At 43.7% G+C, this 118,229-nt stretch overlaps 1 protein-coding gene across 2 annotated transcripts; it reads left to right on the top strand.

Moving 5' to 3' along the window:
• The first annotated feature begins 23,636 nt into the window (after positions 1-23,636).
• Positions 23,637-117,801, top strand: LOC106580155 (rho-related BTB domain-containing protein 2). Of its 2 annotated transcripts, XM_014160896.3 has the most exons (11): positions 23,637-23,924; positions 24,733-24,851; positions 68,395-68,596; positions 68,702-68,805; positions 82,692-82,877; positions 84,714-85,515; positions 85,842-86,061; positions 93,114-93,232; positions 110,611-110,850; positions 111,207-111,312; positions 111,550-117,801. In XM_014160896.3, exons 3-11 carry the CDS (start codon positions 68,405-68,407, stop codon positions 111,726-111,728), a joined length of 2,148 nt encoding a protein of 715 aa, XP_014016371.2. In that variant the 5' UTR covers positions 23,637-23,924; positions 24,733-24,851; positions 68,395-68,404; the 3' UTR covers positions 111,729-117,801. The 2 variants fall into 2 exon arrangements, with proteins under 2 accessions (XP_014016371.2, XP_014016370.2); XM_014160895.3 differs by lacking the exons at positions 23,637-23,924; positions 24,733-24,851 and adding an exon at positions 54,161-54,628.
• Positions 117,802-118,229: the final 428 nt, after the last annotated feature.

The raw sequence follows: 118,229 nt of genomic DNA, 5'->3' as shown, positions 1-118,229 counted from the left end.
AGACTGATCTAATGAACCATTGCATTTCTGTTCAAAATGTTGTATCAAGACTGCCCAAATGTGCCTAATTGGTTTATTAATACATTTAAGTTAATAACTGCACTCTCCACAAACAATAGCATTTTATTATTTCACTGTAATAGCTACTTTAAATTGGACAGTGCCGTTAGATTAACAAGAATTTAAGCTTTCTGCCCATATCAGATATGTCTATGTCCTGGGATTTTTTTTGTTTGTTACTTACAACCTCATGCTAATCACATTAGCTCAACCATCCCGTGTGGTGGGGCAACGATCCTGAAACCAATGCATTCCCTATCTGGATATGGAATGACTGATGTCAAACTCTTATACAAATTGCTGGGCATGACTCACTGGGGCATTTCTAGAGGAGCTGAACTCAAATCGTAAATGGCTAATTTACCGAGACAAGAACAGTGCAAACAGCAGAACATTTTATCCAAATGCCTTAACTGGAGGGAGACTGAATTGATCATGAAATTTGAACTGGTTTCACTTATCAATCTGGCTGGTCAGATGTTTCAAACAGTCTCAAAATAAATAATGTCCTACTCACTGTTGGATTAAATCCTGCTATATTTTACACGGTAGAATATTTAGGACACAACAGTACGTTTGCTTCTGTTGAGTGATGGAAAATATATACAAAAAAGATGGATATCCACTTTACAATAGCTACAGTGCCTTGCAAAAGTATTAATCCCCCTTGGCGTTTTTCCTATTTTGCTGCATTACAACCTGTAACTTAAATAGATTTTTATTAGAATTTCATGTAATAGACAGACAAAATAGTCCAAATTGGTGAAGCAAACGTAAAAAAATAACTTGTTTCAAAAAAATGTAAGTGGTGCGTGCATGTGTATTCACCCCCTTTGCTATGAAGCCCCTACATACGATCTAGTGCAACCAATTACCTTCAGAAGTCACATAGGTTGTGACATAGTCCACCTGTGTGCAATATAAGTGTCACATGATCTTAGTATATATACACACAACTGTTCTGAAAGGCCCCAGAGTCTGCAACACCACTAAGCAAGGGGCACCACCAAGCAAGCAGCACCATGAAGACCAAGGAGCTCTCCAAACAGGTCAGGGACAAAGTTGTGGAGAAGTACAGATCAGGGTTGGGTTATAAAAAAATCTTAAACTTTGAACATCCCACGGAGCACCATTTAAATCCATTATTAAAAAATGGAAAGAATATGGCAGAAAAACCATTGCTTAAAGAAAAAAATAAGTAAACGTTTGGTGTTCGCCAAAAGGCATGTGGGAGACTCCCCAAACATATAGAAGAAGGTACTCTGGTCAGATGAGACTAAAACTGAGCTTTTTGGCCATCAAGGAAAACGCTATGTCTGGCGCAAACCCAACACCTCTCATCAACCCGAGAACACCATCCCCACAGTGAAGCATGGTGGTGGCAGCATCATGCTGTGGGGATGTTTTTCCATCGGCAGGGACTGGGAAACTGGTAAGAATAGAAGGAATGATGGACGGCGCTAAATACATGGAAATTCTTGAGGGAAACCTGTTAGTCTTCCAGAGATTTGGGACTGGGACGGAGGTTCACCTTCCAGCAGAACAATGACCCTAAGCATACTGCTAAAGCAACACTAGAGTGGTTTAAGGGTAAACATTTAAATGTCTTGGAATGGCCTAGTCAAAGCCCAGACCTCAAGCCAATTGAGAATCTGTGGTATGACTAAAGGATTGCTGTACACCAGCGGAACCCATCCAGCTGGAAGGAGCTGGAGCAGTTTTGCCTTGAAGAATGAGAAAAAATCCCAGTGGCTAGATGTGCCAAGGTTATAGAGACATACCCCAAGAGACTTGAAGCTGTAATTGTTGCAAAAGGTGGCTCTACAAAGTATTGACTTTGGGGAGTGAATAGTTATGCACGCTCAAGTTTTCAGTTGTCTTATTTTTTGTCTTTCACAAGAAAAAATATTTTTCACCTTCAAATTGTTAGGCATGTTGTGTAAATCAAATGACAAACCCCCCCCCCCCCCCCCGAAAAATTTTAATTCCAGGTTGTAAGGCAACAAAATTGGAAAAATGCCAAGGGGGGTGAATATTTTCACAAGGCACTGTATGGACAAAAGGCAGGCGAAAGGTCCTGGATGGCTAGGTATGTATGCTCACACTATTTATTTCAAGGTCACTTGCTCAGACATTGTATGAACTCAATAACAGTTTGTTTCTCCTCACAGATGAGTCTCTGTCTCATATGAGGCTCCTACACATTACTGTAGGTTCCTGGGATCCAGCAGCACACAAGTCAGACAGCATGGAGCCCCTCCTCAGGTATTACATAACTCATGTCCTAGCTGCTCTGTCACTCACACCGCAGGTGTGTGTGTGTGTCTGCGCTTGTACGTGCACACTACACACTAGTTTCCGAAAGACATAAACGAAAACTCTATCCTTTTTAAAATAGTATTAAATGCGGGTAAAACAATGTTTTTTAAAGCACATGACAATGACTTAAGCATACAATATGTACTTTGGATGTTGCCCACATTAATCGTGTCCCTGCTTACAAATATCTAGGCATCTGGATAGATGGGAAGCTATCTTTTTAAAAAGCATATTGATGACTAAGTTAAGAAGCTGAGAGTAAAAATGGGCTTCTTCTATGTAAATAGGTCATGCCTCTCGCTTAAAAGTAGGAAGTGCACCATTCAGTCATGTTTATGAATACAGCTGCCACTTCATTAAAGCCGTTAAAAGCCGTTTACTGTGGTGCCCTTCGCTTTATTATGGGTGATAGGTTTAGTACACATCAGCACATTCTCTACCAGAAAATAGTCTGGCCCTCTGTCATGTAGCTCTCTTACAAAAACTCCCGCTGTACCTTACATCATTAATAACCTTTTAGAGATACAGGGGTATGCGCAATGCTGTCAGGAGTACGCCAAATAAAAATGTGATTCACATTTTCAAACAGTCCATTTAGATTTTCCAACGGGAGCTATACATTTGGGTGATGTTTTTTTTCCCTCGCCTGAGTAGCCTCGTTTCACTGCCAAAAAGTGAAATAACAACACAATGTCAAATACAGGTAGCCTTAATGTCATATAATTAACATCCAATCACATTAACCGTTACTCTCTCGCGGGAATTCCGCTAACGGTCCGTATGTAGACAAACGTAGCTGCTGCTCATTTCGTTTGCTCGAAAATTGATAAATGTTTAAAAAAAAGTAAGACCCGCGTCCACAGAAACACATATCAGCTCTGCTAGTAGTACTGCTACTACCAGCAGTACTACACCTGCACATGTTGCCGACCATAAGTTGTTCTGCTTCCATGAGCACATCCAATGTAATCCATCAGTAATTCTACATTTGTTGCTAGCATGGACACAGTGACAATTGTGAATCTGTTGTAGCCGAAGAGCTACTGCCTCCTTACCGGGGAAAGCACCGAACAACAGACAGGGACGTTGGCCCATCGAAGAGGTGCAAATTTGATGAGAACTACATTGATTTGGGGTTCACTTATATTGGGAGTAGTGCCTTTGCTCAGCCACAGTGTGTTTATATGTGCAAAAGTACTATCTCACAACTCGATGAAACCTTCACTCTTGCGCAGACATTTAGAAACAAAACATGCCAATTTGAAAAATAAGCCCCAGGAGTCTTTTGAGCGAGAATTAAGACTACTTTCGAGTAGTAAGACATGTATAAAAGCAACAGATACCATTAATAATAAGGGGCTAGAAGTGTCTTATATGGGGAGCTACCGAGTGGCTAGGACAGACAAGCCCCATACTATTGTGGAGGACTTAATTCTTCCTGCTGCCACAGATATGGCTGAGGGAAAAGGCCCAAAAAACGATACAAACAATGCCTTCATCAAACAACACTTTTTCACGATGCAGTGACATGGCAGGAGACATTTTGAATTTCTATACGTTACAGCTGGATAAGTCAACAGATGTGGCGGGCCTGGCATAGCTCCTGGTATATGTCGTTATTTTTATGGGGGGCCAATTAAGGAAGACATCCTCTTCTGCAAACCACTGGAAACCAGGACAACAGAAGAGGATATTTTTTAAGTACTGGACAGCTTTGTGACATGGACTTTGGTGGTCAAGATGTGCTGGTATCTGTACTGATGGCGCAAAAGCCATGACAGGGAGACCATAATGGAGTGGTAATGCGCGTGCAAGCAGTTGGGTACACTGCAGCATCCACCGAGAGGCTCTTGCTGTCAAGGGAATGCCTGACAGCTTGAAAGACGTTTTGGACACTACAGTGAAAATGGTTAACTTTGTTAAAGCAAGGCCCCTGAACTCTCATGTATTTTCTGCATTATGCAATGATATGAGCAGCGACCATGTAACACTTTTACAACATACAGAAGTGCGCTTGTTATCAAGGGGCAAATAATTGACACGTTTTTATGAATTGAGAGACGAGCTTAAAGTTTTCTTTACTGATCATTTTCACTTGTCTGACCGCTTGCATGATGACGAGTTTCTCACGACTGGCCTATCTGGGTTGGGTGATTTATTTTATTTTTTTCTTGCCTGAATGATCTGAACCTAGGATTACAGGGACTCTCCGCAACTATATTCAATGTACGTGAGAGCCTCATTAAAATTGCAACAAGCGGTTCTGTGAAAATTGTATTTAATCAGAAGACACTGCCAGATTTCTGGATAGGGCTGCGGTCAGAGTATCCTGCCTTGGCAAATTGCGCTGTTAAGATACTGATGCCCTTTGCAACCACATACCTATGTGAGAGTGGATCCTCGGGCCACACTAGCATGAACACGAAATACAGGCACAGACTGTGTGGAAAATGATTTAAGACAGACTCTCTCCAATACAACCCAACATTGCAGAGTTATGTGCATCCTTTCAAGCACACCCTTCTCATTAACCAGTGGTTATTCACAATTGTTGATGAACAAATAAGGTTTTATATTTAAGATGGCTAAATAAAGAGCAAAATGTAATGATTATTATTATTTGTGCCCTGGTCCTATAAGAGCTCTTTGTCACTTCCTATGTGCCGGGTTGTGACGACAACTCACACTCATTCTTATGTTTAGTAATTGTATCGTATAGTGTGTGTGTGTGTGTGGCAGGCTTACAATGATGGCAAAAAAAAAAAACATTTGAGAGTGCGCTGACCCTGGTGCTAGAGGGGTACGCAGCTGGAGGTTGAATGTTTGAAGGGGTACGGGACTATAAAAAGTTTGGGAACCACTGGTCTAGAGCAATCCAGGGAGAATACCTTCGTGAGAGTCTCCCCTTTACACAGTGGGGTCATATTAGTGTGTAGCCCAAATGATTTGGAAATTGGCACATCAGTCAGTTACTGACTTCAGACTAGTCCTGTGGGGGTCATACAGCAAAGCGGAGAACATGGTGTTAGTGAGAGTCTCTTTCCATATTAGTTAGTAGGCCAAACCGTTCGACTGCTACAAATGTTTTCGATTTTCAGGATGTCTCAGCGCAAGATCAGCCACCTCTCATTCCATTTCCCTATCTGTCGTTCTAGTATTTCAACAATGGTTTCACTTTCACACATGCCTCTAATTCCTTTATTCTACCACTTGGCACTGTGCAAATGCATGGTCTAGGCTGTGCCTAAATTTACCCACACTTTCAAGCAAACTTTCATGTTGATTAATCCCACGCATGGTTTACGCAAAGATTTGTGCCGAGACATTATTGATAAATGAGGCTCCTGGATTTTTCTCAACTTTGGAGAATCTCTCCGATGTGTAGAAATAATGTACAACAATCCTTTATGTTAATTCAGAAATATTGGTTACTTCTCTGAGAACTTTGAATTGTCAAGGCGTTAAACAAGGTTGCCCTCTGTCACCATACTTATAAGAATATATAATTTTAAGGTTTTCCACCAAGGCCTCCAACTAGGGGAGAAGGTAGTAGGGGCATTAGATAGATATGAGGTTTGTAAATTCAAGTAATGTCATTTGATAGACTCCAATTCTATCTGCTAATTTCATAGCTGATCCAAAAAGAATCAAACATTTAAAGTAATGTTTAACCTTACAATGAGTAACACATCCATGGCCACATGTTGAGGTTACTTTAACTATACATTTCTTCCTATATAATCATATAAAGCGTGCATGTTCTAGATTGCATGCATAGGCCGTCCCAGGTCTGTGGAGATATTTACAGTTGCTGTAATAATCTGCGCAGAATCTTGAATGGCATTGATCACTTGCACCATATGCTTTTAATGTAATCTCAACTGCAATCCAGGTCATTTGGTTCTGCTATTGGATCAATCGCAGTGCTAACACAATCTGTTTCGTATAAATAAAGAACATTTCTTACATATTCCAATTTGAATTTGGCTGTGCTTTTAAATGGTTGAACGCACAGTGATAGACATTTGGGTGACAACTAAACCAAAAATCAGACATTGTTTTTAAGCGGTTGAACGCATAGTGATAACACATTGGAAATTCAACTAACTTTTGTCTTCATTTTGAGTGGGTGATTTATAGGTTGCAATCTCATTGATCAGCGTCTCAACCAAATATTGAAATAGCACGGTGTGCCTAGAGGGTAGCCACTAAACCATCAAAAGAACTAGCCAAGGTGAGGGTGGAAAGGAAAATGCCACTTGGTCAGTATAAAACTTTGAGTGGAACCAGACTCTACGGCAGGGGTGTCAAATTAATTTTCCATGTGTGGGGGGAGGGGGGAATTGGTCTTTAACGACGTCCGGAGGGCTGCACTGAAGATCCATTGGTCCGGATTGGACTTCCCGGGCTGTATGTTTGACACCACTGTTCTATCTGTCTGCATACCTTCCTGCATTCCTATCTGCCTGCCAGGGTACACTAGTGATAACATTTAAATCTGGTAATTTAGCAATGCATGCACTGAGCACACAGCCTGGCGTCCGAGCCATACAAAACAAATGAACACAGGGGGAACTGCTAGACATCAATAAAAGGTCAAAGCTTCAAACACACAGAGATGTCCATTAAGGGAATCCCCCATACTCTGTGTGGCTGTGGAAGGAAAGAAGCAAGCAAGCAGGGAAAGAGGGAGAAAGAGAGCAACGTGGCAGTCCCCATGTATTTGTGGAGTTTGAGAAGCTCCTGTTCAATGGCTTGTTGAACACATGTGTGAACACATACTCATACACACATCATGAGCATTCTCAGGTGTGCCCATTTCAGTTTCACAGGAAGAACATGTCATGCCACTGCAGCTATGCACCCAGAAACACATAGTGACAGAGACACTGAGTAGATTACCCCCAGAAAACATTTCAAATCTCTAGTTCCTCTCTGAGCTTTACAAGTCTTAATCCCACCAGTTTGGTGAGATGAGAGAGAGAGGGGGAGAGGAGATAAAGGAGAAAGAGAATATAAGGAGCGAGAGAGAGTCTCAATGTGAAATAGGAATCTTCAGTCAGCTCATGCAACGATGTCTGGGCAGTGGCAGCAGTACTGGGGGGAGAGGAGATAAAGGAGGAAGAGAATAGAGGGAGAGCGGGAGAGAGCGTCTCAACGTGAAATAGGAATCTTCAGTCAGCTCATGCAACGATGTCAGGGCAGTGGCAGCGGTACTGGTCCCTGTTTCCATGGCAACCCCAAAGTACCGTTGAAGTAGTGACACGACTGGGAACGCTATGCTGAGCGGCGTTGAACCGCACGTGCCAAAACCTGGCTCCTCTCATGAGCGTGGCTATTCATAGCACTCTGCACCGAGCCAGGACTGGGCTCAGATGCTGGGGCCTGACGAGGGTGGTTGATACCCCCCTCTCTAGAGCCCAGACGAGGGCCCAGGCGGTGGTGTGGCAGTGGGCAGGTGTACGAAGGGACACAGCGTGGACCTGATCTCTTTCTCACTCTGATCCTGCTCCAGACTCTGGGAGTGACACCTGCTCTCCGTACTGCCCTACAGTGACAGAATGTATTATGTCTAGTCACAGAGCTTATGACCCAAATCTTATGAGCTTTCAATCACAAAGGGGGACCTCAGGCTCTGGATTGCATCCAGGATCACATTTGATCCTGTAGAATAGATTGTATTTGTTCCTTTCACCTAGCTGTGAGTCAGTTTTACTGTAGTGACTCAGGGCCTAGCTCTCTCTTACACACTGACCTAGTAGCGTATCCATCTCCAATCAATTGGTGTGTCACACACATGGGCAGAATGATCTAATTCAGCTGAACAGTGAACAACGGCACCCAGTCCCCCTAGCACACAGGGCTGGCTGGCTGCTACCCAGTGTGCTTGGGTACGCATGGTCAGTGGGGTGGGCTGAGTGAGTGCCTCCCTTTTGTAAGCGATTGTTCAAGCTCAATTGGCACTTCTGTAACGTTGCTTTGTCAGAGGGATCGGCAGACAGAATGGGTTGGGCTCTGAGGCACAGAAAGAGTTCTGAGTGAAATCAATCTGGGTGGGATTAGTACCAACATTTCATGTGTGTGGCACCCCAGCTTTGTTGGATTTAACCGATGCAGGCCTTTCCCACCCCTGGAATCAGCAGTTTGCCCCCACACAGGAGAGGGAGACAGTGGGGTTAGCTGTTTGGAGAAAAATGTAAATTCAAAGATAAGGGTCGTATAGGCAGCGAAACAAGGACGAACGCCGGGGCTGAAGCTCAACTGCGACTTGGAGAAATACCCATAAAACTTAGCGGTCAAACACGGAAATGGTTCCAATAATTTTACAAACACTTCAAACTAAGTATGTGTTTGGTGTAGGCTTACCTTGGCGTGATATTTTGATAATTGTGTAATTCTCTCTCGGACAAGGTGAATTTGAACAATATATTCGCCCCAATTTACTCTCAAATTTCAAATGCTAATTTACAACGAAGACCTCAGCAAGACAAATCCCTGCAGGAAGCTCCTGTACGTCATCTCTAGCCGACACTGTCATTTACCGTTCACCAGCACGATCGGAGACCTGTGCCCAATCCATGATGAATCAATGTGCTGTATTGAAATGAATTGAACAAAGTGTTGATCGTCTTCCATCCCCTCTCTCTGTCTTAGCTATCCACTGACTACACTTTAGCTAGATAGTTAGCATAGCAGTAGATCAACAAATCATTTTGTATTACTTAGCCTGTACAGTATGTCGACTTTGGTGTCTCATTCAGACCTTATGGCATTTTTCAAGGATGAGCAGAAGAGCATTAAAAGGGGAGAAGACCACTATGTCTGGCCATGTGTAAATGTGCAGCTATAGTGAGGGGCAATGTTCCTTCTAACCAGGACTGCAGTGCAGAAGAAATATCAGCCCGCGCTGAGAAGCACAAGATTGAACTTCACTCAACTTTCTAGAGTTCTCCGTGTTAGTTAACACTATCAACATTTCCCTTTACTGTGGGAACTGTGATCGAATCAATGCAATATTAGCGAAAGCAAAACGAACTATGCAAGACTTAGTATGCAAAAAGTAACTGTGCAGGAGATTTTGTTGTAGGCAGAACGCATCTTAGTAGGATTCTATTGCATTGACAGGCACGACTCAGGCCTGTACCCTACACAGACTGGCGCCACAACCAATCAGAGCTGCAGTAGGCCTATATGCAAATAGACCATTGCCATATATGGATCTGTGCCTGTTTGTACAGCATGAGCGGTCGTGAGTAGATGCGCTTGTTTTGAGATCAAAGCGAGAGCTTCATGTAGCGACGTGTGCACATTTGTACATTTGTTAATATCCTTTGCTAGTTAGTGAGTTATTAGCGTTAATATCCTTTGCTAGTTAGTGAGTTATTAGCCCAGTTAAAGATCATTTGTAGTCAGAAATGGGGAGTGATTACTTCCTACAAGAGCACAAAATGTGCATTTCTAGACATCTTTGAAAAGCTAGTCAGGTGTAGAGCTTTTTTTGTCTTAAAGAGGCAGCGTTTTATTTTGAGACAGTAACCAATAGGCAGAGGGTAGCAAACAACCCAACAACATTTTCAGTCACCTCCTTGTCTGAAGGAAAAGTGGATAAACAGTTATTTTTCAAAAGTCTCATGGAATGTCTGATTGTGGACAACAGGAAAAGGAGGACCGAGCACGCCCCCATTCTCATCGACGGGGCTGTAGTGGAGCAGGTTGAGAGCTTCAAGTTCCTTGGTATCCACAACACCAACAAACTATCACACCAAGACAGTCGGGAAGAAGGCACGACAAAGCATATTCCCCCTCAGGAGACTGAAAAGATTTGGCATGGGTCCTCAGATCCTCAAAAAGATTCTACAGCTGCACCATCAAGAGCATCCTGACTGGTTGCATCATTGCCTGGTATGGCAACTGCTCAGCCTCCGACCGCAAGGCACTACAGAGGGTAGTGCGTATGACCCAGGACGTCACTGGGGCCAAGCTTCCTGCCATCCAGGACCTCTATACCAGGCGGTGTCAGAGGAAGGCCCTAAAAATTGCCAAAGATTCCAGCCACCCTAGTCATAGACTTCTCTCTGCTACAGCACGACAAGCGGTACCGGAGCGCTAAGTCTAGGTCCAAAAGGTTTCTTAACAGCTTCTACCCCCAAGCCAATCATTGCTAACCAAATGGCTACCCAGACTATTTGCATTGTCCCCCCCACCCCCATCTTTACACTGCTGCTGCTCTCTGTTTATTATCCATGCATAGTCACTTTACCTCTACCCTGTACATATTACCTCAATTACCTTGACTAACCTATGCCACCACACAGCCTCACTACTGTTATTTTAGTGTTGCTCCTTAATTATGAAAAAAAATCGTAGATTTTATTTATACTTTTTTACTTCAGTTTATTTTATTAAATACGTTCTTAACACTTTTTCTTAACTGCATTGTTGGTTAAGGGCTTGTAAGTAAGCATTTCACTGTAAAGTCTACACCTGTTGTATTCGGTGCATGTGACAAATAAAATTGGATTTGATGTAGGCCTACATTAAACACTACATATTGGCTGCTACTGTAGGCTGAACAATAGAACAGCTATTTCTATGTTAAGATGTTATGGGATGCATTGTTCTCCATTGTTTTTGATGGTAGGCCACACTGGTAGGCCTACATTATGATTAAATAGCCACAGTAGCCAACTAACTTAAAGCAGAAACAGCTTCAGTGTTCACAGTAAACGCGCACCGGAAGTTGTACAGAATTTTCACAACGTTCAAGTTCGCACTTAGCAGACCTGAAATTTGCTCAGTGACAATTTTGAGGGAACATTGGTGAGGGGCAATTTACCGGTTTGGTCAGGGCCAGCATGACGGATAAAGTTTCTTGTGCCAGTGAGTGTAGCTATTAAGTTTGAGCATCTTAGCAAAAACAATGTGTTCTATACATCTGTCAACATTCAAGGAAAGAGCCACTTAATTTATATAATCATTAACCAGATTACCCCAGATACTAGACTTAGAACTCAGTTCTAGAATGTTGTCATTGAGAATTAATCCAAATCTGACATTCAGAATTGCCTTTGTTTAGAATATTTTTTACATTTTGTCATCTAAATAATCTTTGGGTGTGAAAAAGCAGTGAAGAAAAGTTTCAAAGGTGAAGGTGGTAAGCTACACAATGTGTAACAGTCGTCGTACGTAGTGGACCAAGGCGCAGCGGGTTGAGTGCTCATAATGACTTTTATTGAACACAAACAAAACAAGAAAACGATCGAACGAACAGGATTGCAGGCTAAAACACACAGCTATGCAACCACAACTTGACTCTCAATCAGCAACAACGATGTACAGCTGTTCCTGATTGAGAGCCATACAACGCCAACACAATGAAATACACAACATAGAAAACCATAGAAATACAAAACAAGAACATTACCCAAAAACCCCGGAACACATAAATCAAACACCCCTCTTACATAAATACATATTCCATAAACCCCGAACCACATAAAACAAATAACCCCTGCCACATCCTGACCAAACTACTATAACCAATAACCCCTTATACTGGTCAGGGTGTGACACAATGACACGCTATACAGTATTGTACTTTCATGACCAGAGACAAATCTTCAATGGCACAGTATTTATTTATTCGAAGTGGTACATGCATTCACCCAGTCTTGATTTATAGGATCCTTCCCACTATATGATTGATATGTCAAGTGATAAAATCCCAAGATATCAATTAAACGTTTATGGAAAAACTGCATTGTCCTCATGTGAAAATGTCAGTTTATTAAATATTCTACAACTGTAATGTCATCAACTAAATCAAACTTTATTTACATAGCACATTTCTTACAACATGCATTTCATTAACACCCAATCTTAAAGTCATGAGAACCATACACAAACATGACAAACATTACGCAAATTCATTGACAAGTGGACCTTCCACACCCAATCCACGTCTCATTGTTTGTTCTTGTTTCCCAATCAACAGTCTGGATCTTCCTCTTCTGCCATGGTGGAGGAGATTCCTTTTCTGGTAAATACAGGGCCGTTTCTCTTTCCTACCGGGGATTGGCTGCTGTAGACCCGAGTGTTGTCACTGGGTTTCCAGTCCACCCATCAAAAAATGAATTTCTTTTACTAGCTAGCTCAGTTGATTAGTAAAATGGTAACATCTATATTAAAAAACCATAACCCACAGACTTGACTATAGTAACAGTAAAATAGACTGGGCTTTGGTCTATCTGCACATCTAAAATCCTACTATGTGGATGAGACATTTCTACTGGGATGGAGGAATTATCTGGAATGTTCAACTAGATGATCAGGACAGTCTAGGGTACTATTTGCATGAAGAGGTGAAGTATTGCGATGAGCTACACTACTGTACTACTGTACTGATTCCAATTCTCAAGAGGAAAGTTAAATCCCTCAGCCGTGAGGTCACTGAGGAGGACCAACGGTGATATGAGGGATCGTCTGAAAGGGACTGACATGCAGGGATGCAACATAAGGATTTTGGGCACTGGGCAGCAGACCACGATTTCTACTAGCCTGGGTAACATTCAGGTCCTAAATCTGTGACATGCAATGTTTGTAAAGGCATAATTTCACTGCTGTGTCAGTCTAGTTTTGCACATTTTCTACTAGCCATTTCACTACTGTGTCAGGCTAGTTTGGCTCATTGTCTACTAGCCCAGTCTGAAAAGTACTAGCCTCGGGCTAGCTTAATTTCCATCCCTGCTGACATGTATAACTGGCTTCTCAGGTCATTTTGATTAGTCATGTACAACAGATGTGTGTTTTCTATAGGAAAACATTGAGCCTACAAGTCCTTTGTGAGCTAGCTAGCCAGCTAGTTAACGTTAGCTCACCATTCATGTAGTCACACTTTTCCACATTGTGACAGACATGCCAGCTAATGTTCGCCCACCAGGGCAACAAAGTCCGACTACACCATAGTGAGATACGGTGAAACGTTAGCTAGCTAACACTAGCTAATGTAGCCAACAAAGGTGCCTAACTAGCTATCCCACCTGGTAATATTTAGCTAGCTATATCCCTTCTCTGGTGGGCTACCATTAGTTATCATGTCACCATGTGAAAAAGTATGACTACACAAACCGTGAGCTAACATTAACTAGCTGGCTAGCTCACAAAGGACTTGTCAAAATTAAAATGTCACAACAGTCATTATGCTAGACTATGCTGGATTTCTTTTTACTTGTAAGGAAGGCAAAGTGTGTTCATTTTTCAAACACATGTAGCTAACCACAGATGTTTGACCTAACCAAAATAGCTTGTTAGCAGCTAGCAAACATGGCTTACCTTATCACACAGCTCCAGCGACGCCTCTCACTTACAGAGTAGTGGTTCCAATCTGGTACATAGCACAAAACCATCCTTGCTTTTGATTTACGGAGAGACCTAAGGTTAGCTAGTTAGCTACAAAGGCGAGGGTAATTTTAAAAATGCTATGGTAGCTAGCTAGGTCATTTGAAAAATGCTAACTAAGAATACACACGAGAAATACACAATATCAATTATTTACACGAGAAACTGAAAAGCCTGTAATATCTACTCGCTAGGTTACTTGCTATGTGCATTGAGAAATGTGGAGGTTTTTCCCACTCTGGGCTTTGAGTGATTACGTCAAAGCTTGCGACAGGATGTGTAGTTCTGTTTGATAGCCACATTAGCAGCTAATTAGCATTTCATTTTGGGGGGTAATTACAGGCGAATATATTAACAAAAGTTATATTGTCCGAGAGAGATTTGCGTAGTTATCAAAATGTCACGCCAGGCTAAGCCTACACAAAACACAGACCTTATATGAAGCAGCTCTAAAATCCCTTACGGGAAAGATGTATGGTGGAAAAATGATTGGAACCATTTCCGGGTTTTACCGCCAGGTTTTATGGGTATTATGACTCATACTGTGGTACTCAATTGTGCCCGGGCACTACAATGGTGCTGGGCAGAATCCTGGGCAATGAGAAAGGGCTGGAAAGGACACTTTGGGATAATGCTACTATGCACCTGATGTGGCATGAAGGAGAGAGGTAACAAAGAAGATGATGAGCATAGAGTTGACCCAAAATGACAACCATTCGCATGACCAACATGTGAATTTTGCACCTTCACACCAGTGCTCATCACTGCTATAAAGACATGTCTCCTCCCAGTACATTAAGAAGGAATAGGTGCAACTCTCGCTCACAGTTAAAAACGTAATACTTGATTGATTTTTATTAGTTAAAAGTGTCTGTCAATGGCCTTCATCAGAAACATGTTCCCAATACATTCACTTTTTCCAGATACAGGTCCAAGATTTATGCCAATGATGCCATTTCCATGGCCACAGCTAGATGCACTCACCACCAGCATATTATTATAACTATAGTGCCAAGGACCTATGGCTTGACTTGTGGTGTGTTGTTTGGGGCCCTCAATGCAAAACAGTTGAGATGTGAGCAAGCCTGGAGATGTTTCTCGGCTCACATATGAGAATGCCTCAGCAAATGGTAAAGTGAACTGGAGAGGCAGAAACCAAGATGATGAAAACATGGTCCTGTGCGTTCCTCCCAGTAAATCATTGTCCTATCATGGCAAAGGTCTTAGTAACACTTTAGTATCATCCCATAACATTTTCATAAGAGCGACATCAGCTGTGTCATGGCACAAATTGATAACTGTTAAAAATGTAATTGATGGCCTGTCATTGACAGTCATGACATATCACAGTAAATGTACCTGTGATATTACAATGCTATTATAGTTTTACGGAAGGATACTCGATATTTCAAGTATCTCTAAAACGTGCATTTACCCCCTGTGACTCTCCTAATTAGATTCTAGACAAAGGATGTGTGTGGGAAAGTCTGGGGGGGGGTGTTCATCCAAGCCGTCCACTGAATAAACATACAGGTCCACCTGGTGTGTAATCACTAGGAACCAAACGGAAGAAAACAGGATGAAACGGAGAGGGGCCTACCTGAATGTATCCAGTAAGAAACACCTGTTTTAGTTTTTACGCTGCAAACAGTTTTGTTACATTGTGCGCTAATGAATCGCCCATAAACTGTCTAGCAGACACACTTGATGCACAACAGACAATGTGCAACACTTTGCGTGACTACATGGATATCAACTCCTCTGTTCCACACCTGTAGACCTGTCCCAGTGGGTGTCACCCTTCTACTCAAAACTTGATGCTATTTCTAGCTTGACATTTCCAACCAATTTGTCTAATATCTACAGTGCCTTGCAAAAGTATTCATCCCCCTTGGTGTTTTTCCTATTTTGTTGCATTACTACCTGTAATTTAAATGGATATTTATTTGGATTTCATGTAATGGACATACACAAAATATTCCTAATTGGTGAAGTGTAATGAAAAAAATTACTTGTTTCATAAAATAAAAAAAGTGGTGCGCGTGCATATGTATTCACCCCCTTTGCTAGGAAGCCCCTAAATAACATCCGGTGCAACTCATTACCTTCAGAAGTCACATAATTAGTTAGATTGCACACAGTTGGACTTTATTTAAGTGTCACATGATCTCAGTATATATACACACCTGTTCCAAAAGGCCCCAGAGTCTGCAACACCACTAAGCAAAGGGCACCATGAAGACCAAGGAGCTCTCCAAACAGGTCAGGGACAAAGTTATGGAGAAGTACAGATCAGGGTTGAGTTATAAAAACATATCCAAAACTGAACATCCCACGGAGCACCATTAAATCCATTATTTAAAAAATGGAAAGAATATGGCACCACAACAAACCTGCCAAGAGAGGGCCACCCACCAAAACTCACAGGCCAGGCAAGGAGGGCATTAATCAGAGAGGCAACAAAGAGACCAAAGATAACCCTGAAGGAGCTGCAAAGCTCCACAGTGGAGATGGGAGTATCTGTCCATAGGACCACTTTAAGCCATACACTCCACAGAGCTGGGCTTTATGGAAGAGTGGCCAGAAAAAAAGCCATTGCTTAAAGAAAAAAATAAGCAAACATGTTTGGTGTTCGCCAAAAGGCATGTGGGAGAGTCCCCAAACATATGAAAGAATGTACTCTGGTAAGATGAGACTAAAATTGAGCTTTTTGGCTATCAAGGAAAATTCTATATCTGGCACAAACCCAACACCTCTCATCACCCTGAGAACACTATCCCCACAGTGAAGCATGGTGGTGGCAGCATCATGCTGTTTGTCTTCCAGAGATTTAAGACCGGGACGGAGGTTCATCTTCCAGCAGGACAATGACCCTAAGCATACTGCTAAAGCAACAATCGAGTGGTTTAAGGGGAAACATTTAAATGTCTTGGAATGGCCTAGTCAAAGCCCAGACCTCAATCCAATTGAGAATCTGTATTATGACATAAAGTTTGCTGTACACCAGCGGAACCCATCCAACTTGAAGGAGCTGGAGCAGTTTTGCCTTGATGAATGGGCAAAAATCCCAGTGGCTAGATGTGCCAAGCTTATAGAGACATACCCCAAGAGACTTGAAGCTGTAATTGCTGAAAAATGTGGCTCTACAAAGTATTGACTTTGGGGGGGGTGAATAGTTATGAACGCTCAAGTTTTCTGTTTTTTTGTTTTATTTCTTGTTTGCTTCACAATAAAAAATATTTTGCATGTTCAAAGTGGTAGGCATGTTGTGTAAATCAGATGATACAAACCCCCCCAAAAAATCTATTTTAATTCCAGGGTGTAAGACAACAAAATAGGAAAACTTCCAAGGGGGGTGAATACTTTCACAAGCCACTGTATGTGTAACGAAAACAACATTGGGCTTTGCATTAGTTTGAAATAAACATGCTTGCACATAGATTACACAGAGATCAAACACACACACGTGCACAACACACACACACACACAGGGGCGTCACGCGCCAATTATTTTAGAGGGGGCACTAAGTACGTAAGGATATATGGGGGGTGGTTGGAGAATTTTGCATTTTCCAAACACCTGAAACATATTTTTCCGGCAATCTATAGCCATAATCATTATGCCTAATTCTATGTAAAAAAATATATACAGTACCATTCAAAAGTTTGGACACACCTACTCATTCAAGGGTTTTTCTCTACATTGTTGAAAAATAGTGAAGATATCAAAACTATGAAATAACACATATGGAATCATGTAGTAACCAAAGAAGGTTTAAACAAATCAAAATATATTTTAAATGTAAGATTCATCAAAGTAGCCACCCATTGCCTTGATGACAGCTTTGCACACTCTTGGAATTCTCTCAACCAGCTTCATGTGGTAGTCACCTGGAATGCATTTCAATTAACAGGTGTGCCTTGTTAAAAGTTAATTTGTGGAATTTCTTTCCTTCTTAATGTGTTTGAGACAATCAGTTGTGTTGTGACAAGTTAGGGGTGGTATACAAAAGATAGCCCTATTTGGTAATGACCAAGTCCATTATGGCAAGAACAGCTCCAATAAGCAAAGAGAAACGAGATTCCATCATTAGTGCAGTCGCAAAAACCATCAAGTGCTATGATGAAACTGGCTCTCATGAGGAAAGCCACAGGAAAGGAAGACCCAGAGTTGACAGCCTCAGAAATTGCAGCACAAGTAAATGCTTCAGAGTTCAAGTAACAGACACATCTCAACATCAGCTGTTCAGAGGAGACTGCATGAATGAGGCCTTCATGGTCTAATTGCTGCAAAGAAACCACTACTAAAGGACACCAATAAGAAGAAGAGACTTGCTTGGGCCAAGAAACACGAGCAATGGACATTAGACTGGTGGAAATCTGCCCTTTGGTCTGATGAGTCTTTGTGAGATGCAGAGTAGTTGAATGGATGATCTCCGCATGTGTGGTTCCCACCATGAAGCATGGAGGAGGAGATGTGATGGTGTGGGCTGGCTTTGCTGGTGACACTGTCTATGATTTATTTAGAATTCAAGGCACACTTAACCAGCATGGCTACCACAGCGTTATGCCATCCCATTTGGTTTGCGCTTAGTGGGACTATCTTTTATTTTTTGACAGGACAATGGCCCAACACAACTCCAGGCGGTGCAAGGGCTATTTGACAAAGAAAGAGAGTGATGGAGAGTGATGTTGCATCAGATGACCTGGCCTCCACCCAATTGAGATGGTTTGGGATGAGTTGGACAGCAGAGTGAAGGAAAAGCAGCCAACAAGTGCTCAACATACGTGGGAACTCCTTCAAGACTGTTGGAAAAGCATTCCAGTTAAAGCTGGTTGAGAGAATGCAAAGAGTGTTCAAAGCTGTCAAGGCAAAGGGTGGCTATTTGAAGAATCTCCAATATTTCATAGTTTTGATGTCTTCATAATTTTTCTACAATGCAAAACCCTTGAATTATTAGGTGTTCTAAAACTTTTGACCCGTAGTGTGTTTTTTTCTTCTTCTGCATACCTCTTTACCTGTCCAATTATCCTTTTAATGAGGGTGTCATTCTGACTGTTGTAAATCACACATCTCAATGTACTGCACTAACATGGCTAGGATATTACATCCAAATTGCAACACAGTACATGGAATCATAACACACATCATCAATACATGTGGCACATGTCATGGCATCATAATTAATACACAAATATCATGATATTATCATAAGGTGCAATATTACATTTAAAGAAAGTATTTTTTCTTAGCTGTCTGTATCCTGATGGCATCTCTGCTAAAATCTGGGTAAAAGATTGAAAGGAATGTGAGTCTTATTTAGTACATTTAGTAATTGCTTGCTTTTCTAAATGTAACAGTGTAGGTTCCGTCCCTCTCTTCGCCCCAACCAGGGACCCTTGCACACATCAACAACTGACACCCCACGAAGCATCGTTACCCATCGCGCCACAAAAGCCGCGGCCCTTGCAATGCAAGGGGGAACCCTACTTCAAGTCTCAGAGCGAGTGACGTCACCGATTGAAACGCTATTAGCGCGCACCACCGCTAACTAACTAGCCATTTCACATCGGTTACATAAAGTCTAGCAAACTTGCCAGCATGCAAGATAGTTAGCCAAGCTACTGTAACTTGATTGATAGCATGAAATGCCTTGGTAGCTAGTTATGAGGTTGGGAGATTGGGAACCAATCTAGAATGTCATTGTATGCTGTAGTGTTAAGCGTTCCTTCACTGGAACTAAGGGGCCTAGCCCGAACCTTGAAAAACAGCCCCAAACCATTATTCCTCCTCCACCAAACTTTACAGTTGGCACTATGCATTCGGGCAGGTAGCGTTCTCCTGGCATCCGCCAAACACAGAGTCGTCCTTCTGACTGCCAGATGGTGAAGTGGGATTCATCATTCCAGAGAACGCTATTCCACTGCTCCAGAGTCCAATGGCGGCGAGCTTTACACCACTCTAGCCGATGCTTGGCATTGTACATGGTGATCTTAGGCTTGTGTGCGACTGCTTGGCCATGGATTCCCATTTCATTAAGCTCCTGACTAACAGTTCTTGTGCTGATGTTGCTTCCAGAGGCAGTTTGGAACTCAGTAGTGAGTGTTGCAACCGAGGACAGATGATTTTTGCTTGTGTGGCCTACCACTTCGCAGCTGAGCCGTTGTTGCTCCTAGAAATTTCCACTTCACAATAACAGCACTCTTCAGTAAGGCTATTCTACTGCCAATGTTTGTCTATGGAGAATGCATGGCTGTGTGCTTGATTTTATACACCTGTCAGCAACGGGTGTGGCTGAAGTAGCCGAATCCACTAATTTGAAGGGGTGTCCACATACTTTGTATGTATAGTGTATTTCACCTGTATGGAGATGGTTTTTCCAGCTTAGATGGTTTAGGTCAGGGGTATTCAATTCTTACTCTGCAAAGTCTGGAGCCTGCTGGTTTTCTGTTCTATCTGATAATTAATTGCGCCCACCTGGTGTGCCAGGTCTAAAAGTCCCCGATTAGAGGGGAACAATGAAAACAAGCAGTGGAACTGGCTTCGAGGTTCAGAGTTGAGGTTGAGGGGTTTAGGTAGTCTCATATATGAATCTTCCTTACCTTGGCAGCCATTCTAACTGAAGATTGCGGGTGATGCAAAGTTCCAATTTTTGGATATCCTAACTCTGTCTGGATTCTAATAGAAATTATATAACACTTTGCAAGCCAGCATAATATAACAGCCAATGTGGTCTGCAAAACACACTGTGTTAGGGTAACACTAGGCTGTCGAGGTATGGTATTGTCAAAAAAAAGTTATGTATTGTAATAAATAATAAAACATTTATGATAAAATATTATCTTAGGTGAAGGCTACAGGGTTGCAAGTCATGAACACAACAACCATGTCCCTGTCACTAGGAAACACAGTCATGGATGGTACAGATAACTCTAAAACTCTTGAAAAGCACCCTGGGAAATAAATATGCAAATATGGCTTTACACCTACAGTGTTAAAACAACACCCCAAAACGATTTACTGTGACACCACAGCTGTTAATTCCCTAACACTAAGAACGTGTAACAGCATCAGCTCTATTAATGTGTTAATTTATGTTGTTAGGGACCCAACACTCTAGTTTATCAACACTTTGAAAAGTGTTAGTTTAATCTTCAGGATCAGACAGTTGTAAATCATGAAGCGCGTTATGTCAAGATCACAGATTTTAAAGAAACAACAAATGTCGGTACATGTAAGTGTCTTATATCGGCTGAAAGCTTAAATTCTTGTTAATATAACAGCACTCTCCAATTTACAGTAGCTAATACTGCGAAAAAATGCCATGCTATTGTTTGAAGAGAGCGCCTAGCAACAAAACACTTTTTTCACCGAGACAGGTTTGATAAATTCACCTCTGAAGGTGAAATGTGTACTTACATTCTGAAATCTTGCTCTGATTTATCATCCGAAGGGTCCCAGAGATAACATGAAGTGTTGTTATGTTAGATAAAATAATTTTTCATATCCTAAAAAGGTCCATATAGCATGCACGATCGATTTTGTATTTCCACTCGTTCAATTTGCAAAGAAAGGAATCTATGAAAATCTCACCCTAAACATTGTTTCAATGAGTCAAATCACGTTCGTATCTATTCCTCAGAGATCCTAAAAAGTAACAAGACTTCACTATTTCATTAGGGGTGTAGTATATCCTATAGGACACCGTATTTGGTCAGAGAGCGACGCCTTCATGGCACGCTGATGACGCGGGCGGCCATCACTTGAACAACTATCTTTGTCAAATAAGCACCAATCGAGATCAAACAAAGCTAGCTAGATAGCCAATGAGCTGGGCTTTACGGGAGTTTCTGGAAACCATGTATATGTCGTAAAATGTAGCAACTAACCTTGTACGACAGCATGCCTTTTCATTTTGGACAAAAATTAAAAGGATATTCAGAGTTATGAAGTTATGAAAACTGGTTGTTTTGCAAATGTTGAACTTATAATATGGCTACTAATACTTGGAAAGCTAAATCAAAGTCCAAGTATACAAATTTGACGATATTCTTGCAGAAAAATGGAATATGAATTTGAATGTCTCCTTCACGATTTGCCCAAATGTACCTGGGGACTTCACACTAAAAGTCTTGAGGTTCAGTCATACTTCAAGTTATCCATCTGCAACTTTGCACATACACTGCTGCCATCTTGTGGACACTATCTGAATTACAACCAGAGTGATGGCTAGAACTGTGACCTTTCTCTTGCATTTCAAAGATGGTGATAAAAAAACACTGGTTGTTTTCTTCTTTGTATTTTCTTCTACCAGATCTATTGTGTTATATTCTCCTACATCCTTTCAAATGGTACGAAGAATATGCATATCCTTGCTTCAGGGCCTGAGCTACAGTCAGTTAGATTTGGGTTTGTCATTTAGGCGAAAATTTAAGAAAAGGGGGCTATCCCTAAGAAGTATTAAGACTATTTTGGTGGGTCACATATACACACTAAGAAAGTGTTTAACGTAACACTCTTGGTGTTAAGGAACCCCCACTCTTGGTGCACCGAAATAGCCACCGTGCTTCTACACCTGCATTGCTTGCTGTTTGGGGTTTTAGGCTGGGTTTCTGTACAGCACTTTGAGATATCAGCTGATGTAAGAAGGGCTATATAAATAAATTTGATTTGGTTTGATTTGTTAAAATTCTGATCTCAAATTTGCTGTGTATGCCAACTTCATAAAATTGCTAGGTGGCTAATATTACAGAGAAACAACAAAACATTTCAGTTTATTATTAATCAAAAAGGAATTAATAGACTACATACTGTAGCTTGATCAAATTAATGTATTAACACAAATCCTGTGAGGACTGCACATCACCAGCATCTAAAATCAAACCAAGCGCTGTGTTTCACTTTACTCTCTCTCTCCTCCTCCACTGACGATACTGCACACACTTGAGTATCTAACAATCTGCCCAGCATTTCTTTGCTCTGTTCACATTGGAAGGAACCCCTTACTGGGGGTTCCTTCCAATGACACTAATTAGAAATAATTATGATAAAACGTGGGCATGTCTTCACTGCACGCACACACACACACACACACACACCACACACACACACACACACACGGGTTGAGCAAGGAAGAGAGATAAATAATACTCAGGATGCATACTAGGCCAAATGTATTTATCCTGAGGTAAAGAATATGACAGAGATGGTGTGAATTTGATTGATTAAGCATAGTCACTATAAAGATGTCATCAAGTCCGGCAATAGGCATAGTTGGTAGGCTATAGCTTGAGCATTTAGATCAGGTTTAATTCACCTCTCTCTCCAACAACCAACCACAAATACAACATGGCATGACTGTATTACTACCATCCCTAAAAATGGGAGTCGTTGTACCAAAGAAAGGAATGCAGGCGACAAGCTTAGGTCCGCATATTATGCCCATAGAAACGCATTGGGTTTATTCTGGACAGATTTTGGCTAGTGAGCCTGCTCGCTGCGCCTCTTCCTCTCTGCTGAAACTAGCGAGCGAAACATTGCTCCTCTGTCTTACTATATGTAGCCCATCTATGTGATGCTGTCTGGACAGAAATAGTATGGCATGCCACAGGCTACTCTTTTTGTCCAGACAGCATCAGATACATAGTCTACACATGCTGAGACAGAGGGGCGCTGTTTCGCTCGCTCGGATGCTTTAACTGAGATTTATGCGTCTTTCTGTCCGCGCGCGTCTCGGTCAAATAACGGATAAATATTTAATTTCTAAGGGCGAGCCAGACCCATAACGCCGGACCAGACAGCCAGTTGTTGGTTGGAGCACGTCTCTAGAGTCAACGGATGGGCGAGTATTAACCCTGCTGTATAATTCACTGCGGCCAGCAGATCAAACAAACGGCTAAAACTAACGAGTCACCCAGAAAAACGAATCATGACTCTCGAGTCAGTAGAAAGAGTCGTTCAAAAAGAACCAATCGTTCGGGAACTGGCGCCAGGCTGTCGTCACCGTCACGGCTCTCGTTGATAGGCACGGGCGTTTTGTCGCTGGCTGGGCTGGAGCGAAACTGGGTTCATCTACAGTATGTGGCAACAGAGAGCGAGAGACAGGACGGCGAGACCACAGAGACTCCAGGAACTTCGGGCCAATTTGGTGAGGATGCATGGCAGTCTTGCAACGCATGCACTATCGCGTTGAATGGGGTGTGATTGGACAAGGGATGCGTTGAAACAAGGACTTGGAGATGTACTTTTTTTTTGGTCTCAAAATTAGCTTACATCATTGACAAATAAACACTGGTATAGCCTTTATTTAGGTTAAAGCAATGCACGTTGTGGATACCACGTTTGCTTTCGTCATAGGCTTAATTGCAATCACATTTTGCGCGTATTAGATATATTTGGATGAACGTTGTCAAGGCCCAGGACCTGGTTAGAATAGCTAAGAGGCGAAAAAGAATATCCGCTAAACTATATGTAGTCTACAGCGTTGTCTAGGTAGAGGCAAGAGAAGGAATTAGACAAGGAAAGTCGGGCGCAAGCTTCTGCAAAGCCCCTGTTTAGGTTTGAAAGAAACAAAAGGAAAGTGGAAAGACTCGCATCAGCACCAGTGAACACCCAGACAGAGAGACAGACGGAAAACAGCCAGACTGAGTTGATAGCCCTGATAGCGACTGTTATTGGATGACACTTTCATCATTTTAAGACTATATCCGGAAAATACAAGATTGTCTGCACTTTTTGCAATATACAATAGGCTCCATGTAATTACATTCCTTCCGGCGTCTGTAAAGTCTGGAGTATTTCAGAGCGTAGTGGTCTCAACAAAACCACTCTAAAAGGCATCTAAAAACAGAGGTCAAGTCTCAGGAAAACTTGCCAGTAGAAATGAAGTGTTCACAAATGTCGTATCATACAGGAATGTAGCTTACTGAATAGTTATTGTGTGTTGTGCCTTGCAGCTAAATGGAAAGAGAAATAGACGAGCGCTGTCCAAAATAACTTAAATAAAGGGAAAGCGAGGATTGTGAAGTGGACAACGCAGAACACTAAAGATTCCAGAGGCGAATGACCATTGAAGGTAAGCACCTAGTTGAGTGCCATAATTACAGAATTTAGCCTAGGTCTTATCACAATAATAAACAATGCACCAAAAACGAAACAGAAGTAACTGACCACACTTGCATTGGATTGCATAACCGTTTAAGCATGTTGAATACGCCTATATTTTGCTGTTACTTGCAACTTACCTTAGGCTATTACATGAATAATTAAACACAACTTTTTTTATTTTGTTTTGTGTACCAATTAGCGAGGCCTACTTTATAATTATTCACCACTGTATGACACTATCTATGATATGTGGGTCCTTTAACATTTTTTTTTGTACCCCAAATTTTAAATGATGGCAAAAATACACTTTCTGTCAACCAGACAGAACGTAGGCCTAAATGCTTTAAATTCCCCCAAATAAAAATGTCACAATTGTAAAATGTGATATTTCAACATATACATTTGTGTATGTTTTTCATGTTTTGATCAGATATTTTTTTTAATAAATGTTATCCATAGCCACCTGTTATGAACATTTGTCTGTTATTCATTCAAAGTGTTGTGTTTCTGTTACACTCAGAGGCTGAGAAACTGACTATTGAGCTAATCTGACATACCAGTGCGACCTAAGATGGCCACTGATATCGGCGATATAGGCGATATGGGCACCGGTGCCATCAGACTTTTAGCTCTGTCTTTGGAACTCTATGGGCTATCTACTCAGTTCCAATTGCATCTGAAAGATGAGACTCTCGTCTTGGTATACTGACATTGACTGGGAGCTAAATATGTATTTGAATTATATATATATATATACACTGCTCAAAAAAATAAAGGGAACACTTAAACAACACAATGTAACTCCAAGTCAATCACACTTCTGTGAAATCAAACTGTCCACTTAGGAAGCAACACTGATTGACAATAAATTTCACATGCTGTTGTGCAAATGGAATAGACAACAAGTGGAAATTATAGGCAATTAGCAAGACACCCCCAATAAAGGAGTGGTTCTGCAGGTGGGGACCACAGACCACTTCTCAGTTCCTATGCTTCCTGGCTGATGTTTTGGTCACTTTTGAATGCTGGCGGTGCTTTCACTCTTGTGGTAGCATGAGACGGAGTCTACAACCCACACAAGTGGCTTAGGTAGTGCAGCTCATCCAGGATGGCACATCAATGCGAGCTGTGGCAAGAAGGTTTGCTGTGTCTGTCAGCGTAGTGTCCAGAGCATGGAGGCGCTACCAGGAGACAGGCCAGTACATCAGGAGACGTGGAGGAGGCCGTAGGAGGGCAACAACCCAGCAGCAGGACTGCTACCTCCGCCTTTGTGCAAGGAGGAGCAGGAGAAGCACTGCCAGAGCCCTGCAAAATGACCTCCAGCAGGCCACAAATGTGCATGTGTCTGCTCAAACGGTCAGAAACAGACTCCATGAGGGTGGTATGAGGGCCCGACGTCCACAGGTGGGGGTTGTGCTTACAGCCCAACACCGTGCAGGACGTTTGGCATTTGCCAGAGAACACCAAGATTGGCAAATTCGCCACTGGCGCCCTGTGCTCTTCACAGATGAAAGCAGGTTCACACTGAGCACATGTGACAGACGTGACAGAGTCTGGAGACGCCGTGGAGAACGTTCTGCTGCCTGCAACATCCTCCAGCATGACCGGTTTGGCGGTGGGTCAGTCATGGTGTGGGGTGGCATTTCTTTGGGGGGCCGCACAGCCCTCCATGTGCTCGCCAGAGGTAGCCTGACTGCCATTAGGTACCGAGATGAGATCCTCAGACCCCTTGTGAGACCATATGCTGGTGCGGTTGGCCCTGGGTTCCTCCTAATGCAAGACAATGCTAGACCTCATGTGGCTGGAGTGTGTCAGCAGTTCCTGCAAGAGGAAGGCATTGATGCTATGGACTGGCCCGCCCGTTCCCCAGACCTGAATCCAATTGAACACATCTGGGACATCATGTTTCGCTCCATCCACCAACGCCACATTGCACCACAGACTGTCCAGGAGTTGGCGGATGCTTTAGTCCAGGTCTGGGAGGAGATCCCTCAGGAGACCATCCGCCACCTCATCAGGAGCATGCCCAGGCGTTGAAGGGAGGTCATACAGGCACGTGGAGGCCACACACACTACAGAGCCTCATTTTGACTTGTTTTAAGGACATTACATCAAAGTTGGATCAGCCTGTAGTGTGGTTTTCCACTTTAATTTTGAGTGACTCCAAATCCAGACCTCCATGGGTTGATAAATTGGATTTCCATTGATTATTTTTGTGTGATTTTGTTGTCAGCACATTCAACTATGTAAAGAAAAAAGTATTTAATAAGATTATTTCTTTCATTCAGATCTAGGATGTGTTGTTTAAGTGTTCCCTTTATTTATGTTTTCTGATTTTTTTTGTTGTCAACAACTTGTTGCTTGACATAGTCCTAAAGTTTCATAAGGATCAAAAAAAAGTTTTTAGAAATTGACATTTATGACCACTTGGTCAAATATTTAGGAGCATGTGTGACCAAAATATCTCTCTCTCTCTCTCTCTCTCTCTCACTCTCTCTCTCTCCCACCCTGTCTCTCTCCCTGTCTCTCTCTCCCTGTCTCCCTGTCTGACTTTCCACTTCATGAGATGTGAATGGTGGGATGTTCAGATAGTGTTGACATCAGTTCCTCTGCTCTGTTTTTGTATCAGCTGTGGAATTTGAACCTCTCTTCCTTGGGTGAGGCCTTTCCTGCTCTGTGGAATATGTTAGTCTCCTGAGGGGGCTGGGAGTGTGTATTGATAAATGGGGCTTCCCAGTGGGGTTGATCACCAAACATTCCAGGCTGCTGGATGGAGGGTTAGCGGGCCAGCTCTGCACAGATGGGAACCATATAAGACGCTGTTTCTCTGTGTGTTGAGCAATAGCATGCACACACACACATTCAGACACACACACCCAACGACCCCCACCACTGTTCAACTCTGCATACCCCGACCAATGCATGGGGCAGGAGAACCCAGGGGAGGGCGTGTGTGTGTGTGTGTGTGTGTGTGTGTGTGTGTGTGTGTGTGTGTGTGTGTGTGTGTGTGTGTGTGTGTGTGTGTGTGTGTGTGGGGGGGGGGGGGGGGGGGGGGGATTCTACTCTCTATCAAGGGACAGAGAGCTGCCAAAAGCAAGGGATGTTTCATAACAGTCTGATTCAGTCTTGGAAAGATACTTGCATGACAAAGGAACACACACACAAAGACTGCATAGTGCACACATGTGGAAACTCTCTCACACATACATACCCCTTGTCACCTTGGCAATCAAACACTCACAGAGAGACACACAAAGATATGCCAAATCAAAGTTAGTTCTTCTCTCTAAACCACATGATGTTTGTCTCTCTGCTGCAGTAATGTCGTCTCAGAGAGAGGGAGAGAATGAGAGAAGGCGGGGGAAGAGAGGCAGGTGGTTGTGAGAGAGAGGGATTGCAGTCATACAGTTTCTGTTCTATCCTTTCTCTCTTTTTTGGCTGCCACCCGGTTTTGTTTTTTAAACAGGGTGTCCGTGTGCAAAGAATGTGTGCGCGGCATGTGTGTGTATGTGTGTGTGTGTTTGTATGGTAGCAGAGAGGAGAGCTGGAGCCGGGACAGTGTCTGCCCAGAGAGGAAAGAAGGAGCACAGATCCTAAGGAAGAGGGAAAGGACATGTTTGGGTTTCTGGGGTAACATGGCCAGGGGAACAACAGAGAACAGAGAGTAACACACAACCAGACACTGAGACAAGAGGGCTAGATATTGGAAAAGCCTTTGTTTTGCCAATACAGTATATTGTGGGAGTTGGGAGTCAGGCACTAGGTCAGTGACAACACCTTGTGCAAAAACAGAAAATCCAATGCTGCGCATAACAGACAGACAGACAGACAGACAGACAGACAGACAGACAGACAGACAGACAGACAGACAGACAGACAGACAGACAGACAGACAGACAGACAGACAGACAGACAGACAGACTACTAGGCTAATCGACTTTCCATGTCTCTTACAGTAATAGGCTGCTAGCTTTCTAGTTCTTTCCAGCGTCCTCTGCTCTTCAGGGCGAATCCTAACGTCCACTTAAGTAGAATTCTCACTCAGTCTCCCATTGATATTAATGCATGACCAAGTGAAAATTCTTAGGAAGACTTCAGTGGAAGTTTGGATTAGCCCCTTAAAAAGTAGGGCCTCTTTGGGGTCCATTGGACATCTGAATTTCATTATTCAGGACACTCAGTTACTTTGTATGTTTCAGAGGTCTGAGGCTACTGCAGCTGCTACTACACAACTTTGTGCGTAGTTATGTAATAACACATCTACAAAACATTGCCTTTCCAATACATACATCTTTTTTGATTTGCATATTTTATTGTAGTAAAAACAAATATACCGTTTAATACTATACATTCATATATTTACACACACACTTATCAAATTAATGTACTGTATATCATGCATGAAAGCTTACATTCATGTTAATCACATACAGTTGAAGTCGGAAGTTTACATACACTTAGGTTGAAGTCATTAAAACTTGTTTTTCAACCACTCCACAAATTTCTTGTTGACAAACTATAGTTTTGGCAAGTCGGTTAGGACATCTACTTTGTGTGTGACACAAGTCATTTTTCCAACAATTGTTTACACACAGATTATTTCACTTCACTCACTGTATCACAATTCCAGTGGGTCAGAAGTTTACATACACTAAGTTGACTGTGCCTTTAAACAGCTTGGAATACATAACATAGAAATACATAACATATAACTAAACCAAAACCCCGAAACACACTAAACAAACACCCCCTGCCACGCCCTGACCACACTACAATAACAAACAACCCCTTTTACTGGTCAGGACGTGACAGTACCCCCCCCCCCCTCCCCAAAGGTGCAGACCCCGGATGCACCGAAACACAAACCCCCACAAAAATAACCCCAAACTAAAGGGAGGGAAGGGAGGGTGGCCACTTGTGCAAACACCCCCCCTTCCCCAATACTCCCCCCTACGGAGGTGGCTCTGGTTCCGGCCCTAGTCCCCAAACTAACCTGCCCACCCCCGCAATAGATTCTGGGTTGCTGACTGTCTCTGTAGGCTCTAGGCTGCAGGGCGACTCTGGCTGCGCCGGATTGGCGGGCAACGCTGAGGACCTAGTGCTCACAGCAGGCACTGGCTGTACCGGGTTATGGAGGCGCACTGGAGGATGAGTGCGGGGAGCAGGAACAGGACGTACTGGACTGGCCTGGCGCACTGGAAGCCTGATGCGTGGGGCTGGCACTGGAGGTACCAGACTAGTGACACACACCACAGGGCTAGTGCGAGGAGCAGGAACAGGACGTACTGGACTGGGCTGGCGCACTGGAGGCCTGATGCGTGGAACTGGCTTAGGAGGCGCCAGACTAGTGACACGCACCACAGGGCTAGTGCGAGGAGTAGGAACAGGACGTACTGGACTGGTCTGACGCACTGGAGGCCTGGTCCGTGGAACTGGCTCAGGAGGCGCCAGACTAGTGACACGCACCACAGGGCTAGTGCGAGGAGCAGGAACAGGGTAAACTGGACCCTGGAGATGCACTGGAGGTCTGGAACATACGGTCTGCACAACCCTTCCTGGCTGAGTGCTCAACATAGCTTGGCCATACTGAGGAGCTTTCACCAATTGCACCGGCCTTTGAATACGTCTGGGCAATATAGTGCGCATTTCCGCATAGCTCGGTGCTTTCTCGATCCGTCGCTCCCCGTAATAAGCACGAGGAGTTGGTTCAGGCCTATTGCCTGACTTACTCCAACTCCCCGTGTGCCCCCCCCCCCAATTCTTTTTTGGGGGTGCCTCCTCACCTCCTGAAATGGACGATATAGTGCCTCGTACCTCCGACACCTTTGCTGCCTCCAGCTCCTCCTTTGGGCGCTGGTACTCCCCAACCTGGTGCCATGGTCCTGCCCCATCCAGGATCTCCTCCCAAGTCCACGACTCTAAGTCGCTCCTCTGTTGCTCCCTCTTCCACTGCTTGGTCCTTTCTTGGTGTGTGGTTCTGTCATAATCTTTGTCTTCTGATGAGGAGAAATCATCGGACCAATACGCAGCGTGGTAAGTGTCCATACTTATACTTTTTTTTTTCGTGAACACTAAACAAAACAAGAAAACGAACGACAGTCCTGTAAGGTGCTCACACTATACAAAGGAAACAACCACCCACAAGACAAAAACCCCTACTTTAATATGGTCTCTAATCAGAAGCAACGTGATTCAGCTGCCTCCAATTAGAGACCAATCCCAAACAATTACCACATAGAAATAGAATACTAGAATATCAAACATAGAAATACATAACATAGAACTAAACCAAAACCGCGAAACACAGTAAACAAACACCCCCTGCCACGCCCTGACCACAATACAATAACAAACAACCCCTTTTACTGGTCAGGACGTGACAATATCCACAGTAAAACGAGTCCTATACCGACATAACCTGAAAGGCCGCTCAGCAAGGAAGAAGCCACTGCTCCAAAACCGCCATAAAAAAGCCAGACTACGGTTTGCAACTGCACATGGGACAAATATTTTACTTTTTGGAGAAATGTCCTCTGGTCTGATGAAACAAAAATAGAACTGTTTGGCCATAATGTCCATCATTATGTTTGGAGGAAAAAGGGGGAGGCTTGCAAGCCGAGGAACACCATCCAAACCATGAAGCACAGGGGTGGCAGCATCATGTTGTGGGGGTGCTTTGCTGCAGGAGGGACTGGCGCACTTCACAAAATAAATGGCATCATGAGGCATGAGAATTATGTGGATATATTGAAGCAACACATCAAGACATCAGTCAGGAAGTTAAAGCTTGGTCGCAAATGGGTCTTCCAAATGGACAATGACCCCACGCATACTTCCAAAGTGGTGGTTTCAAAATCGCTTAAGGACAACAAAGTCAAGGTATTGGAGTGGTCATCACAAAGCCCTGACCTCAATCCTATAGAAAATGTGTGGGCAGAACTGAAAAAGCGTGTGCGAGCAAGGAGGCCTACAAACCTGACTCAGTTACACCAGCTCTGTCAGGAGGAATGGGCCAAAATTCACCCAACTTATTGTGGGAAGCTTGTGGAAGGCTAGAAATGTTTGACCCAAGTTAAACAATTTAAAGGCAATGCTACCAAATACTAATTGAGTGTATGTAAACTTCTGACCCACTGGGAATGTGATGAAAGAAATAAAAGATGAAATAAATCATTCTCTCTACTATTATTCTGACATTTCACATTCTTAAAATAAAGTGGTGATCCTAACTGACCTAAGACAGGGAATTCTTACGAGGATTAAATGTCAGGAATTGTGAAAAACTGAGTTTAGATGTATTTGGCTAAGGTGTATGTAAACTTCCGACTTCAACTGTATGCTCACAAGCACACAGAAACATGTACAAGCCCTCTGTGTATAGTACATACACAGAAACTCACAATAGTACTCAGAATCTCTGACACACACACACACACACACACACACACACACACACACACACACACACACACACACACACACACACACACACACACACACACACACACACAGACAGAGGACATTAGAGGGGCAGCAGTAGAGATAAGCCCAGCTGGTGTTCCCAGAGGGGGGCCTCTCTCTCTCTGACCTCTCCCCAGCTCTGAGAGCCCTAGGTTGGGCTGGGGACAGAGCCTGAGTGGATGTCCAGTCTGGGTCCCAGGTCCAGGGTGACAGAACAGATAAAAGCCTGCCTGTTGCTCAACTCTCAACATGACACACTATGAGGCAAGAGCTCAGCGCTTCTGGGCCAAAGGTTCAACACAGCTAGGTGTGTCTTGTTTCTTCTATGGGTATTTTGGCTTCCGACACTGGGTTGTAGCATTGTTACATCAGCCAGACCAGGTAAAGCCATTCCTGATGATATTTACATGCAGCCTAACCTTGCCTTGGACTTGAGTGTCCAAGACATATTGAGTGTCCAAGACATTCACCTTCCTCTTTTGGCAATTCAAAGGCACATCATATACACTTACACAGTTCCTAATGACATAAACATAAGCGTAAACACTGTCGAAGAAGTGGTGAAAATAACTGCTACAGTGGGGGAATGAAGTATTTGATCCCCTGCTGATTTTGTACGTTTGCCCACTGACAAAGAAAGGATCAGTCTATAATTTTAATGGTAGGTTTATTTGAACAGTGAGAGACAGAATAACAACAAAAATATCCAGAAAAACGCATGTCAAAAATGTTATAAATTGATTTGCATTTTAATGAGGGAAATAAGTATTTGACCCCCTCTCAATCAGAAAGATTTCTGGCTCCCAGGTGTCTTTTATACAGGTAACGAGCTGAGATTAGGAGCACACTCTTAAAGGGAGTGCTCCTAACCGCAGCGTGTTACCTGTAAAAAAGACACCTGTCCACAGAAGCAATCAATCAATCAGATTCCAAGCTCTCCACCATGGCCAAGACCAAAGAGCTCTCCAAGGATGTCAGGGACAAGATTGTAGACCTACACAAGGCTGGAATGGGCTACAAGACCATCTTCAAGCAGCTTGGTGAGAAGGTGACAACATTTGGTGCGATAATTTACAAATGGAAGAAACACAAAAGAACTGTCAATATCCCTCGGCCTGGGGCTCCATGCAAGATCTCACCTCGTGGAGTTGCAATGATCATGAGAATGGTGAGGAATCAGCCCAGAACTACACGGGAGGATCTTGTCAATGATCTCAAGGCAGCTGGGACCATAGTCACCAAGAAAACAATTGGTAACACTACGCCGTGAAGGACTGAAATCCTGCAGCACCTGCAAGGTCCCCCTGCTCAAGAATACATATACATGCCCGTCTGAAGTTTGCCAATGAACATCTGAATGACTCAGAGGACAACTGGTGAAAGTGTTGTGGTCAGATGAGACCAAAAGGAGCTATTTGACATCAACTCAACTCGCCGTGTTTGGAGGAGGAGGAATACTGCCTATGACCCCAAGAACACCATCTCCACCGTCAAACATGGAGGTGGAAACATTATGCTTTGGGGGTGTTTTTCTGCTAAGGGGACAGGACAACTTCACCGCATCAAAGGGACGATGGACGGGGCCATGTGCCGTCAAATCTTGGGTGAGAACCTCCTTCCCTCAGCCAGGGCATTGAAAATGGGTCATGGATGGGTAATCCAGCATGACAATGACCCAAAACACACGGCCAAGGCAACAAAGGAGTGGCTCAAGAAGAAGCACATTAAGGTCCTGGAGTGGCCTAGCCAGTCTCCAGACCTTAATCCCATAGAAAATCTGTGGAGGGAGCTGAAGGTTCGAGTTGCCAAACGTCAGCCTCGAAACCTTAATGACTTGGAGAAGATCTGCAAAGAGGAGTGGGACAAAATCCCTCCTGAGATGTGTGCAAACCTGGTGGCCAACTACAAGAATCGTCTGACCTCTGTGATTGCCAACAAGGGTTTTACCACCAAGTACTAAGTCATGTTTTGCAGAGGGGTCAAATACTTATTTCCCTCATTAAAATGCAAATAATTTTATAACATTTTTGACATGCGTTTTTCTTGATTTTTTTGTTGTTATTCTGTCTCTCACTGTTCAAATAAACCTACCATTAAAATTATAGACTGATCCTTTCTTTGTAAGTGGGCAAACGTACAAAATCAGCATGGGATCAAATACTTTTCCCCCCTACTGTATATGTGTTGGACATTGATGCCTGTGGGTGCAAGTATGCTAGATATTATTGTAATTGAACAGTGGTGGGCAGTGTCTTCAAATGCCCTTACTATCCATTGAGGGCCATTCACTCTCGTTCCCTTCACACTCTGTCCTACTGTGATTTCGCCTGCCCTCACACTGTTAGCAAACTAGTGATGCTTTTCCTCTGCAGGGCCGTGCCGTGCTGGGCCGTGAATATCACAGTTCCTATTTCATTTCCATTTGCCCATGGCCCGTTTGATTCCTGGAACCAAGGAGGATATTCAGCCTCGTTTGATATCTGGTACTGACCTCGAACCAAGTAGGCTGGTGGGTGGGGTTACAAATGGCTGAACTCGATCATTGGTCTCGCGCAATTATGTTGCAGTGTCGCCCGCGTATGTTTACACTCATGCACAAGTCACTGGCGCCATTTTTATAAGAGAAGGTTAATCTGACCACGAACGGTACAGCCAAAGATAGAACTTGGTGCAGCTACACTAGTGAATAACTCTCAAGCCAAAAACGAATAATGGAAGCAGCAAGTTGGTCAGTTGGAGCATCCAGAGGCAACTGGATTATTCCACCAGGAATGAAAAGATCTTCAAAAACATATTGGATACATTAGCTGAGATGGGATTCCATCGGTCAGTAAAACAGTGCAGTGAAAACAATTAAGAAACTCAAACAAGAATATAAAAATATAAAAAGACCACAACAGCAGAAGTGGATCAGACAGTGATATTTGAAGCCATGATGACGCCGAGCAGCGATGATCAGCACGGTAATACATTGTTTTTAGCCAAATTACTATCTAGCTAGCTACCAATGTCTTCAGCGTAGCTAGCTGTAACTTGTGAGAGTGAGCGCTGTGCGAGACGTGAACTAGGGATGACAACTTGTCATATAAATATCCATGGAAGGCCAACGCTGTGGACTTAGTACATGTTTGACGTTAGCCGGAATATCTGACTTTACATTATACAAACATACATAGAGGACATTCCTGAACCTACGGACTCAGAGGAAGCTACGTGCTCGAATAGTGAACCTACAAGCTCAGAGCTCTGCACCCCCAGATACCCAGCGTCCATTGACACAATCAATGCTCCTGCAACCCCTGATTACTGCAACCCCAGGCACCAAGGGTCCATTCTTGGTTGGTAAACAGTTCACTGTCAATTGTTTAGCCCTAATCACACAACTTAGCAGTCTTCAACAGGGGTAGGCAATCTCATCCACAGAGGGCTTTTGTCATGGCAGGATTATGCTCCTAAACATTATTCAAGGAGTGTGGATCGAGGAATTTATATATAAAACTGTAATGCTGATTCAATTAATCAAATTATGGCCCAATACCTTACCTTTATTTGCATCATTGGTGTATCTGGTTGGTACAGTAGATCTGGTTGGCCCCACACTGGCCTTTGCTTGATAATATTTAATACATTTGATGAGACAGTTACGGTTGGAGAACAAAACTGCACTCACACTTGCTGCCCTCACGTTTGCTTTGGAGTGTGTGCCTTATCATTCCTGACCTGTACATGTCATTACTTCTGCCTAAATATTTTCCCAGGGGAAGAGAAAACGCACTGCAAGCAAAACCAGTGAATACCTGAATTTCGTGAGTGAGACTGAGGACTCATACCTGGAGACACTTGAGGCCCAGTGTCAGCAGCAGGACCAGCTCTTTAATCAGTTGTGTGAAGATGAGGCAGCAGCCAGTGCAGCAGACAAGACAGCCAGGGCGACTGAGATGAACCAGTCCGCCTTGTTTAATAACAACTACATAGCTGTATTTCGACAGCTTGTCCAAGCCATGAAAGGTCATCAGACATGTCAGTAGACTAAACTGGCTGAAGTTCTTATGTAAAATATATAAAAAAATGTTTTCTTAAATTTGCGCTATACCAAAAACATTGTGAATGTGACTTTCAATTACTTTTGATTGAATTTAGCCTACTGTTAAACAATTAAAATAATGTACATTTTGGAGCAATATACTTCTTAAACATGCTTACTTGTGTTGATTTTAAATGTAGGAAATAAAGATTAGACATATGACTCACACACTTTTATTAAAAAACAAACATTGGTCGAACATAGAAGATACAATTGTGTAGTAGGGTATTCACAGGGAGTAAAAAAACGAAACTTATAAGAATATATGTCTAATCGTAAATTGAACATAAGGGAGTATATCAGTACTTTATTAATCCCCATGGGTAAAATCATGTGATAGAGGGTATCGTAACCAAAAAAAGGGAGAGACCCACTGAGCTAAGTGACCAGGCTTGGTATGTCATGCTAATAGTTCGGTATTAGTCCAGGCGCTTTGTTGTCCAAACGGTGTTGGTGGAGTTGGGCGTCTGTGAGGAAATCATAAAGAAAGAAAAAAGACAAAATCTATCATTAAACATTTGTGTTTGTTTGTCAATGGGACATCAACTCACCATAGCATAGGTTGAGATAATAATAGTTGATTGGGTTGATTACTTATCTGATTAGGTCAGGAAGTGTTTCTCATAAGAATGCTAAATTACTCTTGCAGTATTGAAGGAGGACAGCTAGCTATTACACTTGCAACAAGGTGCAGTCCTGCATTATTACTCTTGCAATATGTAGGCTTAGGTATGTACAATGTATATCTATCACAAAGACAGATACACATTATTTAGCTAGCTAGATAGATACATTGTGCATACTTCCTAGGGTCCTATCACACACACAGCATACTGCAAGAGTAATACTGTATTGCAGGACTGCATCTTATTGCAAGAAACTGTAATGGCTGGCCTCAATCCAGAAAAGTATGGAAGAATTCACAAAGACAGATACACAACAGCTAGCTAAACAGATACAAGCGCATACTGTACCGCTCACAGAGCATTTGTTTCGTAAGCTGGTCTTTCAACCGGCTGAAGCGATCCTTGCATGATGATCACTTACATTGTGTATTTCTCCATCTCTTTTCAGCTGTCTCCTCTCGTTCAGTCTAAATTGCTGCCCATTAATACAAATGAAAAGGATGGCACAAAATAGCCCGGCTAACTCCTCCATACTTAAAAATGCCAGTCACTGAGGATCGCATCAATGTCGCTGTCGAATTGCGTCATCGGTCTTAACATTTTCACTAACAGTTTTTCCCGAAAATTAAACCTAGTCCTGTTTCCAGTTCAACGGCAGATTGAAAACAAACAAGAACCAACAAGGCTAGTTTGTTCTGGTTCCGGCACGACCCGCCACGGTTTGGTTCATCCAGTGGAATTGCACCATAATAGTGTTTGACTATCAGGAGGTTGGCAATTACCACCAATCAGCATTGACAAGACATTTGCCATATTCAGCTGTCCAAGATAAAAACTAAACAGGATTTTGAAAGGACACACGTGCACACATGCATACACGCATGCACAAACTCAAGCCATCCAAGAAACCAGCAGATTGGCCTTCCTAATCAGCCTTGTGTAAGAGGGCACTTGTTTTAATTGGGAAGACTGATGTAACATCACTGCTATAGTGAATGAGTCAGACACCCAAACCACAGGTTGGATGTGTTGCTGAGGGCGCCGTCATCCCACTGAGTGGGAGAGTCTTCAGTGGGAGAGACTCCCACATTCTCTCTCTGTCTGGCTTTGTGGTCGACTCCCAGCCCAGCCTGTACTAGTGGGAGGTCACTGTGGAACAACTATAATCTCTGCATTACCATGGAGGAAAAACGTAAAGGATACTAGTGGGAGGTCACTGTGGAACAACTATAATCTCTGCATTACCATGGAGGAAAAAAGTAAAGGATACTAGTGGGAGGTCACTGTGGAACAACTATAATCTCTGCATTACCATGGAGGAAAAAAGTAAAGGATACTAGTGGGAGGTCACTGTGGAACAACTATAATCTCTGCATTACCATGGAGGAAAAAAGTAAAGGATACTAGTGGGAGGTCACTGTGGAACAACTATAATCTCTGCATTACCATGGAGGAAAAAACGTAAAGGAGGGCCCCTGGTTACAATAAAACACAGTGTCATGGGTTAGGGTATTGCACAGGTATAGTGACAAACGTTACACAGCACTATATATAGTTGTGAGTAATTTCCTCTGTATGAATAAAGATTTTGACTGCTCATAAATCTTCAGAGCTCTGGTAATAGGCTCAGTCAGCTCTCTGGTCATTCAGGTCTATGGTGACTCCTACTAGCTTGTGTAACTGTAGCTATACAACATCATACAGATAGTATTCACCATGAAAGAAGGAAGAGATGGGAAGCTTTAGTGGGCAGTAATATTTGATATGTGTATATAGAGTATATTATACACTGCTCAAAAAAATAAAGGGAACACTTAAACAACACAATGTAACTCCAAGTCAATCACACCTCTGTGAAATCAAACTGTCCACCTAGGAAGCAACACTGATTGACAATAAATTTCACATGCTGTTGTGCAAATTGAATAGACAACAGGTGGAAATTATAGGCAATTAGCAAGACACCCCCAATAAAGGAGTGGTTCTGCAGGTGGGGACCACAGACCACTTCTCAGTTCCTATGCTTCCTGGCTGATGTTTTGGTCACTTTTGAATGCTGGCGGTGCTTTCACTCTAGTGGTAGCATGAGACGGAGTCTACAACCCACACAAGTGGCTCAGGTAGTGCAGCTCATCCAGGATGGCACATCAATGCGAGCTGTGGTAAGAAGGTTTGCTGTGTCTGTCAGCGTAGTGTCCAGAGCATGGAGGCGCTACCAGGAGACAGGCCAGTACATCAGGAGACGTGGAGGAGGCCGTAGGAGGGCAACAACCCAGCAGCAGGACTGCTACCTCCGCCTTTGTGCAAGGAGGAGCAGGAGAAGCACTGCCAGAGCCCTGCAAAATGACCTCCAGCAGGCCACAAATGTGCATGTGTCTGCTCAAACGGTCAGAAACAGACTCCATGAGGGTGGTATGAGGGCCCGACGTCCACAGGTGGGGGTTGTGCTTACAGCCCAACACCGTGCAGGACGTTTGGCATTTGCCAGAGAACACCAAGATTGGCAAATTCGCCACTGGCGCCCTGTGCTCTTCACAGATGAAAGCAGGTTCACACTGAGCACATGTGACAGACATGACAGAGTCTGGAGACGCCGTGGAGAATGTTCTGCTGCCTGCAACATCCTCCAGCATGACCGGTTTGGCGGTGGGTCAGTCATGGTGTGGGGTGGCATTTCTTTGGGGGGCCGCACAGCCCTCCATGTGCTCGCCAGAGGTAGCCTGACTGCCATTAGGTACCGAGATGAGATCCTCAGACCCCTTGTGAGACCATATGCTGGTGCGGTTGGCCCTGGGTTCCTCCTAATGCAAGACAATGCTAGACCTCATGTGGCTGGAGTGTGTCAGCAGTTCCTGCAAGAGGAAGGCATTGATGCTATGGACTGGCCCGCCCGTTCCCCAGACCTGAATCCAATTGAGCACATCTGGGACATCATGTCTCGCTCCATCCACCAACGCCACGTTGCACCACAGACTGTCCAGGAGTTGGCAGATGCTTTAGTCCAGGTCTGGGAGGAGATCCCTCAGGAGACCATCTGCCACCTCATCAGGAGCATGCCCAGGCGTTGTAGGGAGGTCATACAGGCACGTGGAGGCCACACACACTACTGAGCCTCATTTTTACTTGTTTTAAGGACATTACATCAAAGTTGGATCAGCCTGTAGTGTGGTTTTCCACTTTAATTTTGAGTGTGACTCCAAATCCAGACCTCCATGGGTTGATAAATTGGATTTCCATTGATTATTTTTGTGTGATTTTGTTGTCAGCACATTCAACTATGTAAAGAAAAAAGTATTTAATAAGATTATTTCTTTCATTCAGATCTAGGATGTGTTGTTTAAGTGTTCCCTTTATTTTTGAGCAGTATATATACAGTACCAGTCCAGTTTTTTATTATTTATTTTTTACTATTTTCTACACTGTAGAATAATATTGAAGACACCAAAACTATGAAATAACACATATATGGAATCATGTAGTAACCAAAAAAAGTGTTCAACAAATCAAAATCTATTTTATATTTGACATTCTTCAAAGTAGCCACCCTTTTCCTTGATGACAGCTTTGCAGATGCAGGAATGCCCACATGGAGGAACGCACCAAATTGTGGGCCGCATCACACACTAGTGAGAAACATGGGCAAATGGGAGCACAGATGTACTTACGAATTGCAACATCAACCTACCGATGGCTAGCTGGCTAGCTTACGTCACTAGCTACAGGTGGAATTAAAAAACATACTCCTCTGTAGCACATTAGCATCCTCCTACACTTTAAACGCAATGACCGTTTCCTGTTAATACACTTATTTAACTCAAGCTATTGTTAGCTATCCATGTTATTTGCTGAGTAGCTAGCTAGCTAGGTTTGCAACATGAGCCAATAACTCTTCCCCCATTTAATGATAATCTCACCCTTCATCCGATTTCAGCGATATGATTCGCTGGCACAAAAGCTCTGTAACGTTTCAATGGATCTCCAAACTGTTCATGAAATTTCAGCTATATGATTCGCTGACACAAGTAGACAATTTGCAGATCCGATGTAAAGTTATTGAGAGCTCTTGTTTCAGCTAATCATATTGCTGAAATTGGAAGAGGAAGAGTGGGATTTAGGGCCGGCACCAGAACGAATCAGTTGGACGGGCATTTGATTTCCCTAGGCGAGGGGCACGGTTTTTTCACAGGACCTTGTGCACACAATAAAATAAAAAAAAAGGGTGTTATAGTAAAAACCATAGACGTGTGAGTTTCAAGTTTGCGGAAGCTTACAATTTATCCGACCATTTCTACTGATCTACCGAAATGACAGGGATTAACGATACATTTACTAGGCGTTCTGGTGACATACTGTGTGTACTGAGGAATTGATCTAACACATTCACTGTTTCACAACACCTCAAATGAATAGCACATTACTTAAGGTGTCTGTACATACTCTATAAGGCCATATGACATGGTTATGGTGCCCATCATTCCATTCAATGTAATAATGTGACAAAGAGGTTGGTGAATGACATAACACCCTGGTATGTAGACTCTTATGTAGCATGTAAAAACATATGACGTATGTTGTCATGCAGACTGTACAATAGCAGTTGTTATTAACAGTTGACGTTAGACCATGTGACTGGATGAACAGTCATTTTTATTAACACCCGTTATAAACTGATTTATTACATCTCATGCCTTGACTCATAACTATTTAAAACTACTTATGACAGTTTACAGCAAATATTACAATGTGTTATATGGCTTTTATAAAGGTTTTACATGAATACATGCATAAGACACCTACAGTAAATTGTTATCCAAAATGCAAACTGTAAGATACAAATGTGTCATAAATCATAGTGAAATAGTATTACTGCAACCATAGCCTAATGGTCTTGCTGTAGGCCTACAATAATCTGGTTCATTCTGCCCCAGGGCACTCAGTGTCGCGGTCATTGACATGTGGTCACAGTGTGTGGTGACCGTCGGTAGCCAATGAAGAGTGCCAGGCGACCGCTTGGTCCAGAAATATCCGGACTCCAGTATAGATTTTTCCATTACTCTTTTTAGAGCGTACCATTCACTCTGACTGTGAAGCCGAGTGAACCAGACTGTCAATGAACGAGGTGTAGCTGTGTGTGTTTGTCCAATAAGTGTGTGTGTTTGTGCCGGTATGCGTGTGTGTGTGTGTGTGTGTGTGTAGAGGAGAATATGAGGAACACACACTAATAGAGCAACAGAATCAGACAAACAACACTTAAGCTATTTGGCCTAATCACAACAAAGGCCCTTCCTGTTTGCAGTGGGGGACTGGGGTCTCTCTTCCTTAACTGTCTGGTTATACAGTATGTTTTCTCTGTCTGTCTGTCTCTTTCTCTCTCTTTCTTTTCCCATCTCTCTCTCTCTCTCTCTCTCTCTGTTTCCCTCCTCTCTTCTTCTTCCCTATCTCTCTCTCTTTACCCTGTCTCTTCCTCTCCCCCATCTCTCTCTCACTCCCTTGTCCCTTCCTCTCCCCTCTCTCTCTATTATTCTCTCTCTTTCTTTCTGTAGACTTTCTCTGAAACATTGCAGTGTGTTAAGGCCTGAGTCTGTTAGTGTGAATAAAGAGCTGTACTGTGTGATGGCCTGTGAGTGTGTACAGCCTGATCAGTGGGTCCACCAGGCTGAAGTGCAGAGGTGTTTATCACTCTTACTCCCTTTCTTCATCAGTATGTTTCTCTCAGTCTTTCTCTCTCTCCCTTTCTCTCTCTCTCTCTCCCTCATGCACCTTCTTTCTCTCTTTCTTTCTTTCCCTCGCCGTCTCCCCCCCCATTTCTCTTTCTCTCTCTCTCTCTCCTTCTCTCAGATCTTGCTCGGTAGTACTTGTTCAGCTATTAATCTACTCACTCACTTTTACAGAGGTAGCATACAACTCCCCCCTCCTAAACACATCAATAGATATATCATAATTTCATTACTGTGACATAAGGGACAATTTATCATCAACCATGTCCCAGTCCAGCAGCATCGTATCATTCTCTTCCTCATCCTGGATGGTCGGGGTGAGGGAAAGCAACATCAGTGCTAGATTCACTATCTCTGCCTCTGTTGTATCGTCTCAACCCTAGCCCAAGGTTTACTGTGACACGTCCTCGCCAAAGTGTGATGAGCGGATTGGATCTGTCCGAAGTTCACACTGGTTAAGAACATTCCAACAATCCCACAAGTAGCACAGGCCTGCAAATGCTTAGTAAGTGCATGGTGAACCAGGCCTGTGGAAAGATTAAAGGCCCAGAAGCAGGGTTGCTTGTGTCAGGAACCTCTCAGTATGCAGATGACACGGCTGCCCATGTCAAGTGGCTCCACGGTGATGGGGCAACTAAAGGATGTACTAAATGAGGTTGATAGAGAACAATTCTAGCAGATTATCTCAATTTCAGGACTGAATTCTGGACGCATGGATCGAGTGGTTAGTGTGTGATTTTTATGCAGGCTGATAGAAGTAACATGTTCACTGGATTGTACTTGTTAAACACTCATCTTTGGACGTAGATGTTTTGATCACTAAACCTGAGAGTTGTGGGTGTGTCCCTGGCTGGCTTGTATCATACATTGGGCCTACCTGGGTGAGGTACCCAATGAGCATTTTGTGTGTGCGTCCAGTGAATAAGCAGATTGTGGGGCTCTGCAAGTGTGTGTGTGTGTGTGTGTGTATGGTTGCATGTGTGTGTGTTTTTGGTTTTATTATCCTTGTGTGGACCAGAAGCCCTCACGAGGATAGTTAAACAAAGAACATTTGGACAAGTGGGGACATTTCACCGGTCCTAACAAGGGAAAAGGCTATTTTAAACTTAGGGGATATGTTTAGGGTTAGGGTTAAGAGTTAGGGGTAATGTTATGGTTAAGGTTAAGGTTTAGGGAAAATAGGTTTTTCAATAGGAATAAATTGTTTGGTCCCCACAAAGACAGTAAAACAAACGTGCGTGTGTTTTTATGTGCGTGCCTGTGTGTGTGTGTGCGTGCCTGTGTGTGTGTGTGTGTGTGTGTGTGTGTGTGTGTGTGTGTGTGTGTGTGTGTGTGTGTGTGTGATGTGTGTGTGTGTATGTGTGTGTGTGTGTGTGTGTGTGTGTGTGTTTGGCCGGGACCCAGCCCCGTCAGGTAATTAAGCCCCTAGAACAGAGGCTGAGTGGATCCTTAATCAGATTAGACCTGCCACTTGACCGGGCCATGCAATAAGGAGCACCTCTGCTGACCTGCGTGTCCCTTTCCCCGCTGAGTGGATGATGTGTGTGTGTGTTTGTCCCTATAAGACCGGCCTGACCAACCTCGTTCCCCTCGAGGCAGTAGGTATAGGGTGGGGTATGTGTCTGTGTGTAAGTGAGTTGGGGGTTGATGCAGACAAACGGCAGGCCATCCACAGACATCGTTCCGTGCAGTTTGTCTCTATCAAAGCAGCTTTGTGCCTCTCAAGAATTCAGAGCATCCAGTTCAAACCACCTCCGCCTCTATCTCCCCTATCCCATTCCTTGTTATAAACTGTTTTGCGCTCAGGGCCGTGGCATTTCAAAGGCCGAAGCAAAACAAAAACTATTTAGCTAGCAAAAAATGGCTGGAGTCTCTGGCTGAAGTGTTTAGACTTGAGCACTGTGAGAAGTTTCACAGTTGAGTTCCTCCCATGTTCCCCCTCCCCTCCTCCTTTTAAGCACTGCATATCTAGAGGTAAAGGATGAGGGTAAGAGAGCAGAGATGCCACATAAATGGGCAGTGCCCCTGGTGTGAAAGGACTGCCTGCTCTGCTCTATGGTATGCTGGGGGGTTGGGTCCAGTTGATTGTGCACCCAGCTCTGCTTGGCATGGATGATACCTCTGTGATAAAACTCACCGCTGGCATCATCATCAGAGGCCTGTTTTATGTCACTGAGACACAAGGTATTTAAACACAACACAACACCCTCCCTCTAATGTCACTTCACATTTCCTGCATAGCTCCCCTATCACAACCTCTCATCACAGCTAACCAAATACATTTAAACTCAGTTTTTCACAATTCCTGACATTTAATCCTAGTAAAAATTCCCTGTCTTAGGTCAGTTAGGATCACCACTTTATTTTAAGAATTTGAAATGTCAGAATAATAGTAGAGACAATGATTTATTTCAGCTTTTATTTCTTTCATCACATTCCCAGTGGGTCAGAAGTTTACATACACTCAGTTAGTATTTGGTAGCATTGCCTTTAAATTGTTTAACTTGAGTCAAACATTTTGGGTAGCCTTCCACAAGGTTCCCACAATAAGTTGGGTGAATTTTGGCTCATTCTTCCTGACAGAGCTGGTGTAACTGAGTCAGGTTTGTAGGCCTTGCTCGCACACACTTTTTCAGTTCTGCCCACAAACTTTCTATAGGATTGAGGTCAGGGCTTTGTGATGACCACTCCAATACCTTGACTGTGTTGTCCTTAAGTCATTATGCCACAACTTTGGAAGTATGGGTGGGGTCATTGTCCATTTGAAAGACCCATTTGCGACCAAACTTTAACTTCCTGACTGATGTCTTGAGATGTTGTTTCAATATATCCACAGAATTGTCCTGCCTCATGATGCCATTTATTTTGTGAAGTGCGCCAGTCCCTCCTGCAGCAAAGCACCCCCACAACATGATGCTGCCACCCCCGTGCTTCATGGTTGGGATGGTGTTCTTCGGCTTGCAAGCCTCCCCCTTTTTCCTCCAAACGTAACGATGGTCATTATGGCCAAACAGTTCTATTTTTGTTTCATCAGACCAGAGGACATTTCTCCAGACCATTGTTTCTCCTCCACCTAACTTTACAGTTGGCGCTATGCATTCTCGCAGGTAGCGTTCTCCTGGCATCTACCAAACCCAGATTCGTCCGTCGGACTGCCAGGTGGTGAAGCGGGATTCATCACTCCAGAGAACGGGTTTCCACTGCTCCAGAGTCCAATTGCGGCAAGCTTTACACCACTCTAGCCGGCGCTTGACATTGCGCGTGGTGATCTTAGGCTTGTGTGCGGCTGCTCAGCCATGTAAACCCATTTCATGAAGCTCCCGACGAAGAGTTCTTGTACTGACGTTGCTTCCAGAGGCATTGTGGAACTCGGTAGTGAGTGTTGCAACCCCAGACAGACTATTTTTACATGCTACGCGCTTCAGCACTCAACGGTCCCGTTTTGTGAGCTTGTGTGGCATGCTACTTCGCAGCTGAGACATTGTTGCTCCTAGAGATTTCCACTTCACAATAGCAGCATTTACAGTTGACCGGGGAAGCTCTAGCATAGCAGAAATTTGACAAACTGACTTGTTAGAAAGGTGGCATCCTATGACGGTGCCATTCTTCAGTAAGGCCATTCTACTGCCAATGGTTGTCTATGAAGATTGCATGGCTGTGTGCTTGATTTTATACATCTTTCAGCAACGGGTGTGGCTGAAATAGTCGAATCCACTAATTTGATGGGGTGTCCACATACTTTTGTATATTTAGTGTATATAGGAGTCAAATGTAAGCGTGTCATGAAGGATATGTGTTGTGTGCAGTGACTGATATGTCTCCATAAAAACACAGTGAGACACACTATGTTTACTGACAGCTGTCCTTCCCACCAGTTGCTGACACACACACACACACACACACACACACACACACACACACACACACACACACACACACACACACACACACACACACGTACAGAGTTTGAAATTGACTGTCGATAATGCAATCTGCATGAGATAAAGCACCAATTAAACAATGTTTCACGTTTTGTATTTAGCTCGCTTTCTGTCACTCGCCTCCTCTTCCTCTCTCTATATCTCTCCACATCTTTCCCCCCACCTCCCTATCCATGTCATCACCATCTCTCTCCATCTTTTTCTCTCTTTCTTTCCTCCCATTTGCCCTCTCTTTCTCCCTCTATCTGGCCTTATCAAACTCTGTGTTGTTTTCACACGATGCTCACATGCTCTTCACCAATCAGCAAAACACTCAAGTCCCAGCATGTCTGCTCTGCCAACATGTCTCAGACACCCTGTGTGTGTGTATATGGGGCCATAAACAAGCAAGAAACCGCTCACCCAGAGGCAGAGTTTCTGCTGGGTGGAGTCTTTAACGCGGGGAGACTTAAAACTGTCCTACTTCACTTCTACCAACACGTCTCCTGTGCCACTAGGGGTGCTAAAACTCTAGACCACTTGTATTCTACCCACAGAAGCGCATACAACACCCTCCCTCGTCCTCTCTTTGGCAAATCTGACGTGACTCCCTTCTCCTGCTTCCTGTTTACAGACAAAAGCTCAAACAGGAAACACCAGTGATGCGCTCAATACGGAAGTGGTCTTATGAAGCAGACGCGAGGCTACAAGACTGTTTTGCTAGTACAGACTGAGATATGTTCCAGGATTCATCCGATAGCATTGAGGAATTTACCACAACAGTCGTGGGCTTCATCAATAAGTGCATAGACAATGTCATCCCCACAGTGACTATAAGAACATATGCAAACCAAAAACCATGGATTACAGGCAATATCCGCACTGGGCTAGGCTAGAGTTACCGCTTATAAAGAACTGGACAAGGACAACGACAGATACAAGAAAGCCCTCTACGACCTCTGACAAGACATCAAACATATAAAAGGACGTCTCCGACGCTCGTCGTATGTGGCAGGGCTTGCAGATGATAACGGATTACAAAATGAATGTCACACCCTGACCTGAGAGAGACGTTTTATTTCTCTATTTTGTTAGGTCAGGGTGTGGGGTTGGCAGTCTATGTAGTATATTTCTATGTTGTCTTTTTCTTTGATTGGCCTAGTATGGTTTCCAATCAGAGGCAGCTGTCTATCGTTGTCTCTGATTGGAAATCATACTTAGGCAGCCCTTTTTCCCACTTTCAGTTGTAGGATCTTGTTTTTGTACATCTCAGTAAAGCCTGCAGAACGTGACGTTCGTTTTCCGTTGTTTGTTATTTTGATTTTGTGTTCTGAGTTATAATAAATATCACATGAGCACTTACCACGCTGCACCTTGGTATACTCCTTACGACGAACATCACAATGAAACCCTGTCATGAGTTGCCCAGCAATGTAGAACTCCCAAACGAGCTAAATGCCTTTTATGCTCGCTTAATGTATTGTCCTCTTGCTCAGTTGTACACTGGGGCCTCCCACTCCTCTTTCTATTCTGGTTAGGGCCAGTTTGCGCTGTTCTGTGAAGGGAGTAGTACACAGCGTTGTACAAGATCTTCAGTTTCTTGGCAATTTCTCGCATGGAATAGCCTTCATTTGTCAGTACAAGTACAAGACTGACGAGTTTCAGAACAAAGTATTTGTTTCTGGCCATTTTGAGCCTTTAATCAAACCCACAAATGCTGATGCTCCAGACACTCAACTAGTCTGAAGAAGGGCTGTTTTATTGCTTCTTTAATCATAACAATAGTTTTTCAGCTGTGCTAACGTAATTGCAAAAGGGTTTTCTAATGATCAATTAGCCTTTTAAAATGGTAAACTTGGATTAGCTAACACAACGTGCCATTGGAACACAGGAGTGATGGTTGCTGATAATGGGCCTCTGTACGCCTATGTAGATATTCATAAAAAATCTGCCATTTCCAGCTACAATAGTCATTAATAATGACTACACTGTATTTCTGATCAATTTTATGTTATTTTAATGGACAAAAATGGTGCTTTTCTTTCAAAAACAAGGACATTTCTAAGTGACCCCAAACTTTTGAATGGTAGTGTATATGTTTCAAGCAGACCACCATAGTCCCTGTGCCCAAGGAAGCGAAGGTAACCTGCCTAAATTATTACTGCCCCGTAGCACTCATGTCGGTAGCCATGAAGTGATTTGAAAGGCTAGTCATGGCTCACATCCAAAGCATCCTCCCGGATACCCTACACCCACTCTAATTTGCATACCGCCCCAACATATCCACAGATGACACAATCTTAATCGTACTCCACACTGCCCTTTCCCACCTGGACAAAAGGAACACCTATGTGAGAATGCTGTTCATTGACTACAGCTCAGCGTTCAACACCATAGTGCCCACGAAGCTAATCACTAAGCTATGGACCCTGGGACTAAACACCTCCCTCTGCAACTGGATCCTGGACTTCCTGACAGTCCTCCCCCAGGTGGTAAGGGTAGGCAACAACACGTCTGCCACATTGATCCTCAACACTGGGGCCCTACAGGGGTGTGTACTTAGTCCCCTCCTGTATTCCCTGTTCACCCATGACTGCGTGGCCAAACACGACTCTAACACCATCATTAAGTTTGCTGATGACACAACAGTGGTAGGCCTGATCACCGACAACGATGAGACAGCCTATATGGAGGAGGTCAGAGAACTGGCAGTGTGGTGCCAGGACAACAACCTCTCCCTCAATGTGAGAAAGACAAAGGAGCTGATCGTGGACTACAGGAAAAGGCGGGCTGAACATCGATGGGGGGATAGTGGAGTGGGTCGCGAGTTTCAAGTTCCTTAGTGTCCACATCACCAATGAACTATCATGGTCCAAGCACACAAGACAGTCGTGAAGAGGGCACGATAAAACCTTTTGTCACATTTGATATTGATGATTATGTGACACAGTTATTCCACATTTATGAACCCTTTATAAAGCATGGCATACAGTTATAAATGCTTTGTAACACTTATGTAGTGTTTATGAAGGCATTATGAAGGCTTTATGAGCTGAAAGTCATTTAAAGCGGAACGTTATGGTCCTGGCACCACTCCGCCAGGGCCCTCACCTCCTCCCTTAGGCTGTCTCATTGTTGTTGGTAATCAGACCAACCACTGTTGTGTTGTCAGCAAACTTGATGATTGAGTTGGGGACGTTCGTGGCCACGCAGTCATGGGTGAACAGGGAGTATAGGATGGAGATGAGCACGCACCCCTGTGGGGCCCCTGTGTTGAGGATCAGCGTGGTGTAGGTGTTGTTGCCTACCTTCACCATTTGGGTTGGCCTATCAGTAAGTCCAGGACCCAGTTGCACAGGGGGGGTTCAGACTCAGTGCGACGTGTGCGTGTGCGTATGTATTTAGGAATGCCAGATTCACTCTTTTCCACAAGGTTGCCTGCCCCTGCAGTAACACCATCGTCACCCTTCACCCTTGACCTCTAAGTTTCCCTGAGGACAAGCAAGCAGCAAACTCCACTTCCCTGGGCAAGAAAAAAACAAGCTCTCGCCCTACTGACTTCGAAATATCCTCAAGTGTTGGGGGACTGTTGGATGGCCCACTTTGGCACTGACCTACTTGTGTCAGAGTGTGGAGGCCGATGCCGATGCCGCTGGCTATCGCATAGTGTCTGTCTGAGGGAAGCTCTCTGTGGGTGTGGTGGAAGATGCTTGGTGTTTTGACAGCTAGATGTATGCTCCAGTATGGGCATTGGGCATAGGGCCTAGGGGTGAGCTGACGGGGTTTGGAGAGTGTGTGTGAAAGAATGTGGCTCCTTTTGGTGGGCTCTGGGGCGCATGTGTCGGGGTCAGGAGCTCTCTGGGCACAGAGAGAAAAATATACAGACAGGCAGACAGACATTACTAGAACATACAGTTTCAAACTGACCTCTGTGGCCCAGTCATCCAAGCACCCCTACTGCTCCAGCAGCCTGGGAATACAGTATGTTTTCCTACCCTTGATGTAGTGTGTGTGTGTGTGTGTGTGCGTGCGTGCGTGCGTGCGTGCGTATGTGTGTGCGTGCGCGCACTGAAGAGAGCTAAATCAACAAATATGACAGAACATATTAAGGCCACTTGCGTGTTTTTTTTTTATAGAATTGACTTTGTTTCGATAATATAACTCCCTTCCTTGATCTATGGCCTCATCTCATTCTCAACCCACAGTTCATTACAGTACACCAGCAAGGAGACATTTCCACACACATTTAATGTTACGCAGGCCTGCAATTTGAATAACATAGTCATAAAACACTGATACAAGCCTAGTGCTTCTTGCAACTGAAATAGGGAAGCCACAACCAGAGCATACATTTGAAAGTTCGCTCACAAGGTCCCTCCTTAACAAGCGCTGCCTTTCCAAATTCTATGACCCCCATTGCAAAACCAAGACCCCCCGTTTTATGCAACATTCCAACCCCATCATTCATGGCGTTCCATTTGAGCCATGCCAGAGGGGCCAGGGGGCATCACTTTCTCAGGACTGGCTGCTGTGGGCACTGCTATAGGCACTCCCAGTCAGTGGCATGTATTCATCGATGTCAAGGGAAGCCAGGCTTCTCCAAATATTTGACCAAAAAATTAAATGTATCTCTGTGTTTTCATAATTTTCAGTCAATTAGCAAATGGCTGAATCTCACCGGAGAAATCATCCGAGCGAGGGAAACAGTGCCCCTCTGTCTCTTCCGATTCAGATCATTTAATATGTTAGGCCGCTGGCCTGAGACGATTGAAGTTCAATATGTAGCCTAGATGTAGCCTAGTAGGCACAAGTTAACTAGTTAGCTAACTTAGCTGCTTCATTGATGCCCATGTGAGGAAGTTAGGCTGGCAAGCATTTTAGCTCGGTAGACCATGACAATAAAAACTGAACGCGTATTGTATGACAGAGCCATAGACCGTTTTGCCAGACAGTGCTCCGGTTGTCATTAGTGCTGAGTTGGGGGTTCTAAATCAGTAGTTGTTTAGTAAAACTGTCAAAAACATTAACTTGCTTGACCATGCTGCAGGTCATACAGTGAGGGAAAAAAGTATTTGATCCCCTGCTGATTTTGTACGTTTGCCCACTGACAAAGAAATGATCAGTCTATAATTTTAATGGTAGGTTTATTTGAACAGTGAGATACAGAATAACACCAAAAAATCCAGAAAAACGCATGTCAAAAATGTTATAAATTGATTTGCATTTTAATGAGGGAAATAAGTATTTGACCCCTCTGCAAAACATGACTTAGTACTTGGTGGCAAAACCCTTTTTGGTAATCACAGAGGTCAGACGTTTCTTGTAGTTGGCCACCAGGTTTGCACACATCTCAGGAGGGATTTTGTCCCACTCCTTTTTGCAGATCTTCTCCAAGTCATTAAGGTTTCGAGGCTGACGTTTGGCAACTCGAACCTTCAGCTCCCTCCACAGATTTTCTATGGGATTAAGGTCTGGAGACTGGCTAGGCCACTCCAGGACCTTAATGTGCTTCTTTTTGAGCCACTCCTTTGTTGCCTTGGCCGTGTGTTTTGGGTCATTGTCATGCTGGAATACCCATCCACGACCCATTTTCAATGCCCTGGCTGAGGGAGGGAGGTTCTCACCCAAGATTTGACGGTACATGGCCCCGTCAATCGCCCCTTTGATGCGGTGAAGTTGTCCTGACCCCTTAGCAGAAAAACACCCCCAAAGCATAATGTTTCATTTATTCTGCCACTGTGTGACTGTTATTGTATATCACGGTGGCGTATGAACAAATGGGTTATAGAGCAAACAACGCAATTATCACAACATAGGTTGTAATATGGTTTTTATTTTTACTGGCTTGCCATGGCTTCCTCTGTGATTTTACCCCAGCTCCTCTACTGCTCCCACTCCTGTATGGTGAGGGCTTTGTGTGTGTGTGTGTGTGTGTGTGTGTGTGTGTGTGTGTGTGTGTGTGTGTGTGTGTGTGTGTGTGTGTGTGTGTGTGTGTGTGTGTGTGTGTGTGTGTGTGTGGGCTGACGGACAGGGCTGAGTGAATGCATTGACAAGACTGTGGGAACAGGGGGCGTAAACTAAGCTGTTCCCTAGCAATAACAGGCTACACTCTTCAAGCATTTCTTTTGGAACATGCAGTACCTAGATCCACCAGGAGATGTCAGCCTTCTTTTCCTTATACATACTAGAGCAGTGTCTCCCAACCCTAGTCCTCGAGTACCCCCAACAGCACACATTTGTATTGTAACCCTGGACAAGCAGACCTGATTCAACTTGTCAACTAACCATCAAGCCCTCAATGAGTTGAATGAGGTGTGTTTGTCAAGGGCTACAACGAAACTGTGTAATGCCGGCGGGGTACTTGAGGACCTGCGTTGGGAAACACTGCAGTAGAGAAGGCTTTTTAGGTAGTTCATTTAAATGTTGGTCCTAATTCCCACCTTTAATGACAACATTTTCCTCAAGAGGTCAAAGGTCATCTTCCTCAGGTCCTGTTTGATTTCATTAAAGAAGGTTATTAGTAGCATACAGTGTGAGGGCCTTTCTGTTCTTGTATGTATCATTAGTCAAGCACCTACATTTTGGACTATGTCTACATAAGTGTGTATGACCACAGGTGTTTTAATTTGAATGTTGGACAAGGTTATAGTGTTTGATCAAACATTGGACATGTAGGTTCGAGACCACTCAGATATAATGGCAACCTGTTCTTCCTTGATTTACTATGAATCGGATGAGCACATTGTCAATATTGGGCCAAATTCAGCACTATCATGAATAGGCCAAAGGCTAAGGGTCACTTTTATTATCGTAACCATAGTAATGACCTTATGACCTGTTGATGCCAAAATTAACATCCTACAGGACACATTGTCTGGTCACAATGTATGGGTAGTTAAGTGTTAAATCTATGCCCTTATAATGAAAATACAAAGTAATGCATTCCGTTAGATTCTTTTTTATTTTGGGCATTTATTCCCATGTGGCAAAGCTTAACATTCCAGGCATTGAATTCCCAGACGTTCTGTCCATGGCAAAGAATGGCTAATTGATTATACAGGTGGGGAGGCTTACCTTTCTCATCTACAGTGCTATCTATAGTATGTGCTCCTATATTTACAGCGGCGGCTGAGCACATGACTGTTGGTGTCACTGTGTTTGGTATGTAGTTGCCATGCCATTGAACTTACATAACTAGCCTCACAGTGATGTTTGGCAAACATTTAGCTGAATTTGAAATGTTTTTCTGTTGTTTTTGGTGAGTGAAGTACCCTATAGTAATTTGGTTAGCTGGCAATATTAGATAAAGTAACGCGACATCAAGAACTGTGTAATAGACTGTGTCAAATATTTCAAAATGATAGATGTTCAACCTGACTGTTTACATCTACAGTGTGCGTGAAAAGACACAGGTGTGGCATTGCTGTTCATAAAGCAGAAAGACAGAAGTGGAGTGTTTCTCGTTAACGGGACGAGGAAACTGCTTCGGGGCGGTAACAGGAAGAGCACAGCGGCTTACCATTGGCTCCCATCCATCCCGATCTCATGACGCAGACCCATGGGGGTGTGCTTTAGGAGAAATCAGCTGGAGAAACAATAACACAGACGGCTGCCTCATAGGTGGCACAGTTAGAACTAGCAATGGTTAATATTTCACCAAATATCAGCAGTTTTAGGTAAAAGCTCAGAGTTAGTGCTTTAGCTGGATGCAAATCAGTTAGTGAGCAGCCTGCATTCATTGTAAGAGAACAGCGAGAAGAAGGAAGATGCTATCTTTGTGACAGCGCTGAGTTTTTGGGCAACATTCACACTAACGTTAGTTCTCTCAAGGCTCTTGAGTTAGTTGCCAACTAACTCTTCCTCCCTCCACTCCTCTCCCGTGCTCGGTCCAACTACGCGCGGAGTGGCATGTGGGTCAATACCGGAACAGTCGGAAGGTAGGGGGGAAACGTTAGTACAACAGTTTTGCATGCATATGGTCACGTGTTCACTTTGTGTTTCGGTTTGCTTTAGGAGATTATGAAATAATCTCACTGCTTCCGAAAAATTGGAACTGTCAACAATAGGCTACAATTAGACTCTTCGCTCCGGGAGACTTGTAGGCTCCAATGTAACAACAATAATGACGGTAGTGTTTTTTGTGCACAGGTGTCCTGGTGCCTGAAAGCTGCTTTCATTTCGTTGTGGTGCAGCAATAGGCTGGGTCCGTTACGCAAGAGTATCAATGCATCTATTTTGGGTTGTATCCCACTTACCCGCTACATTAACATGCTTTGGTCTATCAATTCTAACTCGATTGACGTTGGATTTCGTATAGTTTCTTGTATATTTTGGGGATAATTCTTGTCAGCACTGGAAATGCAATGAAGTAGCCTATCAGTTTCCTACAAGATTGGGTCTCATACAGTAGAAAAATACAAATGAGCCAGATGCTTGGTTATGAATGGCTGCACAGACAATCAGTCAAAACACCCTCCATTGATCTTATGGTCTGCAGCAGTTTCTTGTTTCCCTCAATGTTTTAACATGCACTATTTCATAGAAAATCTAAATACCAGTTCAAATTGATTGTTGATTTATGATCAACATGACACACAATCTGCCCCTAATAGTGATCCAGGTCATTAAGAGGGTTAGATTACACTATGTGGCTGTACCAGTGTCACAGCTAAGGAGACTGTCAGTCAGTACTCCAAATCCCATGTTAGAATCGTGTTTTGGTTATATGTTGGCCAAACCCAATGTGATGTGCGGAAAGGTGACATTTTCTTAGGGAGGACATGAGAGGTAGTGTACTCCCCAAATATGATGTTATAAACACATAGCATTCCATCTTCTTAGGCCCTGTGCTCAGGAAGTAGAATTTAACATTGTGCTAAAAATAAATGGTCTGCTGCTGCTGTCATTGAATGCCTACCTTTAGTTTATATTCTATATTCTATACCTTATCATATGTATTAATTCTAGAGGATACAGGACAAAGCAAGCCACTATAGTGACCAGGGCCTGTTCTGTCTGTGTCAACAGTTAGGAGATAACATGCTGCATTGACCCACATGGAAGAGGCAGCCAGCAGTGTATGGTTTGACTGGCTACCGCAGTGACAGACAGTGAGGGAAAGAGAGGCTAGTGAGGGTGACTGTGGCAGACAGGCAGAGTCGTGCCCAATGCCAGAGGCTGAGTATGCCAACCCTGACAGAGCAGAGGCACCCAAGCTGAAGGCCTGAGCTGAGTGGAGTGACACAAGAGTGACAAATATCCTGCAGTCCAAGGTAACACTGTGTTCATGTGGACAGTTGGTTTCCTGGTACATTTGTGAGTGCAATGCCTTCACCTTAAAAGCGGACAACAGTGTGAGTGTTGCGAGGGAGGTTCTTCTAATGATAAGTCGCTTCTTTTGAGATGACAATGACAGTTACAGTTTGTGTGTTTTTAAGTGCATTTGGTGTTTACATTTGTCTAAGCAGTTAGTGGTAGTCCCAGGTGATGTTTTGGTCACGTGACGTGTACCTGGCGCTTATGAAGCACTGCATGCATATTGAAGTGTGTGTGTGTGTGTGTGTGTGTGTGTGTGTGTGTGTGTGTGTGTGTGTGTGTGTGTGTGTGTGTGTGTGTGTGTGTGTGTGTGTGTGTGTGTGTGTGTGTGTGTGTGTGTGTGTGTGTGTGTGTGTGTGTGTGTGTGTGGCGCCAAAAATCCAGGACAGTTTACTAGTACAGGATGATTTAGCTGGGTGCCCTTCCTCTCCCCTGGACCTGTATACAGCCAGGCAAAGGCAGCAGACTAGACCAGACTACCGCCTTATATAACCAGTCTGTGGCCCCCCTCGCCTGTGGCAGCCGCTGTCTCCACAGATCCCTCTGTCTGTGTTCTCTCAGACACACACACACAGAGATGCACAGATCCACAGACACGGCACTGCTCTTCGGTATGCAGAACTGCATCAATGCAAAGCCTATGGTTCACATTTTGCGAACGTGTGACCGTCCTACCTACCAGCCATTAGTAATTTTCCATGAAGGGAGGAGACACTTGGCGACTCAGTTTAAAATGTCCCAAGTTTATGCAAATGTCATACATTTATAATAACACATCTGTCTTTCCATACTTGGGATTGTTTTGTGTGTGTGTGTGTGTGTGTGTGTGTGTGTGTGTGTGTGTGTGTGTGTGTGTGTGTGTGTGTGTGTGTGTGTGTGTGTGTGTGTGTGTGTGTGTGTGTGTGTGTGTGTGTGTGTGTGTGTGTGTGTGTGTGGCGGGAGGTCATCCTCAGAGGGGTTTTACAGGCTGCCAGCTGTGTCATGGTGTTAGGGTGAACTCTAGCCCTGAGGAAGAGGAGGAGGTGGGGGAGGAAGAGCAGGATGAGAGATCGGGTTTATGGAGCGCTGGGGTCGAACGGCTGCTACCACTGGAACGGTTACATAACTCAAAGGGAGAGAGATGAGGGAGTGGAGAGAGACGCGTCTGCCTGCTGCTCATCGCATGGCCCTAACAGAGAGAGAGAGACACACAGAAAGAGAGAAACAGAGGGGAGTATGGTGGAAAGAGAAATGGGTCATTCCATGTAATTTCAGCAAGCCTTGTCAACCACCACTGCAGATTGCTCTGAAATTGTTTCTGTAGCTAGAAAAAGATAAGATTAGCATTCCTGTGACATTATTTAATATAACATTTGATCTCTGAGAAATTAAGCTAATTGTTTGCACCCAAATTGGCAATTTTTAATGTACAGTATTCATATAAAATAAATATTGTACCTAACATCCGATTAGGACCATAATTCTTCTTAACAATTAGTAAGACTTGAGGAATCCAATAAAATGATCAATAGCTATCCACAGATACCCCACGCCAATCTCACCCCAACAACCAGTATACAGTATCAGTTCTCTTTGTCTGACAATGTGGAGCTGCCGCTTGGAGTATTGCTTCTTCAACCTTTAATGTATTCCCTGTGAATCTGGTGATGGTATCAACTCCTAAATATGTGGGAACTGCACTATTTTTTTAGCAGCATTATGGTGAAGCACTTTACAATTGTGACTCACCACCTGACTTCGGTCTTATGTAGCAAAATGTGAAATGGTGTTTTTTTTACATTGGATAAAAGTAGACTCAGAGCTACAAAATGGTATATCATACACTGCATTTGAAGAACAATGGGAAAGTAATTCTGCTTTGAAAGTTGATCAACTTGAAAAACTCACTTTTGAGAAAATAGCCTTTGAATGTTTTGGTATCCAGTGAAGAGCTCTTCTTTGTCTAAACCCATTCAGCATCGTTCACACCCTCTTAAGCTTTAGCCCCACCCATCTCGTTTCGCTCTCGGAGCGCACACTTGACGCTCTGGCAAATTATTTGTTTACCTCTAAATAACATGAAAACAGCCTAACCAGCTCCGCTGGCAACAATTTCATTATGCTTTTTTGCAGACATTTACTGACACCGGCCATATTCAACAGGTGTTGTACACACGTCACGTAACGTTAGCTAACGAGCCAGCCAGCTAACGTTAGCTAGTTAAACAACAATGAACAAAGTGCCAACACTGCCTAACATTAGGCTTTAACTAGAAAAGCAAACAGCTCTGGGAAACTAATAATAACCTCTGCTAGGGAGCCAGCCAGCTAAAGTTAGCTAGCTAGCCAACAGTACACTTCAGCTTAAGACATATAGCTAGCTAGCTACAGTTGAAGTCAGAAGTTTACATACACCTTAACCAAATACATTTAAACTCAGTTTTTCACTATTCCTGACATTTAATCCTAAAAGAATTCCCTGTCTTAGGTCAGTTAGAATCACCACTTTATTTTAAGAATGTGAAATGTCAGAATAATAGTAGAGAGAAAATATTTATTTCAGCTTTTATTTCTTTAATCACATTCCCAGTGGGTCAGAAGTTTACATACACTCAATTAGTATTTGGTAGCATTGCCTTTAAATTGTTTAACTTGGGTCAAATGTTTCAGGGAGCCTTCCACAAGCTTCTCACCATAAGGTTCATTTTTGGTGAATTTTGTCCCATTCTTCCTGACAGAGCTGGTATAGTAACTGAGTCAGGTTTGTAGGCCTCCTTGCTTGCACACACCTTTTCAGTTCTGCCCACAAATTTTCTATGGGATTGAGGTCAGGGCTTTGTGATGGCCACTCCAATACCTTGACTTTGTTGTCCTTAAGCCATTTTGCCACAACCTTGGAAGTATGCGGTCATTGTCCATTTGGAAGACCCATTTGCGACCAAGCTTTAACCTGTTGAGGACAGACGTTCCGCTAGCAGAACCCCGTTCCGCCTGCGGAACCCCTAGCCAACAGCCAATGGCATCGCACGTGCGAAATACAAAACCAACTAAAATACCACAATTCAGTTTTCTCAAACAATCAGCTATTTTACACCGTTTTAAAGACAAGACTCTCGTTAATCTAACCACATTGTCCGATTTCAAAAAGGCTTTACAGCGAAAGCAAAACTTTAGATTATGTCAGGAGAATACCCAGCCAAAAAATCATCACACAGCCATTTTCAAAGCAAGCATATATGTCACAAAAACCCAAACCACAGCTAAATGCAGCACTAACCTTTGATGATCTTCATCAGATGACACTCCTAGGACATTATGTTATACAATACATGCATGTTTTGTTCAATCAAGTTCATATTTATATCAAAAACCAGCTTTTTACATTCGCATGTGACGTTCAGAACTAGCATACCTACTGAAAACTTCCGGTGAATTTACTAAATTACTCATGATAAACGTTCACAAAATACATAACAATTATGTTAAGAATTATAGATACAGAACTCCATTATGCAATCGCGGTGTCAGATTTTAAAATAGCTTTCCGGTGAAAGCACATTTTACAATATTCTGAGTACATAGCCCGGCCATCACGGCTAGCTAATTTGACACCCACCAAGTTTGGCCCTCACCAAACTCAGATTTACTATAAGAAAAATTGGATTACCTTTGCTGTTCTTCGTCAGAATGCACTCCCAGGACTTCTACTTCAACAACAAATGTTGTTTTGGTTCGAAATAATCCATAGTTATATCCAAATAGCTCCGTTTTGTTCGTGCGTTCAAGTCACTATCCGAAGGGTGACGCACCGGCGCATTTCGTGACAAAATTTGTAAATATTCCATTATCGTACTTCGAAGCATGTCAAACGCTGTTTAAAATACATTTTTATGCTATTTTTCTCGTAACCGGGCGACGTGTTCATTCAAACACTGAAAGAAAAAAATTGAGTCTTCTCGTGCAGGCGCGCCTCAGTGTCATTGTTCTCAGCAGGACCACTCACAAAAACCCCTGCTGTTTTTCGCCCAGAGACTGGAGAGCTCTCATTCCACTTTCTGGCGCCTTCCTAGAGCCAGTGGAAGCCTTAGAAAATGTCACATTACAGCAGAGATGCTGTATTTTTGATAGAGATGCCCTAGAAGGAGAACAAATTGTCAGACAGGGCACTTCCTGTATAGAATCTTCTCAGGTTTTGGCCTGCCATATGAGTTCTGTTATACTCACAGACACCATTCAAACAGTTTTAGAAACTTTAGAGTGTTTTCTATCCAAATCTATTATATGCATATTCTAGTTTCTGGGCAGGAGTAGTAACCAGATTAAATCGGGTACGTTTTTTATCCGGCCGTGAAAATACTGCCCCCTATCCCAAACAGGTTAAATGTCTTACTCACGTCGGCCATGGAGAACGAGAGCCCACAGTCCTTGGGAGCGGGCCGTGTCAGTGGCATGGTGTTATCCTCAAAGCAGGTGAAGAAAGTGTTTAGCTTATCTGGGAGCAAGACGTCGGTGTCCGTGACGTGGCTGGTTTTCCCTTTGTAATCTGTGATTGTCTGTAGACCCTGCCACATACAGTACCAGTGAAAAGTTTGGACACACCTACTCATTAAAGGATTTCTTTATTTTTACTATTTTCCACTTTCTACATTGTAATCTGATTTGCCGAAGGGAGGGCGGTGGAGGGCCTTGTAGGTATCTCGAAAAGGCAAGTAGCAGTGATCTAGTGTTTTCACTTAACGAGTACCACAGTGTCACGTCCTGACCAGTGAAAAGGGTCATTTGCCATAGTAGAATGGTCAGGGCGTGGCAGCGGGGTTGTTCAGGGGGGTTGTTTTTTGGTTCAAGGGGAATTTGTTCTAGTTTTCATTTTCTATGCTTTGTTTTCCATGTTTGGTCGAGTATGGTTTCCAATCAGAGGCAGGTGTCAAGCGCTGAGTTCGACGCAAGATTCCGGGAAATGGTACTGGCGGAAAGGGCACTGCGGAGCGGGCGTGCAGAGGGGCGAGAAATGCATTACGGTGTGATGCGCACTATCTCGCCCATCCGCACGCACAGTCCGGTGCGGTCGGTATGGGCTCCGCAGCGTTGCCATGCGAGAGTTGGCCGGCAGCCAGGAAGAAGTGCGCCGGCTCAACGCATCTGGTCTCCAGTGCGTCTCCTCGGCCCAGTTTATCCTGCGCCTGCTCTACGCACGACAGCCCTCATTCCCCAGCACAGCCCAGTTCGCCCTGTGCCAGCGCTCCGCCCGTGCTGGGCTACAGTGACAATCCAGCCAGGACGGGGTGTGCCAGCACTGAGCTCCAGACCTCCGGTGCGCCTCCACGGCCCAGTGTGCCTTGTGCCTGCTCTGCGCACCCAGTCTCCTGTGCACCTCCCCAGTCTGGTGAGACCAGTTCCAGCCCCCCGTAGGAAGCCTCCAGGGATGATCCATGGCACAAAGCCTGTAGGGATGATCCATGGCAAGAAGCCTCCAGTGATGATCCATGGCACAAAGCCTCCAGTGATGATCCAAGGCACGGAACCTACGGCGACGCCCCTCAGGCCAGAGCCTCCGGCTACGCCCCTCAGCCCGGAGCCTCCGGCTACGCCCCTCAGCCCGGGGCCTCCAGCGACGCCCCTCAGCCCGGGGCCTCCAGCGACGCCCCTCAGCCCGGGGCCTCCAGCGACGCCCCTCAGCCCGGGGCCTCCAGCGACGCCTCTCAGCCCAGGGTCTTCAGCGATGGTCTGCAGCCCGGAGACTTCAACGACGGTCTGCAGCCCAGAGCCTCCGGCGGTGGTCGGCAGCGCAGAATGGGGGCTACGCCCAGAGCCACCTCCGTAGCTGGAGGATTGGCGGAAGGGCTTGGGGTGTAGCACAGGAACCGTCGTAGACGGTGGCCACCCTCCCTTCCCTCCCTGTAGGTTTGGGGTTGTTTTTGTTCGGGGTGCAGTCGGGGTCTGCACCTGCGGGGAGGGGGGGGGGTACTTTCACGTCCTGACCAGTGAAAAGGGTCATTTGCCATAGTAGAATGGTCAAGGCGTGGCAGGGGGGTTGTTTTGTGTGTGTTGGGATTTTTTGGTTCAAGGGGAATTTGTTCTAGTTTTCATTTGGTGTCTTTCGTTGTCTCTGATTGGAAGCCATACTTAGGCAGCCTGTTTTCCTTTTGGTTTTGTGGGTGGTTGTTTTCTGTTTAGTATGTTTGGATACCTGACAGAACTGTTTGGCTGTCGTTTGTTTTTCTTTGTGAAGTGCTTTTTTCATAAAAAAAATAAAAGATGAGCACTCAACACGCTGCGCCTTGGTCTGTTCACTACGACGCACGTGACACACTGTCAATGTGTTGATCGAACTTCGCAAGCGTTTTCCTCAAATTTGCTTTGTTAAAATCCACAGCTACAATATGCAATATGCAGAATATGTGGTTTGCATAAAGTCCAGTGTAGTTCCTTGAGGGTCGTCGTGGTATTGACTTGAGGGGGAATATACACTGCTGTGACTATAACCGGAGAGAATTATCTTGGGAGGTAATACGGTTGCCATTTAATTGTGGGGTATTCTAGGTCGGGTGAACAAAAGGACTTGAGTTTCTGTATGTTGCCACAATTATGCCATGAGATATTAATCATGAAGCATACACCCCCGCCTTTCTTCTTCCCGAAGAGTTCTTTATTCCTGTCTGCACGATGAACTGAGAACCCAATATGTTACAGTCCCTGTCCCTCGCCCTGAGCTCATCTACTTTATTGTCCAGAGACTGAACATTAGCTAGTAATATACTCAGGAACCGTTGGATGGTGTGCCCGCCTCCTGAGTCCGACTAGTAGTCCACTTCGAATACCTCTTCTCCGCCGGCGGTGATTCGGAGCAGCCTCTGGAATAAGTTCAAATGCCCTGGGGGGTATGAACAAAGGATCCAATTCGGGAAAGTCGTATTCCTGTTCGTAATGCAAATGCGTTAGCGCCGCTCTGATATCCAAAACTTATTTCCGGCTGTATGTAATAACATAATGCAAAAAACATTCTGGGTTAATAATGTAAGAAATAATACACAAAAAAACATAAGACTTCAAAGTTGCGGGCGGCGCTGCCGTGCTGTCGGCGCTGTCTTACATAAGGGAATAATATGCAGACCTAAGCTTGTCCCCTACCTTCCCGCCTTTGGGACAAACACTCCGATTGTTAGGGCGGAGACATGAGCATCTCGTAATTATATACAGATCTCTGGTTTCAGCCTCTTGTGAATTGTAAAGGGAAGTTGGTGGTTGCACAGTTAACTGTTAGGATGCGGGATTTCCCTAAAGTAATTATATAATTACTTCTGTCTGAACAAAATCATTCAAAATTCTTCACCAGGGACCATGACAGGCACAGAGAACCATTAGTTTACTTAAAAATGTTTTGCTGTGGATTGTTTCAAATCACAAGTGTGTTTGGGAAGCTAGCGATTTGAGTAGTGCGCGTGGCAATAGGTGTATCTGAGTCGCGGCTGTGAGTGAAAAGCATCAAAAATATGTGCGAAAATAATGTGTCTTGAGTATAAAATGTTGCATCAAGAAGGGGAGGGGAGAGGGGCGAAGATATGGTGCGTCTCTCTCCAGAATGCATGCATACAGTGCCTTCGGAAAGTATTCATACCCCTTCACTTTTTCCTCATTTTTGTACCTTACAGCCTTAATTTAAAATGGGTTCAATATTTTTTTTAAATCCTCAGCAATCGACACACAATACTCCATAATGAAAAAGCGAAAACAGTTTTCTAGGAATGTTTGCAAATGTATATAAAAAACAGTATTATTCAGCACCTTTGCTGACTCGAAATTGAGCTCAGGTGCATCTTGTTTCCATTGATCATCCTTGAGATGTTTCTACAACTTGATTGGAGTCCACCTGTGGTAAATTCAATTGATTGGACATGATTTGGAAAGGCACAAACCTGTCTTATATAAGGTCCCACAGTTGACAGTGCATGTCAGAGCAAAAATCAAGCCATGAGGTCGACAAAATTGTCCGTAGAGCTCCGAGACAGGATTGTGTCGAGGCACAGATCTGGGGAAAGGTAGCATTTTTGCAGCGTTGAAGGTCCCCAAGAACACAGTGGCCTCCCTCATTCTGAAATGGAAGATGTTTGTAACCACCAAGACTCTTCCTAGACCTTGCTGCCCGGCCAAACTGAGCAATTTGGGGAGAAGGGCCTTGGTCAGGGAGGTGACCAAGAACCCGATGATCACTGACAGAGCTCTAGAGTTCCTCTGTCGAGATGGGAGAACATTCCAGAAGGACAGCCATCTATGCAGCACTCCACGAATCAAGCCTTTATGGGAGAGTGGCCAGACAGAAGCCACTCCTCAGAAAAAGGCACATGACAGCCCGCTTGGAGTTTGCCAAAAGGCACCTAAAGACTCTCAGACCATGAGATACAAGATTGTCTGATGAAACCAAGATTGAACACTTTGGACTTAATGCCAAGCGTCATGTCTGGAGGAAACCTGGCACCATCTCTACGGTGAATCATGGTGGTGGCAGCATTATGCTGTGGGGATGTTTTTCAGTAGCTGGGACTGGGAGACTAGTCAGGATAGAGGCAAAGATGAATGGAGCAAAGTACAGAGAGATCCTTGATGAAAACCTGCTCCAGAGTGCTCAGGACCTCAGACTGGGGCAAAGGTTCACTTTCCAACAGGACAAAGACCCTAAGCACACAGCCAAGACAACGCAGGAGAGGCTTCGGGCCCAGCCAGAGACCAGACTTGAACCCGATCGAACATCTCTGGAGAGACCTTAAAATATTTGTGCAGCAACGCTCCCCATCCAATCTGACAGAGTTTGAGAGGATCTGCCGAGAAGAATTGGAGAAACTCCCCAAATAATGGTGTGCCAAGCTTGTAGCGTCATACCCAAGAAGATTCGATGCTGTAATCGCTGTTAAAGGTGCTTCAACAAAGTACTGAGTAAAGAGTCTGAATACTTATGTAAATGTGATATTTCAGTTTTTATTTTGTATAAATAGAATTTCTAAAAGCCAGTTTTTTTCTTTGTCATTATGGGGTATTGTGTGTAGATTGATGAGGGGCAAAAAATATTTAATCAATTTTAGAATAAGGCTGTAACGTAACAATGTGGAAAAAGTCAAGTGGTCTGAATACGTTCCGAAGGCACTGTATGGAGGAATTGTCTTAACTTACTATGTACACCACAAATGTTTTCTTCGCCTCACACAAGTCAACGAAGTCTGTTTTTTAACATCCATTGCAAATGATAGTTCTCCAGTAGTTAGAAAAATCTTTACAACGCTCCCGCCCTCGATAATCACTAAGCCGTGTGAAAGAGCAAAATTCCATGATATGATGAGCCCATATATCTAGTGGAAACATCTTAAAAAAACACATTTTCTTCCCGAGCTCCCTTGTGCAGGAATCTCTGAGGGCCTTGAATAGGCTAGTAGATACAATGTTGCAAGTTCGCTGCCAACCGCTTCAGGCCTGACAGATAGAAAGGGAGGCAGACAGGTGGAATACAGAGATGAATGTGATTGAAAGGACTGGAAATTATCAATAAAGAGTTGCATCATGCAGCCCTTATGTTTTGATTTCTAAGAGATTCCCAGGTTTATAGGCCTTTCACAACTAAATAAATAATGGATTTTATTGTGATGGCTACATTAAATGGATTTGTGTTTTTAAAATGTAGATGTTCCGAAGGTGTGCTGAACCTGTTTATGTTAATTAACTAGTCTATTACCCAGAGACCGGCAGTCATTTGCATGCCATTTACCGTCTGACATAATTTCATGACCACCACAACCCTTAATGTCAATATTGTGATTTCGATATGAATTTAAATAATTGTGTAGCAGTAACACACACACATATGCGCGCACACAACATTGCGTCTTTGTCTATCTTACACGTAGAACCTCCTCAAATACAAACATTTCCTACTCTTGCATGGGCCAGTGGTGAGAGAGCTGTGACACACTGACATTCGTGAATGCCTCACGCAAATTCACTTGCACACTCTGTCCTACACATACAGTATGTTCTCTTCCACCCCCCAACTCAACCTCCAGCACACAACACCTTCATTGGCATACTTGGGGGGAGAAAATAGGGATGCAAATTTCGTTAAATTTCTCTGCCAACTAACTGACCCTCATTAACCGGTCAACAAACGGTAAATGTTTTTCCAAACATTAAAATGACATGACCAATAGAAAATACTATCAGAGATATGTATTTAATGACGAGATGCTTGTTTCCACCCAGGCGACAAGCTTAGGCCTAAAATAAGCCCATAAAAAAACATTGGACTTATTTTGGACAGATTTTGTAGAGAGTAAAAGCTCTCGCTTCGCCTCTTCCTCTCTGATACTATGCACGCATACAAGGACTGGACATTTTTTTCATTAAGAGTTTAATGGAAACATACAACAATGGAAAGTCTATCATCTTACAGTCAACAAAAAAAAGTCAAGTCTGGTTGCATCACTGCCTGGTATGGCAACTGCTCGGCCTCCGACCGCAAAGCACTACAGAGGGTAGTGCGTACGGCCCAGTACATCACTGGGGCCAAGCTTCCTGCCATCCAGGACCTCTTTACCAGGCGGTGTCAGAGGAAGGCCCTAAAAATTGTCAAAGACTCCAGCCACCCTAGTCATAGACTGTTCTCTCTGCTACCGCACGGCAAGCGGTACCGGATTGCCAAGTCTAGGTCCAAAAGGCTTGTTAACAGCTTCTACCCCCAAGCCATAAGACTCCTGAACAGCTAACAGTACATATGGAAACCCAAACTATTTGCGTTGTCCCCCCCCCTCCTCTTTTACGCTGCTGCTACTCTCTGTTTATTATCTATGCATAGTCACTTTAACTCTACCTACATGTACATATTACCTCAATTACCTCGACTAACCGGTGCCCCCGCACATTGACTCTGTACCGTCACCCCCCTGTATATAGCCTCGCTATTGTTATTTTACTGCTGCTCTTGAATTATTTGTTACTTTTATTTTGTAAGGGCTTGTAAGTAAGCATTTCACTGTAAGGTCTACACCTGTTGCATTCGGCGCATGTGACAAATAACATTTGATTTGATATTGCGATCTCCCTCTTTCCCTCCTATTTTTCCATGTACAACTCTCAGAGAGAGCTGTTGTTGGTCCACTCCTCTTGCAGCTGCTTTGGCCATTACGTGAAGAACTGTTACATAAGGATAAGTTATAGTAACTTTTACGACTCCCTCTATTGCGATACTACCTGACTCACGTAAACCCACGTGCCTCACTGTGTGTCTTAGATAGACAGAGGAAAAGAGAACTAGGGATGGAGCACAGATAAGGCCGTGCGTAGTCAGCCACTACTCACTCAGTTCCCTCGGAATCTCTCAGGCTTGGCTCACTCTCTCCCCTACTCACATAGACTAAGGTAGGTTGTACAGTACAATTTGTTTTGGCCCTGCACCTGAACACCTGCTGCTCAGTGGCTTTGGCAGCTCTAGGACTTCAATGGACGTGGAATATTCCAAAGGGAACATGTTGTTTTTTTTGTAGCTTTTAAGCAAGCCCTGACATTGTTTGTTTAGGCCTGTAACAATATAGTCTCGATCTGTAGCAACTGCGACATACAATGTATGAGAGGAGCAGGAGTTGGTGGGAATGAGTGGAGGTGTGGGGTGGGTGGGTGGGTGGGGGTTCAGCGGAATTGCCGCTGTCCATCGTCTCATGTGTCCGATGAATGGGTGCCATTTTTTTGCGTCTACTCTGTGTCCCTGCAGGGACGAAGTGCTACACCGCCGGCATCTATGTCAATGGAAAAATAATAAGCCTATGAATCTTTAAAACGGCCTATTTATGGGACCATGGTTTGTTCAGAGTGGTAGGACAGGATTGCAGGTTTGGTCTGCCCATATCGGCTGTATCAATATCACCTGGGGGAGGGTGTCTTTCATGAGTGCCCCTCAGCAGATGGGATCATCATTCACTCCTCCAAAAATAAAATCTGCCACTGGGGCTGTGCTCTGGTTTATATAGTTGCCTCTTGTTCTCTCCCTCTTTCTCTCCTTCTGTTATGACATAAATAGCCACTCAGTTTTTTATTTCTCTGCCCCCGTACCATGTGTTCACTCTGGAGGAGTTTGGCAGGAGCTGCTCATTACTGGTCAGTACGGACTCGGGCTTCTAGCCTTGGCCAAGCTTTTCTGTTGGTGATTGATTTAGGAGCTACCCTGCCCATTGTCTTGGCCAAAAGCTGTTCAGTATTGTTCCGTTTGTACCTGAATACTTCACTCAAAGACATGCTCTGGAACTTTGGTGACTAGTAAGTCTTTTTTAAACATTCCGCTTTGGTATGGATGTGTCAGTGTGTAGTTCTATATTCTATGACCAGAATTACTTTCTAACCCCTGCTCTCTCCTTCTCCCTCTCCCTCTCTCTCCCAGGGCCCTCTCCATGGATATAGACACAGACTATGAGCGGCCCAATGTGGAAACCATTAAATGTGTTGTGGTAGGGGACAACGCGGTGGGCAAGACTAGGCTCATCTGTGCCCGCGCCTGCAATGCCACCCTCACACAGTACCAGCTGCTCGCCACCCACGTGCCAACTGTCTGGGCCATTGACCAGTACCGTGTGTGCCAGGAGGTGGGCATGGACCCACGCTACACACACACACACACACACACACACACACACCGGCACAGCCTGAAAATAATTGTCTCGTGGTGTGGTGTGTGCCTCTCCGTCTAGGTGTTGGAGAGGTCACGGGATGTTGTGGATGAGGTCAGTGTGTCCCTGAGACTATGGGACACCTTCGGTGACCATCACAAAGACAGACGCTTCGCGTATGGCAGGTGAGGAATCACACGAACATGCACACACTCACTCACTGAGAGGCCGTGGCTACTTTCGGGTCAGGGTACTTGTTGTCCAGACAGATTTTGGTAACTGACCTAATAACTTAACCTGCCTGGCTGTAATGCAACCCCCTACAATGCAACACCCCCTCTCCAGTGTCTAAGGCCATGTCATTGTAAAGGATTGACAATATTTAATTTGGCTAAAATCTACCCAAATTCCCCACCGTTCACCTCAGGAGACTGAGATGTGGCTTTTGGGCTGAAGCGCACAGACACACACACACACACAGACACACTAACACACGCACTGTCACACGTGGTCATGGTGGCTGATTTGTGCGCACTCATAGTTTCCCTTCGAAATTCAACATATTATGGATGAACTTCTATTTGTGACGCATTAATTCTGCCTGGTTACAGAGTTATTTACGCGTGGCTACAGGGTTAAAACAGAAACAACTCAAAGGTTAACAGTTTAGGCATTAATTCCAAATGGTTAAGGTTAGGGCTGTGGTTTGGGGAGGCTGGCCAACCTCATACCATAAGTATGACATAGCCTAATAGCTACAAAAGTCTCACGTTGCCATACCTCCAAAATCACGTCGTTGTCGCATTAGGGAAGCCTGGTTTGCGTTAAGGCTACTAGGAAGGTAACTATAAATAAATTTTCGCTAAGGGCAGCTGTTTAGCTGGTTAAACAAAGGTTAGCCATGTGAAGGCAAAAATGTATGCCCAAGTCAAGAAAGCTTACCAGCACTTGCCGCACTGGCCGCCTATTTGTGGGTGCTTTTCAAAGCCTATGTCAAACACTCCAGTGAGTGTAATTGGCTCCAACGACTGTAATTTGCTCAATACTAGGGGTTGATAACTAAAGTTGAGATCATTAGAAAGGAGATATTCTATTTTCTACTGTAGGTAGGTAATTCAAAATGAGTATACTCTGTTGTTGCTAGCAATATTCATTAAAACATTTATAACTTTATTTCTTGATATATATACACTGCTCAAAAAAATAAAGGGAACACTTAAACAACACAATGTAACTCCAAGTCAATCACACTTCTGTGAAATCAAACTGTCCACTTAGGAAGCAGCAACACTGATTGACAATACATTTCACATGCTGTTGTGCAAATGGAATAGACAACAGGTGGAAATTATAGGCAATTAGCAAGACACCCCCAATAAAGGAGTGGTTCTGCAGGTGGTGACCACAGACCACTTCTCAGTTCCTATGCTTCCTGGCTGATGTTTTGGTCACTTTTGAATGCTGGCGGTGCTTTCACTCTAGTGGTAGCATGAGACGGAGTCGACAACCCACACAAGTGGCTCAGGTAGTGCAGCTCATCCAGGATGGCACATCAATGCGAGCTGTGGCAAGAAGGTTTGCTGTGTCTGTCAGCGTAGTGTCCAGAGCATGGAGGCGCTACCAGGAGACAAGCCAGTCCATCAGGAGACGTGGAGGAGGCCGTAGGAGGGCAACAACCCAGCAGCAGGACCGCTACCTCCGCCTTTGTGCAAGGATGAGCAGGAGAAGCACTGCCAGAGCCCTGCAAAATGACCTCCAGCAGGCCACAAATGTGCATGTGTCTGCTCAAACGGTCAGAAACAGACTCCATGAGGGTGGGATGAGGGCCCGACGTCCACAGGTGGGGGTTGTGCTTACAGCCCAACACCGTGCAGGACGTTTGGCATTTGCCAGAGAACACCAAGATTGGCAAATTCGCCACTGGCGTCCTGTGCTCTTCACAGATTTAAGCAGGTTCACACTGAGCACGTGACAGACGTGACAGAGTCTGGAGATGCCGTGGAGAACGTTCTGCTGCCTGCAACATCCTCCAGCATGACCGGTTTGGCGGTGGGTCAGTCATGGTGTAGGGTGGCATTTCTTTGGGGGGCCGCACAGCCCTCCATGTGCTCGCCAGAGGTAGCCTGACTGCCATTAGGTACCGAGATGAGATCCTCAGACCTCTTGTGAGACCATATGCTGGTGCGGTTGGCCCTGGGTTCCTCCTAATGCAAGACAATGCTAGACCTCATGTGGCTGGAGTGTGTCAGCAGTTCCTGCAAGAGGAAGGCATTGATGCTATGGACTGGCCCGCCCGTTCCCCAGACCTGAATCCAATTGAGCACATCTGGGACATCATGTTTCGCTCCATCCACCAACACCACGTTGCACCACAGACTGTCCAGGAGTTGGCGGATGCTTTAGTCCAGGTCTGGGAGGAGATCCCTCAGGAGACCATCCGCCACCTCATCAGGAGCATGCCCAGGTATTGTAGGGAGGTCATACAGGCACGTGGAGGCCACACACACTACTGAGCCTCATTTTGACTTGTTTTAAGGACATTACATCAAAGTTGGATCAGCCTGTAGTGTGGTTTTCCACTTTAATTTTGAGTGTGACTCCAAATCCAGACCTCCATGGGTTGATAAATTGGATTTCCATTGATTATTTGTGTGTGATTTTGTTGTCGGCACATTCAACTATGTAAAGAGAAAAGTATTTAATAAGATTATTTCTTTCATTCAGATCTAGGATGTGTTGTTTAAGTGTTCCCTTTATTTTTTTGAGCAGTATATATATACAGTGAAGTCGGATTTGTACATACACTTAGGTTGGAGTCATTTAAAACTCGTTTTTCAACCACTCCACAACTTTCTTGTTAACAAACTATAGTTTTGGCAAGTCAGTTAGGACATCCACTTTGCATTTTTCCAACAATTGTTCACAGACAGATTATTTGATTTAGAATTCACTGTATCACAATTCTAGTGGGTCAGAAGTTTACTGTGTTGACTGTGCCTTTAAACAGCTTGGAAAATTCCAGAAAATGATGCCATACCTTCAAACTCAGTGCCTCTTTGCTTGACATCATGGGAAAATCAAAAGAAATCAGCCAAGACCTCAGATTTATTTTTTGTAGACATCTGGTTCATCCTTGGGAGCAATTTCCAAACGCCTGAAGGTACCACGTTCATCTATACAAAGAATAGTACGCAAGTATAAACACCAATGGACCATGCAGCCGTTATCCCGCTCAGAAAGGAGACGCGTTCTGTCTCCTAGAGATGAACGTACTGTTCGACTTCCGCCGAAGTCGGCTCCTCTCCTTGTTCGGGCGGCATTCGGCGGTCGACGTCACCGGCTTTCTAGCCATCGCCGCTCCATTTTTTTCATTGTTCCATTTGTTTTGTCTTGTTCCCTGCACACCTGGTTTACGTTCCCTAATCACACTGCATGTATTTATTCGTCTGTTCCCCCCCATGTCTTTGTGTGAAGTTGTTTTTGTTACGTGTTTCGCGCCAGGCTGGTTTTCCCCCTGTATTCCGTGGTATTTCATGAAGGATGTTACATTGTTAAACATTTGCTTATTTTTGTGACTGTTTCGCGCCTTGCACTTTTTACCTTTGGCTGGAGGTTTTGACGAGGTGGCGTCTGTCTGTTTTATTGCCTCTTCCTAAATAAAGTGTACGCCTGTTCACAACTCTCTGCTCTCCTGCACCTGACTTCTCCACCAGTAGCGCACAACCTTGACACGTACTTTGGTGTGAAAAGTGCAAATTAATCCCAGAACCACAGCAAAGGACCTTGTGAAGATGCTGGAGGAAACAGGTACAAAAGTATCTATATCCACAGTGAAACGAGTCCTATATCAACATAACCTGAAAGGCCGCTCAGCAAGGAAGAAGCCACTGCTCCAAAACCGCCATAAAAAAGCCCGACTACAGTTTGCAACTCCATATGGGGACAAAGATTGTACTTTTTGGAGAAATGTCCTCTGGTCTGATGAAACAAAAATAGAACTGTTTGGCCATAATGACCATTGTTATGCTTGGAGGAAAAAGGGGAAGGCTTGCAAGCCGAAGAACACCATCCCAACCGTGAAGCACGGGGGTGGCAGCATCATGTTGTGAGGGTGCTTTGCTGCAGGAGGGACTGGTGCACTTCACAAAATAGAGGGCATCATGAGGCATGAAAATTATGTGGATATATTGAAGCAACATCTCAAGACATCAGTCAGGAAGGTAAAGCTTGGTCGCAAATGGGTCTTCCAAATGGACAATGACCCCAAGCATATTTTCAAAGTTGTGGCAAAATGGCTTAAGGACAACAAGGTCAAGGTATTGGAGTGGTCATCACAAAGCCCTGACCTCAATCCTAGCGAAAGTTTGTGGGCAGAACTGAAAAAGCATGTGCGAGCAAGGCCTACAAACCTGACTCAGTTACACCAGCTCTGTCAGGAGGAATAGGCCAAAATTCACCAAACGTGTTGTGGGAAGCTTGTGGAAGGCTACCCGAAACGTTTGACCCAAGTTAAACAATTTAAAGGGAATGCTACCAAACACTAATTGAGTGAATGTAAACTTCTGACCCACTGAGAATGTGATGAAAGAAATAAAAGCTGAAATAAATAATTCTCTACTATTATTCTGACATGTCACATTCTTAAAATAATGTGGTGATCCTAACTGACCTAAGACAGGGAATTTTAACAAGAATTAAATGTCATACAGTTGAAGTCGGAAGTTTACATGCACCTTAGCCAAATACATTTAAAATAATTTTTTCACAATTCCTGACATTTAATCCTAGTAAAAATTCCCTGTCTTAGGTCAATTAGGATCACCACTTTATTTTAAGATTGTGAATTGTCAGAATAATAGTAGAGCAAATGATTTCAGCTTTTATTTCTTTCATCACATTCCCAGTGGGTCAGAAGTTTACTTTGCTCCTAAGGATGAACCAGACTTGTGGAGGTCTAAAAAAAAAAATCTGATGTCTTTTGATTTTCCCATGATGTCAATCAAAGAGGCACTGAGTTAGAAAGTAGTCATTGAAATACATCCACAGGTAAACCTCCAATTGACTCAAATGATGTCAATTAGCCTATCAGAAGCTTCTAAAGCCATGACATAATTTTCTGGAATTTTCCAAGCTGTTTAAAGGCACAGTCAACTTAGTGTATGTAAACTTCTGACCCACTGGAATTGTGATACAGTGAAATAATCTGTCTGTAAACAATTGTTGGAAAAATTACTTGTGTCATGCACAAAATAGATGTCCTAACCGACTTGCCAAAACTATAGTTTGTTAACAAGAATTTTGTGGAGTGGTTGAAAAATGAGTTTTAATGACTCCAACCTAAGTGTATGTAAACTTCCGACTTCAACTGTACATACATACATACATGCATCCATACATACATACATACATACATACATACATACATACATACATACATACATACATACATACATACATACATACATACATACATACATACATACATTACCAGTCACAAGTTTGGACACCTACTCATTCCAGTGCTGGGTATTTTTATATGCCAAGGAAGACGTACATGTATATTGACTCTCCTCTATCAGACAGACATGATGGGATCATCTCTATCCCTCTCACCCAGACCTTTCAGACATAGCACTGATCCTCACCCAGCCAGCTAGCAGGACTTAATCCACACACATAGACACACAAATATATATATATATATATATATATATATATATATATATATATATATATATATATATATATATATACTCACTCACTCACTCACTCACTCACTCCACTCACTGAGCAGGATGTTTTGAGTGACAGAGTGTGCATGCGTGAGCGGTTGTGTGTGTTGCATGCGTGTGTGTGTGGCTCTGTGCGTTTTCAAATTGTCAGTGACTCATTGTCTGTGTGTGCTCAGCCAGCCTGCAGTCAGCTGATAGCACAGTGCCAGCTCAGCTGTTCTCTGCCTGCCCGTCTCTGCCCGTCTGTTTGGGCGTTGTGGGGCTCAACATCTTGCCCTAAACCCGCTATCAGATAGCCATGCCACCCCATGCAAGCACCCTTATTTTTATTTTATTTTTGTATTATTTATTTCACCTTTATTTAACCAGGTAGGCTAGTTGAGAACAAGTTCTCATTTACAACTGCGACCTGGTCAAGATAAAGCAAAGCAGTGCGACACAAACAGCAACACAGAGTTACACATGGAATAAACAAACATACAGTCAATAACACAATAGAAATGTCTATATACAGTGTGTTCAAATGAGGTAGGATAAGGGAAGTAAGGCAATAAACAGGCCATAGTGGCAAAATAATTACAATTTAGCAATTAAACGCAGGAGTGATAGATGTGCAGAAGATGAATGTGCAAGTAGAGATACTGGGATGCAAAGGAGCAAAAAAAGTAAAAAATAACAGTATGGGGATGAGGTAGCTGGATGGGCTATTTACAGATGGGCTATGTACAGGTGCAGTGATCTGTAAGCTGCTCTGACAGCTGATGCTTAAAGTTAGTAAGGGAGATATGAGTCTCCAGCTTCAGAGATTTTTGCAATTCGTTCCAGTCATTGGCAGCAGAGAACTGGAATGAAAGGCGGCCAAAGGAGGAATTGGCTTTGGGGGTGACCAGTGAAATATACCTGCAGGAGCACGTGTTACTGGTGGGTGCTGCTATGGTGACCAGTGAGCTGAGATAAGGCAGGGCTTTACCTAGCAAAGACTTATAGATGACCAAGAGCCAGTGTGTTTGGCGATGAATATGAAGCAAGGGCCAGCCAATGAGAGCATACAGGTCGAGGTGGGTAGTATATGGGGCTTTGGTGACAAAATGGATGGCACTGTGATAGACTGCGTCCAATTTGCTGAGTAGAGTGTTGGAGGCTATTTTGTAAATGACATCGCCGAAGTCAAGGATCGGCAGGATAGTCAGTTTTACCAGGGTATGTTTGGCAGCATGAGTGAAGGAGGCTTTGTTGTGAAATAGGAAGCCGATTCTAGATATAATTTTGGATTGGAGATGCTTAATGTGAGTCTGGAAGGAGAGTTTACAGTCTTAACCAGCCACCTAGGTATTTGTAGTTGTCCACATATTCTAAGTCAGAACCGTCCAGAATAGTGATGCTGGACGGGTGGGCAGGTGCGGGCAGCGATCGGTTGAAGAGCATGCATTTAGTTTTACTTGCATTTAAGAGCAGTTGGAGGCCACGGAAGGAGAGTTGTATGGCATTGAAGCTTGTCTGGAGGTTAGTTAACACAGTGTCCAAAGAAGGGCCAGAAGTATACAGAATCGTGTTGTCTGCGTAGAGATGGATCAGGGAATCACCAGCAGCAAGAGCGACGTCATTGATGTATACAGAGAAAAGAGTCGGCCCGAGAATTTAACCCTGTGGCACCCCCATAGAGTCTGCCAGAGGTCCGGACAACAGGCCCTCCGATTTGACACACTGAACTCTGTCTGAGAAGTAGTTGGTGAACCAGGTGAGGCAGTCATTTGAGAAACCAAGGCTGTTGAGTCTGCCAATAAGAATGTGGTGATTGACAGAGTCGAAAGCCTTGGCCAGGTCAATAAATACAGCTGCACAGTATTGTCTCTTATCGATGGCGGTTATGATATCGTTTAGGACCTTGAGCGTGGCTGAGGTGCACCCATGACCAGCTCGGAAACCAGATTGCATAGCATAGAAGGTGTTTCCTAGCCTCATTGCAGTAGGCAGCTGGGAGGAGGTGCTCTTACTCCATGGACTTTACGGTGTCCCAGAACTTTTTGGAGTTTGTGCTACAGAATGCAAATTTCTGTTTGAAAAAGCTAGCCTTTGCTTTCCTAACTGCCTGTGTGTATTGGTTCCTAACTTCCCCCAATCAACTACTTATAGGCATGCTCACACTGTCCTCTCTGTGTACAAGAGTATTTGATAGGGTTTGTTATTTGATCATAGGGCATATATATACTGCTCAAAAAAATAAAGGGAACACTTAAACAACACATCCTAGATCTGAATGAAAGAAATAATGTTATTAAATACTTTTTTCTTTACATAGTTGAATGTGCTGACAACAAAATCACACACAAATAATCAATGGAAATCCAATTTATTAACCCATGGAGGTCTGGATTTGGAGTCACACTCAAAATTAAAGTGGAAAACCACACTACAGGCTGATCCAACTTTGATGTAATGTCCTTAAAACAAGTCAAAATGTGGCTCAGTAGTGTGTGTGGCCTCCACGTGCCTGTATGACCTCCCTACAATGCCTGGGCATGCTCCTGATGAGGTGGCGGATGGTCTCCTGAGGGATCTCCTCCCAGACCTGGACTAAAGCATCCGCCAACTCCTGGACAGTCTGTGGTGCAACGTGGCGTTGGTGGATGGAGCGAGACATGATGTCCCAGATGTGCTCAATTAGATTCAGGTCTGGGGAACGGGCGGGCCAGTCCATAGCATCAATGCCTTCCTCTTGCAGGAACTGCTGACACACTCAAGCCACATGAGGTCTAGCATTGTCTTGCATTAGGAGGAACCCAGGGCCAACCGCACCAGTATATGGTCTCACAAGGGGTCTGAGGATCTCATCTCGGTACCTAATGGCAGTCAGGCTACCTCTGGCGAGCACATGAATGGCTGTGCGGCCCCCCAAAGAAATGCCACCCCACACCATGACTGACCCACCGCCAAACCGGTCATGCTGGAGGATGTTGCAGGCAGCAGAACGTTCTCCACGGCGTCTCCAGACTCTGTCACGTCTGTCATGTGCTCCGTGTGAACCTGCTTTCATCTGTGAAGAGCACAGGGCGCCAGTGGCGAATTTGCCAATCTTGGTGTTCTCTGGCAAATGCCAAACGTCCTGCACGGTGCTGGGCTGTAAGCACAACCCACACCTGTGGACGTCGGGCCCTCATACCACCCTCATGGAGCCTGTTTCTGACCGTTTGAGCAGACACATGCACATTTGTGGCCTGCTGGAGGTCATTTTGCAGGGCTCTGGCAGTGCTTCTCCTGCTCCTCCTTGCACAAAGGCGGAGGTAGCGGTCGTGCTGCTGGGTTGTTGCCCTCCTACGGCCTCCTCCACGTCTCCTGATGTACTGGCCTGTCTCCTGGTAGCGCCTCCATGCTCTGGACACTATGCTGACAGACACAGCAAACCTTCTTGCCACAGCTCGCATTGATGTGCCATCCTGGATGAGCTGAACTACCTGAGCCACTTGTGTGGGTTGTAGACTCCGTCTCATGCTACCACTAGAGTGAAAGCACCGCCAGCATTCAAAAGTGACCAAAACATCAGCCAGGAAGCATAGGAACTGAGAAGTGGTCTGTGGCCCCACCTGCAGAACCACTCCATTATTGGGGGTGTCTTGCTAATTGCCTATAATTTCCACCTGTTGTCTATTCCATTTGCACAACAGCATGTGAAATTTATTGTCAATCAGTGTTGCTTCCTAAGTGGACAGTTTGATTTCACAGAAGTGTGATTGACTTGGAGTTACATTGTGTTGTTTAAGTGTTCCCTTTATTTTTTTGAGCAGTGTATATTTACACTACCGTTCAATAGTTTGTGGTCACTTAGAAATGTCCTTGTTTTTGAAAGAAAAGTAATTTTTTTTGTCCATTTAAAATAATATAAATTTGATCAGAAGTACAGTGTAGACATTGTTAATGTTGTAAATGACTATTGTAGCTGGAAACGGCTGGTTTTTGGAGCGTGCTAACATAATTGCAAAAGGGTTTTCTAATGATCAATTAGCCTTTTAAAATGATAAACTTGAATTAGCTAACACAACGTGCTATTTCAACACAGGAGTGACGGTTGCTGATAATGGGCCTCTGTACGCCTTTGTAGATATTCCATTAAAAATCTGCCTTCTCCAGCTACAATAGCCATTTACAATATTAACGATGTCTGCACTGTATTTCTGATCAATATGATGTTATTTTAAAGGACAAAATAATTGCTTTTCTTTCAAAAACAAGGACATTTCTAAGTGACCCCAAACTTTTGAGTGGTTGTGTATATGTGTGTGTGTGTGTGTGAGTGAGTGAGTGGGGGGGGGGGGGGGGGGGGGGGGGGGGATATATATATCTCAATTACTAATTTATTTATTTTTAGACTGCTATCAAGACGTTATCAAGAAGTTAGCCTATTATTGATTTAATGCCTACAGAATGTCATTCCAAAGACTGAACACGTGAGTTATTAACCCTTATGTCACCATTATGGAGTGACATAGTGCTTGCAAGATCTCTAATAACAGTGGGAAGTGTGTGTCTGTATCTAGGGATCTCTGCTGGGTTGTGTATACACCAAGCAGTCAGCCAGTCAGTCAGGAGTATGAGCTCAGCCTCACTCTATATCCTGTAAAAACACTTAACAGCCAGCTTTGGTTACATAAGGTTAGCTAGCAGCCCTGCTGACCTTTGTAGATTGACTTGACAATGACAGAGTAGAGTGAAGTTGCCCCTAGATGCTGAACTTGGGTCAGTTTTGGATTTCCCCCATTGATCCCCCACTTCCCCCACTAATGTTTGGGGGAGGGGAAGCTGATCCTAGATCTGTACCCGGGGGAAACTTCAACAAAAAACCTCCTAGTAGTTCTTATTCACGTGCAGTTGGTAAATGATTGGCCAACGGTGTCAGTGAACTATATAGACTCCCAATGTGTGCCAGTGTGTTTTGTCTTCTCCTCTCTGACTCATGTTCAGACATGGACGTATGAACATTCACAAAGACAGATTCACGCAGACAGATGCAGGGATAGTCACAACCCTTACCACAAGGGCGAAGCATGTACACACCAACGTAGATTAAAGCAGTCTGAGCCATGGTAATGACACTTTGACAGGATGCTAATGGGAATTCCTGTTTGTGTATGTACTTATGCGTACTGTGTCAATACTAGCCCTATGATGTCATGGTTTCGCACAAGATTACGTCGAACATATAGAGAAGGTGTAATTTTCCCTAGGTTACATATTGGTGGAAGTTAAGATATGGTCTATGGAAGCGGTGTTATTCTGTTGCCTATTTGGCTGACTACTCTATCTAGCTTCTTGAGCCTATCACGTTGGCTGTGCATTACTTAGTTGTTTAAACCCAGCTGACTCTGTTGACAGGTTACGTTTCAGTAGAACTTGAGCTCATACCCCGAATGTTTCATCTTCCATTATCATCTTTAACCCCTAAGGAAAATCGAATTAGCATAATACAAAAATCCCCATAGATATGTCAGTTTAAGCTAGAGATATCTTTTTTTGCATTGGAAACGTCTCAATGTGCTGCATCTGCCTATGTCACATTTCCGCATCTGCGGTGAAAAGTGACAGAGCTAGAGCTGTGTTTGTCAGACCATGAGACATCCCGAAAATCGGTGTTCTCACAAGAGTTTTTTATTTTTATTTATTTTTTTTATATACTTCAAGGGGGTCTTCAAATTCAAAATCAAATAGCTAAATGATCCTTGGTATGACCTACTTAAAACAATTACATATACCAGGGGTTCTTAAACTTGTTCAGCCTTGGGATAAAAATGAGAAAGTCTGTGTTTTCCTGGGACCCAAGCTTATGAAAACATGCAACTATATGTAAATATTGGTACATTTCATTGCCTCAAACAAATGCAATATAGACAAATAACAATAAAATGAAATACCCATTTAATTAACTATTCATGTTTGTTTTTCCCCATTAAAAACACTCTTACATATCTGTCTAGGTTGGAACTGTTGCTATTAAAAACAGAAATCATTTTCATTCTTAAACTGGAATAAACTGATTGAAGCAAGATGCTTTTTGAGGCCTCACACAGATAGACCAGAAAACACACACACGCACACGGTCCTAATGAGAGGTGTGTGTGACTGGTTGAAGTTTTCAACAAGCATGTCTATTCTGGGCTTAGTTTTTGACAGTGCAACCCTGAGGTAATGCTCAGCATTGGATCTGTTTCTGTACTTGTTTTTTAAGTATGCCAGAATCTAGAACCCTGTCTCACATAAGTATGTGGTGTCAAACTAAGTCAGAACATCTACTGCTTTCGCAGCCAGGCAGGAGACCACTTCCTGCTGTAGATGAGCAACCCAGAACTGTGTGAGTGTTTGCCTCAAAAACCATCTTGCTTCAATCAGTTTATAGCAGTTCAGAATAAAAATATTACTTGTATTTAAACAGCAACAGTTCCAACCTAGACTTGTTTTCAACAATAATTTATACAGTAAGATGAACAGTAGGCCTGATCATGTTTCATCTTCATCTGTACTGTTACTGTTAGGATTTCACTATCAGTAGCTAGCTAGCTTGCTTTGGCTAACGTTAGCTAGCTAGCTATTAGCTGTGTACAAGGGGATTGTTTGAAAGAGAAACTCACATCGACTACTATGAGAGATAGTACTCCCTTACTTCTGCTCATCATCACCTGACTTAGTCTTCCACTGTCAAAGCACTGTTTCCTGAAGCATTCTGCCCTGTTCTGAAAGAACTCCCTGGGTTTACCGTCCAACTGGGTCAAATCATTTTGAACGGTCATCCAACTCGGCCTCTTTCTATAGCTACGACTTTCCAACCTGAAGATCACTGACATCATGATTTGACCTCGTATTGTTCCGAGTTCCCAGTTGTCTTGAACACGGCAAGTGGCTGATGGCACACCATCAGCTGTTGCTGTACGACAGTACTGCGTAGTGATCTTCAAGAAAACTGCAGAAAATAGATCAGGTAAACCTCAAAGCACACAGGCATCTCCCGTCCACTCACGCAGCTGCCAAACTGAGTAGAGAAAATACTGCTAAACAGAGAGTGCAGTTGCACTTGGCCAAATCAATTCATGAAATAATTATACATTTACTCTGACATGTCGCGACCCATACTTTAAGAAAGGCTGCCATATAGCTTAGTAGAACCCCCCCCCCCCCACTCCTCCCCCAGCTTATACTCTTATGGGTTAATGACCCATTAGAAAAAACATTGATCTGACCATGGTTGTTAGCCTTAGGGCTGGCCCAATTACTATATAACTGTGTAACCAATGATTATGGAAGGAACAGCTGACTGAAGACGGGAGAGCGGGGCATTGCTGCAGTTGAGTCCATTCCTGCGGTGACATGGAATCTTAACAACGTACTAAAACTTTGTTGCTCCGTGCTGAAATGTAGAATGTTAATTCTAATTATGTTGACTTATGAGGCTCATGCAATGGAATGTATTTTTTGTAATGTCTGAGTTGAATCAACAATATTATCAGCACATACACTTCCTCCTTTGACTTCCTGCTTTTAATTCCTGCTTCGCTCCAATAGATACACTCGCAATGGCTGCCAGTCCACCCAATTATGCCATTATACCAATTACTGTCATCCAAAATTCTATGACCGTCACAGCCCTACTTATTGATTCAAAGTATTCTAATATATTTAGTGAATTCCATGTTTTGACCCCAGATAAATCCCCCAGAAACATAACAATTGGCCTATTTATCTTTACTGAAGTCCATTTCCATTGCCACTAGAACGGAGTGCTCTGAGAGCGGAGAGGCTCCCTTAGTGCTGTGCTGGTTATGTGGTAGCTGTCATATTCATTCACATATGGGAAGCCACACACACATGCCTGTCAGAGCCGTGCCTCAGAGACACTAGTGGTTGAGAACAGCCTTAAGTCCTGTTGTCAGCCTGGCCCATCACACTGACTGGCTGAGGAAGTAAGTAGCTGATGCTGCGCTGTAGCTATTGTGTGTGTGTGTGTGTGTGTGTGTGTGTGTGTGTGTGTGTGGTGTGTGTGTGTTGCTCTATTATTAGCCACTTTCTGTGGCATTGGCTGCTTTACGGCCCTAGTGGGCTTACGTAAGAGAGAGAAAGGGGCTTCATAGCCCACATGACCTCACACCCGAGCCCGCTCAGTGTCGCCATCCATATTCACTGTGCCTAGCAGCACTAGTGCAGACTCTTTTCAGACATGTTTTTGACCTCCAGGAATGTACTTCCATCTCTCTCTCGCTGTCTCTTACTCCCTCCCTCCTTCCTACATTACCCTCTCTCCTTTCCCCAACTATCTCGCCCTCCTCTCTCTCTCCCTCTCTTATATGTGTGTGGCACAGGTCTGACGTGGTGGTGCTGTGTTTCTCCCTGGCCAACCCCAACTCCCTGCGCCACGTCCGTACCATGTGGTACCCTGAGATTAAGCACTTCTGCCCCCGCACCCCTATCATCCTGGTGGGCTGCCAGCTGGACCTGCGCTACGCCGACCTGGAGGCTGTCAACCGCGCCCGCAGACCCCTAGCCAAGTAAGACCACCATCACCCTGGTCCTCCTGAGACGGGTCCACATCAGACCTGGGTTTAAAATCAAATCGTATTTGTCACATGCGCCGAATACAACAGGTATAGACCTTACCGTGAAATGCTGTGAAAGTGGGAAACTAATCCGGATGCTTATAAGAAATCCCGCTATGCCCTCAGACGAACCATCAAACAGGCAAAGCGTCAATATAGGACTAAAATTGATGCTCGTCGGATGTGGCAGGGCTTGCAAACTATTACGGACGACAAAGGGAATCAGGAGGATAGAATTATGGTCAGGGGAGAGCTTTGTATGCATCTCTGTGTGTGGAGTAAAGGTGGTCTTGAGTTTATTTTCTTCTGGTTGCACATGTGACATGCTGGTAGAAATTAGGCATAACGGATTTAAGTTTGCCTGCATTAAAGTCCCTGGCCACTAGGAGCGCAGCTTCCGGATGAGAATTATTGTTTGCTTATGGCCTTATACAGCTTGTTGAGTGCGGTCTTAGTGCCAGCATTGATTTTTGATGGTAAATAGATGGCTTCAAAATATATAGATGAAAACTCTCTTGATCGATGGTGTGGTCTACAGTTTATCATGAGGTACTCTACCTCAGGTGAGCAATACCTCGAGACCGCCTTAATATTAGACATTGCGCACCAACTGTTATTGACAAATAGACACACACCCCCACCCCTTATCTTACCAGACCTAGCTGTTCTGTCCTGCCGATGCATGGAAAACCCAGCCAACTGAAATATTATCCGTGTCGTCGTTCAGCCACGACTCGGTGAAACATAAGATATTACAGTTTTTAATGTCCCTTTGGTAGGATAGTCTTGAGCAGAAATCATCAAGTTTGTTTTCCAGTGTTTGCACTTTGGCCAATAGAATGGATGGTAGAGGTGGGTTACCCACTCGCCGACAAATTCTCACTAGGCACCCCGATCTCTGCCCCCTGTATTTCCATATTTTCTTCACGCGAATGACTGGGATTTGGGCCTGGTCTAGGAGAAGCAGTATATCCTTCGCGTCGGATTCATTAAAGAAAAAATCTTCGTCCAGGTCTAGGTGAGTAATCGCTGATCTGATATCCAGAAGCTGTTTTCGGTCATAAGAGATGATAGCAGCAACATTATGTACAAAATAATGTACGAAAAAACACACAAAATAGCACAGTTGGTTAGGAGCCTGTAAATCGTCAGCCATCTCCTCCGACGCCATTATATACATATTTACGTCTTTATTTTCTGTTTTATTTGAGTATTTTCAAATAATGTGCCCGCATCCAACTACTTTTATTTGAAGTATTTGAAAGTATTTTCAAATAATTTCCTAGAAATAGACCTACTATTTGAAACTATTTTCAAATAGCCAACAATATTTGTTTCCAAATATATCTCAAATACCCCTAGGACAAAGCAGACTACGGAACAAATGCAGTATTTAAATATTTGTGTTTGAAAATACACTTGTCTCTGTATTTAAGTATTTTCAAATACATGGCAATATTCGACTACTATTTTCTAAGAAAACAGTATCCAATTACTAACTTTGAAATGTCTTTGAAAGTAATTGAAATACTTAAAATAGTTTTTGAACCCAGGTCTGGACCACCTTGACCGCAGCAGTCCCATCACATCCATTGGCTGGATGTTTGGCATTTGATTGAATCGCAGACGCACCTGTCCAGCCTTCTCTCTGTCCATAGTTTGTTTCCTTGTTATTGTCTAATACATTCTTGACTCAGTTACAGCCCACGATAGAACAGTTCTAGCACAATCATTTCATTAGATATCTATCTCTCTGCTAATTCTCTAACCCTCTCCCTTTGTCCTCAGACCCATCAAGCCTACAGACATTCTACCTCCAGAGAGAGGCCACGAGGTGGCAAAGGAGCTGGGCATTCCCTACTTCGAGACCAGCATCGTGGCCCAATTTGGGGTAAAGGATGTGTTCGACAATGCTATCCGTTCTGCCCTTATCTCCCGCCGCCACCTCCAGTTCTGGAAGTCCCACCTGAAGAGAGTCCAGCGGCCCCTCCTCCAGGCCCCGTTCCTGCCCCCCCGTCCCCCTCGCCCTGTGGTTGGCATCCCCGACCCCCCTCCCATCGACGGAGAGGCCCCTGACTCCCTCTTCTGCCAGTCGCTGTGCGCCGACGTTCTCTTCCTCCTCCAGGGCGGTGCCACACGCGTCTTCGCACACAAAGTCTACCTGGCCACATCCTGCTCCAAGTTCTATGACCTCTTCACCCTGGACCTGCTGGCTACTGAGTCAGATTGGGAGGGAGAGGAGCGAGCCGAGAGCGGGGAGGAGGACGAGCAGAGCAGGAGAGGGGCCAAAGAGCAGGCGGGGCGCACTAAGAGCTTGGACATCGATAAGGAGGGGGAGGGGGGTGCCAGGGGACTCAAACGGCCACCCATCCTCCAGCAGGGCTCCCTGAGAACTTCCAAAAGTGATAACGCTCTCCCAGCCAGGAGCCAGTGCCCTCTGGGGCCCCTGGGAGCCGGCCGTGGCCTCTCGGGATGGGAGAGGGGCTTCCTGAGTGTGTACTTGGAGCACATAGCTGACCCTGAGACGGGGCGACTTCGCCTCATGACCGTGGTCTCCATGGACAGCCTCATACAGGAAGAACCCTTCCAGGTAAGATCAGATACCAACAAAACAAGTCTTGCAAGACGCTTTGGATAATAGCGTCTGCTAAATCAATATGTTAAATCATGCAAAACCAGCTACACCGTGAGGTTCCCATTCCCATCACTGTTCCAGGGTTGTATAATAATTTTAGTTCACTGTGAAGAATGTCCCCTACTGGTCATCAAAACCATAACACATTTTAGGGCAACAAATACATTTTAAAGGAGAATTAAAGGTCATTAAAGTGAAGTTAATCCAAACACATCAAATGGTGTTTATTACTCAATTCCGAGAGGGTGTTGATTATTTTTTCAACTTTGCTGCGGATTCAGGCGGTGCTGCAGTACCTGTACACAGGCAGTCTGGACGAGAGCCGAGGGGACCTGATGCAGGTGGCCACCATCGCCGAGCTGCTGGAGGTGTTTGACCTGAGGATGATGGTGGCCAACGTGCTGAACCGTGAAAGCTTCATGAACCAGGAGATCACCAAGGCCTTCCATGTTCGCCGAGCCAACCGCATCAAAGAGTGCCTCAACAAGGGCACCTTCGCCGGTAAACACACTGCCCCTCACTTGCCTTGACATACTGCGTTCTCAGAGCTAGTGTGCATGTGTGTGCGTACTTTTGTGTGTGCGTTTTATAAATGTGTGTGTGCACAGTACATTTAGCATTCCCACTTTATTCCAATATTCTCCCATGAATTCACACATCTGGATCTATGGCCATGATATTGTTTTTCCTATATGCAATATTTTGTTTGTGTGTCCTGTCCTTCATTTGGTGTCATCGATCTAAATATGTGTTGCTGAGCTTTTCTGCTTTGTCCGTGTGCCGTGCCCACGTGTTTCTTTATGTCACTTATTTCTGGTTCGTTTGTGTGCATGTTGGCTATAGCGTTTACCTCAAGGTGAGAGTCCTATACCATATCTAAGGTAACTGTAGACTTTTCTACCTTCAGCTGACATACCACAATCCTTATTTTATAGTCATTGTGTCTGTTTTCGTGGCTATTTCTTTTTCAATATACACAGAAGTCTGTGGACACCACTTCAAATTAGTGGATTTGGCAATTTCAGCCACACCTGTTGCTGACAGGTGAAGAAAAAAAAATTGAGCACACAGCCATGCATTCTCCATAGACAAACATTGGCAGTAGAATGGCCTTACTGAAGAGCTCAGTGACTTTCAACGTGGCACCGTCATCATGTGCCTCCTCTCCAACAAGCTGTTATTGTGAAGTGGAAACATCTAGGAGCATCAACGGCTCAGCTGCGAAGTGGTAGGACGCACAAGCTCACAGAATGGGACCGCTGAGTGCTGAAGCACATAGCGAGTAAAAATCGTCTGTCCTCAGTTCCAAACGTTAGCACAAGAACTGTTCGTTGGGAACTTCATGAAATGGCAGTCTGACAAACGAAGCTGAAAGACGAATCTGGGTTTGGTGGATGCCAGGAGAACGCTACCTGCCCCAATTCATAGTGCCAACTGTAAAGTTTATTTTTTCATTTTTAGGGAGCAGATCAGCTTTAATATAGCAAATAGATTGTGGCTTCCATCAATGTAATTGTCTGCTTCATTTCCAATCCCCCATATATTTGTTTTGTAAAAATATAAACTCAGCAAGAAAAGAAACGTCCCTTTTTTAGGACCCTGTCTTTCAAAGATCATTCGTAACAATCAAAATAACTTCACAGATCTTCATGGTAAAAGGTTTAAACACTGTTTCCCATGCTTGTTCAATGAACCATAAACAATTAATGAACATGCACCTGTGGAACGGACGTTAAGACACTAACAGCTTACAGACAGTAGGCAATTAAGGTCGCAGTTATGAAAACTTAGGACACTAAAGAGGCCTTTCTACTGACTGAAAAACACCAAAATAAAGATGCCCAGGGTCCTTGCTCATCTGCGTCAACGTGCCTTAGGCATGCTTCAAGGAGGCATGAGGACTGCAGATGTGTCCAAGGCAATAAATTGCAATGTTTGTACAGTGAGACGCCTAAGACAGCGCTACCGGGAGACAGGACGGACAGCTGATCATTCTCGAAGTGACAGACCACGTGTAACAACACCTGCACAGGATCGGTACATCTGAACATCACACCTGCGGAACAGGTAGAGGATGGCAACAACAACTTCCAGAGTTAAACCAGGAACTCACAATCCCTCCATCAGTGCTCAGTCTGTCCGCAATAGGCTGAGAGAGGCTGTGCTGAGGGCTTGTAGGCCTGTTGTAAGGCAGGTCCTCACCAGACATCACCGGCAACAACGTCACGAATGGGCACAAACCCACCGTCGCTGGACCAGACAGGACTGGCAAAAAGTGCTCTTCACTGACTAGTCGCGGTTTGTGTCTCCAGGGTGAGGGTCGGATTAGCGTTTATCGCTGGAGGAATGAGCATTGCACCGAGGCCTGTACTCTGGAGCGGGATCGATTTGGAGGTGGAGGGTCCGTCATGGTCTGGGGCGGTGTGTCACAGCATCATCGGACTGAGCTTGTTGTCATTGCAGGCAATCTCAACGCTGTGCGTTACAGGGAAGACATCCTCTTCTCTCATGTGGTACCCTTCCTGCAGGCTCATCCTGACATGACCCTCCAGCATGACAAGAAATACGAGCCATACTGCTCGTTCTGTGCGTGATTTCCTGCAAGACAGGAATGTCAGTATCCTGCCATGGCCAGCGAAAAGGCCGGATCTCAATCCCATTGAGCACGTCTGGGACCTGTTGGATCGGAGGGTGAGGGCTAGGGCCATTCCCCCCAGAAATGTCCAGGAACTTGCAGGTGCCTTGGTGGAAGAGTGGGGTAACATCTCACAGCAAGAACTGGCAAATCTGGTGCAGTCTATGAGGAGGAGATGCACTGCAGGACTTAATGCAGCTGGTGGCCACGCCAGATACTGACTGTTACTTTTGATTTGTATAAACAATAGTACGCAAGTATAAACACCATGGGACCACACAGCCGTCATACCGCTCAGGAACGAGACGCTTTCTGTCTCCTAGAGATGAATGTACTTCGGTGTGAAAAGTGCAAATCAATCCCAGAACAAGAGCAAAGGACCTTGTGAAGATGCTGGAGGAAAGAGGTACAAAAGTATCTATATCCACAGTAAAACGAGTCCTATATCAACAAGGAAGAAGCCACTGCTCCAAAACCGCTATAAAAAAAACAGACTACGGTTTGCAACTGCACATGGAGACAAAGATCATACTTTTTGGAGAAATGTCCTCTGGTCTGATGAAACAAAAATAGAACTGTTTGGCCATAATGACCATCGTTATGTTTGGAGGAAAAGGGGGGAGGCTTGTAAGCCGAAGAATACCATCCCAACCGTGAAGCACGGGGGTGGCAGCATCATGTTGTGGGGGTGCTTTGCTGCAGGAGGGACTGGTGCACTTCACACATAGATGGCATCATGAGGGAGGAAAATTATGTGGATATATTGAAGCAATGTCTCAAGACGTCAGTCAGGATGTTAAAGCTTGGTCACAAATGGGTCTTCCAAATGGATATGGACACCAAGCATACTGTCAAATTTGGTTCAAAATGGCTTAAAGACAACAAAGTCAAGGTATTGGAGTAGCCATCACAAAGCCCTGACCTCAATGGGCCAAAATTCACCCAACTTATTGTGGGAAGCTTGTGGAAGGCTACCTGAAACGTTTGACCCAAGTTAAACAATTTAATGGCACTGCTACCAAATAATAAATGAGTGTATGTAAACTTCTGACCCACTGGGAATGTGATGAAAGAAATAAAAGCTGAAATAAATCATTCTCTCTACTATTATTCTGACATTTCACGTTGTTGAAATAAAGTGGTGATCGTAACTGACCTAAAACAGTTAATTTTTACTAGGATTAAATGTCAGGAATTGTGAAAAACTGAGTTTAAATGTATTTGGCTCAGGTGTATGTAAACCTCCAACTTTAACTGTATATACAGTACCAGTCAAAAGTTTGGACACACCTACTCATTCCAGGGTTTTTCTTTATTTTACAATTGTCTTCAATGTAGAAAAATAGTGAAGACATCGAAATTATGAAATAACACATATGGAATCATGTAGTAACCAAAAAATTGTTAAATAAATCAAAATATATTTGATATTTGATATTCTTCAAAGTAGCCACCTTGATGACAGCTTTGAACACTTTTGGCATTCTCGCAACCAGCTTCATTTAGTATATTTTAGTTTAACCATAATATTTGCTGTAATAAATGTTCTGTCTTTTCTGGTAGATTAAACTGAAATTGCAACCAACTTTCTATGACTTGTTTTAAAAATAGCAATATTTTGGAGATAATTACATTTTCAAATAACCAAAGTGAGAGGTTGTAATCTGAATAAAGGGAAAGGGGCATTCTTGAACATGGGGTGAGGCATTCTTACTATTCTGCTAAAGAACCAGTTCGGATTTAAGTATAACTTTTGGATGACTGAAGCCTTTAATGAAAGGTATAATGCTTTAATATTTAATCGTTTCTGCCCTCCGAGTTCATATTCATTATATACAGTGCCTTTGGAAAGTATTCAGACCTCTCGACTTTTTCCACATTTTGTTACAATAAAAACAAATACCTTATTTACAAAAGTATTCAGACTCTTTGCTGTGAGACTCAAAATTGAGCTCAGGTTCATCCTGATTCCATTGATCATTCTTGAGATTTTTCTACAACTTGATTGGAGTCCACCTGTGGTAAATTAATTTGATTGGACATGATTTGGAAAGGCACACACCTGTCTATATAAGGTCCCATAGTTGACAGTGCATGTCAGAGCCAAAACCAAGCCATGATGTCAAAGAAATTGTCTCTATAGCGCCGAGACAGGATTGTGTCGAGATACAGATCTGGGGAAGGGTACGAAAACATTTCTGCAGCATTGAAGGTCCCCAAGAACACAGTGGCCTCCATCATTTTTAAATAGAAGAAGTTTGGAACCATCAAGACTCTTCCTAGAACTGGCCGCCTGGCCAAACTGAGCAGTCGGTGGAGAAGGGCCTTAGTCAGGAAGGTGACCAAGAACTTTGTGGAGATGGGATAACCTTCCAGAAGGACAACCCTCTCTGCAACACTCCACCAATCAGTCCTTTATGGTAGAGTGGCCAGACGGAAGCCACTCTTCAGTAAAAGGCACATGACAGCTCACTTGTAGTATGCCAAAAGGCACCTGCAGACTCTCAGACCATGAGAAGCAAGATTCTCTGGTCTGATGAAACCAAGATTGAACTCTTTGGCCTGAATGCCAAGTGTCACATCTGGAGGAAACCTGGCACCACCCCTACGGTGAAGCATGGTGGTGGCAGCATCATTCTGTGGGGATGATTTAGATGAACGGAGCAAAGTACAGAGAGATCATTGATGAAACCTGCTCCAGAGCACTCAGGACCTCAGACTGATGCGAAGGTTTATTTTCCAACAGGACCACGACCCTACGCACACAGCCAATACAACGCAGGAGTGGCTTTGGGACAAGTCTCAATGTCCCTGAGTGGCCCAGCCAGACCCCAGACTTGATCCCGATCAAACATCTCTGGAGAGACGTGAAAAAAGCCGTGAATCAAAGCTCCCTATCAAACCTGACAGAGATTGTGAGCATCTGCAGAGAAGAATGGGAGAAACTCCCCAAATACAGGTGTGCCAAGCTTGTAGCATCCTTCCCAAGACTCGATGCTGTAATCGGTGCCAAGGTGCTTCAGCAAGGTACTGAGTAAGGGTCTGAATACTTATGTAAATGTGATATTTCAGTTTTTATGTGGAAAAAAGTCAAGGGGTCTGAATACTTTCTGAAGGCTCTGTAAATACAGCATTTTAATTTTGTCTGCCATGCCATCCAAATAAAATGTAATATTTTTTGCTCATATAATTTCAAAAACAAGTTTCTAGGTGTAGGCAAGGCCATAAGCAAATGAGTAAACTGGGATATGACTAAAGAGTTAATCAGGGTGAGTTTTCCACAAATAGACATGTATTTTCCTTTTGACGGTAGCAAGACCTTAACTATTTTTGCTAACTTTCTATTCAAATGTATTGTATTGATAATTTTTTTATTTCGGGATATGAATACAGATTATTTCCACTTCACCATCAGACCATTTTATTGGTAAACTACACGCTAATGTAAATGTTGTATTTCTTTGTGATCCAATACATATTATATACTGGGTGGTTTGAGCCCAGAATGCTGATTGCCTGACAACTGTGGTATATTTATGCAATAAGGCACGAGGAGGTGTGGTAAATGGCCAATATACTACGGCTAAGGTCTGTATCCAGGCACTTCGCGTTGTCTTGCATAAGAACAGCCCTTAGCCGTGCTATATTGGCCATATACCACACCCCCTCGGGGCGTATTGTTTAAATATAGTACACTTATCATAATTTGATTGTAATCCAGAGAGGTTTGAAAAATTGTCTAGATGCTCTGAGGCTAGGGAGGGATCCAAATGGTAGATTTAAAAGAACATTAATTATCAGTGTGCAATGACACCTTTTTGTTTTCAAGCCCAGGATTTCTAGACCCTTGATATTATTGTTGGATCTGGAACTGTAAAGTTTGGCTGAGGAGGAATAATGGTCTGTGGCTGTTTTTCATGGTACGGGCTAGGCCGCTTAGTTCCAGTGAAGGGAAATGTTAACACTACAGCATACAATAACATTCTAGACGTTTCTGTGTTTACAACTTTGTGGCAACAGTTTGGGGAAGGCCCTTTCATGTTTCAGCATGACAATGCCCCCGTGCACAAAGCGAGGTCCATACAGAGATGGTTTGTAAAGATCGGTGTGGAAGAACTTGACTGGCCTGCACAGATCCCTGACCTCAACCCCATCGAACACCTTTGGGATGAATTGGAACGCTGCCTGCGAGCCAGGCCTAATCGACCAACATCCGTGCTGACCTCACTAATGCTCTTGTGGCTGAATGGAAGGAAGTCCCAGCAGCAATGTTCCAACATCTAGTGGAAAACCTTCCCAGAAGATTGGAGGCTGTTTATAGAAGGAAAAGGGGGACCAACTCCATATTTAATACCTATGATTTTGGAATGAGATGTTTGACGAGCAGGTGTCCACATACATTTGGTCATGTAGTGTACTTCCTGAATATAAATGATTTACACGCTCTAGTGGTTTCTATGCCCTATGAAGATTGGCGAGGCCTATAGATCTGCCCTAGGGATTGGTTTAGATTTTTTTTTGTAGAATGCTTCTTCTTTAGAAGGACATCTTTGGGCCTCCAAACAGAATAAAGAGTTCGAGACCTTCAAAGGTGTGTGTGTGTATATATATATATATATATATATATATATATATATATATATATATATATATATATATGTTTCAAACTTAGTATCTCAACTCTGCTTGTCACTGTGTGCCACCCTATCCTTCCCGTGTGTCAAATAGAGGTCTAGCTTTTGATTTCTCTCTCGCTCTGTCTACCTCTCTCTATGTCTCTGTGTGCATCTGTCTGTCTGCGTTTGTCTGTGTGTGTGTGTGTGTGCGTGCGTGCGTGCGTCCGTCCGTCTTTCTGTAACCTCGACTCTGTGGCTCACTTCGAGATGAGTGCTCAGTCTTTTCCCTCCCCTGGTTTTAGATGTGGTGTTCCACCTGGACGATGGGTACCTGCCGGCCCACAAGCCCCTGCTCATCTCCAGCTGCGACTGGATGGCGGCCATGTTCCGGGGATCCTTCATGGAGAGCTACATCGAGGAGGTGAGTCAGGAGTAAGATGGCACAATTAATCGAAATGCACATCGAAATTGCAATATTGACATACGCAATATCCATATCGCACGAGATCCATATTGAATGCAATATTTTCAAACGCCACTCAGCCACGTGTAACGTCCATTTTTATAGTTTACTCTTTTTGATGTCTCCGTCTCTCCTCTTGCGGCTGCTTCCCACACACACCAAGACTCGCCCCCTGTCATTCAAGCAGCACAGTTCAAGTCCAATCGCAATATTTGGTTAAATGAAATCACTATTTGATTTTTTGCCCTTAGAGAGAGAGAGAGATGCTGGGGTTACAATGTCAAACCAGACACACATTTCCCAGTTGAACCTAGCAGTAGGAGAAATATCAAAGTGTTAGCTAAAGCTAAATGTGTGGGGAACTTCCTATTGTGTGAACACATGTGCTGGTGATTGTCAAGCAAATAAATCAAATCAAATCAAATGTATTTATATAGCCCTTCTTACATCAGCTGATATCTCAAAGTGCTGTACAGAAACCCAGCCTAAAACCCCAAACAGCAAGCAATGCAGGTGTAGAAGCACGGTGGCTAGAAAAAACTCCCTAGAAAGGCCAAAACCTAGGAAGAAACCTAGAGAGGAACCAGGCTATGAGGGGTGGCCAGTCCTCTTCTGGCTGTGCCGGGTGGAGATTATAACAGAACATGGCCAAGATGTTCAAATGTTCATAAATGACCAGCATGGTCAAATAATAATAATCACAGTAGTTGTCGAGGGTGCAACAAGTCAGCACCTCAAGAGGTGCCGGTCTCCCGGTAATTGACCTGTTAACTAGCTTAAACACGTTTAGCATCTTCTGGCTTCTAGGCATAGCCTACAAGCTACTGATCCAGACCTTTGGAACATCTACATTTTAAAAAGTAGAATAAATCCATTTAATATAGCCTACACCATCACAATAAATCCATGATTTATTTTACACAGGTCTAAATAAACATGACATGAAGAGAATGTAGTCTATTTCAGAAGAACAGAATAGCATACTCTAAGTTGGCCTTATGTTAGGTCCTGATATGGCTATGCCATATAGCTGTGGGCCACACTGTTTCATTTAGCAGACAAGATTTGCTTAGAATTCTGTGCCATTATTTTTATTTTTTTCTCTTGGTCAACTTCTGTGCAAGAAATAAATATTCCAAACATACTCTGGGACAGTTGTGGGATGTGATAGATGCCAAATTAATACAACCACTCGCATCCCAAAAACGTTTAAAAGCAATGAGGTTGATTGTTTAGGCAATTCTTTTCACATTATAAGCGCAGCAATATGCACACGGCAGTAGGCTAAAAGGGCTAATGTTCCAAAATGCTAGCAATTAGCGGGGGAAACACTGTTCTCGAAAGTGATTGCAAATGCGATTATGCATGTAATGCTTTATTATAAAGGTGCATTTTTATGGTGAAACTCATGCACAGCCTATGTATGCCAGTTAGGCTTTACACTGGTTATAAAGCGGATTGTGCTTAATTTTAAGAAGTTATTTGGCCAATTTAGTTGTGATATAAAACATATAGGCCTATGGGCTAGGATACATGAGGTGTGCGAAGTTGCAAAAAATATATATGCGCTGTTTTGTGCCTTAATGTGCAAGCTGGGCATGATTCACAAGTGATAATACACCATTCACAAGTGATAGGCTAATATTGTCACCCATCAAACTATTCTTAATTTAATGTAATTCACAATAATATGTGTGAAATTAGTTTTGATTTAGAATGGACCATTATCATGCGCCTGTCTTGGAACAGGGGCATGAGAAAAAAATACACGTCATCTATGCACTTAAATAGCAAATAAAGGACGCTTTTCCCATGGTGTGTTTTCATGCCAGCCAGGTAGGCTATGTTCCTGTGTTAAAGCGAATCAATGTGCTTAATATTAGAAAAGTTGTTGAATAAAATTGGGTAAACCTAGCCTATGGAAAGCTGATGGGATCCTCCTCGTTTTAATAGAGGCCATCAAAACTCTTTCTCACGCAATTACATAGCCTCTAAAAATGTTGCACAACATGAGCTCATGGGCGCTCATGAGGTGTTTGATTACATTTGCATTGATGTCAGAGTGATTAGAGGGACAATAGACTGTGGGGCAGTTAGCAAGTTTAGTAGGCTACTAATGACCATCAGCAGCATCAGAGCTTTTAGAAGTCTAATTACCGTGACTAAACGTTGTGGCTGTAATATGGTCACCGTAACGGCCTTATTCTGCACTCCAATCTATAAACCTATTTCACCTCTTCTAAGGGCTCACAGAGTTAGCTGCCACGCTAACTGACCAGATAAGTGGCTTAAAGCAGCAGGCAGACAGGGTTCCGCGTCTGAGCTGACTCGCCTCGGGACTTCCTGTTTCATTTCCTGTCTACACATACATTTCCTGTCTACACATACCTGTGGCTCAGTTGGTAGAGCATGGTGTTTGCAATGCCAGCATGGTGTGTGCGACGCCAGGGTTGTGGGTTCGAATTCCCACGGGGGGCCAGTACAAAAAAAATATATATGTATGAAATGTATGCATTCACTACTGTAAGTCGCTCTGGATAAGAGCGTCTGCTAAATGACAAAAAAAAAAAAAAAAGAAAACTTGCTGGACAAGAGGAATCGTCAGAATATCATATCACAGCACTAACCACACATACTGCCCGCATTCCTGCCTGGTATCAACATACGGTCATTTTACAGCCGCATCTGATCGAGAAGAGGCTATTGAGGGAGGCTGAGAGAGATGGTAGAGTAGCAGACCGTATGTATCGCAAAGGGAGCTTGTTTTCCTTCAACCATTGACCTCAAGAAAACAGCGTAACATGACATGCATTCATGTTAGAGAGCTACCCGTGAACAATACATGAGAAACAATCCAGGAACACACAACAGGCTATATATAGTAGCTAGAACACAGGATATTGTGGGACTGTGGCCCGGATGGTTCCGGATTCTCCGAGTCCCAGCATCCCTCTCCTTATCCAGGTCAGTATTCCCTGTACGCGGTGTCCGGTTACCCCCAGTTTCTCTCTGACGGCTCGGGTTCTAGAAACACTACTCCTCGAGGACAGGGCTACGGACCGGGCTGACCCACCCAGGGAGTGAGCGCCTGTCTCTGGGGGCTGTGGGTGTCTGCTGCCTGTGCCCTTCTGACGAACTAGATCCCCCAGGTATGGTTACAGGCTTTGGGTTACAGCCCTTCCAGGAAGCCGACAGCCCCAGGACGCGGGCATGGTCCGATAGATGCTCTAACAGCCAGAATCTACAGGGAGGGAGGGTTGGGGGTTAAGGTGGAATGGACAGGGTCATGGTGCAGGGTGGGGGTCATTTTGTCTATAAGGACATTTGTAAAACACCAAAAGCAGTGAGGGTGGGGGTCGACAGTGGAGGCTACCGGGATGCTTGCCAGTATCCATGGTAACCCTGAAAGCTTCATGTTTGTCCCATTGTGGCACTCTTTATGGCGTTTCGCTGGCACAATGCAGTGGCCAGGTGCACATCTAACAAAGACTGAGAAACTGGACAATGTGAAGCCGTAATTATGTGTGCATGTGAGATTTATATAGTGGAGCAGCCAGGATAGTGGGATAGAGTCCTAGATGCTTACGGTTGCATACTCACCTCAGTTTGAAATCTCAGCACAAAAACCCTCACACATCCCTCCTTTTCCCTGCTTAGCTGGCTGGCCTTGCGGTGCATGGACAAAGCCTCCGTTGGAGTGGCACCAATGTGGCTGTGGTTGTGAGCAGTGCCATTGTGCCTGATGCAGGCAGATGGGTCCCCTTGTCACTAATGCATTGCCTCGTGCTGTCTGAGACGCATCTCCCAAAGCAAGCACCAGTTAGCCTGGATCTGGCCTCGTGCTAGGCCCATCTCCCAGCTAGCTGAAGAGGTCCATCAGCTTCTCCTTGGGCTACAATACCTATTTTGCCAATTGGCCTGGACCCCTTTTACTGCCGACACAGAGACCCGTCGATCCATCACGACTGGTTTACCGACGTAATCCACCCGTGGGGGTTTCAACAGGCTCCTCCATCGCGACATCCCCTGAAGGCCCATCTGCTAGCCACGGCCCGCTAGCTGTCTAGAGCATATCGGATTGTTAGCTGAAGAGGTCCATCAGTTAATTTCTTGGGCTACAATACCTATTTTGTCAATTGGCCTGGATCCTTTTACTGCCTACACGGACCCCTGCCAATCCATCACGACTGGTCTGCTGACGTAACCGTCCGAGGGGACTACAACAGACTCTTCCGTCTCGACGTCCCCCTAAGGCCCTTCTGCTAGCCCCGGCACACTAGCTGTCTGAATCGCCGTGTCTCCAGCTCGCCTAGCTACTCACTGGTCCCTATGATCACTCTGCTACTCATGTCTCACCCTAATGTCAATATGCCTTGTCCATTGCTGTTTTGGTTAGTGATTATTGTCTTATTTCACTGTAGAGCTTCCAGCCCTGCTCAATATACCTTAGCTAGCCCTTTTGTTCCACCTCCCACACATGCGGTGACCTCACCTGGTTTAAATGGTGTCCCTAGTGACAAAACCTTTCTCATCCTCACTCAATGCCTAGGTTTACCTCCACTGTATTCACATCCTACCATACCCTTGTCTGTACATTATGCCTTGAATCTATTCTTCCGCGCCCAGAAACCTGCTCCTTTTACTCTCTGTTCCGAACGCACTAGACGACCAGTTCTTATAGCCTTTAGCCGTACCCTTACCCTACTCCTCCTCTGTTCCTATGGTGATTTAGAGGTTAATCCAGGCCCTGCAGAGCCTACCTCCACTCCCATTCCCCAGGCGCTCTCATTTGCTGACTTCTGTAACCGTAAAAGCCTTGGTTTCATGCATGTTAAAATTAGAAGCCTCCTCCCTAAGTTTGTTTAATTCAGTGCTTTAGCACACTCAGCCAACCTGGGTGTCCTAGCCGTGTCTGAAACCTGGCATAGGCAGGCCACCAAAAATCCAGAAATGTCCATTCCTAACTATAACATTTTCCGACAAGATAGACCTGCCAAAGGGGGTGGAGTTGCAATCTACTGCAGAGATAGCCTGCAGAGTTCTGTCATACTATCCAGGTCTGTGCCCAAACAATTCGAGCTTCTACTTCTAAAAATCCACCTTTCCAGAAACAAGTCTCTCACCGTTGCCGCTTGTTATAGACCACCCACTGAACACCGTATGTGAATTGATTTCCCCCCATCTATCTTCAGAGCTCGTACTGTTTGGTGACCTAAACTGGGACATGCTTAACACCCCGGCCGTCCTACAATCTAAGCTAGATGCCCTCAATCTCACACAAATTATCAATGAACCTACCAGGTAGAACCCCAACTCCGTAAACACGTGCACCCTCAGATATCATCCTGACCAACCTGCCCTCTAAATACACCTCTGCTGTCTTCAACCAGGATCTCAGCGATCATTGCCTGCATCCATAATGGGTCTGTGGTCAAATGACCACCCCTCATCACTGTCTAACGCTCCCTAAAACACTTCAGGGAGCAGGCCTTTCTAATCGACCTGGCCCGGGTATTCTCAGACAGAGTTCAGTGTTTTCAACCCTGACCACCTCTCTGAGTTATTTTCCTCCTGAATAGAGCGGAGCCTGAAAAAACTGTCATTCCAGGGCCTTGCTGCTAAGCAAAGCAACAACCAAAAAAATTGTCCTCCGTTTGAGCGAGAATGGATTTCTATCTGTCTGCCATCAGCCAGCACAGTGCTTTCTTTAACACCTTTCTCTTTGAGTTGTCTCGCCACGCTCCGCTCTCACTTCCTTCATACACATTTTTAGACTCACTCTTCGTGTTCATGCGGTGCTGTGAAAACACTGCTATTCTGGTCCTGCCAACAATAAACTCAATAAGCCCCTCTCTGGTGGGAGAGTTTGGTTTGAATGCCCTTCTGATGATGAGTAAGGAGTTTATCATAGTTCATCTGAACAGCACCCACAAAGAATCATATAATCAATTTCAGGATAAAGACAAGGTAAGACAGCCAACAGCTGTTAGTAGCTGCATGTCAGGACAACCGACTTTAGCAGTTTGCATTAAAAGAGCAGAAAGATGACAACCTTAATTCAAATGAGTTTAAAAAAAAGAGAAGAAGCACTGGTTAATTTATTCTTCCAGTCTGGCAAGTCCACGAGGTGAGCCAGCCTTCAGAAAATTCTACCAAACACTTGGTCCCAAATGTAAAAGTCCTGTCACTGCTAGAGTAAACGGATTGATTGTTTTGCAAATGGATACAGCAACTCAGGTAGTTAATGAGATTCTGAAAGAGCCATGAAAAATAACCCTGTGTGTCGACCGATGGATCAAGAAAGGACTGACTGTTTCGCTTATGGGCATATCAGCCTGCTTCTATCACCCCTCCTCCAACAAGGCACAGCATGCGTTGCTCAACCTCCAGAGCTGGCCGTAGCTTTGAACGGCACGGCAGAAATGTCTGAATCTGAGTTGGACAATGATGATTATCCTTTTAAATCCAAGTCACTTTAAGATTGATTTATAATTTAAACCTAACTGGAAAATAGGGGTAGGTTGTAGAGTCGAAGGACCGTGAATGCAATAAGAAACCTTAGTTGCTGGCCTTCCCTGTGGCTCAGTTGGTAGAGCATGGTGTTTGCAACGCCAGCATGGTGTGTGCAACGCCAGGGTTGTGGGTTCGATTCCCACGGGGGGCCAGTACAAAAAAAAAATAATGCATGAAATGAAATGTATGCATTCACTACTGTAAGTCGCTCTGGATAAGAGCGTTTGCTAAATGACTAAAATGTAAATGTAATGCTGTAACCACTACAGAATCTCTGGTCAGAATAAGGATGTCATCCATTAAAGATCCGTTATCTGTAATAAACCTTTTCTAAAGACATCTGGACTTGTTCTTGCCGGACAGACCTGTGGCAGTGGAACCATATACACTGGGACCTAGTGCTCATTGTTCATGGTCCTCCCGGATCAGCTCTTAGTATTTTTTACAAACCAAACTTATGACTTGACCCATCACCCAGTGGCAAGAAGTGACATCCCAAAAAAACACAAACTATAGGCCTACGACACATAAATGACTCCTAGCCTCCCACACGTAAGGCTACCTTCTGTCCATAACACTAAAAATATAAAAATGAAATAGAAATTATTTTTGAAAACTCTAACTAAATAAAAACAAGTAAATCAAGTTTGAAAACGAACTGAAACTCAATAGAATTTCAAATAAAAATGTAAAAAACAAATAGAAATTAAAGCTAATAGAAAAATCACAAAACTATAATAACATCTGTGGTTTTCCATATGAGTGTGTGTGCCCCAGTGGCTTATCTCTGGCTAGTTGAGTGTGAAAGCCTGTCACATTCCTCTCACACAAGACTAACGGTGACAGGAGACACGATGAAAGGGGTGAAGGAAGGAAGGGAGGGAGGGACAGGGTACGTTTGCAACATAAGTATAATAGTAGGAGGCATTACTGCCACCACTCTCCAGCTCCTCTTGCTCTCCTCTCTCTCCTCTCTTTCTCTTTCAAAATTTTTCTCGTGGTGGCAACGGCGGTTTGGTTTCTGACGACGTGCCGTTTGACATTTTGACACCGCTTACTTCAACTTTTTTCCCCCCCGGCTACCTTTTCTCTGTCGTGTTCTCTAAAGTTACTTGTCTCCATTTCCTCTTTTTCTGTCAACCAATCACTTCCTAAACCAACGAGGGTGAGTTGGGAAAGGATACTGAATGACAGAAAACTGTAGATCATCCCTAAATTGCCCTGTGTCCCCATAACGTTCCCTGTCTCTGTGTCTCTGGTGAACTAGCGCTGTGTCCATTCATTCCCCCGCTCCTCTGTCTGGGCGAGAGAACTTTGAACAGGAGCGTCCAACTGTGTCTCTACCTTGATCTTTCTGCCATAATAAAGGGTCACTGCCATGCTGACATTCTCCTAATTGGCACAGAGACAGGCAGGTGAGGGGCACCCCTGGGACTGAGGAAGGACCCCTGTGGTTCCCATAGCTCTACCCACCTCTAACCCTCTTCTGGCTAGACCACATGGCATTGCTCAATAGTGGTGTTGAGACTGCTCTGAGACTTTTTAAAATGTCTTGTTCTCCTTTTAATACAACCTTTTGACCAACATATTGGGTTAAAGGATGAAATGTAAAACAAAAATTGTAATTGAATCACTACCTTCTCAACTTATCTGACGCTAAGCCCAGTTATAATGTATTATAAACTGGATGGTTCGAGCCCTGAATGCTGATTGGCTGACAGCCATGATATGTCAGACCGTATACCACGGGTATGACAAAACGTTTATTTTTACTGCTCTAATTACGTTGATAACCAGTTTATAATAGCAACAAGGCACCTTGGGGGGTTGTTGATATCAGTGGTATAAAGTACTTAAGTAAACTCGCGAGTGGCACAGCGGTCTAAGACACTGTATCTCCCTGCAAGAGGCATCACTGTAGTCCCTGGTTCGAATCCAGGCAGCATCACATCTGCCGTGATTGGGAGTCCCATAGGGGGCGCACAATTGGCCCAGCGTCGTCAGGTTTGGCCGGGGTAGGCCGTCATTGTAAATAAGAATTTGTTCTTAATAACTGACTTGCCTAGTTAAATAAAATAAAACATTCAAAATACTTTAAAGTACTACTTAAGTATTTTTTTTTTATATCTGTACTTTACTATTTATATTTTTGACAACTTTTACTCCACTACATTCCTAAAGAAAATAATGTACTTTTTACTCCATACATTTTACCTGACACCCAAAAGTACTAATTTTCAATGCTTAGCAGAACAGGAAAATGGTCCAATTCACTCACTTATCAAGAGTGAGTGGTCATCCCTATTGCCTCAGATCTCACTAAACACAAATGCTTATTGTAGTGTGCCCCTGGCTATCTGTAAAAAATCTGTCTGATGTGCATATTATAAGCAATTTTAAATTATTTATACTTTAACTTTTATACTTAAGTATATTTAAAACCGAATACTTTTAGACTTTTTCTGGGTGACTTTCACTTTTACTTGAGTCATTTTCTATTAAGGTATCTTTACTTTTACTCAAGTATGATAATTGGGTACTTTTTCCACCACCATATGTTGCGAAGTGCCTGGATACAGCCCTTAGCTGTGGTATATTGGCCATATACCGCACCCCTTGTGCCTTATTGCTTAACAACCCCTAGCGGTCAGAGTGGTGCAAAGTTTTTAAAAAGGTATATGCTGTGTGTGCGCATGTGTGTGAGGGCGGGTGGGAGAAGATGAAGAGAAGGGGGTTACCATGGTCCGATGTTGCAATCTGCAGTCCCAGCAGTTTTCTTTCTATCCCTCCCAAAATCGCCCCCTGTAACTCCTTGGCCGTCACTGTGGCTGTGGGAATAAGTGTGCCTTTGTTTGCTCTCCTCTCATGAGAGAAACACACTTGGACCCTCTCCAGGTTCTGAACAAGTTTCAAGATGGAGGGGGGGTCATGGCCTACCGTCAACTAATACACTGCACTAAGGATAGAGCAGTCTTCATGAATCTGGTATTTTATTTTTCTTAAAACCTCTTGGGGCTAGGTGGGACGCTAGCGTGCCACCCGTGGTGCACTCCATCAACAGCAGGTGCATTTCAAGAGCGGCAAATTTGAATCCAAATAAATGTCAAAATTCTAATTTTTCAAAAATACAACTATTTTACACCATTTGAAAGATAAACATCTCCTTAATCTAACCACGTTTTACGATTTCAAAAAGGTTTTACGGCGAAAGCATACATTTAGAGTATGTTAGGACAGTACATTTACAAGAGTTGTGTGTAATGTTTTGTCAAGTCAAAGACAGGGTCACCAAAACCATAAAACCAGCTAAAATGATGCACTAACCTTTTACAATCTCCATCAGATGACACTCCTAGGACATTATGTTAGACAATGCATGCATTTTTAGTTCTATCAAGTTCATATTTATATCCAAAAACAGCGTTTTACTATGGCATTGATGTTGAGGAAATCGTTTCCCTCCAATAACCGGCAGTCAAGTCAGCGTCACAAATTAAATAATTAAAATTAGAAAACATTGGTAAAATATTATATTGTCATTTAAAGAATTATAGATTTACATCTCTTGAACGCAATCAACTTGCCAGATTTAAAAATAACCTTACTGGGAAATCACACTTTGCAATAATCTGAGCACTGCGCCCAGAAAAATACGCGTTGCGATACAGACTAGACGTCATGTTGGGGAGATCTAAAATCGAAAATACTATGTAAATAATCCATTACCTTTGATTCTCTTCATCAGATGTCACTTCCAGGTATCACAGGTCCATAACGAATGTAGTTTTGTTCAAAAAAGCTCATCATTTATGTCCAAAAATCTCCGTCTCGTTAGCACATGATGTAAGCCAGCCGGACTTCTCGTCATGAACGAGGGGAAAAAATATATTTCCGTTCGTTCAAACATGTCAAACGTTGTATAGCATAAATCATTAGGGCCTTTTTTAACCAGAACATGAATAATATTCAAGGTGGACGAATGCATACTCTTTTATAACGTATTGGAACGAGGGTACCCAACATGAACACGCGCGCCAGGTGTCTAATGGGACATCATCGTTCCATGGCTCTTGTTCGGTCAGATCTCCCTCCAGAAGACTCAAAACACTTTGTAAAGGCTGGTGACATCTAGTGGAAGCAATAGGAAGTGCCAAAATATTCCTAAGCCCCTGTGTTTTTCAATGGGATAGGTTTAAAGTCAATACAACACATCAGGTATCCACTTCCTGTCAGAAAATGTCTCAGGGTTTTGCCTGCCAAATGAGTTCTGTTATACTCACAGACACCATTCAAACAGTTTTAGAAACTTTAGAGTGTTTTCTATCCATATATAATAAGTATATGCATATTCTAGTTACTGGGTAGGATTAGTAACCAGATTAAATCGGGTACATTTTTTTTATCCAGACGTGCAAATGCTGCCCCCTAGACCCAACAGGTTAACAGAACTTCTCCTCGGACACTTTTCTCCAGTGGCATTGTTCATTTTGGCAGCTGTTTTAGATTTAGTTTTAGTCTTAAAATACCTTTTAGTCTTAGTCACATTTTAGTCATTTCATCCTTTGTTAGTTTTAGTCATTATCAGTCGACTAAAACTAGACCATTTTTGTCTAGTTTTATTCACAACCATTTTAGTCACATAATAGTCAGTGTATTTTTTTCTATTAAATAGTGAATATTTAGGCAGATGGCCTTGTCCAACTAGGCCTACTATCCCCTCGTATAGATTGGCTGGCAACATTGATATTGTTGCTGATTGTAACTAATGCCAGCCATAGTTAACCATATAGGCGTAAAGCCTTGGCTACAGATTATACAATTAACAGCTCTGGTTTTCTCCCCGTCATAACCTACAAGGGGGTAAATAAGTTGGTTTCCTTAAAGGGTAGAATTTGAGCTTTCCAAAAATCCCGAAACTATTACTGTCGTCCTAAAATTCAACAAATAGCATTCATTTTCCCCATAGCATAAGGCAACCACAACTCGCATTCGAGGACCGCGGCGCGAGAGCGGCAACACAGATGAAGAGCACATGGAAAAGTAGAACTTCTGATGTGATCAAAGCGAAAATAGCCTACATGAAAGTAAGAGAGAGATTAAACATTGTTTCTATACTGAATAAAAATATAAATGCGACATGCATCAATTTCAATAATGGATGGATTATCTTTGCAAACCAGAAATGCTCACTAACAGGGATGTAAACAAATTTGTCCCCAAAATTTTTGAGAAATAAACTTTTTGTGCGTATGAAAAATTACTGGGGTCTTTTATTTCAGCTCATGAAACATGGGACCAACACTTTACATGTTGCGTTTATGTTTTTCTTAAGTATAGCTGAGGTTAGTTACAAGTCAAATGTCCTGGCTTCACATCAGTTCAAAAGATTGACTAGTGACCTAAGTGACCACCTGGGAGCTGTGTAGGAGGGCTGGGCAGATCAGCTCAATCTGACCGTGCAGCTGAAAGATGTCAATTCTGTCAATGAGAGGATATTCTGCAATAGCATGTTTAGGATTGGACAAAACTGATGAAAAGCAGCTTCATGTCAAATTATATGTCCATTGATCTCACATGGAATTCCCGTCTCGTTAGATGTTCGTCAACTAAAATGAGAAGTGATTTGTAATCATTTTTTTGCAGGGCATTTCGTCTGATTATCGTCATAGTTTTAGTCAGGAAAAATAGGTTGTTGACGAGTATTTTTCCTCATGGCCGTTGTTGACAAAATGAACACTGATCCAATGTGCCTGAGAGGTTAAATGTTTTCCTGAATCGAACTCTTCAAAGAACCACACAGCCACATGTCTATTGTACCTCAGCCCAGCCCATTCTGCCTGTATGGGTAGCTCTGGTCAGCCTGTGTGCTACTGCTCCAACAACAGACAATCTTATTGGAGCAGGACACAGTGAGGGAATATTACCTTATTTTCTCTAGCTGTACTTTTGTACTTGTTTTATCCGGATATGGGGACACATTAGCTTTTCTTTTTGTGTGTACTGCTCCGTTTTGGATGTGCTTACGTAAATGGTCCAGTCAGAGGTGTTTTCTCCTCGGACCATCCCACAGCTCTGCTTCAAGCTCTGTCCCACAATGACATCCAAGCCTTCTATGGGTGACTGGCCCAGTGGGGTTATTCTGGGGTGCTTTGAGGTTGTTACCCTTAGCTACAGCGCTAGCTAGCATCAACACCCCCCTGGCAGGCCGGGGCTTTCATCTCTGGCAGGATCAAAAGGTTCTACTCGAACTGGAGACTGACTGCCCTTCACCTTGCACAACCCCATTCCCCCACGCTACTTCCTGTGACATCACTCTGACATCACTTTACTTACGAGATCCACCCACCCATGCCCTTACATTGAAGGTTGGGGTTAGAGTTGAATATTTTCCCGGTATTTTACAAATGTTCCTTCCCGAGAATAAATCACTTTTCTCCCGGGTAACCCGGTATTTCCCGCCAAAACAGGAAGTGTCATTCAAAAGCATTAAAGCATATAAATATGTCTGGATTTGATTAGAGCATAAAATTTCAAACCTGATGTTATCTGAGCCTGATGAGCCATATATTAAATACATTTTATGAGCCCTACATTAATGGTATTTAATGAGCACAAGCCCAAAAAAGACCAAATACAGTACAGAGCCTACACATAATTCCCCATAACCAAAAACAGGTTTGTAGACATTTTTGCAAATGTATTAAAATGTTTAAACAGATATCTTATTTACATAAGTAATCAGACCCTTTGCTATGAGACTTAAAATTGCGTGTGCATCCTGTTTCCATTGATCATCCTTGAGACTTGATTGGAGTACACCTGTGGTAAATTAAATTGATTGGACATGATTTGGAAAGGCACACACCTGCCTATATGACCCACAGTTGACAGTGCATGTCAGATTAAAAACCAAGCCATGAGGTCAAAGAAATTGTCTATAGATTGTGTCGAGGCATAAATCTGGAGAAGGGTATCAAAACATTTCTGCAGCATTGAAGGTTCCCAAGAACACAGTGGCCTCCCTCATTCTTATGGAAGAAGTTTGGAACCACCATGAGCAATCGGGGGAGAAGGGCCTTGGTCAGACAGGTGACCAAGAACCTGATGGTCACTCTGACAGAGCCCCAGAGTTCCTCTGCGGAGAAGGGAGAACCTTCCAGAAGGACAACCATCTCTGCAGCACTCCACCAATCAGGCCGTTATGGTAGGGTGGCCTGACGGAAGCCACTCTTCAGTAAAAGGCACTTGACAGCCCGCTTGGAGTTTGTCAAAAGGCACCTAAAGGCTCTCAGAACATGAGAAACAAGATTCTCTGGTCTGATGAAACCAAGATTGAACTCTTTGGCCTGAATGCAAAGTCTCACGTCTGGAGGAAATCTGGCACCATCCCTATGGTGAAGCACTTATGTAAATGTCATTTTTCAGTTTATTACATTTGCAAAAAATTCTCTCTTTCTGTTTTGTCATTATGGGGTAATATGTGTAGATTGAGGTGAAAAAAAAATGTAATCCCTTCTAGAATAAGACTGTAACTTAACAAAATGTGGAAAAAGTGAAGGGGTCTGAATACTTTCCGAATGCACTGTATATGATGTAGGCTGCTGCACATTACGCATGAAAGAAAAACATAAAATCCCATAGATGTGGCTAGCTCTCCTGGGTAAATACATGAAACTATCTCCAGTAGGCTAATATTTTTGAGTGTGAACTGTATTACTGTATTGTATTATACTGTATTGTATGGACTGGAATTACACACGTCGTTCAAACCATGATAAAGCAGAAGAAAACATGCGATTCTGGTTTAGCACATGCGGCCTACAAAGTGACAAGTATAGGCTATTGAATTTGATTTTAATTTTGAAATATAATAGGGCCTATTTGTATAATTAGTACGTTGACGCATATATAACTTTCATAATGTTTCCCCTAATGCTATTAGCCTACCTCCTCTTTCTCTCTCTTGTTGCTTCTTACCTTCCTCGCTTTCAACAGTTAAATGGAATATGTTTTGTTGTCCTTGTCCTCATCATTCTAATGACATTCTTATAATATAGTACTAGAATTAGATGCAGATGTCTTTCACTTTTCTTCCCCAAGATTGAATGGTTATGGGTCTGAATAAATAACTGCTATAGCCTACCGCCATCGTGCGTTCGCTCTTCTTTCAAACTACCCATGAGTTCTATTGGCTACTACATTTAACATTCAGCAAAAAAGAGCTTGCATCCCTTGGAATAGTCTTTCTATAAGAAATGCAACAACAACAACAAAAAAAGATGTCCAGCAAGCTATTCAGTCTAGCTTTTCCTGCATGGGACTCCAAGAGCTAAGGAGCGTTTTTTAAGGAGAGGCCAGCAGAGCACAGGTGCTAGTGTATTGCACAAGAGACAGAGGCTATACGTTAGAAGTTTATTATTCATAACCAATCATGAATTACCTAAATATAAGGCTAATACTGCATTGAATGTATTACCTGAAAAGGGTAGGCTAGGACATCTATATACAGTATAGGACTATATATCAATCTATACTGAACAAAAATATAAATGCAACATGCAACAATCTCAATGATTTTACTGAATTACATTTCATATAAGGAAATATCTCAATTGAAATACATTTAATAGGCCCTAATCTATGGATTTCACATGAGCCAATCAGAAGGAGTTTTTCCTTACAAAAGGGCTTTATTACAGACAGAAATACTCCTCAGTTTCATCAGCTGTCCGGGTGGCTGGTCTCAGATGATCCCGCAGGTAAAGAAGCCGGATGTGGTGGTTCTGGGCTGGTGTGATTACATGTGGTGTGTGGTTGTGAAGCCGGTTGGACATACTGCCAAATTCTATAAAAAATACATTATGGTAGAGAAATGAACATTCAATTCTCTGGCAACAGTTCTGGTGAACTTTCCTTCAGTGAGCAGGAATGTCAACCAGAACTTGAGGCATCTGTGGTATTGTTGTGTGACAAAACTGCACATTTTAGAGTGGCCTTTTATTGTCCCCAGCACAAGGTACACCTGTGTAATGATCATGCTGTTTAATTAGTTTCTTGATATGTCACACCTGTCAACTGGATGGATTATCTTGGCGAAGGAGAAATGCACAATAACAGGGATGTAAACCATTTTTTTTCATAAACTTAGTCTCGGGCCTAACAACACCCATGCAAATATATCCTCCAAACACTGGCTTCTCTGGCATTATCACTTAAATAACTACTAAACTCAGCAAAAAAAGAAACGGCCCTTTTTCAGGATCCTGTCTTTCAAAGATAATTTGTAAAATTCCAAATAACTCCACAGATCTTCATTGTAAAGGGTTTTAACACTGTTTTCCATGCTTGTTCAATGAAACATAAACAATTAATGAACATGCACCTGTGGAACGGTCATTAATACACTACCAGCTTACAGACGGTAGGCAATTAAGGTCACAATTATGAAAACTTAGCACACTAAATAGGCCTTTCTACTGACTCTGAAAAACACCAAAAGAAAGATGCCCAGGGTCCCTGCTCATCTGCATGAATGTGCCTTAGGCATGCTGCAAGGAGGCATGAGGACTGTAGATGTGTCCAGGGCAATACATTTCAATGTCCGTACTGTGAGACGCCTAAGACAGCGCTATAGGGAGACAGGAAGGACAGCTGATCGTCCTCGCAGTGGCAGCAGACCATGTGTAATAACACCTGCAAAGGATCGGTGCATCCGAACATCACACCTGCAGGACAGGTACAGGATGGCAACAACAACTGCTCAAGTTACACCAGGAATGCACAATCAGTGCTCAGACTGTCCACAGCAGATTGAGAGAGGCTGGACTGAGGGCTTGTAGGCCTGTTGTAAGGCAGGTCCTCACCAGACATCACCGGGAACAACGTCGCGTATGGGCACAAACCCACCGTCGCTGGACCAGAGAGGACTGGCAAAAAGTGCTCTTCACTGACTAGTCGCGGTTTTGTCTCACCAGGGGTGATGGTCGGATTCGCGTTTATCGTCGAAGGAATGAGCGTTACACCGAGGCCTGTACTCTGGAGCAGGATCGATTTGGAGGTGGAGGGTCCGTCATGGTCTGGGGCGGTGTGTCACAGCATCACCGGACTGAGCTTATTGTCATTGCAGGCAATCTCAACGCTGTGCGTTACAGGGAAGACATCCTCCTCCCTCATGTGGTACCCTTCATGTAGGCTCATCCTGACATGACCCTCCAGCATGATAATGCCACCAGCCACACTGCTCGTTCTGTGATTTCCTTCCTGCAAGACAGGAATGTCAGTGTTCTGCCATGGCCAGTGAAGATCCCGGATCTCAATCCCATTGAGCACGTCTGGGACCAGTTGGATAGGAGGGTGAGGGCTAGGGCCATTCCCCCAGAAATGTCAGGGAACTTGCAGGTGTGCGTTGGTGGAAGAGTGGGGTAACATCTCGCAGCAAGAACTGGCAAATCTGGTGCAGTCTATGAGGAGGAGATGCACTGCAGTACTTAATGCAGCTGGTGGCCACACCAGATACTGACTGTTACTTTTCATTTTGACCCCCCCCCCCCCCCCCCCCCCCCCTTTGTTCAGGGACACATTATTACATTTCTGTTAGTCACATGTCTGTGGAACTTGTTCAGTTTATGTCTCAATTGTTGAATCTTGTTATGTTCATACAAATATTTACACATGTTAAGTTTGCTGAAAATAAACGCAGTTGACAGTGAGAGGACGTTTCTTTTTTTGCTGAGTTTAGAAGACATAGTATTATTATTTTCGAATTCACAAAATTTGAATCTCTCTATCCAACTTTCTTCCCTCCCCCTCTCCCCCTCCTCCAGGTGTCCATCCCTGACACCAGTAGCTCCTGTATGCGTGCAGTGTTGGAGTTCATGTACTGTGGGCTGCTTTCGCCCTGTCCTGACCTGGAGCCTATTGAGCTTATCGTCCTATCCAACCGGCTGTGTCTGCCACGCCTTGTTGCCCTCACAGAGCAGCATGCTGTGAATGAGCTGCTCCAGTGGTCGATGAAGGGAGTGGACATCGACGGACAGGTGCTGGCTTACCTGGAGTTGGCTCAGGTGAGTCTTTACACGTACCGTATACTCTGAATGACAGTTGTACTGATGACACTGTTACTGCAATACACATAATACAAATACTACATTTTGTTGTTAGGAAAATACTATTGCACTGGAGAGAACATTCTAATTGATATCCAAGAAGGATCGGACCACCCTATAGCTCATGCCTATATCAGATACCCAACTGTAGAAACTTTGTTCTACAATGACAGGTGACATTCATCTTTAAAAGTCATTTGTCCACTTCCCATTCAAGTTCATCTTTCTTATTTGTAAAGTAAGAAAGTTTGAGGTCTTTTTTTTTCATTGGACCTTTTTGATGGACTGATCACCTATTCATTCATCCCTTGCAGTTCCACAATGCCAAGCAGTTGTCTGCCTGGTGTCTCCATCACATCTGCACCAACTACAACAGCGTCTGTCGCAAGTTCCCTAAAGACATGAAGGTCATGTCTCCAGGTACAGACCGCATTCTCTCTCTCTTCTCTACATCTTTGTGTGTCTCCTCGTCCGCTCTATTCTACATTTTTCATCTGCTTTGTACCTCCAGTCCCACCTCCAATCCCCAACTTCGCTCCCCATCTCTCACTTGTTTCTCACGTTACTTTTTGGTCCCTTATATTCACGCTTTCTTTCTCTTTCTATATCTATTTATGTATGTCTTACGTTCTCTCCCCCCTCTCTCTCTGCATGTAGAAAACCAGAGGCACTTTGAGAAGCAGCGGTGGCCTCCAGTGTGGTTCCTGAAGGAGGAGGACCGCTACCTGCGCTCTCAGAAGGAGCGCGAGCGTGAGGAGGAGATCCTACGCAAGCTGCGCACCAAGAGAGGCTGGTGCTTCTCGAGTCACCCGTCCTCCTCGCCCCATGTCTCCTGAGGCTGTCACCCCTCCATGACTCCTCCTGCTTCTGACCTCTCACCCCTCACCCCAGACTGAGGAAGCCAGCTATGAGTCTACCACCTCTCCATGACGGGAGAGCGAAGTCTCCCTTCTGTACGATTGTGTGTGGGTGTGGGTGGGTGGGTATAGACCAGGCTTGGGCAGTTCTCTGTGCCCAAGATGGTTTCACCTCGCTGGGCCTCAGTGACAAGTCCAGTGTTGCCTCCTCCCCCTGAGATCCACCCACCAGCCTGGGGGTGACGAGACTGGGAACAAAAGGGCTCTCTCTCTCTCTGCCCCTCAGTCACACAGAAGCTAAAGACCATTCCACAGACCACTGCTAAGACTCCCCTATGGGGAGGTTACCACTGCCTTCACGTCTATTAGACTGTTAGCACACTGGACAAGACCAGCAGCCATGGGGCGCCAGCTCTGCTTCAACACACATGGAAGGATGCTTTCTTTGGTTTTATTTCGCTTAGGGATTTGAAATTAGAGTAGAGCCCATCCCAGAGTTGGGTGTTTTGCCTCAGAGTCTCTGACCACCACCTATGCCTGTCTGACTTCTCTCCCACATACTTTGTCCTCCACTTTGGACAGGTTTGACACCATTTTGTTTTCTCCCGGGTTTCATCCCAGTGAAGCTCCATGTTGGAGGTTTGAATCCCAAATGTTGCCCTAGACTGTTCTAGAATCAGCTGTGCAAGGGAGGGGCAGTAGACGTGGTAGTCTGGGTTTAGGTACCAGCTCAAGCAAAGGTGGTGGTTTGTGGTTCAAGCACCCATCGTGATCCCCCACATAACACCAAGAGGAGAGGCCAACAGTGCTTAACAAATCCCCCTCAATGACATTCAAAGTGAACACTTGATAGCAATTCTGGATCAGAGGGCTATTTTATACCACTGCCATGGGAGGGAGTAAGAAGCCGAACTGAACAGATTTCTTCTTGCTCTGTCTTAATTGACCACTAGGGTGCCCCTCAGCCAGCTTGCCTTAACTCCCCCATACCACAGGGGGCAGCACTGCTCAGGGTTCCATCATCAACCCTCACCGCGAGCAAACAGGAGTTTTCTCCCCTGCCTGCATATATCCTTAATTCTAGTTTCTTTTAACTTTATTTTATTACAGCTGTATTTTAAAGTCAACTGTAGTCTTTTGTCCTCACTGAGTGTTGAAAGCACATGTATTATACCAAAAAATGAAGCTGTGACATGTTCTCTCCCTCCTGTCTCCTTGCCATCCTCTCCTTGCCTCCTCCATAACATGGCAAATATGGGGAGGAAGGGAATAAGGTATTAGGAATAGAGGAAGATAACTTTTTCATCCCCCTCTCAGCATGTTTTTATAAAGCTGCAATGTCAGGTAAAACCCAGGTGTCACTGCAGGACTTCTACTCCTTTAGCTGGAATTGAAAATGGTGCTCAGGATGTCCACTAAAAAGACAGTATGTTTATGACACACAGAGTTAAACATACATACATGCACACACACAATTTACACTTGTACCTGTCTTTTCGGTCCACTATTTTTTGGGGGTTTATGTCTGCCCAGTCCATCATCAGTGTTAATATACGGAAATCTTTCAATCTACACATATAGTGTTACATTCAGATGTGATTCACTAGGGTTATTTTTTTCTTATTCAACGGTGTCTAATAGACTACGTTAGTGAATATATTCATAGTATTATGAATTTCAATGTTGGTCTTTTCAGTGTGAGTAGAGCTACGCTTTAAAGTTGAATCTTTCCATTTATTTAACTACATGCTGTAGTTTTCAATGCTGTATTAGACCAAATATTTCACTTGCTTTCAATCTCTTGCGCTGCAGAGTGCATTTCTGTTTTCATTGTGAGGGAGTGTGCTGCTTCAATCATTTGTTAACAAACGGAATGTGTAGTTCTGTCTTTTAGTTGAATGCTATGGAGTTGGATTTTGGACTGCTGAGAACATCTTAATAACCCACTGCACCTTCAAGACCTTAATTAATCCAAGATATTGTGTATTACAACAGGCATGTTGGAAGAAGAAAACAATAACTAACAAAGCATTATTACTGTATTTTATTGCCTTCTTTTTGCACAAAAGTGGTAGTTATGTGAAAAAAGAAGACTTTGTCACACGTTTTTCTTTACCACCTTTGTTCTATTTGTGGGTTTGAGATTTCCACCCCCGGCTTTACCCAGGTGACTGTGGGAGATAGATGGATGGCGTGAAACGTAGCTCTTTTTTTTTTAGCTTTTCTTCACGGGATGCGTGTCCTAGTCATCAACAGCTACTGAAATAGCTATGCGATAGGATCTCACGAGACCCAAGTGAGAATTGGGCTGATTTTACCCCCAAAAAAGATTTGAATTGGAACACTGAAATAGTCCTTACGCCCCTATTTCGGACTAGGATATTGGAACATTAATCTGGGGTTGACATGGGGACATAGAGATATTTGACTTCCATGACACCTTTCAATGCCCCAAGGATGAGCTATTAAAGTTGTCTTACTAATGGTAGACATGCCCTACAAAGCCTTCCCTCATGGAAGTGCACATCCACTATTAGGAAGTGGAGTATACTCAAAATATACAGTGTAAGGTAGTGGTATACAGTTGCAGACAGGTTCTGGAAAGGATAATAGTAGAGCTGATTGATTCAGTCTCTGGTAATGCTTACACGCCCAGTCTCACCCACCCAGGCCAGAGAGGCAGGCCTCTCCCTCGTCTTCCTCCCACGTCGGATTCTCCCTCCGGGGCTGCAGAGCCCAGCGCTGCTCCTGGAGAGTCTCTGGGTCTTCGGGTGGTCAGTGAAAACACAGGCCTTAAGTTAGTAGGTGAAGGGGCTGTCAGTATTGTAAGTTCTCTCAGTCTGTTTCTGTTTGGGAAACTGATTTAGTCTGCCACTACAAACCAGCAGATTACCCTCTGTAATGCCCTAGAGACCAAGGTTTAGACACCTGTGATCTAGGGGATGCTAAAGCTTACTATGAGAATACTGGTTGCCTTGTGTGAATGCTGTTCAACACTTGTGGGATGTGGTTATTATTTCTGCGTCATGGCCTAATTTTGGTACTGTAATGGCACTTTTCTCAGATTTTCATTATCGGATTGCACTTTCCTTCCTTTTGTGTCTTTTTAGCCGTGACTTTTTGTGCTTGCATGGACAATTCTTTAACAAGGTTGTTTTAAAAATGTGATATTTTGTAGCACGGGGATCTTCCTTTCTCCCTTAACTGTCCATGTGGCTTTCTGGGCTTTATTGAGTGTGTATCTCTCTCATCATGCTCACATACAAAGGTAAACTGGGCTCAGCTGTCTATTACGTGTGAAGCCTCTCAAGTCAATCATAATAATTGTAATTGTACATAATATTATCCTCATACGTTCAGTTGTCTTGAGAACAGCCTAAATGTAACATCGTTGGGATCTCAGAATAGCATTGAGGGTACACAGGAATATGTGTACATGTCAATAACTAATGACAATAGTTATTGACATTAGCAAGATGTGTTGCTTCTTGTACAGTGTTAAAGCAGTATTTTACCAGGTGTGGGACCATGGTTTCTCCAGGATTTGACATCTCTGGTGCTAGTACAGTACATAGTTTGTACTCACGTTCTAACACTATATGAATTCATAGACCTTGGGAATGTCCTATTTAGAAATCGGACAGCCTTGGGAGCTACAGTGAGAGGAATGTTTTGATTGGGCTGAAATGCATGGAAACAAATTACGAAGTTAATCTTTGGCTTTGAACAGCCATCAATATTTGACCCACATTGCCCCCTATTAGCCCAATTCTGTAACTATAATTTGAAACATAACATTAAGTCCATACTCTTTTGATGTCACTTTCACATCACCTTCATTTGTATCAGCTCAAGAGTGTGGTATTGGCCAAAGAAAACATAAGTATCGCTGAGAATTTGAAGAATATTTTCGAACATGCCGCTTATTGACAGAGGAGAACCCCTTGTTGTTGTTGTTGTTGTTGTTGTTGTTGTTGTTGTTGTTTGCCCCTAGTCTGGCGTCTCCTGTGCCTTTTGAGATAACCTCATGCTGTTACCTGTCTCCCTGAGCCCTCTTGTAGAGCCCCTAGCGGTCAAACGGGGAAATGGTTCCAATCGTTTTTTCCACCATTCATTTTTCTGTTAGGGAATTTTAGAAACACTTAAAATACCGTCTGTGTTTCATTTAGGCTTACCCTGGCTTGGGGTTTTGATAACCATGTAAATATCTGTCGGACAAGGTAACTTTTATCAATATATTTAGCTCTATTTACTCTCAGATTCGAAAATTCGAATTAGCATCAAAGTAGACATCATGCAAGTCTACAAATCCCTGCAAGCTCATGCACGTCATCTGTAACTGACAGCTTTGCTAACTGGTTTTGTGTCAATTTAAAACATTCACAAGGCAGTTTACATAATTGTCAATTTAAATAAATGTTGACAATTTATTTATTATTACATTTAGCTAACATTAGATAGTTAATCCAGATATTCTTACCTTTGCCTCGATTCGGCAGTCTCGCCCAGATCATCAAAAGCATTTGTAGTTCTTTATGATAGCCACAAATTAGCATTTTATTTTTGGGGGGGTAAATACAGGCAAATATATTGATAAAAGTCACATTGTCCTAGAGATTTACACGAAACACAGCCCTTATTTGAAGTGTTTCTAAAATCTACGGTAAAAATGAATGGTGGAAAAACGATTATGACTCATACCATGGTACTCTATAGGCTTACTGTACACATGAGGAGGGGCCTCCAAACCACTGGGTTCAGGTTGGCACCCACCATGCAGGCTAAAAACACATGCGCACACACATTTGACCAGGCAGGTTTCCTCCTTGTCTTTTAGTGCCTGTGGATTGACCAATGATTCCGCCATCCTAAGCTGTGTACCAAAGGGGCTATGCTGTTGAGGCCTACAGTAGTCTACAGTAGCTGTGGGGTACACAGTGCATAAGGCCCCTGACTTGGAGCTTTACAAATATGTCACCCAAACCTTGTCGTCACATCATCCATACCAAGCTAGGCTGTAGATACTAAATTGTTGAGAAGACATTGAGAACCAACAGATTTCAGATTCATGAACAAACTGATCTTTTGCACTTGGCCGTCTGTCAAGGCATGCACTTTGTCTATTATGTAGCCTTAAGTTTACACCGTGTGTGTACTAAGGGATTATTAAACCAAGTTTTACCAGCTTGCCTCAGCAGTCACAAATGGCTTCAACCCAACTCTGGCTCCTGCTCTCTCTCTCTCTCGCTCTCTCTCTCTCCCTCTCCCCTTGTGGCAGAGATGGCACTAGTGTAGAACTGGGCTATTCATTAGAGATGTAGTGAACCTTCCCAAGGTGTAGGGCGGGGAGTCCCACTAGTAAAGGAGACAGTACCACAAAATGTGATGTTGAGCACTACAGTGTCTACCATTTTTTTACACAAAATGGCGAAACTGCTCCTCTGCTGCAATGATACTCTACTGTTAATTTTGTAAACCTGATCTCCACTTGTTTGACCCGCGTTCACTTGCTAGTCGGAACTCGGAAACTCCGAAATTTCCGACTTGCTAACTTGTTGAACGGGGCAAGTGTATAACTACAACCAGTTAGCAAGTCGCACATTTCAGAGTTTTAATAGTTCCAATTGGCACATGAATGCGTCATTAACCCAGGACAGAGAGAGCTGGGAGGGGGAGGGACAGAAGCCTTAGTAGGTTGTAGGGGTATCTCTGCTCTGTGACATTTTCAGTGTGACTTATACATAGTATTAATATGCACTTTTGTTTCCCTCTTCTCGTTTCAAATGAATATTGATATTAACTGCTTGTGTTAATATGTTTATGAAACTGAAAAAGCACACAGACACACACAACACACCACATACACACAATATTAAGGGCTTTTTTAAAAGACAACAATCAGAATGTTTTGCTGCTTTTGCAAAAATGTTTTGAATAATCCTATTTGTTAACCACTGATTTGTAAAAAAAAAGGAAGCAAAATATTTTTTGGGGGCCGTTTCAGTATTTTAATGTTTCACCTGGCTTTTAATTAAACCCTAAGTAAATATTATCTATTTGTCCTTTTGTCTTTTGAGCCTATTGTTCTATATCAATTCTCCATGATGCTTCTTGTGCACAGAAATGTTTTAGAAACTGTGTGTGTGTGTGTGCGCGCGTGAGAGTGAGAGACAAGTGGGGACATTTCACCGGTACCCACAAGGAAACAGGCTATTTTAGGCTTAGGAGTTAGGGTTAGAATTAGGCTTAGGAGCTAGGATTAGGATTATGTTTAGGGATTAGGGAAAATAGGATTTTGAATGTGAATCAGTTGTTTGGTCCTCACTAGGATAGTAAAGTGTGTGTCGTGTCTGTGTCAGGGGAAAGCGGCTGCCCCCTCATTGAAACCACGGAGTTTCAAGGCCAACCGCAGGTACTGCAGGCATGGTTAGAACAAAACAGGATCCCCTATTATAGTGAATGAAAAAAGGTGATCTTTGT

The sequence above is a fragment of the Salmo salar genome, chromosome 20 (genome assembly GCF_965601325.2).
Source record: "Salmo salar chromosome 20, fSalSal1, whole genome shotgun sequence".
NCBI classification, from domain to species: domain Eukaryota; kingdom Metazoa; phylum Chordata; class Actinopteri; order Salmoniformes; family Salmonidae; genus Salmo; species Salmo salar.
Note: the sequence above shows the minus strand (reverse complement) of the source record. Positions and strands in the feature narration are given on the sequence as shown.

Bases quoted from the DNA above. Each gene is read 5' to 3' on its own strand.
- LOC106580155 (XM_014160895.3), top strand. From the start codon at position 54,600: ATGTGGGTCAATACCGGAACAGTCGGAAG. The intron at 68,806-82,691 runs GTGAGGAATCAC...TGTGTGGCACAG, and splicing joins AGACGCTTCGCGTATGGCAG to GTCTGACGTGGTGGTGCTGT. The intron at 85,516-85,841 runs GTAAGATCAGAT...CTGCGGATTCAG, and splicing joins TACAGGAAGAACCCTTCCAG to GCGGTGCTGCAGTACCTGTA.